Genomic DNA, 121,896 nt, shown 5'->3' with positions numbered 1-121,896 from the left:
ACATATCCAGGTGTTAGAATGGCCAAGTCAAAGTCCAGACCTGAATCCAATCGAGAATCTGTGGAAAGAACTGAAAACTGCTGTTCACAAATGCTCTCCATCCAACCTCACTGAGCTCGAGCTGTTTTGCAAGGAGGAATGGGAAAAAATTTCAGTCTCTCGATTTGCAAAACTGATAGCGACAAACCCCAAGCGACTTACAGCTGTAATCACAGCAAAAGGTGGCGCTACAAAGTATTAACTTAAGGGGGCTGAATAATTTTGCACGCCCAATTTTTCAGTTTTTGATTTGTTAAAAAAGTTTGAAATATCCAATAAATGTCGTTCCACTTCATGATTGTGTCCCACTTGTTGTTGATTCTTCACAAAAAAATACAGTTTTATATATTTATGTTTGAAGCCTGAAATGTGGCAAAAGGTTGCAAAGTTCAAGGGGGCCGAATACTTTCGCAAGGCACTGTACATGTTTGCTAAAATAATAATTATATTATTGATCGATTGATTATGACTTCAAATCATCCAGTATTGCTAGGTAAATGTTGCAATTCTTCAGCCATTCCTGGACCTGTAACCAAAAACGAGCTATATATGGGCAGTACCAAAATAAATGATCTAATGACTGCATCCTCGCAGCAAAATCTGCATAGCTGGGAAGATTGTATCCCCCATAAATATAACATTATATTGGTTGCAAGAATTTTGTATATTTTAAATTGAACATTTTAAAGTTTTGAATCCAGAGTCGTTTTGCGTGTCTAATTCATAAACCATGTGCCATGGAATTGGTACATCGAAAATCTCTTCACGACTATTTTGCAATTTATATGGCACAGCTATTAATTTTTTGGTCCTTAAATGAAACTGGTATATATTTTTATTTATCACAATTTCTTTAATCAATCTTGGTCTTTAATGCAGGGCCGACAGACACGTTCTTTACTTTTCCCCCTTCCACTTGTCTATTCCATTTTTTGTCGTAATGCTGCAGTTAGTTGGTAGCAGTTTTGGGTAGAGCATACATTTCCATATGTCTGTGTTAGATGCAAGTGTGACATAACTTCACCAGTCCTATTTATGATATCATTTCCAAAGATGATATTTTCTTTTAAAATGTTATCGAAAAATATATATTTTTTAAAATCGATTAGTATATGTGAGTTTAACCACAATATTTGTTGCATCACTTGTTCTGTCTTTTCAGGTGGATTAAACTGAAATAGAAAACAACTTTCTATGGCTTGTTTAAAAAATAACAATATTTTGGAGATTATTTCATTTTCAAATAACCAAAAGTGTACAGTTGTAATATGAATAAAGGGAAAAAGGACATTCTTGAACATGGGGTGAGACATACTTACTAATTTACTAGAGAACCATTTCGGATTTAAGTATAACTTCTGTATGACTGATGCCTTTAGTGAGAGGTCTAATGCTTTAATATTTAATCATTTCTGCCCTCCGATATTCATATTCATTATATAAATAGGCCCTTTTTGTTAGGCCGGAGCGGAACGGGTGAACCCAAGAGCAGACTCAGACACTGAGACCCGGCATGAAGTAATCAAGGTATTTATTGGAACACAGGCGGAAGATTGAGTGCAGGTCAGGGGAAGCTCGGGCGGGATGTTGGAGACCAGGTTAAGAGGCTGAGGCTGGAACGAGAGGGGTTGAGATAGGGTAAGCAGGTCCGAGGAGGAATCCAAGGGAGTAGTGGAGTGGGGAATCCAGAACAGAGCAGCAGGATGATGAGACGTGGAACAGGAGACAGGGACCGGAGTCAGAGCGGGCAAAACTGCAGCAGAGAGGAAAACAGCGTCAGGCATAGAAACAGGCAGAGCAGGGTAACAGGATACTAGTAGTAACAAATAGCTAGAAGCGTAGACTGACTGAGCAGAGATTACGATCTGGCAGTTTGGAAGTGGCAGGACTGAGTATTTGTAGAGGTCATGATTATGGAACAGGTTGCAGCTGGTGGGGATCTGCTCTGACTGCAGCACACCTGTCTCTGCCCACACAATCACACACACATAAACACAGAGAGAAGGAAAGAGCACTGGCGGAGGCGGCAGGTCAAAGAGACACAAGATGCAGGAGCCAATGTGACATTTAATTTTGTCTGGCTTGCCATTCCAAATAAAATTAATGTTTTGCTCATTTAATTTAAAAAGCAGCTCTCTACGTGTAAGCAAATAGGTAAACTGTGATATGACTAAAGAGTTAACCAGTGTGGTTTTTCCACAAATAGACAGACAGGTATTTTCCTTCCCATGGTAGCAAGATCGTATCTATTTTTGTTAACTTTCTATTGAAATGTATTGGAGTGAGATCATTTATTTATTTTGGGATATGTATACCGAGTATATCCACATCCCTGTCAGACCATTTTATTGGTAAACTACACGGTAATGTAAAAGTAGCATTTTTTTGTGATCCAATACGTAATATCACTTATCATAATTTGGTTTTAATCCAGAGATGTTAGAAAAAGTATCTAGATCCTCTATAAGGCTGTGTAGGGATTATAATTGTGGATTTAAAAGAAAACATGAATCATCAGCGTAAAATGACATTTGTTTTTAAGCCATGGATTTCTAATCCCTTAATGTTATTGTTGTATCTAATTATAACAGCTAACTTTTCGATGGCAATAATAAATAGATATGCTGATAGTGGACTACCTTGTTTTACTCCGACAGTTTAAAACTTTCTTAGATGTAGCCATTATTTACGATTTTACACCTAGGATTACTATACATAACTTTATAAGAGATTTATAAGAGATTCTCCAAAAGTGAAATATTCCAGGCATTTATATATAAACTCCAGCCGTACTTTAGCAAAAAGTTCTGGGGGGGGACCCCTGACCCCCCACCAGGTTATGTCCCCCCCACTTCTAAAACGAAAAGTGGCATCCCTGGTTCTCTACTACATAATTTAAAGTAAATATTTTACGGTTGAAAATCCCAAATTATATCCCTATTCAGTTCTCTACTACTTTTAGGTAGAAATTACCTCAAATGTTATTTTGTAACATGATAATGACAAAATTATTGAGAACTGTGTTTAAAATGTTTAACTTTAAAACACAAAACATTGTCTCCAGTCATTTAGAAATATATTTTAAAAGGTTGAAATTCTCGTATTCAGCCTGCTATGGCCGTAAGGTATGGAATGAGAGTTGGATAGACTATTTAACACTATTTATTAACCACAGGATGGTTGTGCTAACGCAGGCTAAATCACCAATCAGGATATTAACTTTATTAAAAACGTATCGATAAGGGGGCTGGTCACAATATACACACAAAAGTTAATAGAATGAGAGTCCACTGAGTGGAGTGATTATATAACCCAGAGGCTCACTCAGGATAGGTGCAACCTAAGAGATGACGTACAATGGTTCCAAACACTAACCCCACAAATCCTGTGCCAGCACTTGGCCTCCAGTACAAATAACTTGTTGTTTTGTTCAGCACTAAGAACATAAAATGACATCTTTCGTTACTTAGTCTTTTGGGGATGTTAGTAATTAAATGTGTAGATGGGTGAGCCGGTCAAGGATCGATTCAGACTAAGTGGTACATTTTATGACAAGTAACAGTTTATTCAGAGTGAAAATATGTAGTACAGCGTAATTACGGCTCTCCCGTTAGTTCGTGTTGGAACAGCAGGCAGAGAGCGTAAACAGTCAGCACAGCCCTTATATACGTCACAGAAAGTAGGTTGACTCTAGGAAGATCGGATCTCCGGATTGGTTCAGCTGGTTGTAGTCTGTAGTCTTCCGCCATTGGCTCAGTTGTCCGTCCGTCATCGTATAATCTTCTTCGGGCACACAGTGTTCGGTTAAAAGGGAGATTATGTGTGTAATGTGGGAACTATCCTGTAGGGGACCCCACAGGCTTTACTGTGAAAATACGTTGCTATGTGTTGTCTCAGTTATAACAATGCAATAGCCATGTATTTAGCAGTAGGTTGGTCTCCTGCATAATAGCAATTCTTTACAAAACCCTCTCTTCACGTCTCACCAGAGACATGACACAACCTAACTAGGTCCAGACACAAAGAGAAACTTCTCCCAAAAGGACTATGAAATAAGGCACGGTATTAAACAGAAATAGATATTTATGTATTACCATCATGTTCTCCATTCAATCCCACTATGTACTAAGTTGGCTACCAGCCACCTAGGAACTTACAACCCTCATTTAACAGAGCGGAGAACAGCTCAAAATAAAAGTAAAAATTATTGTCCACATTAGCCAACTTTTTCCAGCAGGAAAAAGTTGTGATACCCTCTCTTCACATCTCCTAAGAGATGTGATATAGTCCAGATACATTACTCCAAGCAAAAACGAAAACATAATCCAAAAAGGAAAAATATCCTAAACTAGGTATGTCTATCCGGAAATGGCCCACAAAGAAAAATAATTTCCCCCTCTTCCCATCCCAGATGGGACACGACATACAATGGAGAAGCTTAATCAATAAAAGCAACTGGATCCCCCTCCTAAAATTGCTGCAAAAACTGAAAGATGGGTCTCATGCTCCATACCGTTATCTCGCACCTGGCTCCTGTTATCTAACCAAAAAGACCGCTTGTTCTCGCAACCCCACGCTCTGAATGTGCCCTTCCTTCTGTATTTTTCCAGCATGAGAAAGTTCCATGGCCCTGATACTTTTAACAATGTTTCAAATCAGCTAGGTAGCATAACACATACATACATCCACACAAGGCAACAGCAGATAATATTCAATCATATATATGGTAATGGCTATAATGTAAAATAACCCCAAGGGTGTGAACAAAAACTCAGCAATGAATCATATAACAGTTACAAAGTTTAAACTACCTTCATGTCAAAAGAGAACAGCTCATTCAAAAACAGAACAAAAGAAAATAGTGTGAAATTTAGGTCCCCCTTTTGACTCCTGCTAGGGTGTCACTCAATTATCCTTTATTTCAGCAGTCATAGCATTTCATGAAAATAATAAAAAGTTTATTACTAATAACAAGTTATATATGCCTTTGTTGTATGCTTTTGTTCCCCCCAAGGGTGTCACTTATCAAAAACAGGATAAAACTTTATTGTTATTGACATGTAAGATGTAGGATAAAACTTTGGTCATGGAAAACAGAGTAAAGAATTATTAGAAACCATCTGGTCCTCTCAGCTACTCCTATCCTGTACCAGGTGGGCTCCTTGCCACCCAGGGACTCAAAACCATGTGTCATCCTCAGTCAGTCCCATCCTCCCCTGAAAGCATGCTTCCGTATCGGCATCGCCAACTGGAGCATCAAGCAAAGGCATATGCCTGAAGCCCTCACCACATCTGTAACAGACTTCTCAAAACACGGTATGATGCAAGCAGCACATCACATCAATAACAAATAATACAAGAATTAGGGTCAGAAATCCAGTAACCATCATACCAGTGTACTTACCAAACCAGGCCAAGAGAACAGACTCCTCCTGTTAATTCTGTTAATTCCAGTTCTTCTCCCGAACTCTGTTTATTGTCCGACAGTGAAAAAATGTCTTACCCTTCCGCCGTGCGATATGAATCTGGGTAGCTCTTTCAGCTAGCTGTCACCAGGGGTCTTCTATGGTCCCCAAGCCTCTGGGACTGGATTGAGTGACTTCACCTGTAGTTCACCTGTAATGCATAAAATCCTGGACATACAGGCTTGGTTAACAAACAATTTCTCATATGTTTTATCTGATTATATCTTTAACTTCTATTCCCAATTGTTAGCTTACATTTTTATTTTTTTTTATTAGTTTCTTATCCAATAAGCCCCATCCTATCCTAGACCACAATTTACCCATCCCCCTTTTGATACCTGACTCTGCCCAGGTATCAACCTTACCTACTCTAAATAATGACTTAGGTAAGATTAGTATATTATCTTTATGTCTGACATCATCATGAAGGAGCCCCTTTTAGTTTTCCACATGTCCAATTCTCCCTTGGGCATCAATCCAGTACCAATTCCCTGTCAAGTTTCTTATCGACTTAAGAACTATCTGCGCTACTTATATTTTCTTAAATATATATTTACCAATTTAAACCTTTTCTCTCATATTTCTCAAATACCACTAAGCTTCTAACTGTTTGACTTTATCTAAAATCATGTCTATGAGTGTCAATCTCTAAAGTCCTTACATTTCCTTAATCAACCTAACAATAATCCTAAATCATCACAGATGTCCTATATACCTGTTACATTTAATACTATTTTTTTTTTTAACCCCTAATGGTCAAAAAAAAAAATCAAAACAAATGCTTATCATATCAAAATCCTTCCTTCAAGGACCCTCAGTATTCTATCTGACAATAACATGAATTTAATATATGTTGCAGAGTGCAGAATTCCTTATCTACAGTAATTTATCACCCCTAAGAACTGAAACTTATTTTTCTATGTAATTCCCTGCCCTATTGGCTTAATATATCTCCTATCCTAACCTCCTAACCTAAACTCCTTTATAATGAATTTACCTTAAAACTAGTAACTCAATATGACCACATTCATTATACCAATGACTCTCCCCTAAGGCTGATCAGACCCTAGAAGACAGTCATGATAAGGTCCATGAGTCAACCCACCCTTTTATAGTCAAGTTCTATACTACACTAGACACATATTAAAGAACCCTTTATCCTTAAAATCCAAATTCACTTGTGTAATTTAAAACTCATAAAATAAAAACTCATAAAGTTCCATATTTGAGCGTGTCTCTTTAAAATACCTTTGCACCAAAACAAATAGTCCTAACAAATGTTTTATGTGTATATATTTGCAAACCTTAATGATTAATCAAAACTTCCAGGCCTTTCCAATTTGGTCGTTTATGGCCTCATTCTCCCCAAGATTATAATCCCTGATATTTAATAAAAATAACGTATTTTCCCTTGGCTTCTTCAACTCACATTTACATCTCAATAAAACAAAACACCATCTGCGTGTTCCTCAAGGAAAAACAACTTGCCCCTGTTACGTATGTCTACGTATCAAGGGAAATGTTCAAATAACCAAATTCAACCTCGCTAGTTTACCGAAACATGTACAATTATGTTTTACCATAGAGGTTGCTTTTCACCATTAATACCCTGACACCGTTCCACATAATGGAAACAGTGCTCAAATTCACTGGTGCTATTCAAACGATCAAACCAAGAATCAACAACCATCAGAATCCACCATCACGATGTTTTATGACTCAGACATCCAATCCCCTCTCTCACCGCCCAATTACAGTCCAAATAAACGCCACAAATCAATGATACCCACCCAGCGAATCAGCTGCTAGTTTTTAGCATCTTTCCTGACGATTTACATACTCCTTTTTAAAAATGTATTTGAAATGTTTATCAACTTCTGAAAAGTGACTCAACATTAATGCCCGCACCTCCTTCTAAAGGACACTAACCATTTTCTCTGTCACCCCCAGTCAAGACATCATTTCCGTGGCGACGGAAACCTCATAAAGCATATTTGAGTGATGTCATCAACAAGCGCTCAATCTTGACTCATTTCGATATTTAATAAAAATAACGATTTTCAACTCATTGTAAATAATGGTTGGCTGTCTGCAACAACAGTATTTCGGGTTCGATAAACCAAACCTAATTTATCACATCTGTTGAATCCTGAATTAGAGTTTACAACATCAATCAACATCTCTCAATTCGCTAATCTTATAAAAACATTTCGATGGACACAAATCTATCGTAATTGTTCCCTCGTTATTATTCAGAATTAATTTGATTCAAGTCACTGTCTTCTCTATTGATACAGTAATTTAAATACGACCCAATTCTCAATACATTATTCCAGCAGATCATCTAGTGAACAGACATCGTCTTGCATCGGAATTCGCTTCGTTATTATTTTAAATCGAAATAGTCTATCAATTTAACCTAAACAATCTATTGAAAACGTTCAATTTATCTCTTATACAAACACTAGCGACCATAACTTTCCAGGCAAACATTCAAATAGATTATTTACAATCAAAAACTCTGAATTCAGCCAGCGCCATGACTGGGAATGGAACTCGGGCCTCCCGCGTGGCAGGCGAGAATTCTACCACTGAACCACTAATGCTATTGTGAATAACTAAAATTACTCCGGATATAAACCCCATTTACAAAGTAAAATCAAAACACGTCACTATCGGTAATTCCCAGAAGAATAATAGCCCAATTTTAATAGTACGAACGTTCCAAATTACACATATTAGCAATCAAAGAATAAAATCGACACTAATGACTAGGAAACAGATATTGCGCCTTTTAATTGAAAGTAGATTGTTTACTTATGCAACGTATTTCAGTTACTTTACTACATCACATTAATCACGCAATGATAATTAGTTTGATGGAAAACCTTAGGCTTTGTACAACATTATAAATTACATCGAGCATCCCTCGAATTCTCTAACTTTATGGAAAACAGTTTATTCAATAAATCCCGCAACTTCTCTCATACTGGGAAGAAAAATTATAACATGTTCAGACCTTAAGGGCAGTTTAATTTAACATGTTTCACCCAGACGGAGATAATCCAATATGCGTTCTATAGTTACATCGTTAGGGTAAGATAACCAGAAGTGGACACACTCTAATCAGTTTCTAGAGCTCAATTTCCCAGATTTTGTAGATTATTTTAATAGTGCTTAAAAACGTCATCTTTACTATAACTTTCTCTGCAAAACAACCAGTTCAATTACAACCAAAAACTCAGACATATATAACTATTCTTTACACCTCAGCTGGGAACCGAACCCCGGCCTCCCACGTGGCAGGCGAGAACTCTACCACTGAACCACCAATGCTTATGGAACTGAGATTCTCCGCAAATAGACCCAATTTTCAGTTATCTGCATTTGTTACTCCGGCATCTGAACAACAGAAAACAGCACCAATCTAAACGCCCAAAGTTCTCCCTCAATCAGGATTCTCATCAATCTCGCTCCCTTCGTATCTGACCCTTCTTTCTTAAATACGTGATTTTTTGTTCTTTTCTGCCTCTTTCTATCTATGTAACCACCAACAATCTTAATGGAAACAATTACAACCACCTTGCATTTTAATATAAACAGTTACAAATAGACAAAACAAGACAAAACATACAATTACAGGTTATATCTCTGACCTCTATTAATCGACCCCTATCAGACCGAACTAAGCGGATTTACTGGATAGAATTCAACTCTAGAATTCAATTATATCCCCTACTGACCCCTATCGAATTAATCCTATCAGAATTAATACACGTTATCTCTCTGACCTCTGAAAGCCGATCCTTATCAGTGAATTTTTATCGGACTGAGCCGTGCCGGGTCGCGGGAGAAAATGACCATTTCCCCCCTCGGTGCCAGATTTAATGAATAGTAATTAACTATCCCCTTACCGATCTCTATTCCTGATTTATATCACACTAACCCCTATCAGAATTAATACACATGTCCAACCCCTATCGGAACTGAATTTATATATGTCCGACCCCTATTGGAACTTTCTAGGCCTTTAAGTGATCTCTCATCAATTGAAAGCTATCAGACTGTGCTGACCGGGTCACGGGACAAAATTACAATTTCTCCCCTCGGTTCCAGGTTTAATGAATAGTAATTAACTATCCCCTACTGATATCTCATCAATGATTTATATCACACCAGCCGTCGCTGGCTTGTTTCTACATATCTTCACTACACTGTTCTTTTCGACTCGTCAGCAAATTTATAAATTTACACAAGAATTCATACTTACTCGGAAATACTGATCAAAATTTAGGCAGACTATACGACAATATGCAAAGTTTGATTTAACAGGTTTTGCTTACCTTATTTATGGTGCACCTTTAGATCAGTTTCCCGAGTTGAGCAGAATTGTTGTCCACCCCCCGAAAATCAAATCATCACCGTCCTCCTTGAATCGTCCTTTCCACGCGCTCACCCGCTCTCTCACACCCAATCTGCTCGCTTCGACTGGACCGTTAGTTAACAATCCTCTGCGTACCAAGTTCTGTTAGTAATTAAATGTGTAGATGGTTGAGCCGGTCAAGGATCGATTCAGACTAAGTGGTACATTTTATGACAAGTAACAGTTTATTCAGAGTGAAAATATGTAGTACAGCGTAATTACGGCTCTCCCGTTAGTTTGTGTTGGAACAGCAGGCAGAGAGCGTAAACAGTCAGCACAGCCCTTATATACGTCACAGAAAGTAGGTTGACTCTAGGAAGATCGGATCTCTGGATTGGTTCAGCTGGTTGTAGTCTGTAGTCTTCCGCCATTGGCTCAGTTGTCTGTCCGTCATCGTATAATCTTCTTCGGGCACACAGTGTTCGGTTAAAAGGGAGATTATGTGTGTAATGTGGGAACTATCCTGTAGGGGACCCCACAGGCTTTACTGTGAAAATACGTTGCTATGTGTTGTCTCAGTTATAACAATGCAATAGCCATGTATTTAGCAGTAGGTTGGTCTCCTGCATAATAGCAATTCTTTACAGGGACTGTAATGACTCTCATGTTCAGATCTGATGGATAAGGTTACAGTGGGTTCGCTCTACAGCACCCTCTCTCTCCCGTAGAGAGTTGGCCATTTTGACGGTCATAAATTCCTTGCAGAAACTCTTCACTGCCATGGAGAATTGAGGGGAAAGAGAACCTATTGAGAACAAACACATTCTTTCCGCCAAAACTCCATCATCCAAAAGTGAGAAATGAAACAATGTTTATTTAAATCCAAGCGGTTGGAGTGGTGTGTGGGTACTCGAAGAACAATTATGTCAGATCAGTTGTGTTTTGGGATCTCTTGAAGGACAGTAGAACAACATAACTGTATCTCTGAATGTGTATAATTCTCAGTGATCAGATTCACATCCAAATGTTGGAGAACTGATATGATTAAATATTAAACTATTTGTGAGAAGATAAAATGTAATGTTAGCCTTCTACATGAGATAATTATTTTTCATATGATGTCCTAATCATGTTAGTGACCACGCCCACGTGAGCACAGACATTACGGCAAAAGGAGGGAATGCCCCTTTTTCCCTGAGTGCTTAAATAGCACTCATGACAAAATTGTCATTTTGTCAAGAAAATGCAGAAACGGTAGTCCCCACGTTGAAATGGCTACTACTCTATAGAACAGAGAACATGGAGCTGTAGCTACATGTTGAAATGGTTGGCAATTTAAATACAGACCAGAGGACGCAGTCCATACTCATGAAATGGTTAAGAAAACTACAAGACTATACATTCACAGTCTTCAGCTGTATATGTAAAATAGTCTAGTAAACTCGACCGAAGACAAGAGGAGAACACTTCCCTATTGTTATGAGAATTTTGTTATTAATGTTCATAAACTTCAATTCATTTACTCAGTCTGCAACCCAGAGTTTGTAAGATTCTGGTTGAATGAAACAGACAAGAGCCCAGCTTACAAAAATCAGAGTGTTTATTCACGAGAACGTTCTAACATCAAAAATGCAAACCCAGTCTTAACACACACAAACAAGTTCAAATCTTAAACTATGCCTTGCTTAGACAGTCTGTGTTTTTCCACTACACAGATACATTGTTTAATCTGCAACATGTTTCATAATTTTCTGCAAACCTAACAGTTTCTCCCCTCCACGGGTGGAGACAGAATGTCCTGTAAGGAACACAGTAGTCCAGCTCGTCTATAGATAGCTCCTCTTATCATTTGTTTCACACTTGCACCCTGCTTACATACTAAAAAGGAACAAAAGATTCTTGTTATAATTCTGACTAAAACTACACATATCATCAGATTATGGTTTTATGATTCCAATAGATTTCATACAATTATATGGTTTCAGAGTGGAATTATTTAATCATTATCTTTAGACATATAAATTATTTTATCAATCCACCCTTAATAACTAAATAATACACACTGATATATCAAACACTATATGGAAACATAAATGTTATACAAGAATAAACCAAACCAATACCTGTATTTACATTCGATACTCATCAATGACTGTCCTAGGCCTATATCCAATTATGACACTTCTTATCAGGATTTTCATCATAATTTTCATGAACGGAACAGTCTGTCTAAACATTAAAGATAGTCTCATCTAACATTGGCTCCTCGTGGTTAAAAGAAACGGAGCCATCTCCTAGGCCTGGAGGCCTGTATTCGTCATCCCACTGGTCGGAGCTCGGAATCGGTCCGTATCTCACCATTTGTTGCGTCATCGATCTCTCTAGAGTTCTGGTGATCAAACCTCTCACACATGGGACCAAACAGCATCCACACAAAAACCAAAACACACTCATGCAGGTGAAAGTTGCCCACAACACAGTGATTATGACATTTTTACATTTCCCAAACATACTGTCAAACTAAATTGTTAGAGAATTATCCACCACAGAGTTGTCTGCTAATTCGTGAGCTAAAGTGGTTAAACCAGCCAGGGCCTTGGCCACTGATCCGTCTGGAGATGTGATATTAAAAAAATAAACGTACAGCAATGAATCCCACTCATTCTACATATCCCGCCCTTTTCTGCCAATAACATAACGAGAGTCAGTCTATTTTACCAGGTCATGAGGGAGGTGGCAGATAATTGGTCAGAGAACCCCTTTACTGCATCCCCGGTTTCATTCATGGATCTTTGTTAATTATAACAGATGTAATTAATCTAATCCCCATTTTTATGTATTGTCAACCACCAAAATAAGGTAGTGGTAAAGCCTTCACCTATTTGATTCTTCTGGAACTTCCCTGAGGATTCCAATAGCATCCATCTAGACTCCCATCCTGGTCAAAACTTCTCCTGTGCCTATTTTAGCCTCCTATAACTGGCCTCTGATGACTAACTCGAACTGGTTGGACCAATAACCTCGGGGCGCAAGTTCCTAACCACCCTTTTTGGTAGTTTCTGTCGTATGCGTCCTTTGCTGGTACAAGCCCACCCTACATCAGTTATAGGTGCTGTGAGGTTAAGAATTGTCTCCTGTACTTCCAAACCTAAGTCAGTCCCATTACCGATTACCTTTCAGCCATTAAAATCATCTAAGTTCTCGGTGCCATTCTTGTATCTATAACACGGGTACTCATCAGGAGTTAAAGTGAACCGAGGTGGGTTGGCCGAGTACTTCAATCTGGCCAACCCAATCCCTGTAAAGTTATTTGCCTTCCTAGGGAATTGTTTAATGTTTACCTTAAATCCTACGTCTTGATCTTCTTTGACTCCTTATTCTGTAAGACACTCATCAGTGTATTATGTAGTTTATCTATTACTTCTTAACAATGACAACGGCGTCATATAATTAGTACCGGAAGGTGGTGGATCTGGATGTATCAGAAAGGTTACCACGACTATGATGCAGCTCAGAGCCCCTACTCTTCCCAAAGACCGCCAACCCTCTCCTGCCCTTAGTCGGTCTGCTAGGTACCACCCCATACTCACACTTCTAAGATCACCCACAGTGATGAACGGTCGGGATAGGAAATCTTTGTTAATTAAGGAGGTAACCCCCGAACCCTGTTGGTACTCGGTTCTTCTCCTAACTCTGTGTGTGATCAGCCGTGCTCATATGTGCCCTATAGACTTCTATCATGCCTGGTTATTTTCTGTCCCCAGCTCTGGGGTTGGGTAAGGTTATGAGTGGGAATTGGGGTATCTTCTCATTGTCATCTAACTATTCTGTGTCACTTCTATCTTAAAATATGCTTTACAGCGAAAGCAATCCAAGCGTTTGTGTAAGTTTATCGATCACTAGACAAAACATTATGAACACCTAGCATCAAAGTAGCTTGGTCACGAAAATCTGAAAAGCAATCAAATTAATCGCTTACCTTTGACGATCTTCAGTATGTTTTCACTCACGAGACTCCCAGTTACACAATAAATGTTCCTTTTGTTCTATAAAGATTTTTATATCCAAATCCGTTTGTTTGGCGCGTTATGTTCAGAAATCCACAGGCTCGAGCGGTCACGACAACGCAGACGAAAATTCCAAATAGTATCCGAAATGTCCACAGAAACATGTAAAACGTTTTTTATAATCAAGCCTCAGGTTGTTTTTAAAATATATAATCGATAATATATCAACTGGCACTGTATTTTTCAGTAGGAGAGGGAGAGACGATGGCTGCCCAAGACTCATGCAAGACTCAAGACTGTTGACACCTTGAGGAAGCGATAGGAAAAGGAATCTGGTTGATATCCCTTTAAATGGAGCGAAGGCAGGCTATGGAACATGGAGCTTTCAAAATGGAAGCCACTTCCTGGTTTGATTTTCCTCAGGTTTCGGCTGCAATATCAGTTCTGTTATACTCACAGACAATATTTTGACAGTTTTGGAAACTTTAGTGTTTTCTATCCTAATATGTCAATTATATGCATATTCTAGCATATAGGCCGTTTACATTGGGAACGTTATTTTTCCAAACATAAAAATAGTGCCCCCTAGCTGAAAGAGGTTAAACTTATTCTTGCTAACTTTATAACCTTGTTCAACAACAACATATAATAATACTATTATATCAATTTCACAGCCTTGTTGTGTTAAATGTCTTACACTGCATACAACAACAGCTGATTACCTAAGGGAAAATAAAACTTTGCTAGATTACTAACCATTACTTAAGCCAAAATAGTGGGGGTTTCAAAATAACCTTTTGACAGTTTTTTATAAACCCACCTTCGCCCCATTTTTATCCCATAATTCTCCATGAGAGTATTGTAAAAAAGAATACTACTACTGGTCAAAAGATAAAACAAAGTTTCAAATAACATAATCAGATCAAAATCACTACTCTGAAACCCTCCACAAAGAAATATTATTGTACCCTTATGGCCATAGGAAGAGAGACTTAAGGAAGTCTACCCTTAGTCAAAGGTTATGCTCTTTCTTTGTTCGTAATGGTTCAAATTACAAATATATCAAAGAACTATAAACTCCATCATATTTATCAATTACACAAATGACCTTAAAATCAGTATCACAAATGACCTCAAATTCATTATCCAAATGGCTCTCCCATGAGGCTGATCAGACCACAAAGGAAAGCCATGATAGAGGTCAAAAGTCATACCACCCCTTCAAAGAAGTGTTTCTTACTCGGACCTCTGTCTGTGGTCTTCCCAGTTTCTCCTCTGGCCCCTCCTCATCGGTGGATCTCAGCCTCTTTTGTTGCCATGGTCACCTGGAAGGGTCCCATCCATCTTGGCTGGTTCCTTTTTCTTTTATGGACTCGTAGTTTCATCCAGTCTCCAATGTTTATGGGAAGCTCGTCAGGGTCTTCACCTGGGGGAACCTCGTTTGCTTTCCTAGTGTGAGAGTGGAGAAAACTTAAAACAGAGGTTAGCTCTATCATGTACTCAAGATGGTCACACTGTGTCTCAGTTAGTTCTATCTGTCGATCAGTAATAGGTCTCCCCCCTGTGGTGTTCATTGGTTGTCTTGTTACCATCTCATAAGATGTACACCCAATATCTTTGTTGAGGCTGCTGTGCATTTTCATGAGGACACGGGGCAAGCATTCCACCCAGCTAATTTTTGTGGAATGGCAGGCTTTGGCAAGCCTCCCTTTGATAATTTAATTAGCCCTCTCTGTAATCCCGTTACTCCACGGGTGATAGATGACAACAAACTTCTGGTCAACACCCATCATTTTGGCCACTTGGGCAATCACATCCCTTGTGAGATGGGTCCCATTGTCTGCAGACAAAACCTCAGGCACTCCAAACCTGGGTATAATTTCCCTGACTAGCAATTTTGCAACTGTTTGCGCATCAGTTGGTGGTGGGAAATGCTTCCACCCACCTGGTGAACCTGTCAATTATCACCAGGCAGTATCTCTTTCTTTCTTTTCGCTCTACCATGTCTATGAAATCCATAGCAAGGTGGACAAAAGGTCCTTTTGGAGTGGGGAACTTCCCTGGTTGCAGTGGAGTGGGGACCTTCCTTGATTACAGTGGAGTGGGAAACTTCCCTGGTTGCAGTGGAGTTCACTTGTCTATGTTATATTATAAACATGTTGCGCAATGATATATGAACTGTTTCACGTGCTGATTCAAATTTGGGCAAAACCATTGGGCTGAAATCTTCTCCACCATATCCCCCTTTGACGAATGGCTCACCCCATGAGCCAATCGGCAAATAGTAGAGATCATGGTTGATGCTAAACAGGGCATGCCAGACAAAAGATGTAGCCATAAGCCAGACCTATTAGTAAACGCTCTTGCTCTCCAAACCCCACTAGCATATGCTGAGTCTGAGTAGACAGTAAGGGCCTTCCATTACTTAATGTCCACAATCTGTTTTCTTTCTAGATGATACTGAAAACAAAATGCACGGTGAACCGGGAGCTGTGAACTGGGTATGTAGTCTACTATGTAATGCTGAAGGCTTGATGCATGGCAAGATATAATAGTTGTGATGACTTGTTGAGTAGTTATAGATATCACTGAAAACCCCCTTTAGGAATAGTGGCTTTTGTTTGCATGGTGGTATTGTGAAAGTGGGGTGTAATTTGTCTTGATCACCCAATGAGGCACTACTCTTAGTATTTATTCTTCCTTTTTCTTCAAGGAAGCAGATGTTCTTCTAAGGGACACCCTAGAGGCAGCAAGGTGGTGCGAACGTCAAACATTTAAAGGCACTGTTTCCCTCCCTAGTGTAATTGGGATGGACAGGGAAGACCGCATTACAACCCTTATTTGTAATGCGGTCTTATTTAACCAGATAGGCCAGTTGAGAACATGTTCTCATTTACAACTGCGACCTGGCCAAGATAAAGCAAAGCAGTGCGACACAAACAACACAGAGTTACACATGGGATAAACAAACGTACAGTCATAACACAATAGAGAAGTATATGTACAGTGTGTGCAAATGTAGTAAGATTAGTGAGGTAAGGCAATAAATAGGCCATAGTGGTGAAATATTTACAATTTAGCAATTCAACAAGGGACTGATAGTTGTACAGAAGATGAATGTGCAAGTAGAGTTACTGGGGTGCAAAGGAGCAAAAAGGAGGAGTTGGCTTTGGGGATGACCAGTGAAATATACCTTCTGGAGCGCGTGCTACGGGCGGGTCCTGCTAATGGTGATCAGTGATCTGAGAAAAGGCGGGGCTTTACCTAGCAAATACTTATATATGACCTGGAGCCAGTGGGTTTGGCGACGAATATGAAGCGAGGGCCAGCCAACGAGAGCATACAGGTCGCCATGGTGGATAGTATATGGGGCTTTGGTGGCAAAACGGGTGGCACTGTGATAGACTACATCCAATTTGCTGTGTAGAGTGTTGGAGGCTATTTTGTAAATGACATCGCCGAAGTCAAAGATCGGTAGGATAGTCAGTTTTACGAGGGTATGTTTGGCAGCATGAGTGAAGGATGCTTTGTTGCGAAATAGGAAGCCGATTCTAGATTTAATTTTGGATTGGTGATGCTTAAAGAACTACGGTTGTATGGTGGCCTGGATGAAGAGGAAAATATTCTCAAGGAACCCTTCATGTTCCAGCTACAGAGAGATTATGAGATGTTCTACATTGAGGCAGTTGACAACAAGAACATTACTGTCTGTCTCTTTTGAGGAGCAGGAGTGAAGCCATTTTTGAAGAGGGGTCAAACCTTGTTTTTGTCTGCTGGGTTAATTGTTTCAATTCTTTAGTAAAGATGGCATAGAAGTCACCCGAATCTCTGATCTCTGTACTGGAGCTGGTATAACTTAATGTAAAAGCACATTCAGCTTGTCACTGTGGTACACTGGGGCGGCAGCGTAGCCTAGTGGTTAGAGTGTTGGACTAGTAACTGGAAGGTTGCGAGTTCAAACCCCCGAGCTGACAAGGTACAAATCTGTCGTTCTGCCCCTGAACAGGCAGTTAACCCACTGTTCCCAGGCCGTCATTGAAAATAAGAATGTGTTCTTAACTGACTTGCCTGGTTAAATAAAGGTAAAATAAATAGTCTGTCTCCATTTTCATGAGGAAAGTAAATAGCAGTATAAATCAGGACAGGTAGCAACTGTGTGTGTGTATATATGCTCAATTAAATAATATAATTACAAAGTTATAACATTTATCAACACAATTTTAAGAGTACATGACTTACACAACAAGTATGTTCACTGCAACAATATCAGTAGCTTGTCTCAAAATATAGCATGAAGCAAAAAGTGTTACAACACATCTGCTGTGTACTCCGTGTGTGACTGTCAAACCTCAGATGGACAAAAATAAAGTGGGTGGGGTCAAACGTGGGACTCCACCCACATTGAGCCAGGCCCCGAATTGCACACTGCAGTCAGGGGTATTTTGGGTTCGGCAGCAGCTTGAAGTCCGGCAACGCCGAATGCCTGAGCTGGACAGGAGGGGGAGCCAAAGTGAATGCTGGTGTGACACTAATGATTAACTTTAGCTGTTTTTATGACCAAACTCAAGGTTGATTTGTTTTCTATCCAAACAAATTATTTTCCAAGATCAATGTCTCGATTGACATTGATTACTTTGTGTTTATGTTACATAGAGCTAATTAATGCAACAACAACAAAAACAACTTAATGGAGGAGAGAGTAAAACAATTCATAAAATAAATACTTTAATTAAGCGTTGACACTGAAAAAAAAGTACAACAATTACCCCACTTGAAAGCTACTCTATCATCTGCATATGTTTTCGTAATCTTCATGAATAGGTCTACTGTCCATCTTGACATACTGAAACTGTTCATGCATGGGAAATAGAGAGAACTCACAGAACATGAAATTATTTTATTTTATGCTAATCAAAGTCAGAAGTGGAAAGATTACTGAAATATCCTACTCAAGTAGAAGTTATGTTACTTTAATTACATTTTATTCAAGTAGAAGAAAAATGACATTTAAAAAAAACTACTCAAGTAAAAGTCAAAAGTACCTCAATTAAAAAGTACTTAGAGTAAAAGTAATTGAGTTACTTAAAAAAAAACATTGACCTTGATAATTAAGGTTACCTGAATGTTGCTACACATGATATTTTCCATGCATTAAATTAAAAAAGGAAGAGAGGAAATTGTTACGTGACATCTTAGACCTTCCATCAAAATACATGTTTCGCATTTAAAAAGCATTCTCGAAAAGCTTCACATCTATTTGGTATTTTATTAGGATCCCCATTAGCTGTTGCAAAAGCAGCAGCTGCTCTTCCTGGGGTCCACACAAGATATGAAACAATACAGAATGACATAATACAGAATATCAATAGACAGCTCAAGGACAGAACTACATACATTTTTTTTAAAGGCACAAGTAGCCTACATATCAATGCATACACACAAACTATCTAGGTCAAAATTCCAAAATTGAGATGCTGTCTCAAAAGAATGGGAATAGTTTCAGTATTTCATCCACAAGTTATAATCAACTATTGTGCTGCATCAGGATAGTGCTGCCTGTCTATAGTCAACAATTAATTGATGAATGAAATTACTAATATATTAATGAATAATTGAATGAATGAATTACTAATAAATGAATGAATTACTAATATTATTGACCGTTTTTTTAAGGGGAAGTTCGCCCATTTCACGTGGCCTTATTTTCACTGTTTCTGTGCTTGTAGTTGATCCCCCAAACTGTATTTTGTTTATTTTTTGTTTGGTCAGAGAAAATTGGTTGTCACTTTTTGAGTCATCACTTGCCATTGACTATAATGCACTATGAAAATGTGTCTAAAGCATGTTAGAAAAAGCTCCAAAATCACTCCAAAAAATCTCATATCACATTCTGAATGTCTCTGCATTCGCTAAAAAAAATTGTGCTCAAGATAAAAAATAATAAAATATATTAAAATGTTAAAACAGTTTTGGGGGATACTACAAGCATAGAAATAGTGAAATTAAGGCCACGTAAAAATGAGTGAACTTCCCCTTTAACGCTTTGGTCATGCATGAGATCTGATCAAGAGGTGTAAAACATAAACTATTGAATTGCATTATATTGTGAGTGAAAAACACACATTTGATTTTGTTTTGGTGTTGATAAATAGCAACCAGACAGTGAGGCGAAATAAACCCAGTACACGGTTCGCTGATCAGAGTGCTGTAAAATACATCATTTGGCTACTCGACCTGACAATGTAGGATAGGGCGTGATTTAAATCCATGCAACATGTTGAAATAATCCGAAATGTTAGATTTGATAGGACAACATGCGGATTCAGAATTCATGATGTTAATCTGACCCCGCCCTCTCTGTGTGCCCTCCGCCCCCTCTGCACTACCGTCTCTAGTAGCCGTTGACGGCTCTTGTAGTGACGGATTAAGCTCTCCTGCAATATTTTTATTTTTCATTGGTTTTGTGGAAAAAGAAAAAAGGAGTACAAGTAAGCCGCTTTACACACATCAATCTCCAATATCCCCTCTCTTATTTTATAACGTTAATTAATTTGTAGTTTGAGCTAGCAGAGTGGTAATTTTGCTAGCAAGCTAGGGTAAACGTTACTTGCCAGCGACAGCGTGAGCAATAAACTAGCTAACGTTAGTTAGTAGAGGGCTAACGTGATTACATTATTCTGCGATACAACTCGAGACAAGTCGGGACAAGACCAGGTTAGTACTTACATCTTGTATTTCCTGATGTAAAATATTAGCTAGCTAGCTAACTATATTATAGTTGAAATGTAACGATGGCAACCGCTAGATGTGTGCTAATGTGGTAACATTAGTTAACTAACGTTAGCATCGGCTAACAGTCACTCGCTAGCGACAATAGTGTTGGTTAGCTAGCTATTAGCTGGATGGTTTGGTTCATAGCAGGGCGAGATGTAGAGATATCTATTACAGATGGCTAGGTTACTAATTTAGATATATTGGTTCTACTGTATAGTTAAACAATCTTGTTGCACAACAACAATGCCCATGTGTATCACGGCGTGGATCATAGCTACATGCAATGTTTGCATCGTATAGTTAGCTAGCTTAATTGCTAACCGGTTTGTTATAATGCAGATGGCCTACCCGCACCGCCATTTTGTTTTGTTCTCTTCATAAAATAATTTGCCAAATCGCATAGTTCCTATAAATGGGGATTTATACAATCTATACTAAAGCATTAAAAACTGAGTTGATTGACGTATTCACTGTGATTCAACGAGGAATGTAAACTAAACTAATTTCACCACGGCAATTTATCTGGGTATGCATTTCGAAACATCGCAGCCCCCCTCCCAACGTGAATATGGAGGCCGTATTAGATTGCTGTTCAGAGTTAACTATGGCTACAGACAATGTGATGTTTATGCTAGCAACTATTTTTGGTTAAGTGGTATACTTGGACTGTGTTGTGCTGACCCTTGCCTTTGAGTGTGCTGTTATGATGGCATGCTGTGGCTGGCCCTGAACTCCTTTTTGCGTTACAAGGCCCTTTCCTGGTGTATTACATTGATGGTTTGCTTATCTGCACTCTTAATCCCTGAACAACATGTTATTTGCCGGCCATCCCACGACCTAATTTTCTAATCTCATCGGGGTATTGAGGCACACAAGGTGTGCTGCTATTTGGCAGTGTTTGGGACAATAGTATGACTAAAAGTACATTTATCCCATTAAAGCAACTCATATCTTTACGTCATACAAATGTGCATTGAACACCTTTATTTATCATGTAGTGTATTTAATGGTGGGTGCCTGCTGGTCTCTAATAATATTGTTGCAGTCTTTTAAATGGGTCAAGTTATCTTGTCAGTTGCTCTTGTGGTTTGCAGTGCACTTACAAGGGTTCTCAAACTTCTTGAGGTCGGGGGAACCCTTCTATGATGGCAAAGTAATAAGGTACCCCTCATAATTGAGTGAGATACAAATAACATACAAGCTGTTTTACCATGACTTGATGTCTCGGGCCCCGGGAAGGAACATTTTAATGGTCCACCTCTTGGCATTGGAGAGAAAATATGACAGTTTCCATGCTAATTTCTTGCAATTCTACACATTTTGTTATGGGGCAGCAAAAAATTTGTCACAGCTTTAAAGTTAATATCCTGCAGGGCGCTGAGGAGATTTTTAAACTATTTGACCAACTGCAGTAAAATTATTTAAATGAAATTTAATTTGTTTACTGTGATCTCAATACGCACCTTGCGCTGCAGTTTCTTGAGATAAATCCGATCATGGCGAACTGTGCGATGCAGTAAGGTGTTGTAGTTTCCAACAGGCCAATTTTCTACGTAGTTTAGTGCAGAAAACGTGATGATTAACTACGATGACCATATTCCATTGTGGCGGCTACTTGTCCGGTCTGTAATGTGAATAACTGATGGTTAATAAGTGATAATCTATCATGAGACTTTTGTTTTATTCTGCGCTATAGCATTCAACCAACAATGCATAGTGAATTTAATGTTTAAAAAATATTATTGAAATCGAAACTCTTTCTATTGTTAATAATCTAACTGAAACCGAACCGACCTCAAAAGGCACTAATCGCTCAGCACCAATTCTGCAATTCTACACATTTTTCCATTAGGCAGAGCGAGAACTTTGCCATATTAAAGCTTATAGTACTCTCCAGTGTAATTCTATGAAATATGACCTATAATTAATTACTATATGAGAGAGTTTTCCCACAAAAAAAATTGTGGTCATGTATGTTTAAAAGCAGCGTTTTCTGTGTTGGAATAGTGTGTGGGCGTACCCCAACAACAGAATGGTGTGGGAGTTTACCGGTCAATATGCGAGTAGACCGCTGATTGGTCAGCTCATCCTCCTCGGGAGGATGACGTAATCCTCAAGGAAACCAGCATTTTTGTAGTTTGAGTTGGGGTTTTTTAACCTCTGGGATATGTGGGATGGTAGCGTCCCACTTGGCCAAAAGCCAGAGAAAATGCACAGCTCCAAATTCAAATAAATTTCTATAAAAATAAACTTTCATGAAATCACACATGTAAGATACCAAATTAAAGCTATACGTGTTGTGGATCCAGCCAACATGTCAGATTTCAAAAAGGATTTTCGGCGAAAGCAAACGATGCTATTATCTGAGGATAGCACCTCCATAAACAAAAGAGAGAACATTTCAACCCTGCAGGCGCGACACAAAACGCAGAAATAAAAATATAAATCATGCCTTACCTTTGACGAGCTTTTTCTGTTGGCACTCCAATATGTCCCATAAACATCACAAATGTTCCTTTTTTTCTCGATTAATTCCGTCCATATATATCCAGAATGTCCATTTATTTGGCGCGTTTGATCCAGAAAAACGCCCATTCCGACTTGCACAACGTGACTTAGAAATATCTCAAAAGTTACCTGTAAACTTTGCCAAAACATTTCAAACTACTTTTGTAATACAGCTTTAGGTAAATAATCAATACAATTCAAGACGGGATGATCTGTGTTCTATACAGGAAGAAAACAAACTCAAGCATGCTTTCTGGTCATGCGCCTCTATCAAACAGTACACATGAAGTGACCCTGGGTCAAGATGGCAGTACTTCTTCATTACACAAAGGAATAACCCCAACCAATTTTAAATACTGGTGACATCCAGTGGAAGCGGTAGGAACTGCAAGCAAGTCCCTTAGAAATCTCTATTCCCAATGAAAACCCATTGAATAGAGGGTCACCTCAAAAAAAGAATCTGAATGGTTTGTCCTCTGGGTTTCGCCTGCTACATAAGTTCTATTATACTCACAGACATGATTCAAACAGTTTTAGAAACTTCAGAGTGTTTTCAATTCCAAATCTACTAATAATATGCATACCTTATCTTCTGGGGATGAGTAGCAGGCAGTTGAATTTGGGCATGCTTTTCATCCAAAATTCCAAATGCTGCCCCCTATCCTAGAGAAGTGTTTTTTAAAATCCAATTTATGCATTGGCCACAGCTACGATTATAAGATCAGTCAACAACTTTATTTGGGTATGAGCTAACAGAATATGAACATTTAAAAGTGAGATTTTCAATGGACAGTTACTTTAAATTACAGAGCATTTATGTAAATACATTTTGGGAGAATTCAAGAAATATTGAGTTGAACAATTTATAATTGGCAGAGTACTGTACATACCAATATCACTGTGAGCCCCCCAGACCCATTTTGTGCAGGGCAAAAAAATAAATACAATGTAATAGTATTCCTCTAAAATGTATTACACCCCCTAAACTTATTCCTTTGGTCAAAATGAATTGCATCTGTAAACATGCAGTAATCAAATCCAAATCAAATTTGATTTGTCACATGTGCCGAATACAACCGGTGTAGACCTTACAGTGAAATGTTTACTTATAAGCCCTTAACCAACCATGCAGTTTTTAGAAAATACCTAAGAAATCAAAATTCAGAAAAAAGTAAGAGATAAGAAAAACAAATCATTAAAGAGCAGCAGTGAATAACAAAAGCGGGGCCATATACAGGGGGTACCAGTACAGAGTCATTGTGTGGGGGCACCGGTGTCGAGGTAATTGAGATAATTGTGTACATGCAGGTAGGGGTGTTAGTGGCCATGCATAGATAATAACAGAGTTGTAGCTGGGGGAAAAATAGTCTAGGTAGCCATTTGATTAGCTGTTCAGGAGTCTCATGGCTTCGGGGTAGAAGCTATTTAAAAGCCTCTTGGACCTAGACTTGGCACTCCGGTACCGCTTGCAGTGCGGTAGCAGAGAGAACAGTTTAATGGCTAGGGTGTCTGGACCAGTCATAATTCTGGGCACCTACTCTTTCCAGGGGTTTTCTTTATTTTTACTATTTTCTACATTGTTGAATAACAGTGAAGACATTAAAACTAGGAACTATCACATGGAATCATTTAGTAACCTAAGTAGAGGTCGACCGATTATGATTTTTCACCGCTGATACCGATTATTGGAGGACCAAAAAAGCAGATACCGATTAATCGGCCTATTTATTTATTTGTAATAATGACAATTACAACAATACTGAATGAACACTTATTTTACCTTAATATAATACACTGCTCAAAAAAATAAAGGGTACACTTAAACAACACAATGTAACTCCGAGTCAATCACACTTCTGTGAAATCAAACTGTCCACTTAGGAAGCAACATTGATTGACAATAAATTTCACATGCTGTTGTGCAAATGGAATAGACAACAGGTGGAAATTATAGGCAATTAGCAAGACACCCCCAATAAAGGAGTGGTTCTGCAGGTGGTGACCACAGACCACTTCTCAGTTCCTATGCTTCCTGGCTGATGTTTTGGTCACTTTTGAATGCTGACGGTGCTTTCACTCTAGTGGTAGCATGAGACGGAGTCTACAACTCACACAAGTGGCTCAGGTAGTGCAGCTCATCCAGGATGGCACATCAATGCGAGCTGTGGCAAGAAGGTTTGCTGTGTCTGTCAGCGTAGTGTCCAGAGCATGGAGGCGCTACCAGGAGACAGGCCAGTACATCAGGAGACGTGGAGGAGGCCGTAGGAGGGCAACAACCCAGCAGCAGGACCGCTACCTCCACCTTTGTGCAACGAGGAGCAGGAGGAGCACTGCCAGAGCCCTGCAAAATGACCTCCAGCAGGCCACAAATGTGCATGTGTCTGCTCAAACGGTCAGAAACAGTCTCCATGAGGGTGGTATGAGGGCCCGACGTCCACAGGTGGGGGTTGTGCTTACAGCCCAACACCGTGCAGGACGTTTGGCATTTGCCAGAGAACACCACTGGCGCCCTGTGCTCTTCACAGATGAAAGCAGGTTCACACTGAGCATGTGACAGAGTCTGGAGACGCCGTGGAGTACGTTCTGCTGCCTGCAACATCCTCCAGCATGACCGGTTTGGCGGTGGGTCGGTCATGGTGTGGGGTGGCATTTCTTTGGGGGGCCGCACAGCCCTCCATGTGCTCGCCAGAGGTAGCCTGACTGCCATTCGGTACCGAGATGAGATCCTCAGACCCCTTGTGAGACCATATGCTGGTGCGGTTGGCCCTGGGCTCCTCCTAATGCAAGACAATGCTAGACCTCATGTGGCTGGAGTGTGTCAGCAGTTCCTGCAAGAGGAGGGCATTGATGCTATGGACTGGCCTGCCCATTTCCCAGACCTGAATCGAATTGAGCACATCTGGGACATCATGTCTTGCTCCATCCACCACAGACTGTCCAGGAGTTGGTGCATGCTTTAGTCCAGGTCTGGGAGGAGATCCCTCAGTAGACCATCCGCCACCTCATCAGGAGCATGCCCAGGCGTTGTAGGAAGGTCATACAGGCACGTGGAGGTCACACACACTACTGAGCCTCATTTTGACTTGTTTTAAGGACATCACATCACAAAGTTGGATCAGCCTGTAGTGTGGTTTTCCACTTTAATTTTGGGTGTGACTCCAAATCCAGACCCCCATGTGTTGATCAATTTGATTTCCATTGATCATTTTTGTGTGGTTTTGTTGTCAGCACATTCAACTATGTAAAGAAAAAAGTTTTTAATAAGAATATTTCATTCAAAGTAGCCACCCTTTCCATTGATGACAGCTTTGCACACTCTTGGCATTCTCTCAACCAGATTCATGCGATAGTCACCTGGAATGCATTTCAATTAACCTCTAGGATATGTGGGATGGTAGCGTCCCACCCCGCCAACAGCCAGTGAAAGTGCAGGGCGCCAAATTCAAAACAACAATCTCATAATAAAAATTCCTCAATCATACAAGTATTTTACACCATTTTAAAGATAAAATTATCGTTAATCAAGCCACAGTGTCTGATTTAAAAAATGCTTTACAGCGAAAGCACCACAAATGATTGTTAGGTCACTACAAAGGCACAGAAAAACCCTGACATTTTTCCAGCCAAAGAGAGGAGTCACAAAAAGCACAAATAGAGATAAAATTAATCACTAACCTTTGATCTTCATCAGATGACACTCATAGGACTTCATGTTACACAATACATGTATGTTTTGTTCAATAAAGTGCATATTTATCTCAAAAAATCTCATTTTACATTGGCGCGTTACGTTCAGGAGTCCTAAATATCATGCAGTGATCTTGCAGAGAGCCACATCAATTTACAGAAATACTCATCATAAATGTTGATAAATACAAGTGTTATACATGGAATTAGAGATATACTTCTCCTTAATGCAACCGCGGTGTCAGATTTTTAAAAAACTTTGCGGAAAAAGCAAACCATGCAATAATCTGAGTACAGCGTTCAGACAACAAAGCAGCCAAAAATAAATCTGACATATTGGGTAGTCAACATTAGTCAGAAAAAGTGTGATAAATATTCACTTACTTTTGATGATCTTCATCAGAAAGCACTCCCAGAAATCGCAGTTCCACAAATGTTTGTTTTGTTCGATAATGCCCATCATTTATGTCCAAATAGCTTCTTTTGTTAGGGCGTTTGGTCAACAAATCCAAAAGCGCGTTCAGGTCCAGCCGAACATCGGACAAGAAGTTCCGTTTACAGCCCTTGTCAAACGAAGTATAGAATCAATCTTTAGGATGTTTCTATCATAAATCTTCAATAATGTTCCAACCGGAGAATTCCTGTGTCTGGAGAAAAGCAATGGAATGAGAGCTAACTCTCTCGTGACTGTGCGATACGAGCCTGTGGCACTCTGCCAGACACCTGACTCATTCCTCTCTCGGTCCCACTTCACAGTAGAAGCCTTAAACAAAGTTATAAAGACTGTTGACATCTAGTGGAAGCCTTAGGAAGTGCAACAACCAATATCCCACTGTATCTACAATAGGGGCTGAGTTAAAAAACTACAAGCCTCAGATTACCCACTTCCTGGTTGGATTTTTCTCAGGTTTTCGCCTGCCATATGAGTTCTGTTATACTCACAGACCTCATTCAAACAGTTTTAGACACTTCGGAGTGTTTTCTATCAAATACTACTAATAATATGCATATATTAGCATCTGGGACAGGGTAGCAGGCAGTTTACTCTGGGCACCTTATTCATCCAAGCTACGCAATACTGCCCTCCTGTCACCAAGAAGTTAACAGGTGTACCTTTTTAATTTGTGAAAATATTTCCTTTAATGAATTTTAGCCAAGCAGCTGTGATAAGCTAGGGGTGGTATAAAGAAGATAGCCCTATTTGGTAAAATACTAAGTCCATATTATGGACAGCTCAAATTAGCAAAGAGAAACGACACTCCATCATTACTTTAAGACATGAAGGTCAGTCAATCTGGAAAATTTCAAGAACTTTGAAAGTATCTTCAAAGTGCAGTCGCAAAAACCATCAAGCGCTATGATGAAACCAGCTCTCATGAAGACCGCCACAGATAAGGAAGACCCAGAGTTACCTCTGCTGCAGAGGATAAGTTCATTAGAGTTACCAGCCTCAGAAATTGCAGCCCAAATAAATGTTTCACAGAGTTCAAGGAACAGACACATCTGTTCAGAGGAGACTGCATGAATCAGGCCTTCACATCAAATTACTGCAATGACACCACTACTAAAGGATACCAATAAGCGGAAGAAACTTGCTTGGGACAAGAAACACGAGCAATGGACACTAGACCGGTGGAAGTCTGTCCTTTTGGTCTAGAGTCCAAATTGGAGATGTTTGGTTCCAACTGATGTGTCTTTGTGAGACGCAGAGTAGGTGACCGGATGATCTCAGCATGTGTGGTTCCCACCGTGAAGCATGGAGGAGGAGGTGTGATGGTGACACTCTGATTCACTTAGAATTCAAGGCAGTCTTAGCCAGCATGGCTACCACAGCATCCTGCAGTGAAATGCAATCCCATCTCGTTTTGCGCTTAGTGGGACTATCATTTGTTTTTCAACAGGACATTGACCCAACACACCTCTAGGCTGTGTAAGGGCTATTTGACCAAGACGGTGAGTGATGGAGTGCTGCATCAGATGGCCTGGCCTCCACAATCACCCGACCTCAACCCAATTGAGATGGTTTGGGATGAGTTGAACCACAGAGTGAAGGAAATGCAGCCAAGTGCTCAGCCTGTGTTGGAACTCCTTCAAGACTGTTGGAAAAGCATTCCAGGTGAAGCTGGTTGAGAGAATGCCAATAGTGTGCAAAGCTGTCATTAAGGCAAATGGTGGCTACTTTGAAGAATCTAAAATATATTTTAATTTGTTTTACACTATTTTTGGTTACTACATGATTCCAAATGTTTAATAGTTTTGATGTCTTCACTATTATTGTAGAAAAGAGTAAAAACAAAGAAAAACCCTTGAATGAGTAGGTGTGTCCAAACGTTTGACTGGTACTGTACATTCATTCTAATCTTGACAAATCCATCCTTATTGTTCTGAAATCAAATCATATATCAAGCATACTACTTTTTGCCACAAGGACTCAAACGTACATGTGCAGTAGGGTGATGAAACCCCCACATCACAAACAAAAAACTTCTCCCCAAATAGAAGCAGATTTTCTGTCGCTATATTTTACATAAATATTTATATTATGTGTGGAGGGTCACCAGTCAAGTCAGTGCAGTTGTGGAGAGAGATGAGTCCTGTTGTAGTGAAACCAGCCCAACAACATGTGACAGAGCTGACATTCTCACCGTGCAGTACCAGCACAAACAGGACTGTTGTTTTGGGTGACACACACAGAGACAGTAGGTAGGTTGGTATGTCTTTTCTGGGTCATTCTAGATGAAAAACCCTTGGAATGACTTTTGTCTGGTACTGTATATATTTTGAGATCTGACCGCGGACCCCCTGCATTTTGTTACGAGCTCCATGCTCTACCAACTGAGCTACAGAGGGCCCCAGTTGCCCGTTAATTCATTTGATAATCATCAACTCAATGTGCAGTTTGCAATTAACCTCCATCTTTGTAACATGACAAGGGGGCAACATTTTTCCCAAACAAGATTGCGCCGCCTACAAAGACTGATATTGTTTTTGGAATATATGATCCGTTTACAGACACAGAACAACTCTCAAGCTGTAGCCAAATCTTTATGAATTGGACCGATGTCAGCCCAGTGGGTTTTATTGGTGAGCTGGAAAATGGGCTCAACCCTGGTGTTGTTGCCATGGAGGCAACCCCTCTCAAGGCAGTCCTAGAAAAAGTGAACATAATTTATAATGCATCACCATGGAAACTATGCCATGGATCGCATTATTCTCTCGGTACAGTATTTCCTGTGTTGACTTGTTCATGGCAATGCACTGTTCACGTGCTAGCTCTGCTCACACATTGGTCTCTAATGTTATTGACCTGTTCTGAGCACTGTCCCCCCCTCTGTCTGTCCTAACTACAAACTTTGTAATGCATACACTGTTAAGAAAAGACTGGATATCGGGACTAGTTTTGTTTAGAACCTGCATCAACTCAACACCACGTTTACCTTCACGTTCAGTGACGCATACATGGTGTCAAATGTCTCCATCTCTTTCTCTCTTCCAGTCTCAGGGCTCACCTTACTCAATGAGCGGACAGCGCAATGTCAGAGCGCTCTGGGCAAACTGCAAAGGGGAAGGATGGCAAATCCAAGTATGCGTCTCTCAACCTGTTTGATACCTACAAAGGAAAGAGCCTTGAAGCACAAAAGCCTGTTGGTGAGTATTCTCGTTTCCATTGTCCAGGTAGTGTGTTAGTGTGTGGAACAATTTCAGGTGTTGACGTGAGGTGTCCTTATCCGGGTCATCGGATCATTTTCTGATCCATCATAGGTGATTGGATTTGTTGATATCGATTATGATAATAAGTCATATTATGCAATCATTTTCCAACATGAGATGTATGGGCCAACTTGACTAGAAGTGCATACACAACCCACATTTTAGCGTTTAGTTTTAAGTTTTAATGTCACATGCACACGTGCAGTGAAATGCATTTCTTGCGAACTCAAAACTATGGCTGTGGCGGTCAATTTCGTCAGCCAGTGATTGTCAAGCAATTAACTGCCGGTCTCACGGTAAATGACCGTTTAACTAACACATTTAGCATCCCCTGGCTTCCTTGCATTTAAAAAAAAAACTAATTATATAACCAGGAAGGACTCATTGCGATTTGAAATGTATTTTTCAAGAGCGTCCTGGCCAAGTTTAGCAGCACCAAGTCATTACGCAATTACAGACAGACAACATGAAAACGACAAGTCATCTAGTAAGAACTGGAGGTCGACCCATTAATCGGAATGACCGATTAATTAAGGCCGATTTCAAGTTTTCATAACAATCGGAAATCGGTATTACAAATTGTATAGAGGGAAATAGTCCTATAATTCCTATAATAACTACAACCTAAAACTTCTTACCTGGGAATATTGAAGACTCATGTTAAAAGGAACCATCAGCTTTCATATGTTCTCATGTTCTGAGCAAGGAACTTAAACGTTAGCTTTCTTACATGGTACATATGGCACTTTTACTTTCTTCTCCAACACTTTGTTTTTGCATTATTTAAATCAAATTAAACATGTTTCATTATTTATTTTATTGATGTATTATATTAAGTTATAATAAGTGTTCATTCAGTATTGTTGTAATTGTCATTATTACAAATACATTTTAAAAACTCGTCCGATTAATCGGTATCGGCTTTTTTGGTCCTCCAATCGGTATCGGCGTTGAAAAATCATAATCGGTCGACCTCTAGTAAGAACCATAGAAATCAGTAACGAAATCATAAAACAGCAAATAAAAAACAATGACAGGTCAAGGAATCCGCCTCAAAATCCTTCATAAATTATTTAAAAACACCAATCGGGACAAGTTCTTCCAGTTTAAAAGTAATTTGTAAGGCGTTCCAATCCAATGGCGCAGAGTACATAAAGGCCCTTTTACCAAATTGGAACCGTTGGCAAAATAAATCCTGGGAACGAATAGAGTACCCACCACATTTCCGAAGAATTAAAATGGTAGTAAACCCACAATGGCTTTGTAATTAAAAGTATACCAGGGACAGAGATTCAAAGCAAGAAATTCCAACTGTTGTCAAATAGTTTCAGACTTTGCCACACTTACAAGGAATGTAGGCTTTTACATATATAGCCACACCCACACCTTTTTTTAAATCAATCAGTGCGATACACACTGTAACCATTTTATACAAATATCCTTATCAAGAAGAGACTTGCGGAGCCAGGTTTCAGAAAACACAACTGCATCAGTTGATAAAGCCAAAATCCTAACCCCATCAATTTTAGACAACAGGCGCCCATTGTCCGATATACTCACCCAGCGGCAATGTTTATTTTCTCCAGGGTTCGGTCATGTCAGTCCGCAAGCAATACCACTGAAATAGTCATTTTCTCTGAGAGATTTAAGAAATAAAGGCCAAGGAAAGGTACGGGGAGAGAGGGACTGTGTGTGCATGTATGAGTCTGTGTGTGAGTAGATTGGGGGTGGATTGAGAGAACGGTTTGGGGATTGTTGAGCTGCTGCTGTCAGCCAGGTGGAGAGCGAAGAGGAGCAGCTTGGACGAGACACTCAGCAGAGGGAAAGGGAGGGTTACTTAGGTAAACTTTGAGTAAAGAAGTGCAAATGCCGATTAAAAGATTATTCGAGTTGGGGGAGACCCGCTATCTTTACACCAGCAAAACTAAGTAGTTTGCACTACACAACAAGGAAAGTATAGATTTGCGCCACTATAAATTAATTGTTATTAGTAGGTTAAAAACTACTAATCACAGACAAACGACTTGACATGCTGCCATCTTGGATTGAGAGACTGCATAGCCTACAAGCCACTGATGCAGACCTTTGAAACAACTATATTTTAAAAAAGTAATATAGCCTACGTCATCACAATATATCCATTATTTATTTTAGACTGCTCTAAAGAAACATGGTATATAGTCTATTGCAGAAGAACAGAATAGCGTACTCTGAATTGTCGTTATGTTAGGCCCTGATCTGGCTGTGGGCTACACTTGTTCATTTTGCAGACAAGATTTGCTTTGAATTCCGTGGCATTATTTTATAGTACGAAGAATACAACAGGGCTCTACAGTGCTACCATTTTGGGGGCATATGCTCCTAAATATTTTTGCTGTGCCTCCTGGAATTATAATTTGGGAGCACAAGTGCCTCTAAAAAAAATGAAATAATAATCACCAAGATCAAATCTAATTTTATTTGTCACATACACATGGTTAGCAGATGTTAATGTGAGTGTAGCAAAATGCTTGTGCTTCTAGTTACGACAATGCAGTAATAACCTAACCAACGAGTAATCTAGCCTAACAATTCCAAAACTACTACCGTATACACACAAGTGTAAAGGGATAAATAATATGTACATAAAGATATATGAATGAGTGATGGTACAGAGCGGCATAGGCAAGATGCAGTAGATGGTATCGAGTACAGTATATACATATGAGATGAGTAATGTAGGGTATGTAAACATATTAAGTGGCATTGTTTAAAGTGGCTAGTGATACATGTATTACATAAAGATGCAGTAGATGATATAGCGTACAGTATATACATATGAGATGAGTAATGTAGGGTATGTAAACATTATATTAAGTGGCATTGTTTAAAGTGGCTAGTAATACATGTATTACATAAAGATGCAGTAGATGATATAGCGTACAGTATATACATATGAGATGAGTAATGTAGGGTATGTAAACATTATATTAAGTGGCATTGTTTAAAGTGGCTAGTGATACATTTTTTACATCAATTTCCATTATTAAAGTGGCTGGAGTTGAGTCAGTATCTTGGCAGCAGCCACTCTATGTTAGTGGTGGCTGTTTAACAGTCTGACGGCCTTGAGATGGAAGCTGTTTTTCAGTCTCTCAGTCCCTGCTTTGATGCACCTGTACTGACCTCGCCTTCTGGATGATAGCGGGATGAACAGGCAGTGGCTCGGTGGTTGTTGTCCTCTGATGTTTATGGCCTTCCCGTGACATCGGGTGGTGTAGGTGTCCTGGAGGGCAGGTAGTTTGCCCCCAGTGATGCGTTGGGCAGACCTCACTACCCTCTAGAGCCTTACGGTTGTGGGCGGAGCAGTTGCCGTACCAGGCGGTTATACAGCCCGACAGGATGCTCTCGATTGTGCATCTGTAGAAGTTTGTGAGTGCTTTTGGTGACAAGCCGAATTTCTTCAGCCTCCTGAGGTTGAAGAGGCTGCTGCGCCTTCTTCACAACGCTGTCTGTGTGGGTGGACTAATTCAGTCCTCCAACAATCTCTGTCTCACTTTCCCGATCAATTTCTTCTAAAATTGTGTGTACATCTGTATAGCTAGACTTAGATTTAGCTTTCCCTGACTTAGTCGCCATACTGATTGATATGTAAACAGCTGAAGATGCGCTTTACCAAAAAAGTGCTGTGCGGAACATGCGGAACATTCCAGTATGAATCTTCAATGGCGAATGACCCTCTTTACACCGGAGTTTACTACATGGGTTGGTCTTCCAACACAACCATTACGTATTGCCGTTTACCTCAGCTCATTGGCTATCTACCCAGCTAGATTTCAAGACAATCAGTGGTCATTGGGTTAAAATACAGTCAATCAACGAAACAGCGGTCATATCATTGGTGCACAATGATGTCATTACTTGTTGCCTTCAAATCGGTTTCTTTCAGCCAATACGTCCCGCGAAATGACCCATCAGGTTTGGTTGTTACAAGCAAACCAGTTGATTGCAATGAAACCAAACATGACTGGAAAAGTCACGTTTAGTGTGTGTATTTACATCGAATCTGCTGTCGAAAATTGAATGAGACGGAATTCACAGCACAAGCGGTTCACAAAATTTCGTGTTAGACTATAAAAAGGGATTTTATCAAACAAAAGACCATTCATTGTGTAACAATGAGCATTGGGATTGCAAACGGAGGAAGATCGTCGAAGGTAAACAATTAATTTTATTGCAATTTGTGATTTTGTTATGCCTTGTGCTGGTTGAAATAGTTTATTTTTATTGGGCTCTGTCAGATTAACGCATCGTATTCTTTCGCAGTAAATCCTTCTTTAAATCTGACAATGCTTGTCATCCAACGCAGTTGGATTAGCAAGATTCTAGGCTTTCGAAACATGTGAGACACTTGTATTTTCATGAATGTTTAATATGACTATTTATGTAGCGATCACTGTATGTTGTCGAATTTAATCCCGCTAACGGATTCGGTGCGCAGAGAGGTTAGTGATTCCACAGGTTGGTGGTATTTTTTTATTTAGCCGTTGCTGACCCCATGCTTACATCTTTATCACAAATAAGACCCCTTGCTTTCCCTGGTGCCAATTCCATGTAATAGTCCCACAAGGGTGCTCTGCTTTTCTCTGCCATCTGTAAAACATGCACACAGCTCTGAGGTGACAATGATAATGAAGTCTGCTTAGGAGACATACTCTCAACTGTTTGAATAAAAATAGAGTTTAAGTTACCTGTGATGAATGTTGAAAACAAAAACTGTAATTTCTATATGCAGGAAATCTTATTTTAATAATGGGCATGGTACCAAAGTGTGAGTCATAATTCCCATGACACCTTCTAGCAAAATCTGAAAAGCGGTTCCTTCATTCATTTATTCCATAGGATATTTTTTAGATTCACTTAAAATAAGGTCTGTGTTTCGTGTAGGCTAACACCACCGTGCCAATTTTATAACTGTAGATATCCATAGGACAAGGTAACTCAGATCAATATAGGCTAAATATGAGTGAAGATTTAAAAAAAATGTAGAGTGGATTTATGAAAATATGTTGACAAACGTTACATTATCCTAGTGAGATTTACACGGGTATCAAAACGCTGAGGCACGAAACACAGACCTTATTTGGGGCGGCAGTGGTTAGAGTTCGAATCCCCGAGCTGACAAGGTACAAATCGTTCTACCCCTTAAAACAGGCACTGTTCCTAGGCCGTCATTGAAAATAAGAATGTTTATTAACCTGTTGCTTCTACCCTCTACTTTTTTGAACATTCTGTTAAAAATCGCGCAACATTTCAGCGCCCTGCTACTCATGCCAGCAATATAGTATATGCATGTGCTTAGTCTGTGTGGATAGAAAACACTCAGACGTTTATAAAACTGGTTAAATCACTGCTGTGGCTTTACCAGAACGGCATTTACATCGAAAAGCACAGGAAAAACTGATCACTGAAAATGGGAAAATATATCCATGCGCTACTTGAACCCATTGATAAAGGTGAACCACAATTAATTGACTGAGGTTGCAGTACCTACAGCTTCCACACGGTGTCTAGAGTATTGTCATTTCCCTTCGAGTTTTTTCTTGGTCAAACACATGCAAGGCACCGTATCTCCTCAGGTCTAGGACCGGATATTTTCGTTGAGTTTCTAGCCGGACATTTTTCCAGACGGACAGCTAATGATCTTTACATCGCCTCCTGATGAATTTTATCGCTTATTAACGTTTACTAATACCTAAAGTTGCATTACAAACGTATTTCGAAGTGTTTTGTGAAAGTTTATCGTCGACTTTTTGAATTTTAAAAAATGACGTTACGTTTTGAAAACGCTGTTTTTTTCGTTTATCACACCGTCTACATATAACGATATCTTGGCTTTATATGGACCGATTTAATCGAAATAAAGACCCAATAGTGTTTATGGGACATCTAGGAGTGCCAACAAAGAAGATGGTGAAAGGTAATGACTGTTTTCTATTTTATGTTGCGGTTTGTGTAATGCCGAAATGCTAATTATTTTGTTTACGTTCCCTGCGTGGCTTTTGTGTTGTAGTGTATTGGTGCATGCTATCAGATAATAGCTTCTCATGCTTTCGCCGAAAAGCATTTTAAAAATCTGACTTGTTGCCTGGATTCACAACGAGTGTAGCTTTAATTCGATACCCTGCATGTGTATTTTAATGAACGTTTGAGTTTTAACTAATACTATTAGCATTTAGCGTAGCGCATTTGCATTTCCAGAGCTCTAGTTGGGACGCAAGCGTCTCAGGTAGAAGCAAGAGGTTAATTGACTTGCCTAGTTAAAGAAAGGTCAAATAAAACCTTATTTGAAGTAGATCAAGACATGACTTTCAACCTTCGTCTCTCCCTAGCCCATACGGGAGTTGTAGCGATGAGAAAAGATAGTAGCTACTAAAAACAATTGGATACCATGAAAAGGGGGTACATTTTAAAAAATTTGAAACGGGCCCTATATACTTATTTTTGTTATTTATTTCACTTTAGTTGTGATACAAATGTTGGGCTATATGTTTTGATTTTTAATACATTAAGGCTGCATGGTGCGACTGAAGATTTGAAAAAAGTTGCATGAAAGGCATGAGCGCTGCTTTGTTTTTTGTGCAGGCTGTACACACTTCATCAGTCTCTCATTCACAATTTGACAAGCACTTGATAATGCATCGAATTTCCCGCGGCATCCTCTTAGTGTGGCTGTAATGACCCCTAAAAATGTCATGCCCCTTGTGGCTGTTGTGCCCTTGGGCTGAATATAATCATTATAATTAGGGCCGATTTTCAAGTTTTCATAACAATCGGTAATCTGCATTTTGGATGCCGATTATGGCTGATTGCATTCCATGAGGAAACTGCGTGGCAGGCTTGACCACCTGTTACGCTAGTGCAGCAAGGAGCCAAGTTAAGTTTCTAGCTAGCATTAAACTTATCTTTATAAAAAACAATCAATCTAAACTTCTTGACGCTACTCATCCCGTTAGCGGGATAATTGTCATCAACAACCGCTGAATTGCAGAGTGCCACATTCAAATAATATTACTAAAAATATTTATATTCATGAAATCACAAGTGCAATATAGCAAAACACAGCTTAGCTCTTTGTTAATCCACCTGTCGTGTCAGATTTTGGAAATATGCTTTACAGCGAAAGCAATCCTAGTGTTTGTGTAAGTTTATCGATCACTAGACAAAACATTATGAACACCTAGCATCAAAGTAGCTTGGTCACGAAAATCAGAAAAGCAATCAAATTAATCGTTTACCTTTGATCTTCGGATGTTTTCACTCACGAGACTCCGTTACACAATAAATGTTCCTTTTGTTCCATAAAGATTATTTTTATATCCAAAATACCTATGTTTGTTTGGCGCGTTATGTTCAGAAATCCACAGGCTTGAGCAGTCACAACAACGCAGACGAAAATTCCAAATAGTATCCATAATGTCCATAAAAACATGTCAAAAGTTTTTTAATCAATCCTCAGGTTGTTTTTAAAATATATAATTGATAATATATCAACCGCGACTGTCTTTTTTTAGCAAGAGAGGGAGAGACGATGGCTGCCCAAGCTCTGTTGCGCAAGCAAAACTCATGCGAACACCTGATGCGATATCTTTCTCGCTCATTTTTCAAAATAAAAGCCTGAAACTATGTCTAAAGACTGACACCTTGAGGAAGTGATAAGAAAAGGAATCTGGTTGATATCCCTTTAAATGGAGCGAAGGCAGGTTATGGAACATAGCGCTTTCAAAATAGAAGCCACTTCCTGGTTTGATTTTCATCAGGTTTTCGCCTGCAATATAAGTTCTGTTATACTCACAGACAATATTTTGACAGTTTTGGAAACTTTAGTGTTTTCTATCTTAATCTGTCAATTATATGCGTTTTCTAGCATATGGGCCTGAGAAATAGGCCGTTTACTTTGGGCACGTTATTTTTCCAAACATAAAAATAGTGCCACCTAGCTGAAAGAGGTTAACATAATCAGTAGTTAACTACACATGGTTGATATTACTAGGATAACTAGCCTGTCCTGCGTTGCATATAATCAACGCGGTAAACAGGTGACGTTTTAACAAAAGCGCTTTCGTGAAAAAAGCACAATCGTTGCACGAATGTACCTAACCATAAACAACAATGCCTTTCTTAAAATCAATACACAGAAGTATATTTTTTAAACCTGCGTATTTAGTTAAAAGGAATTCATTTGAGCAGGCAATATTAACTAGGGAAATTGTCACTTCTCTTGCTTTCATTTCATGCAGAGCCAGGGTAAATGAAGGTGAAATAAATAAAATAGAAAATGCAACAGTTTGGGCCGCCTGGCTATTTGCGAACTAATCTGCCAGCATTTTACATAATTATGACATTGAAGGTTGTGCAATGTAATAGCAATATTTAGACTTAGGGTTGTCACCCTTTAGATAAAATACGGTTCCGTATTTCACTGAAAGAATAAACGTTTTGTTTTCTAAATGATAGTTTGCGGATTTGACCATATTAATGACCAAAGGCTCGTATTTCTGTTTATTATAATTAAGTCTATTATTTGATTTTTTTTATTTATTTCACCTTTATTTAACCAGGTAGGCAAGTTGAGAACAAGTTCTCATTTACAATTGCGACCTGATTGAGTGGTGGTAGGCAGCAGCAGGCTTGTAAGCATTAATTCAAACTTTACTGCGTTTGCCAGCAGCTCTTAGCAATGGTTGATTCACAGCGCTGTTTATGACTTCAAGTCTATCACATCCTGAAATTAGACTTGGCAATAATAAAGTGCCTATTAGAATATCCAATAGTCAAAAGGTATATGAAATACAAATGGTATAGAGAGAAATAGTCGACGCGTCATAATTCCTATAATAACTACAATCTAAAACTTAACTGGGAATATTGAACCACCAGCTTTCATATGATATGCTATTTTGGCCATATCGCCCAGCCCTAGAACCCCTAGGCTAATGACTTCTCCAAAAGCTAATTGGAGTCAGGAGTCAGCTATTGTGGAGTCCAATCAATGAGACAAGATTGGAGATGTTGGTTAGAGCTGCTCTGCCCTGTAAAAAATACTCACAAAATGTGAGTTTGCTATTTACAAGAAGCATTGCCTGATGTGAACCATGCCTCGAACAAAAGAGATCTCAGAAGACCTAAGATTAAGAATTGATGACTTGTATAAAGCTGGAAAGGGTTACAAATGTATCTCTAAAAGCCTTGATGTTCATCAATCCACGGTAAGACAAATTGTCTATAAATGGAGAAAGTTCAGCACTGTTGCTACTCTCCCTAGGAGTGGCCATCCTGCAAAGATGACTGCAAGAGCACAGTGCATAATGCTCAATGAGGTTAAGAAGAATCCTAGAGTGTCAGCTAAAGATTTACAGAAATCTCTGGAACGTGCAAACATCTCTGTTGACGTGTCTACGATACGTAAAATCTAAACAAGAATGGTGTTCATGGGAGTCACCACTGAAGAAGCCACTGCTGTCCAAAAAAAAACATTGCTGCATGTCTGAAGTTGGCAAAAGTGCACCTGGATGTTCCACAGCGCTACTGGCAAAATATTCTGTGGACAGATGAAACTACAGTTGAGTTGTTTGGAAGGAACACACAACACTATGTGTGGAGAAAAAAAAGCCAACATCAAAACCTCATCCCAACTATAAAGTATGGTGAAGGGAGTGTCATGGTTTGGGGCTGCCTCAGGGCCTGGACAGCTTGCTCTCATCGGTGCAAAAATGAATTCCGAAGTTCATCAAGACATTTTACAGGAGAATGTTAGACTATCTGTCCGCCAATTGAAGCTCAACAGAAGTTGGGTAATGCAACAGGACAACGACCCAAAACACAGAAGTAAATCAACAATAGAATGGCTTCATCAGAAGAAAATACACCTTCTGGAGTGGCCCAGTTAGATTCCTGACCTCAACCCGATTGAGATGCTGTGGCATGACCTCGAGAGGTTCACACCAGACATCCCAAGAATATTGCCGAACTGAGACGGTTTTGCAAAGAGGATTGGTCCAAAGTTCCTCCTGGCCATTCTGCAGGTCTGATCCGCAACTACAGAAAGTGTTTGGTTGAGGTTATTGCTGCTAAGGGTTCACATACTTTTCCCACCCTGCACTGTGAATGTTTACACCGTGTGTTCAACAAACACATGGAAACATATACTTTTGTGTGTTATTAGGTTAAGCAGACTGTCTATTGTTGTGACTTAGATGAAGATCAGGTCAAATGTTATGACCGATTCTTGCATAAATCCAGGTAATTCCAAAGGGCTCACACTACTTTCCACTATATGTACAGAGGTAAGGTGACTAGGCAACAGAAAGATTAATAGCAGCTTGTATGTGTGTAGAGTCAGTATTAATGTAGGTGCATATTATGTGTGAGTGAGCAGATGATTGAGAGTAGCTTACATCCTTCATGAGAACTGGAGTTACACATGTAAATCCTGTCTTGGATTTGGCTCCGTTTCATATAAAATGCCTATGTAGTTTGTTCCCTCCATTGATCACGTAAACTCTGTTATAGTAAATATGCTTTGCTTGGGCTTACTCCAGGGCTATTCAACTGGTGGCCCGCGGGCCAGATTCGGACAATGTATTATTTTAGACTGGCCCTTTGATAAATTTTGAACGCTACTGTCTTACTGTGTCAGTGAAAGGGAGAACTCCAATACATGATGACAAGCCATATTAGCTAGTATCTAGGCCAGTGTCTATAATAATGTTGATTGGGAGAAAGATGAAAGGAGCAAAGTACTGAGCGATCCTTGATGAAAACCTGCTCTGGACTTCAGACTGGGGCAAAGGTTCACCTTCCAGCAGTACAACGTCCCTAAGCACACAGCCAAGACAACGTAGGAGTGGCTTCTTGACAAATTCAATTATTAGTGGGTCTCATGGTTGTGGAAGGCTTATTTCTTTCTTTATTTAACCTTTACCTAACTAGACAAGTTAAAGGTTTATATTTATTTGGGTATAATTTCACAAGCCCTGCATTCATTCGATTTTCGATTACTATTCGAAATGCAGTAATAGTTGACCCTTTACATTCTACAACATAAAAAAAATCAAGATATGCTTTTTAGGCCTTCTCACCCAGCCCTAGTTGTAACTAAATTCTCTGCAGTTCTTGCGGAGTCTTTATCAAACGCCTACATCTTGTCGGCGATAACCACTGTTGTTTTCATGACCTCATCTCCCCTCCCATTTGGTTTTCAGTGGTCTCAAGTTACTGTGGTCTTTCTGCTAATGACCTCATCTCCTCTCTCTTCCTCCCCCATCAGTTCCCCCCCGCCATGGCCTGCAGTCTCTTGGTAAAGTTGCCTCCGCGCGGCGCATGCCACCCCCTGCCAGCCTGCCCAGTCTGAAGGCGGAGAACAAAGGCAACGACCCCAACGTCTCGCTAGTTCCCAAAGACGGCACAGGATGGGCAAGCAAGCTGGAACCAGCAGACCCAAAGAGGTGAGGAGGGGGGCCCCCTTGCACACTCCCCATGAGGCACTCTATCGATTTCACTATACTAAATTATTCTCAGTCAGCTTTACTATTTAACGTGGCTGGGTATTATTGCCTCTTGTTAAAAATCTACATCTGCCCAGAACTCGAATTGAATCGATTTATCATCTATACTGATGATTTATCTGAATTAGCAGGATTGTGTCCATCTTCAGAATAAATATATTCTAATGGTGATATGAATATACAGATGCTATGTTATCTCAGGAAACGCCAGCAATACCGCCGTGGAACATCGGTAATAGGCCCCTACTAACTCGGTAACTGGCACAATTGTCGGTCTGACTGACTGGCGTGTCTGACACTTACCCATCTGGCGTTTCTCTCTCTCCTTCTCTCAGTACCGATGTATTGTCAGAACCGCAGCTGGAGTTGCCGCAGCCTGTGGTTTCACAGACGCCTGTACCGACCCGCCCGAGAACCCCGCCAGCTCCAGAGGTACACACCAATTCCATATCAATATGAACTGAAACACAAAATGGTTCCATACCACCATGGTCCTTATTGTTGTGTGTGTGTGTCAGGCTCCACCTCCGGTTCCCGCCCCGGTTTCAGCCCAGGCCGCAGGGGCAAGGTCCTGGGCTCAGGCCAGTGTTACACATGGAGCACAAGGAGATGGTGAGTCATACTTTACATCTGTCACGTCTCCGCGGACTTGACTGCATCATCAATGGCTTCCTAACTAACTCGCATCTGGATATTTAACTGTGAGTAACCCCTCCTCTCTTGCACCATACAGGTGGAAAGGGATCAAACCAACCGTCGCCATTCTCTCGCGAGGAATTTCCCACCCTGCAGGCGGCTGGCGACCAGGACAAAGCTGGCAGAGAACAGGGCACTGCAGATCAGTGGTATGGGCCCGGACCAAGCCTCCGCCCTCCGAGTGAGTAACGCTCATTTCTGTATAGGTTATTATAGACCACACAGTGAAGAGGGCTACCAACAGAACAAGAAGCAGTGGTCAGAGCAAGTGCATATTTTTTCATTTAATTTCGTCCTAAAATTCCCACATTTTCCAGACATGCCAGTTGGAGAATTACCTCCTTGCTTATTCATTCAATACATTTTTGGAAACAGTTCTGTAACTAGGACATCGGTTATGGCAAGATTTCATTGCATGTCCAGTGTTTCTTCCTGAATACAAATGCTGGTATAAGTGGCTTCTATTCCCTCCTGTTTTTTTAAACCTCTTTTCCTTGTTTTTCCCCCTCTCCCCAGACATGACGAGTTGGCGGGACGGTGGGGGCCGCGCCTTGGCACCCACCGGGGAGGGGGTCGCAGAGGGTGGCCCAGGCGGGACGCTGGTCATGGAGGGGGCTGCCGTTGGTGGCCAGGCAGGCCAACCTCTCCACCAGCAGCAGAACCCACAGTCCCATGGGCCGCCTAGGAACCCCCCTGCCAGCAGCCCCGTGCTGCCCCAGACCCCCGTGGGCCCTGGCTTCCCACAGTACAGAGGGATCATGCCTCCATTCGTAAGTCTACTCCTGGTGTGATCTCTGCATGTGTGCTCACAATAGATGTCGCTTTCAGAAAGTAGTCACGCCCCTTGACTTTTTCCACATTTTGTTATTACAGCTTGAATTTAAAATGGATTACATTTAGATTTTGTGTCACTGACCTACACACAGTACCCCATAATATCAACGTGGATTTTAATATATATTTTTTTATGTTAACAAATTAATAAAAAATGAAAAGGTGAAATGTCTTGAGTCAATAAGTATTCAACCCATTTAAGGAAAACTTCTAGTTCAGGAGTAAAATGTTGCTTAATAAGTCACATAATAAGAGCGCATGGGATTCACTCTGTTTGCAATAATAGTGTTTAACATGAGTTTGTAATGACTACCTCATTTCTGTACCCTACACATACAATTATCTGAAAGGTACCTCAGTCGAGCAGTGAATTTTAAACACAGATTCAACCACAGACCAGGAGGTTTTCCAATGCCTCGCAAAGAAGGACACCTATTGGTAGATGGGCAAAAAAAATAAACAAGACATCGAATATTCCTTTGAGCATGGTGAAGTTAATAATTACACTTTAGATGGTGTATCAATACACCCAGTCACTACAAAAAAATACAGGCGTCCTGCCTAACTCAGTTGACCCAGAGGAAGGAAACCGTGAGTTTCAGCGATGAGACAAGACTGTAACTACCAATTGGATACTAGAGGTCGACCGATTATGATTTTTCAACACCAATACCGATTATTGGAGGACCCCAAAAAAGCCGGAACCGATTAATTCTGCCGATTTGTATTTATTTGTAATAATGACAATTACAACAATACCGAATGAACACTTATTTTAACTTAATATAATACATCAATAAAAATACATTTTGCCTCAAATAAATAATGATACATGTTGAATTTGGTTTAAATAATGCAAAAACAAAGTGTCGGAGAAGTAAAAGTGCATTATGTGCCATGTAAGAAAGCTAACGTTTGAGTTCCTTGCTCAGAACATGAGAACATATGAAAGCTGCTGGTTCCTTTTAACATTAGTCTTCAATATTCCAAGGTTGTAGTTAATATAGTATTTATGACTTTTTCTCTATACCATTTGTATTTCATATACCTTTGACTATTGGATGTTCTTATAGGCACTATAGTATTGCCAGTGTAACAGTATAGCTTCCGTCCCCCTCCTTGCCCCTACCTGGGCTCGAACCAGGAACACATCGACAACAGCCGACAACAGACTCGAAGCAGCGTTACCCATCGCTCCACAAAAGCCGCAGCCCTTGCAGAGCAAGGGGAATAACTTCTCCAAGTCTCAGAGCGAGTGACGTTTGAAACGCTATTAGCGCACACCCCGCTAACTAGCTAGCCATTTCACATCGGTTACACCGGCCATTAGGCTGATAGGCTTGATGTCATAAACAGCGCTCAGCTTGCGAAGAGCTGCTGGCAAAACGCATGAAAGTGCTTTTTGAATGAATGCTTACGGGCCTGCTGCTGCCTACCATCGTTCAGTCAGACTGCTCTATCAAATCATAGACTTAATTATAACATAATAACACACAGAAATACGAGCCTTTGGTCTTTAATATGGTTGAATCCGGAAACTAATTTAGAAAACAAAACGTTTATTATTTCAGTGAAATACGGAACCGTTCGGTATTTTATCTAATGGGTGGCATCCCTAAGTCTAAATATTCTTGTTACATTGCACAACCTTCAATGTTATGTCATAATTATGTAAAATTCTGGCAAATTCGTTCGGAATGAGCCAGGCTGCCCAAACTGTTGCATATACCCTGACTCTGCGTGCAATGAAAGCAAGATAAGTGACAATTTCACCTGGTTAATATTGCCCGCTAACCTGGACTTCTTTTAGCTAAATATGCAGGTTTAAAAATATACTTCTGTGTATTGATTTTAAGAAAGGCATTGGTGTTTATGGTTTAGGTACAGTCGTCCAACGATTGTGCTTTTTCCCGCAAATGCGCTTTTGTTAAATCATCCCCCAGCGTTACATAGATTATATGCAATGCAGGACACGCTAGATAAACTAGTAATATCATCAACCATGTGTAGTTAACTAGTGATTATGATTGATTGTTTTTTATAAGATAAGTTTAATGCTAGCTAGCAATTTACCTTGGCTTCTACTGCATTCACGTAACACGCAGGCTCCTCCTGGAGTGCAATGAGAGGCAGGTGGTTAGAGCGTTGTACTAGTTAACTGTAAGGTTGCAAGATTGGAACCTTACAATCCCCCGAGCTGACAAGGTGAAAGCCTGTTTGCAAAGGCACTAAAGTAAAACTGCAAAACGTGGCAAAGATATTAACTTCATGTCTTGAATACAACATCACTAAATACCACTCATCATATTTACAAGCATAGCGGTGGCTGCATCATGTTATATGTATGCTTGTCATTGGCAAGGACTAGGGATTTTTTGGGGGGATAAAAAGAAACTGAATTGAGCTAAACACAGGCAAAATCCTAAAGGAAAATCTGGTTCAGTCTGCTTTCCAGCAGACACTGGGAGACAAATTCACTTTTCATCTGGACAGTAACCTAAAGCACAAGGCCAAATATGCACCGTTTCTTACCAAGATGACAGTGAATTTTCCAGAGGGCCTAGTTACAGTTTTGACTTAAATCGACATGCAATATATTGCAAGACTTGAAAATAGGAATACTTATGTAAATTAGATAATTCTGTATTTATTTTCATTACATTTGCAAAAATTTCAATTTTTTTCCTCGCTATATAGGGTATTGTGTGTAGATGGTTGCGAGGGGGGAAAAACACATTTGATCATTTTTTAAAATTCAGGCTATAAGACCACAAAATGTGGAATAATTCAAGGGGTATGAATACTTTGAGGGCACTGTATTATCTCAATAGCTAGTTTTTCATCCATTTGTAAAAGATTTTCAAGCGGCAACGCCTGTTCTTAACCTCTCTGGGATATATTACCCAACTGGCCAACATCCAGTGAAAATGCAGAGCACCAAATTCAAATAAATTACTATAAAAATTAATCTTCCAAGAAATCACACATTCAATATACCAAATTAAAGCTACACTTGTTGTGAATCCAGCCAACGTGTCAGATTTCAAAAAATGCTTTACGGCGAAAGCAAACAATGCTATTATCTGAGGATAGCACCCAAGAAAATAAACACAGACCATCGTATTTCAACCATCCAGGCGCGACACAAAACTGCAGAAATAAAGATATAATTCATGCCTTACCTTTGACAAGCTTCTTCTGTTGGCACTCCAATATGTCCCATAAACATCACAAATGGTCCTTTTGTTCGATTAATTCCGTCGATATATATCCAAAATGTCCATTTATTTGGAGCGTTTGATCCAGAAAAACACCGGTTCCAACTCGCGCTACATGACTACAAAAGTTACCTGTAAGCTTTGTCCAACTTTAGGTATTTTTTTGCGTAAATAATCGATAAAATTGAAGACGGGATGATCTGTGTTCAATACTGGAGGAAAACAAAGTGTAGCTGGCTTTCAGGTCATGCGCCTCAAACAAAGAGTACACTTCCCTCGAGCTTCATTCTGAACATGGCTACTTCATTTCTCAAAGGAAAAACCTCAACCAATTTCTAAAGACTGTTGACATCCAGTGGAAGCGATAGGAACTGCAAGAAGGTCCCTTAGAAATCTGTATTCCCAATAAAAACCCATTGAAATGAGGGTGACCTCAAAAAAATAATCTGAATGGTTTGTCCTCAGGGTTTCGCCTGCCAAATAAGTTATGTTATAGTCACAGACATGATTCAGAGTGTTTTCTATCCAAATATACTAATAATATGCATATCTTAGCTTCTGGGCATGAGTAGCAGGCAGTTTAATTTGGCATGCTTTTCATCCAAAATTCCAAATGCTGCCCCCTATCCGAGAGAAGTTAATATTCACACAAAATATATGCACACTTTACCGGCAGCCATTTCCATCAAACTGGCTTGTTGCGAATATAAAGCGTGTGTGATTACTTTAAAAGCACTTTGTCGTATAACGTTTTATATACCAAATAAAAAACTGAACTTCAATGTGTTTCCATAATTTTTTTTGCTCTGTTTGGTTTTGTCATTTTAATTAGGTGTTTCTGTACATCAGTGGGTATCTCGTTAGCGACGTTTCCCATTGTATATTAAGGTGTTAGAACATCACACTGTTACAGGTACAACCAGATGGGCTCTCAGCCTGTTAGCCACCAGTGTAGCAGCAGTCTGTTGTCAATCTCTGCTTTTTTGCACCAATGCTTTTGTGTATCTCTCTTTCTGTCTCTCAGATGTACCTGCCCTTCCCGCCTCCGTACGGCCCCCAGGGGCCATATGGGTACCCTCCACCTGGTGAGGCACCTCCCAGGTTTCGCCAGCAGGGTCATGACGGTCGTGGGCGTCCCCAGGGCGGTCCCCGTGGTGGGGGAGGAGAGATGGTGAAGCGACCCTCCATCCTGAAGCAGGATGACCTGAAGGAGCTAGACGAACTGGACCACCAGGACGGAGACGAGGGCTGGGCAGGTGAGAGAGAGCGAGAGAGAAAGAGGGGGGAGATGTCAGGACTCATGAACACTTATATTTATTGATTATACTGCTCAGAGAGCAGTGGCAAGTTTAAAAATCATCACATGAAGAATATGGGTACACTGTTCAATTGATATGAGAACATTCCTTAAACAAGATGGGAAAATTATGACTGGATAACACTTTATGAAAGCATTATGATTTAATAATATAATGTTTGAAAATTACACATTGTGACACAGCTTTTTATTTCTCCACCATAATCGCAAAGAATACATTTTTTCTTCTGTTTGGCAAAAGAAGCCAATTGAGCATGACCCCCACCCACCACAAGGAAGCCAGCCCCAAGTGTTACTATTCTGCTTTCATTCTTTTTCAACCCGAATTTATTCTAATATAGCGGGAGTTTGCTAATACATGGAGAAACAAAGTGGGCATCACATTTGACTGCATCTCATGGATCCAGTAGTGCTGTGAGTAGGGGAGGGGAGACCTACCAGGTTTATCCAAGTGGGGATACATCAGATACCCTCTGTGGGTGTCATTGAATGCTGACGATTCATGTTTTGTTTTAAATCCGCAATCTGAATCCCTGCTCAGCCTCATAGAGAATATAGATAATTATTCTATCCTCTCTGGATTACAACAGAACTATGATAAGTACCATATTACGTATTGGATCGCGAAAAAATACAACTTTTACATTACTGTGTAGTTTACCAATAAAATGATCAGATGGTGAGGTTGACATACTCGGTATTCATATCCAGAAAGCAAGTAATGATCTCACTACAATACTTTTTTATAGAAAGTTGGCAACATGGAAAGGACAGTACCTGTCTATTTGTGGAAAAAATCACCCTGATCAACTCTTAACTGGTCATATCCCAGTTTAAATATAAACGCAACATGCAACTATTACAAAATTCATATAAGAAAATCAGTTAATTGAAATTAATTAATTAGGCCCTAATCACATGACTGGGAATACAGATACACATCTGTTGGACACCGATACCTTTAAAAAAGGTAGGGGTATGGATCAGAACCAGTCAGTATCTGGTGTGACCACCATTTGCATGATGCAATGTGACATCTAATTGTGGCCCGTGGAATGTTGTCCCACTCCTCTTCAATGACTGTGCGAAGTTGCTGGATATTGGCACGAACTGGAACACACTATTGTGCATGTCGATTAAGAGCATCCCAAACATGCTCAATGGGTGACATGTCTGGTGAGTATGCAGGTCATGGAAGAACTGGGACATTTTCAGCTTCCAGGAATTGTGTACAGATCCTTGTGACATGCATTATCTTGCTGAACCATGAGGTGATGGTGGCGAATTATTGTCACGACAATGGCTTCAGGATCTTGTCACGGTATCTCTGTACATTCAAATTGCCATTGATAAATTTAATTTCTGTTCGTTGTCAGTAGCTTATGTCTATCCATACCATAACAGCACAAGGTGCACCTGTTTTAGTGATCATGCTGTTTAATCAGTTTTTTGATATGCCACACCTGTCAGGTGGATGGATTATTTTGGCAAGGAGAAATTATCACTGACAAGGATTTTTTTTTTTTTTTTTTTTTATATAAATGTGGGCACAACATTGAGATAAGCTTTTTGTGTGTGTGGAAAATTTCTGCCATATTTTATTTCAGTAAATGTTCAGTTTATATATTTGTTCAGTGTACTTATGGCCCTGACCACACATAACAACCTGTTTTTTAAAATTATATGAGCAACAATATTCCACTCTATTTGGAATGGCAAGCCAGATAAAATTACACGTTCCTATTTATATAATGAATAAGAATTTTGAGGGCAGAAATGATTAAATGGTAAAGCATTGGTGGACCTCACTAAAGCAGGGATCATCAACTAGTTTCAGACGGGACTATTTTTTTCTTGAGAGGATGGTTGGAGGGGCCAGAACCTAATTACAAATCATTTGTAGACTGCAAGTTGACCTCAAGAATCCCAAACAGTTATGTTTGACTAAAAATAGAAATCTGGTTGCAATTTCACTTTAATCCACCAGAAAAGACTGAACAAATGTTACGGTTAAACTCAAATAAATAATACTAATTGATAAAAAAATACATTTAAGATATCTTTGTAAATTATATAACTCCACCAAGTCCTATGTCACAGATGCAGTTAACAAAAATATATGGACATGTCTGCTCTATTCAATATTACAACCAACTGATTGCAGCATTACCACAAAAATGGAGGCATGTGGAAGGGGGTGAAGGTAAGGAACCTTTCTGTCAGCCCTGCATTAATAAAATAAATTGTGATAAGGACCAACATTTTTACAGCTGTGCCATACAGGTTGCAAAGTAGTTGGGACGAGATTTTCGATGTACCGATTCCATGGCACATGATTAATGAAGTGATACATAAAACGACACTGGTTTCAAAATGTAGTTTTTCAATTTAAATTAGTAGACAACATTCTATTGGTAGAATTTCATCTATATGGGGGACAAAACCATCCCTGCTCTGGAGATTTATCTGCAAAGAGATGGAATCATTAGATCACTAGTTTTGGTACTGCCTTTATGTAGCTTGTTTTTGGTCACGGGTTCAGGAATTGCTGAAGAATTGCAACATTTACCTGGATTTAACTTTGCAAATTGCCCTGCTGTGGTATTTGAAAAGTAATAGTCAATTGATCAATAATATAATTATCTTGTAGAAGCTATGAGAATAAAGGTTCAGAACTTTTTGTGAAACAGCACAGTTTAAAAATATCTGGCAGTTAGAAATCAAAACTAGATGGTTTTCACAGATAGATGGGTGGGGTTGAGGGTAGGGTTGGGCGATATGACAAATCTCATATCCCGAAATAGGTCATTTCATATAACGATACATCACTATTTAGCACATTTTCTGTTAATTAAATTACTAAATAGTTTATATATATATATTTATATATATAATGTAAAGGCCTATTTCTTACTGTATTTTGAATTATACTCAACAAATCAAGGTACTTACTCATATTTTATTTCTCCTTTTACTGAGAACCTTTGTGCAAATGTTCAATTAAGCATGTAACAAAATATTAATGTTTTAACATCAAGGTAAATAGAAAACACTTCAACTATAGTTGCAATCAAAATAAATAGGTCTAAAATGTGAATATGGTCTAAAATATCCAAACCAAACATAATAATACTCTTTCATAGTAGAACTGTTTGCATTGTAGCGGCAAACAAATGAATACAGGCCTAACAAATATTGGTTTATAAAATAACAAATGTAAACATGAAATACTTTCCAGTTTAAACTATAGCAGCAAAATAATGCTCACAAATAAATATAAAATATAACGAGTAAACAAAACACTCCTTCAAGCTTGAATTAACGTTAGCATTACATGAAAACAACCAAAGTGCTGCAAACAAAACTTTTTTTGGTCTCATCCGTAGACTCTCTGTACTTTTTCACATGATTCTTGCGTAGTTTGTAAAAGAGGTTAGTGGTGTTTGAGCCTGTTATCGGGACCGGCCTGCTGCATATTTTGTAGAGGGTGGTTTTCTGGTCCGTGCCAGACTTCATACTCAAACTATGTCCATGCGACCGAAGTAGCCCCTCTTTTAGGTACGAGCTCTGTGTCATGTTCACTCTCCTCCATGTTTGTTTGTTTGTTGCAAATTTCCTTCCACACATGTCCAATTGCTGAAAAATATTGCCGTAAGGAGTGTGATTTGCGACACAAAGAAATAAACTTTAGAGCATAATATGAAACAATAGAAAAATGTCTATCGTCACATGATATATATCGTCGTTGGAACAATTATTTTTTAAATTTTTTAAAATAATATCTTGTGTAAAATATACTGTGTACGTAAAATGTATATAGTATGTATAAGCAGGAAGTAAAAGCCTAAGTATTGTTGTCCGTTAGTTTACTCCAATTAGGGGAGGGGTGGTCGTATTAGGGGAAATTAATAAATATATATGGGGGATTGGAAATTATGCAGAAAATGACATTGATAGAAGCCACAATCTATCTGCAATATTAAAGCTGATCTACCCCCTAAAAATGGTGGTGGATGCCAGCGGTACAAATGCGTTCCATTGTGCTTCTACTCTGATCCGTTTGGTCTGTCAAACAGGGGCACATGAGGAGATCGACTACTCAGCCAAGTTAAAGTTCAGCGACGATGAAGGAGAAGAAGATGAGGAGAGGAACGAGAGACCCGAGAGGAGGGAAAGAAGCGAGAGCAAGAACGGCCCACGGTATGTCCCACAGTAGCTGCCCAACATAACAGAACGACAGTGTGTGGGAAATACCATTTGACAGTTTCAAACTTTTTGTACTGTTCTCTGCTCGCAATCCTCCTTTGTGCCATCTAGACCGAGACACCCACATCAATGGTTTCTGAATTAATAAATGACGGAGACAGAAAATAACGAATTCATGAAATGAGTTGTTGCATGTGGGATTGCTATTTCCTTCCCCAGGGAGATACAGAGGTCTCAAGAAGGTCCCCTTCAGGTGGTCCAGCGCTCCCGAGCCTCTGACAGTGGAGGGGACAGGGACACCAGCTGCACCCCTCCCTCCAATGCCGACCACGACTGCTCCCTACCCCCCTCAAGCAAGCCAGGATGGGCTGAGGAGGGGTGCAACAGCGGCTGGGGGGGCCAAATTGCCCCCGCCACCTTCCAGGTACGGCTAGTCTAGTAGACGTTCAGAGGCAGCTCAGGGATAATATGCAATTGAACAGTGACTAACTATTTCATAGTAAAAAGCACAATTGCTTTGAGGACGTGGATATTAACGTAATGGTTAACTGTAACCTGTGACTGCCTGTACACTACAGGGGCGTAGGCCTGGACTGGGTGGCCCCTGGGAGCAGCCCTCCCCCCCACCTGGGCCTCTCCTCCACCAGGGACAGGGGCCTTACTCCTACTACCGACAGGTATCTGCCTACCTGGGGAGAGAGAGGGCCTCGTATATACACTGAGTATACAAAACATTAAGAACACCTGCTCTTTCCATGAGACCGACAAGTGAATCCAGGTGAAAGCTATGATCGTTTATTGATGTCTCTTGTTAAATCCACTTCAATCTGTGTAGATGAAAGGGAGGCGACGGGTTAAACATTTATTTTTAAGCCTTGAGACATGGATTGTGCATGTGTGCCATTCAGAGGGTGAATGGGAAAACATAGTAAAGTGCCTTTGAGCTGAGTATGGTAGTAGGTGCCAGGTGCACTAGTTTGAGTGTGTCAAGAATGGCAACAGTGCTGGGTTTTTCATGCTCAACAGTTTCCCATGTTTATCAAGAATGGTCCACGTCCGAAAGGACATCTGGCCAACATGACACAAGCATCGGCGTCAGCATGGGCCAGCATCCATGTGGTAGGCTTTCAATACCTTATAGAGTCCATGCACCTACGAATTCAGTGTTTTGAGGGCCAAGGGGAATGCAATTCAATATTAGGGAGGTGTTCCTAATGTTTTGTATACTCAGTATATATCCGCACAGCATTTTCACACTTTTTTGCGGTTCAGTTATTAATTTGAGTTATTCATACCATCATACCAGGGAAGTTTTATTTTCATAATGCAGCTAAGATTGTGGTCGTGTGTGTGTGACCTCATTCCATTTTCTCCTCTCCCAGGACCGCAACTCTCCTAATCAGTCCGGCCCGGTGGTAGCCCCCGGAACTGTCTCTGCCTCCCTGGCCCCCGGGAAGCCCGCCCCCTCCCCACAGCTCCAACAGCAGCAGGCTACTTCCCCCGTCCCCGGAGGACCCACTCCTCCGCCTCAGACACCTAGTCTGCTAGCTCCGCCCCCTGGTGAAGACGAGGACGAGACATGGCGCCAGCGCAGGAAGCAGTCCTCCTCGGAGATCTCAGCCGCCGTTGAACGTGCCCGCCGGCGCCGCGAGGAGGAAGAGCGAAGGATGGAGGAAGAGCGGCGCGCGGCCTGCGCTGAGAAGCTGAAGAGGCTGGATGAGAAGGCCCAGCAGCAGGGTGGTGGTGGGAGCAGCGGAGGCTCCAAGCCCCCCAGTCTGGACGGCAACTCCGCCACGGCCGGAAGCCCCAGCCCTTCCCTATCGGCCTCGGCCTCCTCCCCTAACATCAGCCAGCCCCCTTCTCCCTGCGTGGACCATGACGAGCCCCCCCTTGCTGTCCTGGCTGCCCAGGCTTTGACCAGGGACCTAGTGCCAGGGCCCAGTCCCACCGACAGACAGAGGGCCAATAGCAACAGCAGCTATGACTCCATTACTGGTGAGTTTTGACTAGGGCTGTGGCGGTCATTACATTTTGTCAGCCGGTGATTGCCATTGCAAATAACTGCCGGCCTCACGGTAATTGACCGTTGATTAACTTAAGCATGTTTAGCATCTCTTGGCTTCCATGCATAGCCTACAAGCCAATGATACGGAGCTTTTGGAACATCTACATTTTAAAGTCTAATAAATTAATTTAATGTAGCCTACACCATCACAATAAATCCATTACTAATTTTAAGCAGGTCTAAAGAAACATGAAAAGAAAAAAAATCTAGCCTCTTTCAGAAGAACATAATAGCATATTCTGAGTCGTTCTTATGTTAGGCCCTGATCTACGCTAGTTCATTTAGCGGACAAGATTTGCTTATAATTCCTGTGGCATTATTTTATAGTAAGAAAAATACAATTTGAACATAGCTGAATAAATAGAACACATATTTTCACAATGATTTCTGAAGAAGTGCGCACATGCGGTTATTCTGTGTTGAGTGGTTAACAAAGAAACAGGACCTCCTATATGCTTCATTTAGAGTTATTTATGTAACTTTAGTTGTGATTCAAACGTTACACTACATGTTTTTAGATTTGTTTATACGTACTAAGGCTACATGATGCGACTCGTGATGATTTGAAAAAAGTCTCATGAAATACATGCGCTCTGTTTCTTGCGCAGGCTACATACACTTCATCAGTCTCTCATTCACAATCTGGTCTTCACGTAGATATCTTAATTGAAAATTACTCCGGTTAAAGTGAGTCACACAGTAAAATACCATTTGAGTAAAAGTCAAAGTATTTGGTTTTAAATATTTAAATGTCGAAAGTCAATGTAATTACAAAAATCTACTTAAGTATCAAAAGTAAAAGTATGAATAATTTATCATTCCTGATATTAAGCAAACCAGACATAATTTCTTGTTTTATTTATTTACCGATAGCTAGGAGCACACTCCAGTACTCAGACATCATTACAAATTAAGCATGTGTGTTTAATGAGTCTGCCAGATCAGAGGCAGTAGGGATGACCAGGGATGTTCTCTTGATAAGTGTGTGAATTGGACCATTTTCATGTCCTGCTAAGCATTCAAAATGTAACACGCACTTTTGGGTGTCAGGGAAAATGTATGGAATAAAGTACATTTTCTTTAAGAGCATAGTGAAGTAAAAGTTGTCATAAATTATAAATGGTAAAGCATAGATACCCCAAAAAACTACTTAAGTAGTATTTATTTTTATGTTTTATTTCACCTTTATTTAACCAGGTAGGCAAGTTGAGAACAAGTTCTCATTTACAATTGTGACCTGGCCAAGATAAAGCAAAGCAGTTCGACACATACAACAACACAGAGTTACACATGGAGTAAAACAAACATACAGTCAATAATACAGTAGAAAAATAAGTCTATATACAATGTGAGCAAATGAGGTATGATAAGGGGAGGTAAAGGCAAAAATAAAGGCCATGGTGGCGAAGTAAATACAATATAGAAAGTAAAACACTGGAATGGTAGATTTGCAGTGGGAGAATGTGCAAAGTAGAAATAGAAATAATGGAGTGCAAAGGAGCAAAATAAATAAATACAGTAGGGGGGAGAGGTAGTTGTTTGGGCTAAATTATAGATGGGCTATGTACAGGTGCAGTAATCTGTGAGCTGCTCTGACAGCTGGTGCTTAAAGCTAATGAGAGAGATAAGTGTTTCCAGTTTCAGAGATTTTTGTAGTTCGTTCCAGTCATTGGCAGCAGAGAACTGTAAGGAGAGGCGGCCAAAGGAGGAATTGGTTTTTGGGGTGACCAGAGAGATATACCTGCTGGAGCGCGTGCTACAGGTGGGTGCTGCTGTGGTGACCAGCAAGCTAAGGGGGGACTTTACCAAGCAGGGTCTTGTAGATGACCTGGAGCCAGTGGGTTTGGCGACGAGTATGAAGCGAGGGCCAGCCAACGAGAGCGTACAGGTCGCAGTGGTGGGTAGTATATGGGGCTTTGGTGACAAAACGGATGGCACTGTGATAGACTGAATCCAATTTATTGAGTAGGGTATTGGAGGCTATTTTGTAAATGACATCGCCGAAGTTGAGGATCGGTAGAAGGGTCAGTTTTATGAGGGTATGTTTGGCAGCATGAGTGAAGGATGCTTTGTTGCGAAATAGGAAGCCAATTCTAGATTTAACTTTAGATTGGAGATGTTTGATGTGAGTCTGGAAGGAGAGTTTACTGTCTAACCAGACACATAGGTAGTTGTCCACATATTCTAAGTCAGAACCATCCAGAGTAGTGATACTGGACGGGTGGGCAGGTGCAGGAAGTGGTCTGTTGAAAAACATGCAATTAGTTTTACTTGTATTTAAGAGCATTTGGAGGCCACGGAAGGAGAGTTGTATGGCATTGAAGCTCGTCTGGAGGGTTGTTAACACAGTGTCCAAAGATGGGCCTGAAGTATACAGAATGGTGTCATCTGCGTAGAGGTGGATCAGAGACTCACCAGCAGCAAGAGCGACATCATTGATGAATACAGAGAAGAGAGTCGGCCCAAGAATTGAACCTTGTGGCACCCCCATAGAGACGACCAGAGGCCCGGGCAACAGGCCCTCCGATTTGACACACTGAACTCTATCAGAGAAGTAGTTGGTGAACCAGGCGAGACAATCATTTGAGTACTTCTACTTGAGCACCTTATACCACTGACAGAAATCAATCAAATCATTCAAAATTGGCTACTAATGATTTGGTCACAGAGGATCATTAGCTTCTTCCTCAAAAATAATTTGTGGATTGTTTTAAATCTCATTGCCTACAGTCAGAAGGAAAGGCAATGCGGCAAATGCCAAGTACATGATTGTTGAGTTGCGACTGCCATCGAAAGTAAAGGCCCAGCCAGTCATATCGCAATGTTTCAAAATACAATGGCGGAAAGTAAATGGTAATTGACGCAATCTGTCTTTTAGTTATCAAAATGATCAACTTCATTGAGAGAACAATACTATTGCCTGTCTTATTGGCACCAGCCTATGGACAAAGTTGTTATTGATCTGTTTGTAAGTGTCAGCAAAGTAGGCTACCTTGTAATTTGTCATGTTAAAAAATATTATGCTAATGTACCATTCATATAAAGTGTAGTAGAATAGCATCAAATGTGTTAATAGAAGGCCAACATTTTTCAGTGCAAAGAGAGAAGAAATCTGATATAGCCTATTAACTTCTTATGGTATAGGGGACGCTTTTGCGTCCCACTCTGGCAAAAGCCAGGGAAAATGCAGCGCGGAAAATTAAAATAAATTATATAAAAATCAAACTTGTAAGATACTAAATTAAAGCTACACTCGTTGAATCCAGCCAACAGGTCAGGTTTTAATAAGGCTTTTCGGCGAAAGCATAAGAAGCTATTATCTGATGATAGCACAACAGTAAACAGAGGGTAGCATATTTCAACCCTGCAGGCGCTACACAAAACAAAAAATAAATAATAATAATAATAAATAATAATAATAATAATAAAACATGCCTTACCTTTGACGAGCTTCTTTTGTTGGCACTCCAATATGTCCCATAAACATCACAATTGGTCCTTTTGTTCGATTAATTCCGTCCATATATATCCAAAATGTCAATTTATTATGCGCGTTTGATCCAGAAAAAAACAGCTTCCAAATTGCGCAACGTCACTACAAAATATTTCAAAAGTTGCCTGTAAACTTTGCCAAAACATTTCAAACTACTTTTGTAATACAACTTGAGGTATTTTTTAAACATTAATAATCGATCAAATTGAAGACTGGTCTATCTGTGTTCAATACAGGAAGACAACAAACCAAGCTACTTTTCAATTCTTGCGCAACTCTCAACAGTGTTACGGAGTTTGTAGATGGCCGTACTTCTTCATTGCACAAATGAATAACCTCAACCAAATTCCAAAGACTGGTGGCATCCAGTGGAACTGAAAACAAGTTCCTAAGAAATACCGTTTCCCAATGAGAACGCACTAAACAGACAGATCTCAAAGAGAGAAAAAAATCTGAACGGTTAGTCCTCGGGGTTTTGCCTGCTACATAAGTTCTGTCATACTCACAGACATGATTCAAACAGTTTTAGAAACTTGTGTGAGTGTTTTCTATCCAAATCTACTAATATTATGCATATCTTATATTCTTGGCATGAGTAGCAGGAAGTTGAAATTGGGCACGCTATTTATCCAAAAGTGAAAATGCTGCCCCCTATACCTTAAGAAGTTAACCTAGGCCTACTCTACGCTACACGCGCTCAGCCATGCATTGAACGTCTTTTTTTGTGAACAGTGACCACGTTTTTTTTCTTTTTTTCACCTAAATTGTGACTATCCAATCTAGTCATCACATTACGAATAGTAGGCTGTCTTCAATTAATCTACAGATGCATGGAATGCTTTATTATAAAGGTGCATTTTTATGGGGAAAATTTGCTTCCCCTTAAATCTCACGCTGCCGGCTTCACCGGTTGTAAAGCAGATTAATGTGCTTAATTTTAAGAGTTGAGCAATAAATATAGCAGCACCAGAAAGCTGGGATCTTCTTTTAAATAGTGGCCAGCCAGAACATTTGTTTTTTCCCACACGATTGTGCATTGACTGGGCCTATAAGACCACATGTTTGACTAGGCTATGTGCTCTCCAATTGTGTTTCAGGGGGCCTAGGCCTATAAACTATGTTTAGTGTTATTTGGGCGTTATTATATAGTCGTGATACAAAACGTATAGGCCTATGGTCTAGGCTACCTGATGCATGTGACTATGATATGAACAAGTCATGCGCTGTTTCTTGTCTTAGGCTGCACATGATTGGCATCATTCACGTTCAAGACGTTCAATGTTTGGGCCATAGACAAAAGGCTAATATGGATTTCACCAAACAGTTGTGCATCTTTGAAGTTGTTGATTTATCACATCTTAAATTCACAATAGTACCTTCCTTCAAATTTGATAGCATGTTACTTGTGCTCGTTCACATCTGCTTACCTCTTCCAACAACCAGTGGTATATCATTGCTGTATTCTCTCCCCTTCCTCCATCCAGACACCCAGGTGTATCCCCAGCCCCCCACTCCCCAACTGCAGCAGCCCTCTCTGGAGGTCCTGGTGCCTGGGGAAGGGAAGGAGGAGATCCTAGGTAGTGCTCAAGTCCGCAGCGGAGGAGGTGGTGGAGGAGTGGTAGACCCAATGAAGGTAGAGGGCGTGGGAGGAGGAGCAGGTCGCCAAGCCAGTGCACTCCCCGGACAGGGCTTCTCCAAGTACCAGAAGTCCCTGCCTCCCCGCTTTCAGAGGCAGCAACAGGTCAGTCTAATAACCTATTGAAGTCATTATCAAAGGTACATTTATGGGTAATGATCTTAAGGGCTACATTTGGTTTGCTATGCTGCTCGACTGAAATATTTAATTGGTCACTGGAAAAGGATCAATTTCCAAATGTATGTGTCCAATCCCGAAAGACAACGAACCCTTTACGCCTGCCACTAGTCGACCAATCAGTCTACTCCCTTCACTCAGTAAGATATTAGAGGGTATTGTGAGTAAACAAATATGGGAGTACATGGGAAATAATGATTTGATCACAGCCAATTCGCATGCTTATTGCAAAATACATTCTACTAACACTGCATTTGTTGACATGACTAATTAATGGCTCAGATGATGGCACGTTAGATTTCAGTGCAGCAAAATTACTCTTATTTACTTTTGTAAATATGCTTTTTCTTTACGTGTCAATATGTCAGTGTATTATGTCTGTTTTGTAAATTGTATTTTAAAGTTTAAGGACTCTTCGAAGATGAGTCCAAATGAGGACTATTTGGACTAAGAAATCCTAATAAAATAAAATCTAAACTTGATGTGACGTAGACAAGAGCTGAGACATACACGGGGGGATGAAGCCCAGTCAAATCGACGTATATGGGGTATATATTGTCCCTTTCACATCCCAAGTTGAAGTTCCATTCTACAAAGCAAAGCAAACCGTTCCATTCACTGTCCCAGAAAAAAACCCCGATCAATACAAACCAAATCAATGTGGGTCCAGAGTAGTTGTTCTGTCCTTGACACTGCATTTCAGATTGGCTTAACCTTCCCAAAGTGCCAGTTTGAGGAATTTACCACTACCTTTTTGTGGCTCCATTTTATGACTGCAGTTTGACAACAAACGCTATAAATAATCTGTGTTCAAATTCAGTATGAGTAGGAGTGCTGATATAACACCGTTTTTTAATTTTTTATTATAATGAATAGCAATATACAGTGCATTTGGAAAGTATTCAGACCCCTTGACTTTTTCCACATTTTGTCACGTTACAGCCTTTTTCTAAAATGATTGCAATAGTTCCCCCCCCCCCCAATCAATCTATACACACTACCCCATAATGACAAACCCCCCAAAAATGTTTGTGTGAATTTATAAAAAATATCAAACTAAAATATGACATTGACATAAGTATTCAGACTCAGTACTTTGTTGAATTACCTTTGGCAGCGATTACAGCCTCGAGTCTTCTTGGGTATGACGCTACAAGCTTGGCACACCTGCATTTGGGGAGTTTCTCCCATTCTCTGCAGATCCTCTCAAGCTCTGTCAGATTGGATGGGGAACGTCGCTGCACAGCTATTTTCACGTCTCTCCAGAGATGTTCGATAAGGTTCAATTCCGTGCCCTGGCTGGGCCACTCAAGGACATTCAGAGACATTTCCTGAAGCCACTCCTGCTTTCTCTTGGCTGAGTACTTAGGGTCGTTGTCCTGTTGGAAGGTGAACCTTCACCCCAGTCTGAAGTCCTGAGTGCTCTGGAGCAGGTTTACATCAAGGATCTCTCTCTACTTTGGTCCATTCTTCTTTGTCTCGACTGGTCTCCCAGTCCCTGCTGCAGAAAAAAATCCTCACAGCATGATGCTGCCACCACCATGCTTCACCATATGGATGGTATTGGCCAGGTGATGAGCAGTGCCTCGTTGGCATTCAGGCCAAATAGTTAAATCTTGGTTTCATCAGACCAGAGAAATCTTGTTTCTCATGGTCAGAGTCCTTTAGGTGCCTTTTGGCAAACTCCAAGCGGGCTGTCATGTTCTTCTTACTGAGGGGCTTCTGTGGCATCTCTACTGTGAATGCCTGATTGGTGGAGTGCTTCAGAGATGGTTGTTCTTCTGGAAGGTTCTCTAGTCTCCACAGAGGAACTCTAGAGCTCTGTCAGATTGACCATCGGTTTCTTGGTCTCCTCCCTGACCAAGGCCCTTCTCCCCCGATTGCTCAGTTTGGCCGGGTGGCCAAATCTAGGAAGAGTCTTGGTGGTCCCAAACTTCTTCCATTAAAGAATGATGGAGTCCACTGTGTTCTTGGGGACCTTCAATGCTGCAGACATTTTGTTCCCTTCCCCAGATCTGTGCCTTGACACAATCCTGTCTCAGAGCTCTACGGACAATTCCTTTGACCTCATGGCTTGGTTTTTGCTCTGACTTGCACTGCCAACTGTGGGACTTTATATAGACAGGTATGTGCCTTTCCAAATAATGTCCAAACAATTGAATTTACCACAGGTGGACTCCAATCAAGTTGTAGAAACATCTCAAGGATGATCAATGGAAACAGGATGCACCTGAGCTCAATTTCGAGTCTCATAGCAAGGTCTGAATACTTATGTATATGTGATATTTCAGTAATTCTTTAGTATTATTAATATTTGTATAAAAAAATGTTTTTTCTCCCCAATTTCATGATATTCAATTGGTAGTTAGTCTTGTCCTATCGCTGCAACTCCCGTACGGACTCGAAGCTTGAGAGCCATGCGTCCTCCTAAACACGACCCTGTCAAGCCGGACTACTTCTTGACACAATGCTCGCTTAACCCGGACGCCAGCCGCACCAATGTGTCAGCGGAAACATTGTACACCTGGCTACAGTGTCAATGTGCATGCTCTCGGCCCACCACAGGTGTCGCTAGAGCGTGATGGGACAAGGACATCCCGGCCAGCCAAACGCTCCCCTAATCTGGACGACGCTGGGCCAATTGTGTGCTGCTTCATGGGTCTCCTGGTCGCGGCTGGCTGCGACACAGCCCGTTATCGAACCAAGATCTGTAGTGATGCCACTAGCACTGTGATTCAGTGCCTTAGACCGCTGCGCCACTCGGGAAGTCCTGCTCTTTGTAGGGTCTGCTCTTTGTCACTTTTTGGAGTTAAGACATAAGGTTACGTTTTCCTCTATTACAGTAAAATTTCTCCATGTGTTTCAGTGTATGACCGATTCTGTTGGACCAAACCGCAAATGCAAATAGTGAGTTGAAACTGCTTGTTGTCAGAGAGGAAAAAGTGATCTTTCATCTTTGTTGTTGCGAGTGTCAGGGGAGGGGCTTGGTGTTTGAGTGGGAAAGTGCACTCAGCACAAAAGAAGCGAAGGAGACCAGACCAAAACGACGAGATAAGATGAGACCAAGCGGACATAAACGCTCATAAAATCGACAAACAAAATAATTTGATTCTCCTGATGCATGCATGTGGAATTTTTTGCGCTAAAACATACATTCTAATTGATCTAATTAACTTGATATATCTCCCAGCCCTACACGTGTGACTAAGCCTCTTTTGATAAAGGGTCTCCTAAATGGCTTATTTATTTATTATTAGTATATCTCGCCCACTTGGTGTCGTCAGGAGCAGCTGATGAAGCAGCAGCAGCAGTGGCAGCAGCAGCACAGCCAAGCAGCCCAACAGAGTCAGCAGCAGCTCCTGCCCCAGCAGCCTCAGCAGTCACCTCAGCAGCAGGGCCCAGGGGCCACCCCTCAGACCCAGGGTCCCAAGCAGCAGCAGTCTGGGCCGCTGCAGTACCCTCCGCAGGGCTCCATGGGCCGCGGCCCCCTGCCCATGAACTTTGACCCCCGCTGGATGATGATGCCCTACATGGACCCACGGATGATGCAGGGGAGCATGCAGGGTCGCCCTCCAGGGCCCATGGATTACTATCCGCCCAACATGCAACACGCAGGTGGGTACTCATGGTAGTGTGGTTAAGGAGTAGGCATATTGTCATAGAGCTGAATCTGAATTTGCATGGAACTTAGTTTCGTGAAGAAACAAAACATTGTAAATCCTCTATTGAGGTCAATGGCAGATTTGTGCAAACCAGATTTAAATGTAGGATTTAGCCCATAGAGATTATGGTAATGCAATAAAGTTAAAATGCTCTTAAGAAATAGCACCAGGTTGTCAGCCAAAATTTGAATAATTGTGTGTGACTTTTCTAACGTTACCCATCTCTGTTGCAGGGATGATGGGACGAGAGCGCTCCGATTCGGGGGGCTCTGGTTCGGATAACTTCGAAAGGCAGCAGCACCCGGGACACCCCCACCGTGGGACGCCCCCTATGGACCCCAAACTGGCCTGGGGGCCCGAGGTGTTCCCCGCGGGCAGCGAAGGCAGGGGACTGAGTTCCCCTCTGAGACAGAAGCAGGCTCTGGAAGAGGACAGTGGCAGTGGAACTAGGTAAGACGGGACGGGGGGGGTCAAATGTCAATCACAATCATTTAAAGGGATACTACTAATCTACTTCCCGAGAGTCAGATTTACGTGTGGAAACCATTTCTCTGCCTACTTTTTAAAGGAAATTGCTAGCTAGCTCTAACGCACTTGCGAACTAGAGCGTTAGACTTCCAGTCATTGTGCTTGCGAAACTACCTCTAAATTAATACTGGACACAGAGACACAAAATGGTATCCACGAGTTCATCTGACTCTAGGGAAGTAGATAAAGGTCCCCGTTGCCCAAAGCCTGAAGTACCCCTTTAATTGTCAGATCATACAATACTGATTGAATAGGAAAATATGTATGAGTTGAAATCACATTAGATTTTACATATTTGAATTGAGTCAGTGTTGTTAGTACAGGATGCAGTTTCCACAAAGTGTCTTTTATAAAATCTTTGGTCTTTATTTTAGGAGTGACACCCCTCCAGTCCGTGGTTTGCGAGAGGGGGGGCTAGGCCCCATCCAGCAGCCCAACTCTGGCTTGGGCTCCTCCAACCAGACCCCACCACCTGTGGGCACTCAGGTGGGGGGCCAGGGAGGAGGCAGTCACCACCACCCGTCCTACATGGGAGGCCGGGGCAACTACAGCAACTTCCCCGACCAGGGCTCCCGCATGGCCCACCAGCAGCAGCAACAGAGGGGGAGTGGTGGAGGCTTCAGCCACCAGGATGAGGGCCAGGGCCACAAGGGCGGCCAGCAACAGGGCCAGATCTGGGGGGCCCCCCGCCCCCACTACGACCGCAACGGGCGCACTGACCTCTCCCCCCTGGAGAATAACAACTCCCACCACCCTCAACACCATGGTAATCAACAACATCAAGCCCCCTCACACTTCCCCCTCCATCTCCACAAGTCCGAGAATGGCCGCGGCGAGAGAGGAGGCGAAGCCCTGAAGAAGGGTGACCCCTCGCCCTTGCTCCAACAGCCGTCCCTTTCCTCCTGCTCATCCTCCTCTTCCTCATCCAGGGAGGACGGCAGTGGAAAGGCGGTCCTGCATCACCTTCCACCTCAGCGTGAGGCTGACACAGGAACCGGGCAGAGACATGAAACAGGAAGCAGCAGAGAAATGAAGCAGGATAAGATGGGCCCTGGCCACAGCCACTCTCAGTCCTCTGTGACATCTCAGCAGTCCCATCCTCAGTCCCAGCAGCAGAGGCAGGGCCAGGAGCAGCACCACCACCGTGACCCCAAGCCCAACCAGAGGGAGCGAGGCGGGAGGGAACACAAGACTGAGACCCAGTGGGGGCCAAGGCCAGGCAGCAGCAACGCAGGGGGCCCCTCTTCACACAACAGGAGAGCAATGGGTGGAAATTCCCGCGGAGGGGAGGATTCTTCCAATCACCCAACAGCGTCTGACCACAACAAACCCGCCGGTGGCCAATCGGGAGGTGGAAACACCAACAAGAGGGCGGGGCCTATCAAGAGGCCTGTGCTGAAGAGAGAGGGAGGAGGGGAGGGCGAGGGAGGAGAAAAGACCAGCGGAGGTTTCGGAAAAGACAAAGATGAAAGACAAGATGGAGGCCATTCATCAGTCAAGCAGGAAGGATCCTCCGGCCCACAGAGCTTTGCTGCAGTGTCTGGTAAAGAAGTGCCGGTTCAGACAGGTCCTAAACCCAGAAACGGAGGGAAGGATCGAACAGCAAACGAACGAGGAGGAGTGGGTAAGGGGCCCAAAAATGGGGTCAATCCCACCCCCTCATCAGGGTACTCTGGCCACTCCTCTAACAGGCGGGACAGAGAGCGTTCCTTTGAGAGGGGCGGTGGTGCGTCCTACCACGGCGTCTCGGCCCGTGGCAGCAGAGTTGGGCGAGGTGGCGAGTTCTACGGGCGCGGCCGGGGTTACAGAGGCACCTACACGGGCATGGCCGGGGGTGGCAGCGTTAGCCGTGGCAGGGCAGTGGGCAGCAGGAGTAGCCGAGACTACCGATCTGGCGGAGGCTACGACGAGGCATCGGGGGGAAGGCGAGGCCGAGGGGGGTCGCAGGCCAACCCGGGGCGCGCCCGTAATCAGAGCGAGACCCGCAGCGAGGGTTCTGAATATGAGGAGGTCCCAAAGAGGAGGAGGCAGAGGGGGTCTGAGACGGGCAGCGAGAGTGCCGCCAGTGACATAGCCCAGTCGGACAAAGAAGATCGCAAGTCCAGCACCAAGAACGGCAGCGGCACAGATAACGTTACCGGTAGCGGCTTCGCCCCACCCAGAGGCTCCCATACCCGGGTGTTCACCCCCAGGGGTGTGCCCTCCAGGAGGGGCAGGGGGGGGGAGGTGGCGGGGGAGGTGGCGGCGGGGGAGGAGGTTCTATCTATAAAAGTGGTGGTGGGGGAGGAGGAGGAATGGCTGGAGGTCACAGGTCAGGATCTAGGGCCGACCCTCACGGCTGGGCCTCCAAGTCTTCAACCTCGGTCCGCAAGCATCAGGCCCCAATGCAGTCGGCCGCACCCAAAGACACGGGTCGTGGAACCAGTGGGGAGAAGAAGGAGAAGGCAACGGACGGAAGCCAAGCTCAGAATCAGGGAGGAGCAACCCCTCCACAGTCTATCCCCGCTACACCTACTCCAGCCCCACAGAGCTCCACAGAGAACGGAGGAGTTGGGATCCAGCAATCCATGGCTAACCCCGCTACCAACTCCAGCGGGCCCCTTCCACTCCCTCTCTCTGGGCCGGATGGGCGTGGCTTCCCTCGTGTCCCGCGTGATGGCTTTGAGCGCCCCCCGAGACGCCGTCGCCACGGGCGCTCCCAGCATCAACAGGATAAGCCACCGCGCTTCCGGCGGCTGAAGGAGCGAGAGAACGCCGCTCGCATCAACGGAGGAGTCGGGGTCATCGGAGGAGGACGACCCTCCTCGCCCGGACAGAGTTATGTTCAGGATGTCACTGACGGCACTCCCAACGTGGCTCCCACAACATGCGATGCCCCCAATGCTAACCCCAATGCTACTACGGCTAGCAACAACAGTACCGGTGGCCATCTTGGAAGTGCAAACAGTCACCACCACCACCACTACAACCAGGGAATCTCCGGCCAGGCCCACTCTCAGCATCACCACAACCCAGCAGGGGGTGCCAAATCCCCTGACTTCTCCAACCAGAACTCCGATCAGGCCAATGAGGAGTGGGAGACCGCCTCCGAGAGCAGTGACTTCACCGAGTTCCGGGAGAGGGAGGGAGGCGGAGGGAAGTCCTATTCCTCCCATCACCATCATCACCCACCTGGAAGAGGTGGTGGTGGAGGCGGGGGAGGAGGAGTGGTCGGAGAGCGAGAGATGACTGCGAAAGAGCAGGCGGCAAACAAGAGAAGCTTCTCTAGCCAGCGTCCCGGGATGGAGCGACAAAACAGGAGGGTCAACGCTGGAGGAAGAGAAGGAAGAGGCCCACGGGGCCCGCCCAGTGGTGGTGGAGCCGGAAATGGAGGGGGCCAACGCGGCGAGCGCCGTGGAAACTGGCCCTCCCCCAAAAACAGGAAGTGAAGTGGAAGATCTGGAAACATTTCAAATGCATCCACCCCGCCCCACTGTTATTTATCCCTTTGTCTGTCGTTCCTTCAGCCTCTCTGTTCTCGTCCCTTAACATATTCGCACATTATTGTTCAATACATAGTTATGGAGACAGTGTACACACACGTTAGGCTTCTTTCGCTCTTCATCCATCTTCTATCTCCCGTCCGTTATTGTAAAGTGTCACTCTGCTCCCCCCTTTTCAGTTGTACCCCCCACCACCCTTCAGAATTCTACCCCGATTTAGGATCAGCAGACACGCTTGTTCGTTTTGAACACACACCTTTTGACGGAAAACATAAAAAAACAACACGTGTTTGCATTTACAAGCACAATATGACATATAACAGACATACACAATCACGCGTAGTAGTTTGTGTGTATGCAGTATGATATGTTAAACATGTCATGATAAACATGTTGGATAAATTGGCTAACCAGGAGAAGGCAGATTTTTATATTTATGTACCTGTGTATATTTCTACCACGCTTTGGAATGGGGTGGTATTCTGTAGGGCAGTTATCTACATTATATGTTCCCACGTGGGGTGGGGGGGGTGCAGGTTCTTATTTTAACGAGAACAATTGTACCATAGATTTATACAAAATAATTATCTTTGTTTTGTTTCCCCTCTTTGCCTCGTGTCAGTTTTGTTTCAGCCCCCCCTTCAAAAGTTAGGGGTGTGTATTTTTCTTCTGCAAAGCAGGTCTTTAAAATAACTTTTTATACAATTCCCCCCACCTCCCTCTGAGTTTTTGATCTCCCGACGAACAAGTACATCTCTTTAATTACTGTGACAGCCACAACAGGCCAGCTGAAGTACTACTGCTCACCCATCCACACTCTCCTCATATTGATTTTTGTCTCTAATATCAATGTCTTTGCTGCTTGTTCAGAACTAGACGGTGTGATTTTGTTATTGTTGACCTGCTCTTATTACTTTCTGTTGCTCTTTTGTTCCTGTTAGATAAAAGGTTCTCTCAACGTAGCATTCTCTTTTCACAAGCTGCAGACGTTCTATACCAGGGGTCTCAACCTTATTCCTGGAGAGCTACCCTCCTGTAGTTTTTCGCTCCAAGCCCAGTTGTAACTAACCTGGGTCAGTTTATCAACTAGCTAATTCTGAGAAATGTGTGTGCTAGATTAGGGTTGGTGTGAAATTCTAGTAGTGCTCAAGGAACAGGGTTGGAGAGCCCTCTTATATACACTGCAAAAAAGGACGTTTTGCTGAAGTAAGATTCTCTCCTGTTCATCAAGTTTGTTTACCCTAAGAACACTGAATTAATAGCTTGAATGCTTTATATAAAAAAATAAAACAAATACATTTTCTGTGGAGGCAATTTTTTTTCTCAAGATACTTTCACATGAAACTTTTGGTCAGGGAAACATTTGTTCACTGAAAATGCAAGTCATGTTGCGAGAAAGAAATATAAAATGATATGCTCTTATTTTATTTTACCGTTTGACTTTTTTTTTTTTTTTCAATTGATAAATGAATCCACTCCTATAGTATAAAGAACTGGTTGGTGTATTTTTATTGAACAAGTTTGTTACATGATGCAGCAGGTGTCGTACTCTGGTTCCAGAGTGCTAAGTTTGGCCATCAGAGTATTGTACTACTATATTCATGCTGTCCTACTCAATGTAGGAAGGCGCTCTACTCAAATACAACTGCACTGTGCTGTAGATGAGACCCCTGTAACAAAAGTCGGGCTGGCAAGAGCTCCATATTGAGGAAGTATTTTCAAAGTGTACATTATTTCAAGACAACATTTCCAAAACCTCGGTGGCAACTATATGGCTCAATTGAACTGAATCTTGGACTATGGTGGAAAAGGGCCAGGGTGACGTGTTGTCACACCACTGATTTCCCAAATGTCCAAATACATTTGCAAGGTATAATACTATTCTCCAAGAGTGTTACAGGGAATACATGGGTTTAGAACTTTTGATGTAGACTGACTGATTCACAAAATGGCTTACAGCTGTTTTTGAAAATTTGATGGGGGCAGGGGGGCAGCATCCAAGTTGAAATGGATAAAATTATAACTTTTTATTTTATTTATCTGCATACATTTTTCACTGCTTGTAAGTTGGGGTTTGTTTGTTTACTGACAGCCACCATTTTAAGATTAGTTTTGGGATGTTTTGAGTAGGGCATTTGAGTGTGCGCATGCTTTTTCTGGTGTCTATATAATAACTTGTTTTTTGGGGGGGGGGGGGGGTCATGTGGATGGCAAATGCTTTTGCCTTGTTTGCCCACACTTAGTTTTAAGAACTATATTAAGACAATTCTACAGTTCTTTCTTATACATTTATGTATATACATTCAAGTATATGTTTATCCAAATTAAGTACATAATCAGTTACTTGGGTATAATGCCATTTTTGCCATACACCAAGGCAGGCAAAAATGAAGTGGGTACATTTTATTTTCCACTGACTTCTACTAAGCATTACCACATCCATGGGTGCAGCTTGCCTTGCCTGTGGAAGAAAAAAAACATTGGTAGCCAAACACTTAACACAGGCTTATGAGCCCTGCATCCTTCCTTAACTCTTACTATTGATGTGCTCATATTGTATGTATCCATGTTTAAAGAAAACGATAGTGTATTCTTGAAAACCTCAAAGATTGTACTATATTTACAGCATTACCAAGGTACCTGGAGTGGTTAAAGCTGTTCTATAATTTATGGTTTATTAATGGAACCGTAACATACCAATATATACATGTGTATATATCAACGTTTTTGTCTACCCCAACTTACATTCCCACAAACAAATGTTGCCATTTTTTAAGTTCAAGGGAGCAATGTACAAGCAGAGAAGTGTCTTATTATAATAAAATTACAGAGAATAAACTTTTGTTTTAATGGAAAATCTCTTTTTGTCTGAGTTTATTATGAATTGCCCCCATGTGAAGTTAAATCTATATTAATTTCAGTGCCTGGGCAATGGTAGGTGGTTCTCTGCACTGATATGCATGTACAGTACCTGTCAAAAGTTTGGACACACCTACTCATTCAAGGGTTTTTATTTTTACTATTTTCAACATTGAAATTGAGATGGTTTGGGATTAGTTGGACCACAGAGTGAAGAAAAAGCAGCCAACAAGTGCTCCGCACATGTGGGAACTCCTTTTAAGATGGTTGGAAAAGCATTCCAGGTGAAGCTGGTTGAGAGAATTCCAAGCGTGTGCAAAGCTGTCATCAAGGCAAAGGGTGGTTGCTTTGAAGACATGATTCCATATGTGTTATTTCATAGTTTTGATGTCTTCACTATTATTCTACAATATAGAAAGTAGTTTTAAATAAAGAAAAACCCTTGAATGAGTAGGTGTGGCCAAACTTGACTGGTACTGTACATCATGGTCTTGCAGATTGATGATCAGTGTATGGAGGATAGGACATTCCAATTTATTTGATTGGGAAATACTGCTCAGTTATGGATGGGTGTTTGCTGGATAGAGTGCTTAGCTGTTAACTAAGAGTTTGTAGGATCGAGGCCCCACCTAGAAAGTCTTTAGCCTAATTAAAGTGCCTGGGTTGCATTGAGATGATGTGGGATAGAAGTCTTAACAAGGGCTGGGAGATTTTCACTCCCGTTTAGAGCTTTGAAGGTTATTGGTCTTAGTGCTATCCTAAGCCCTTGACTGGGTACTGAAAGCCAAATAAAACCAAAGCCTCCCCTACAGAACTTGGCCACCTTTGTTACAGCATGATTCACGAAGGACCCAAAAATATGAGGACCGGCATTCTTCCCAGTGTCCGTAGAAGTCTGTAAAAAATGATTACAAGCAGATGAGGAATTTGTTTTTCCTATCTCTTAATTTTCTGCAGGTATTTTCTTAAAACTACATTGTTGGTTAGGGGCTTGTAAGTAAGCATTTCACTAAGGTCTACCTACACCTGTTGTATTCGGCGCATGTGACAAATTTGATATTCAAATAAAATCGTATCTATCCACTCTGGAGTGCCCTCACTGATGGTTACCAGCGAAGATTGAGAGTTTCTGGTCTATATAAGAAGCAATTATAACTTCTGTTCCTATCCTACATTTTATACTGGACAATATATTAAAAGCATAACGCAATAAAACCTCTGTTTTTCTGCCTTTCTCGTAATAGTGTTTTTGGAGGACTTCAAAACTACAGTACCCATAGTCTCTGAATTTGTACGTCATCAATTTGCCTACAACGAAAACGCCTACTGCAGCGGTTTACTGGGAGGTGGTGTCCATTTTATTTACAACACTAAATATTACGTTTCTTATATTTTATTGGCGTTAAACCCTTTAAAGAGGGGGTAAGTTACCAGAATTACTACATATATTAATGTGAGATATGATATAGCTAAGAGGACTTGCGACTGAAAACTGATCAAATTTAATGCGGCCTAGTTTGGACGATGCGCCATATTGAATTTCCACCTGGCTTTAAACGTTAGCTACTAGCTAAGGATGTAACTTAGCTATAATTTTCTGCTGGTCATTTAGCAAACTATTGGGTACGCTACTAATTATGATTGTTGATATAACATAGGTATTTTCATGGGTAATATCCTTATTTCGTACACTTCCAATGTCAACTAACGTTACCAATGATTTAGCTAGTTAACGTTAACTACACATTGGCGCGGTAACAGTAACTAACTAGGGAAACCTCCTACAGTTAACGTTTTCTAGTTACCTAGCTAATTGCTCTTATGGTTTTGATATAATTATGTTCGTCTTTTTTATTGTAGCTAGCTACCTATGATATTTTTGTGTTGCTGAACTATCAACCTTCCGTTTTCACATTCACACACTACATGGCTCTGTTGTTGAATGTCTTTGCCCTTTAGTCTCCCGAGATGAGCAGTTCAGAGGAAGTGTCATGGATCTCCTGGTTCTGTGGACTGAGGGGAAACGAGTTTTTCTGTGAGGTCAGTATCTAACAGCACCCAGGGCAATATAGCCAAACTCATTGACCAAAAAGTGAATGTAAGCTAAGACAGGGGTGGCCAATCCTTTACCCTGGATGTGCAGGTTTTTGCTTCAGCCCTACACACCTGATTCAGCTAACCAATGTACTGATAGGCAGGTGGTGAGTTGAGTAGTGCTCGAGTAAAATCCTGTCATTCATAGACACCCCTCACTACACAAACTTACTTTCAAGCATGAATAGGTCTGGCATTTGTCGCTAACTTCTGTCTTCTCCTCCATTGGCAGGTGGATGAGGACTACATCCAGGACAAGTTCAACCTGACTGGGCTCAATGAGCAGGTTCCCCACTACCGCCAGGCCCTGGACATGATCCTGGACCTAGAACCAGGTCAGCCCAACTCCAGAACCATCTCTACTGCACTCGGAAGTACAGAACATCCCACACAATTTAGATCAGAATACAAATATTATGGTTGCATCCCCTCAGTGTTAAAGTTGTGTACGCACACTAAATTGCCTCAGTGGTCACTAACCCTGATCCTGAGTTATAGTGTGTGGCAGGCGTTTGTTCTAGCCCAGCACTAAAACACCCAATTCAATATTTTTGTCTTGCTGTATTAGATGCTGATATCTTTAGCATGTGTAAAGACGTTACAGTTATGTACACAACTATGCTTTTGTGAGTAATCTTTAAATCAGAACATATGAGTGGCCTCTTCCCCTTTCATATAAGCTCTTCTCTCCTCTCTATGTTCCACAGATGAGGAGCTGGAGGACAACCCCAACCAGAGTGACCTCATAGAGCAGGCAGCGGAGATGCTTTACGGGCTGATCCACGCACGATACATCCTCACCAACAGGGGCATTGCTCAGATGGTACAGCAACGACCCTTCTCTGTCTCCAAAGTTTGTTGAAAGGCTGCATATCACATGTATGCAGCATTTCTCCTGAAATGTTTTTCACATTCTCCATTGATCTCTCTCTTTTTCTCAGTTGGAGAAGTATCAACAGGGGGACTTTGGCTACTGCCCCCGCGTCTATTGTGAGAACCAGCCCATGCTGCCCATTGGTGAGTGTATGTCTGTCTTGTTTCAACCATTACCACCCACGCCTAGTGTGGGGACAAGTAATTGACTATAAGACTTAAGGGGCATTTTGATTAACCTCAAAGAGCAACATTTGTATCTTGGCTTTGAATGTTCATGTGCCAAAGACAAAAACAATTCTGTGTATCCAGCCACATTGCTTTCCTAACCCAAACTATGCTACGCAGATCCTCTGTGTACTTTATCGTTGAATCCTCTGTAAGATTTGAATGTATTACGATCCATTTCAAATCTAATCTGGTTCCAAGAGACACCTGGATGAATACAGTAGTGTGTCCTCGAGCATTTCATAATTATTTCAGACCAGTAACGTCTCTAAACTCTCCCCCTATCCCTCCCTAGGTCTGTCAGATATCCCAGGCGAGGCTATGGTGAAGCTTTATTGCCCTAAGTGTATGGACGTGTACACGCCCAAGTCCTCCCGGCACCACCACACAGACGGGGCCTACTTTGGCACTGGATTCCCCCACATGCTCTTCATGGTGCATCCAGAGTACAGGCCCAAGAGGCCCGCCAACCAGTTTGTGCCTAGGTCAGTACAACTGTGTCACCCTAAAATAGTCCTGTTCCTTTTCATGTCATTCCCACATAACTCACTGAAAGCAGGTCCTAGATCAATTTCTACTCATAGCAGATAATTTCCTAATACATTTCAGCTACATACCATAGGAAACGGTCATGTAAAATAAGTGATACCATAATAGAATCTCTTCATAGACTCCTGTCACACGTTCATCAAGATCTAATGAATTCTCATGTCCTCACAACAGGCTTTATGGATTCAAGATTCACCCCATGGCCTACCAGCTCCAGCTGCAAGCAGCCTCCAGCTTCAAGAGCCCTGTCAAAGCCATCCGCTAATGCCCAGAGAGAAAGAGAAGGGAGAGAAGATGATGATTGAGGGGACGGGTCAGCTGCACCAAGCTCCATACAGATTCCTCCTCCCCGTACTGCAGATTTTATTATTTTGTTTAGGTTAGGACGTTTAAATGTGAGCGAGACAAACGCACAGGTTCTATCCCAAACCCTCACACACACACACACACCCTCTCACACACACACACACACACACACACACACACTTAGAATTACATGCATCTGTTACCAAACTCACCAGTGCCAAAACAGAAAAGGTGGAGGGAAAGAAAGTCCATGAATGTTATTGGATTTGACGCTACCGTTTCCTTTTGTGATATTACCCCATTTTGCTCCGATGATGAACTCTCGCCATGTTCTGTTTGTTTTCTGTTCTGTCTTTGGCACGGTTTGGTAAAGGGTCGTGGTAGACCGTCACCACTGGTTGAATAGCAATCCCTGCTCTACCCCCATACGCATGTACACTGGCTGGCTCTCACAGAGACTGTTTGGTCGATGATAAGGACAAAATCTGTCACTAAGGGTGTTGCCGTTTCACCTGCTCCTGTAAACAATTGTTTTACCAAGTCACACACTCAGGCTTGTATCACTCTTTTATTGTGTGACACTCATTGAGGCCAGTGTGTCAAGGTGGTCATTCACAATAGTGTTCTGTCAAATTTGCCTTAAACAGACGCACGGGCGCTGTGATTTGTGGTTTACAGGAAGTGCGAGTCTAGGACACATTATAGCTTTGAATTTGTATATGTGCGACGTAGGATAGACACAAATAAACCTGAAATGAATTAAATGTTCTAGAATGACCCAGAAAAGACATACCAACCTACCTACTGTCTCTGTGTGCGTCACCCAAAACAACAGTCCTGTTTGTGCTGGTACTGCACGGTGAGAATGTCAGCTCTGTCACATGTTGCTGGCCTGGTTTCACTACAACAGGACTCATCTCTCTCCACAACGGGCACTGACTTGACTGGTGACCCTCCACACATAATAATAATAAATATTTATGTAAAATATAGCGACAGAAAATCTGCTTCTATTTGGGGAGAAGTTTTTTGTTTGTGATGTGGGGGTTTCATCACCCTACTGCACATGTACGTTTGAGTCCTTGTGGCAAAAAGTAGAATGCTTGATATATGATTTGATTTCAGAACAATAAGGATGGATTTGTCAAGATTAGAATGAATGTACAGTACCTGTCACATGTTTGTACACACCTACTCATTCAAGGGTTGTGTTTATTTTTACTATTTTCTACATTGTACAATAATAGTAAAGATATCAAAACTATGAAATAACACATGGAATCATGTAGTAACCAAGAAAGGGAAACCAATTCAAATAGATTTTTAGATTCTTCTAAGTAGCTGCCCTTTACCTCGACAGCTTTGCACATGGCATTCTCTAAACCAGCTTCATGAGGTAGTCACCTGGAATGCTTTTCCAACTGTCTTGAAGGACTCCCGAGCGGCGCAGCGGTCTAAGGCACTGCATCTCCATGCTAGAGGCGTCACTACAGACCCTGGTTTGATTCCAGGCTATAGGGCAGCGCACAATTGGTCCAGTGTCGTCCGTCTTAGGGTTTGGCCGGGGTAGGCTGTTATTGTAAATAAGAATTTGTTCGTAACTAAATTGCCTTGTTAAATAAAGGTTAAATAAATAAAAAAGGACTTCCCGCATATGCTGAGCACTTGTTGGCTGCTCTTTCTTCACTCTGCAGTCCAATTTTTCCCAAACCATTTCAATTGGGTTGGGGTTGGGTGATTGTGGAGGCCAGGTCATCTGATGCAGCACTCCATCACTCTCCTCCTTGGTCAAATAGCCCTTACACAGCCTGGGGGTCTGTTTGGGTCATTGTCCTGTTGAAAAACAAATGATAATCCCACTAAGCGCAAACCAGATGGGATGGCGTATCGCTGCAGAATGCTGTGGTAGCCATGCTGGTTAAATGTGCCTTGAATTCTTTAAAAAAAATCACAAACAGTGTCACGAGCAAAACACCATCACACCTCCTTCATGCTTTACCTTGGGAAGCACACATGTGGAGATTACCCGTTCACTTGGCATTCTCTCACAAAGACATGGTGGTTGGAACCATTAATCTTAAATTTGGACTCCTCAGATCAAGGGACAGATTTCCACCAGTCTAATGTCCATTGCTTGTGTTTCTTGGCCCAAGGAAGTCTATTCTTATTATTGGTGTCCTTTAATAGTGGTTTCTTTGCAGCAATTCGACCATGGCCTGATTCACGCAGTCTCTGTTTCTGTGAAGCATTTATTTGGGCTGCAAACTGATGTGCAGTTAATTGCCGATTTCTGAGACTGGTAACTAATGAATTTATCCTCTGCAGGAGAGGTAACTGGGTCTTCCTTTCCTGTGGTCCTCATGAGAGTCAGTTTCATCATTAGCGCTCATGGTTTTTGCAACTGCACTTGGAGAAACTTTCAAACTTCTTGAAATGTATATATTGACTGACCTTCATGTCTTAAAGTAATGGACTGTTGTTTCTCTTTGCTTATTTGAGCTGTTCTTGCCATAATATGGACTTGGTCTTTTACCAAATAGAGCTATCTTCTCTATACCACCCCTACCTTGTCACAACACAACTGATTGGCTCAAACGCTTTAAGAAAGAAAGAAATTCCACAAATTAACTATTAACAAGGCACACCTGTTAATTGAAATGCATTCCAGGTGACTACTTCATGATGCTGGTTGAAAGAATGCCAAGAGTGTGCAACGTTGTCATCAAGGCAAAGGGTGAATACTTAGAAGAATCACAAATATATTTTCATTTGTTTAACACTTCTTTTTTTAATGTCTTCACTATTATTGTACAATGTAGAAAATAGTAAAAATAAAGAAAACCCTTGAATGAGTAGGTGTGTCCAAACTTTTGACTGGTACTGTATGTCTGGTTTTTTGCAACCTTGGAAGAGTGACAAGGATTCAGAATTCTCAATAAACATTTTCTTTTTTCTTACAATTGTGTTTGGTTTATGTATAAATTAGGTAATTATTTCTCCATAGTCACCATGAAATCGTTGTAAAAAAAATCCCTCATAAGTATGGAACTATCTCCCTCTGAATCTTTTACAGTTGCCCTTCAACAGCAGTTCTCTGAGCATCTTGGGAATTGAAAAAATTACCTTTTCTAATCTTCTCATTGATGTTGTGTCTGATACTGGAAAAATCGTACCAAACCACTGAGATACAGCTGTTATTTTGCCTCCTGGCCAGATGGTGTCAATGATTTGCTGGATAATATGTGTAGACCATTGTGGTATGTCTAGTTGTCTGATCTGTGATTGGATACTATACATTGTGAAGGCAGTAGTCACAAAGGGCTTATAGCTGATGCCCAAGACTGTTTATTTGTGTGTGTGTGTATGTGAGAGAGAGCATGCATGTGCATACCGGTGAGCAAGCACATGCTCTGAGGTGTGAATATATGACTAACAGCTATACGTCCAACTTCAATTCTATTCTAAGAGCTTACTTTGTGTGTGTCTTAATTCCTGGCAACGATGTGCGTCACGTCAAATGTTTGAGACATTTCATACAGGGCTTATACATTTACGGGAAGTTATACAATTTCCTTCGAGACAGATTGAACACTCATCTTTGTATCTGTACCATTAGAGCGTCTGTGACAGCATGGGCAGCGCCATTGAGGCAATCTCCATGTTGAAGTAGTACATTTTCCTCTTCACGATTGGCTGATTCCTCCTGATGACCCAGTTGGACAGGACCCCAAAAGGGTCATCAGGAGAGATCAGCCAATGAAGTTGGAATTCCCAACCAGTTGACTACATTAAAATGGTGGATGCCCTGGAAAACTAAAGGCATAGAAACTTTAAGTGACTTGGTAACCGGAAATACATTTATTTCCATGACAGATTTAAAAAGCAATTTTGGACTAATAACCATTTTAGATATTTTCAAATACATGCAATTTAAGAGACAAAATTCATAAATTATACAGCACAACGGCAGAGTCATGTCTTAAGTGTAAAACTAATAATGACTCAATCATCGATGCTTGCTGGGAATGTTTGAATTCCAAAAGTTATGGGCGGGGCTATAAAGTTGGCTGTCAGAAGTATTACAATGTAAACGTAGATTTAATCCGTCTGCATATTTCAAGACATGGCATATGGTGATGTAGTGAGATACCCAAAAGCCTGGACTTTTTATTCTCTTCTCATCACTCATCTTGGAAAAATGTCTACTAAAAACGTGGAAATCAATCAATCCCACAGTTAACACAATATAAAAATCGAATGATTTATTATTGAAATACACAGGCGACAGAGAAAAACAAATTGGTAGGTGAGTGCGAGGTAAGTTTTCACACGGGTAAGTTGTCAAAGTGTTCATACCTCCAACACTAGAGGGTCTATCTCAAAAATCAAATAGCTACTTTGTGTGACTACATGTTCTATGGTCAACTTCCTGTTCACATGTGGTCAAGGTCACTCTAATCTGAGGTGAGCACAAGTTTCTTATTTTTCCCCTTCAAAAGTAAAAAATTGGCACTTTACATTTTATTCAATAAAACTTTGTTAGGTATGAACATTCAAAATGATAATTTTGCACTGAGTAGAGGAGACAATAACGTGTCTTTTGATACTTTAGCTGCAGTCCTATGTTGAGCTAACCTTGCGATTTAGCCAACATTAGCAGAAATGTCAGTTTGGGGCAAGTTGTCTCAATGACCTTGGGGCAAGTCTTCACATGTGACAAATTGCCCCAGTATACATAAACACATAGAACATGCTTAACAAACATTGAGATATTGTGTAATCAGCTCTGATAATAGAATGAAATGTTACTGTAAACGTACTTATAAACTCAGCAAAAAGAGAAATGTCACCTTTTCAGGACCCTGTCTTTCAAAGATAATTTATAAAAATCCAAATAACAGATCTTCATTGTAAAGGGTTTAAATACTGTTTTCCATTATTGTTCAATGAACCATAAACAAATAATGAACATGCACCTGTGGAACGGTCGTTAAGACACTAACAGCTTACAGACGTTAGGCAATTAAGGTCACAGTTATGAACACTTAGGACACTAAAGAGGCCTTTCTACTGACTCTGAAAAAGACCAAAAGAAAGATGCCCAGGGTCCCTGCTCATCTGTGTGAACATTCTTTAGGCATGCTGAAAGGAGGCATGAGGACAGCAGATGTGGCCAGGGCAAAAAATTGCAATGTCCGTACTGTGAGACGCCTAAGACAGCGCTACAGGGAGACAGGACGAACAGCTGATCATCCTTGTAGTGGCAGACCACGTGTAACAACACCTGCACAGGATCGGTACATTCGAACATCACACCTGCGGGACAGGTACAGGATGGCAGCAACAACTGCCCGAGTTACACCAGGAGCGCACAATCCCTCCATCAGTGCTCAGACTGTCCGCAATAGGCTGAGAGAGGCTGGACTGAGGGCTTGTAGGCCTGTTGTAAGGCAGGTCCTCACCGGACATCACCGGCAACAACGTCACCTATGGGGACAAACCCACCGTCACTGGACCAGACAGGACTAGCAAAAAGTGATCTTTACGAGTCGCGGTTTTATCTCACCAGGGATGATGGTCGGATTCGCGTTTATCGTCGAAGGAATGAGCGTTACACCGAGACCTGTACTCTGGAGCGGGATTGATTTGGAGGTGGAGGGTCCGTCATGGTCTGGGGCTGTGTGTCACAGCATCATAGGGCTGAGCTTGTTGTCATTGCAGGCAATCTCAACACTGTGCGTTGCAGGGAAGACATCCCCCTCCCTCTTGGATCAGAGGGTGAGGGCTAAGGACGTTCCCCCCAGAAATGTCCAGGAACTTGCTGCTTTGGTGGAAGAGTGGGGTAACATCTCACAGCAAGAACTGGCAAATCTGGTGCAGTCCATGAGGAGGCGATGCACTGCAGTACTTAATGCAGCTGGTGACCACACCAGATACTGACTGTTACTTTTGATTTTGACCCATTCTTTAATACAGGTAACAAGTGGAGGACAGAGGAGCCTCTTAAATAATAAGTTACAGGTCTGTGAGAGCCAGAAATCTTGCTTGTTTGTAGGTGACCAAATACTTATTTTCCACCATAATTTGCAAATAAATTCATAAAAAATCCTGCAAATCCTGCAAAATCCTGATTTTTTTCTCTAATTTTGTCTGTCATGGTTGAAGTGTACCTATGATGAAAATTACAGGCCTCTCTCATCTTTTTAAGTGGGAGAACTTGCACAATTGGTGGCTGACTAAATACCCTTTTGCCCCACTGTATCTATTCCTAGTTCTACATTTTTTGAGAGGGGCATGCTTATTTAAGATCGTGAGGAAGGCACTTTTAAAGAATAGCCAGGCATCATCTACTGACGGGATGAGGTCGATGTCATTCCAGGATACCCCGGCCAGGTCGATTAGAAAGGCCTGCTCGCAGAAGTGTTTCAGGGAGCGTTTGACAGTGATGAGTGGTGGTCGGATGCAGGCAATGAGGCAGTGATCGCTGAGATCTTGATTGAAAACAGCAGAGGTGTATTTGGAGGGTGAATTAGCTAGCAGGCCGATATTGTAGCCCTGGAGTATGCTTCGGTGGTAGCACAGGAGCCCTGGCCGGGCTAGCTTCAAGCTAAATTGGTGCTTGCTCTGGGATGGAAATGCTAGCCAGGAGTAGTCATCCGGGATTGCGGTTAGCTTGTTGTGAAGATCCAGATGAAAATGTTCAGTTTGAGGTAGGAATCCGGGGATAAAAATAACAGGTCCGTTATGCTCTGGTTAGAGTCACGTTGTTCAAACTGGCGAGAGCTTTCCGAGCTGAAGGTTAGCTGATGACCGCTGGCAATGGTTTGCTGACTGATATCTGGTAGTTAGCTGGCTAGCTTCAGTTGAGGGATTCCAGATCCAAAGTAAATATAAATACATTAGGGGAAAAAAGCAGATCCACGCCACATTGGGCGAGGCGGGTTGCAGGAGAGTAGTTAGATGATGAGGTTTAGCAAAATATTTTAAAGGATATGCGACGAAAAATATGTAAAACAATATATACAAGGGACACGACAGGACAAAGACGTCTGACTGCTACGCCATCTTGGATTACAAGAATTACACGCACCAGCTCACCCATGTCCAGCTATGCCATTGCTGACAGCAGACTACCATCTCCAGAGGACATCCGGCCATATCCAAAAGCTGGCCCCCGAAAACCAGCTTGCAAAGGAAGAAAACGGTACAAAACCGCAATTCTAACTGACACACCAGTGAAGCAGGCACTAGAAATGGAAAAGAATAAGGCACAATCTAGCAAAAGACTGTTTCCGAAGAAAGGGAAGCAAAATATGGATCTGCAAAGAACAAGAAAGCAGCAAAAAAAAAAAAAGATTGTTGAATAGTCATCAGATGAAGAGGACTGCTTCTACCTCATCTGTGTGGAGTCATTTTCAGCCTTCCAAAGGAGACTTGGGTGAAGTGTGAGAGATGCAACAAATGGGCCCGTGATACTTGCACCTCAGGCCAAGCAATGTATGTGTGCCAGAACTGTGACTCTGAAGATGAGTCTGATTAGTCAGATAGGGATGTTCGTCCTATAGGCTGTGCATTTGTGCATAAGTGTGTTTAAACACCATGCCTGTTTTGTTAAGACTTTAAACATTTAAGCTAGTTATCTGCAGCATTTACATTCCGATTCCAACAATTACCGTGGGTCTATGTGCACGCCAGAGAATGTTCGATTTCAAAATTCAGTAAAGTGGTCATGCCACTTAATGAATGTGCGCTCTGCCAGCATTATTGTTTTGATTGAAAGGCATGATTGTTTTTATTTTGAGTTATTTTGTAATGCGATGCTACTGGCGGCAGAGAAGTCAGACGCAGGAGAGCGGAAACTGATTTACAATGGTTGTGTTTAATAACCATAAACCACTGTCAACAGAATAATGCAATAAATGGGTCAAACAAAACCCGGTGCATACCGTGCATAAGCACTACAACAAACAATTACGGACAATGACTTGGGGGAAACAGAGGGTTAAATACACAACATGTAATTGATGGAATTGGAACCAGGTGTGATGAAAGACAAGACAAAACCAATGAAAAGTGGATCGGCGATGGCTAGAAGGTCGGTGACGTCGACCGCCGTCTGCCGCCCGAACAAGGAGAGGGACCAACTTCGGCGGAAGTCGTGACATCTTTAATGAAGTTGAATTTGGTTTTGAAATTAAAATCAATATTCACAATTCATTTGTTGATAATCCAATGTGACAATTTACCAGACGTAGTGTGTCAATGTACCCGCCGATGGGGCAAATTGTCACAAATGCACACTCTCTATTTAACGGTCTACAACTCAATACTGAAATAGATATGAAGATGTAATGAATACAGAATATGTGCCCAAGACTTCCGTCTTTCATTTGGTATGACATTTATACCATTGTGATATATTGTGCCCAGTAAATGTTAGACAGCGTCAAAAATGCGACAACATACCTCTCTCTCCCCTACAATTTAATGTGGCAAACAATAATGCAGGCACTAAGGATGGGGGTGTGAGCATGCGGGTCTGGGCAGAGGAGATTTAGTGTTGTTTGTGTGTGTCTGTAAGTCGTTGTTCTTATGTGTATGTTGGTATTTGTTGTGATTTTTTAAAATATAAAATAAAATGGGCAGCCCTGAATGGCGCTGCCCATGTTAACACTGCCTTTTGACCACTAGAGGCCCCTATCATTCTCTATTGATATTTCCAAACTTGTTTTTTCCATTTCATTTATTTGCATTTCCTATTTTTCTCTCCTCCTAAGGTTTACGCTCATACCTTCCTTTGTTTCTTGCTGATATCCAACACTCCAAACTCACACCAACCCACATCTCTCCCTGTTTTTGAGTTATCAGCTTATTTGTCTCCACAAAGACAAGGAGATAAATAGTGCAGTCCAAACTATACCTCTCCTCTTCTCTTAATGCTACCCTCGTGACAGTGTTGAAATGGTGAATAATAGGCCTAACTAAAACATGACATTGAATCAGTCATAGTATGTGAGCAGAGCTGGTGCGGAACATGTCCAATTTGACTGGAGCCTGAGCAAGATTCCCAAATGCTGGAGCTCAGCCTTCTCACAACTGAATTCCTTCATGATGGTGAACAATAATTGCTCCTTGTCTTCCTCCTTTCTCAAATGGATTGGACAATGTCACATGTGAGCACAGTTGAATCCCGGCTCATGGAGTGGTTCTTGCGCACTGTGCTCACCATGTCCTTTCCAACCACTCTGCTAAAAACTGCTCTGTGCTCATCACTGGGGAAAAAACTCCTGCTCCGAATTCGCTCCATTCATTAAAATCTCAATTGAATCAACATCCATCTATTTTTGTGACTACCTGGACCTACCAATTGGTTTTAAAGTATTGAAACCAAACCATATGGATTTGAATGAAAAGTATTTGAATATACATGAAAAGGTTCATGTAAGAAGCTAACATAATTTCAGACTACATGTCATATTAAACAGCATATAAACACTCTAAATAGGTCAGGAGCCAGACAGGGAGCCTAACAAAGAACGAAAATGAATTATTTAGGCTATATTATTTCAATTATTTCAAGGCTAGAGCCTACAAAGAAATACATTGAGAAGCATTTGCGAGCCAATGGGGATGCTAAACACCATTTTTGCCACTCTTGCAGGGTGTTTTTTTCTTCTATGGGTAGGCCTAAAGGTTTTTAGGCAAAATAACCCAATCAAAATGAATTGGGTTGCCTGCCACTCCTGGGAACACTGTACATATGTGAGGGCAGACTGGGACATGTTCTGGGTAGCCTCAGAGAATAATATTGACATATACGCTGATTCGGTGAGTGAGTTTATAAGGAAGTGCATTGTAGATGTTGTACCCACTGTGACTATTAAAACCTACCCTAACCAGCCACCGTGGATAGATGGCAGCATTCGCGCATAACTGAAAGTGCGAACCACCGCATTTAACCATGGAAAGGTGACTGGGATTATGGCCGAATACAAACAGTGTAGTCCCTCCGCAAGGCAATCAAACAAGCGAAATGTCAGTATAGAGACAAAGTGGAGTCGCAATTCAACGGCTCAGACACAAGACGTATGTGGCAGGGTCTACAGTCAATCACGGATTATAAAAGGAAAACCAGCCATGTCACGGACACCGACGTCTTGCTTCCAGACAAACTAAACACCTTCTTGGACCGCTTTGGGGATAATGCAGTGCCACCGACACAGATGCTACCAAGGACTGTGGGCTCTCCTTCTCCGTGGCCGACGTGAGCAAGACATTTAAACGTGTTAACACTCGCAGGCTGCCGGCCAGGACGGCATCCCTAGCCGCGTCCTCAGAGCATGAGCAGACCGGCTGGCTGGTGTGTTTGCGGACATATTCAATCTCTCCCTATCTCAGTCTGCTGTCCCCACATGCTTCAAGATGGCCACCATTGTTCCTGTACCCAAGAAGTCAAAGGTAGCACTCACCTATGTCATCATGAAGTGCTTTGAGAGGCTAGTCAAGGACCTCCACCTTACCTGTCACCTTAGACCCACTTTAATTTGCTTACCGCCCCAATAGGTCCACAGAAGATGCAATAGCCATAACACTGCACACTGCCCTATCCCATCTGGTCAAGAGGAATATCTATGTAAGAATGCTGTTCATTGACTATAGCTCAGCATTCAACACCATAGTACCCTCCAAGCTCAACATTAAGCTACAGGCCCTGGGTCTCAACCCCGCCCTGTACAATTGGGTTCTGGACTTCCTGATGGGCCGGCCCCAGGTGTTGAAGGTAGGAAAAAACATCTCCACTTCGCTGATCCTCAACACTGGGGCCCCACAAGGGTGCGTTCTCAGCCCCCTCCTGTACTCCCTGTTCACCCATGACTGCGTGGCCATGCACGCCTCCAACACAATCATCAAGTTTACAGACGACACAACTGTAGTAGGCTTGTTTACTAACAATGACAAAACAGTCTACAGGGAGGAGGTGAGGGCACTCGGAGTGTGGTGTCAACAAAACAAAGGAGATGATTGTGGACTTCAGGAAACAGCAGATGGAGCTCCCCACTCTCCACATCAACGGGACATCGGTGGAGAAGGTGGAAAGTTTTAAGTTCCTCAGCGTACACATCATAGACAAACTGAAATGGTCCACCCACACAGACAGTGTGGTGAAGAAGGCGCAATAGCGCCTCTTCAAACTCAGGAGGCTGAAGAAATGTGGCTTGTCACCTAAAACCCTCACAAACTTTTACAGATGCACAATTGAGAGCATCCTGTCAGGCTGCATCACCCCCTGGTACAGCAACTACACTGCCCACAACCGCAAGGCTCTCCAGAGGGTGGTGAGGTCTGCACAACGCATCACCGGGGGCAAACTACATGCCCTCCAGGACACTTACAGCACCCGATGTCACAGGCCAACAAGATCATCAAGAACAACAACCACCCGAGCCACTGCCTGTTCACCCCACTACCATCTAGAAGGCGAGGTCAGTACAGGTGCATCAAAGCTGGGACGGGGAGACTGAAAAACAGCTTCTAGCTGAAGGCCATCAGATTGTTAAACAGCCATCACTAACATAGTGGCTGCTGCCAACATAGACTCAAATCTCTTGCCACTTTAATACATTTAATAAACGTCTGTGTGGATCTGTGTGTGTGGGCCATTTCAGTTTGTTCGTAATGTGAACGCAGAGGAACTTAAATCTTTCCACCTTCTGCACTACTCTCCCGTCGATGTGGATGGGGGGGATGCTTCCTCATCTGTTTCCTGAAGTCCACGATCATCTCCTTTGTTTTATTGACGTTGAGTGAGAGGTTATTTTCCTGACACCACACTCCGAATGCCATCACCGCCTCCCTGTAGGCCGTCTTGTCGTTGTTGGTAATCAAGCCTACCACTGTAGTGTTGTCTGCAAACTTGATGATTGAGTTGGAGGCGTGCATGGCCACGCAGTCATGGGTGAACAGGGAGTACAGGAGGGGGCTGAGAATGCACCCTTGTGGGGCCCCAGTGTTGAGGATCAGCAGGGTGGAGATGTTTCCTACCCTCACCACCTGGGGCGGCCCATCAGAAAGTCCAGGACCCAGTTGCATAGGGTGGGGTTTCAGACCCAGGGTCTCGAGCTTAATGACGAGTTTGGATGGTACTATGGTGTTAAATGTTGAGCTGTAGTCAATGAAAAGCATTCTTACATAGGTATTCCTCTTGTCCAGGTGGGATAGGGCAGTGTGCAGTGATGGCAATTAAATCGTCTGTGGACCTATTGGGGCGGTAAGCAAATTGGAGTGGGTCTAGGGTATCAGGTAAGGTGGAGGTGATATGATCCTTAACTAACCTCTCTAAGCACTTCATGATGACAGAAGTGAGGGTTACGGGGCAACAGTCATTTAGTTCAGATACCTTAGCCTTCTTTGGAACAGGAACAACGGTGGCCATCTTGAAACATGTGGGCACAGCAGACTGGGATAGGGATTGATTGAATATGTCCGTAAACACACCAGCCAGCTGGTCTGCGCATGCTCTGAGGACGCGGCTAGGGATGCCGTCCTGGCCGGCAGCCTTGCGAGGGTTAACACGTTTAAATGTTTTACTCAAGTCGGCCACGGTGAAGGAGAGCCCACAGGCTTTGGTTGCAGGCCATGTCAGTGTCACTGTATTGTCCTCAAAGCGGGCAAAGAAGGTGTTTAGTTTGTCTGGGAGCAAGACGTCGGTGTCCGTGACATGGCTGGTTTTCTTTTTATAATCCGTGATTGTCTGTAGACCCTGCCACATACGTCTCGTGTTTGAGCCGTTGAATTGCGACTCCACTTTGTCTCTATACTGACTCTTTACTTGTTTTATTGCCTTGCGGAGGGAATAGCTACACTGTTTTGTATTTGGTCATGTTTCCAATCGCCTTGCCGTGATTCGGTTTTAATAGTCACAGTGGGTACAATATCACTGATGCACTGCTAATAACCTCGCTCACCGAGTCAGTACATACATTGTGTATACATTGGAGATAATGTGTGTGAGTGTGTTTGACAGAGAGAGAGAGTATGTGTGTGTATGTTGCGTTTATTTTTCCTTGTCAGCCACCCATCTCTGCTTTGTCAGTCTTGATAGACCCAGTGTATGCACTTCTGGGTGAGGCTGTCGGGCAGTGGTGGAGTGCATGGCAGATCTGAAAGAGAGATGCACAAAGTGACAGTAAGGATACAGTTCAACAACATGTTTGTTGGTGTGAGTGAGGATATGTAATATAATTCTGAATGACCTGTATCCATCTGGGAATCCTCAAAAGTTTCTCCCTTCACGGCCAGTGTAGTAGGATCTGGTGCAGCTGGTAAATTAAATACCACAGCAGAGGACTACTGTGACTGCAGCTGAACTGCTCGGGGTGGCAGATCTAAAAGAGAGAGACTATTTTCTTAACTGACAATAATCATACAACTAAACAGACTGAATGAGTGTAAGGCCTAGATTCCATCAGATCAAGCATTATCCGGCGACCTGTCAAATCGGTAAGCAGCTGCTCTTGATCATTGTCACGAAACTACAACCGTCTTACTTGAGTTACATGTTCGAGAAAGTGTAGGCTATATAGAAATAATGATGGTCAAATTCAAAATCATGAAACTAAATAATGAGGATTTCTATCAGCCTAATCGAGGTGTAGATTACATCTCACATTCCAGTGTTCAAACTTCTAAACAGGACTGCATGAGATTTCTGTTAATGCAACTCCGTGGAGCCAATGGCAAAGTCTGCTTTAGGTATAACGCCAAGAGCCGCTTGTGGATTTGACAGCTCTAACACAGTTCCACATCTCACACCGCCAAAACAACCGCTATGCAGATGTCGGCTAAAGCGGATGTGATTGAATAGAGCACCAAGTGAGGGCGAGTATGCATGTATGTGATAATTACCTGTATCACCTGTCGTGACCAGTATCATGACGTTGGCCTTGGGGTATGTTTATGACAGTCATAAATACCTCTTCCCCCCTTTTTCCTCTCTCTACCCTATTGATGTTACATTTGCAAAACCCTTGGTTAACATAGAGATTCTGGGAACATCAGAAGGTGGGGGGAAATTAACTATATTCTGGTAATGCGACCAATTGAACATACACGGTGGTACTTAATGAATATGATGTCAGTTCGGTTGTCATCTGAGACATTCTCATCAATGATAAGATGACAAACTCTACAGTGGAAAGTCTATCCACCAGAGTTATCGGATTCACATGGAATTGTTGTTCAATTTAAATGTTTGAATATGAAATTATTCGTGATGGGATGAAATGTGATTTTAGCTTCTAAAATGTGAGATTTGGGTTTTCATAAGATAGGGCTCTGCTCAATCAGTGGCCCGCCCCTGTGAAGGGACATGGGCTATAAAACTTTTCAAACACGCCCTCCTCTCCCTTCCTATATAAGCCCTTGACGACAATATAACCTCCTGTTCCGAGGACGTGAGGACAACGGTCTGATGTCAGAATGGTTCAGATAATAACTACAGAACGAAGCCAACATCAGCGTGAGCTTTGGTTGCGAATGGTATGAACTTTGAACTCTTATTCACTACAGAAGTGATACCTCCTAGCCGTTGAGTTAGCAACAGCCGCTGCAAACGAGGTTTAGGAAGGAACAGACAGAGTATCCCATCTACCACACAACGACGTTTCTACAACGTATTCAATTTACCAGCAGAGACAGTCTTCAAATGACGAAGGACTTGGTTGGGCAACACGGCCTTCCATCTACCACCAACCTATCGTAGCTCAGAGTAAATATTTACTGCATTTTCCTTTTCCAAATGGGCGGTAATTTAGAATGCATAAGATACTGTATTTACAATAGCACAGCTTCGCCCTTTGTTCCTCAGTCTTCCCGCTCTTTCACTCAAACCCAGCCCCTTTTCTTTTGTGTAACAAGCTGTCATATATGTTCCGCCCGCTAGGGACGTTTTCCTTTATGACGTATTTTGTAATCAAGTTATGATTTAATTATGTGTATGTGTAATTCTGTGTGATTTGTTAGGTAGTAAATAAATAATTAAACCATATTTTGTATTGCTGGTTCAACTTGTCAGCCAGGGTTCGTGCAGATAACCAAGAATTTACAACTTTCAGATGAGACTGAATTAAGATGACGATTAATATTGACTGCTATTGATGTAAAACATTACTAGGTCTTTAAGAGTTTATTCGGAAGATAACAGCTCTATAAATATTATTTTGTGGTGCCCGACTCTCGAGTTAATTACATTTACATGATTAGCTCAATCAGGTAATATTAATTACGGAGAAATTATTTTATAGAATAGCATGTCATATCACTTAATCCGGCATAGCCAAAGACACGACATCAGTATAGCAGGTGCAGACGACTGCAGCTGTGAGGGCTGTGGTTGAGATAATAGGGATGTCAGATCTAAAAGAAAGAGGAACAATTTTCTTAAGTGGAAATAATTATACAACAAAACAGATACGTGTGATAATTACCTGGACCACATTACACTGTTCAGGTCTACAAGCCTCTGGAAGTTCCAGCGGGCCACTCCAGGACTGGAACAGCTTGGTGGAAAGACTCACCTGTCACCCAGCGAGCTTGGTGGACAGATAAGCACAATATTATTTCAGTGACTTAACCTTGACTACACTAACCTAAATGAAGTGTGTGTTTCTGGGCTTTAGTCGACACAAATTAAAACACAAATTAAATAAAGGATGCAGGAACTGAGCCCTAGGACGATGCCACAGGACTACCTGGCCTTGTGACTCCAGGCTAGCCCTGTCCCCAGTCCACCTGGTCGTACTGCTGATCCAGTCTCTGCTGTTTCTGTCTGCGGCTATGGAAACCTCGACCTGCTCAGGACTCACTAAAAGTGCTACCTGGTCCCAGACTTGCTGTTTGATCCTGTCTCTCTCTACCGGACCTGCTGTCTCAACCTCTAATTACTCAGCTATGAAGAGCCAACTGGCATTTACTCCTGAGGTGCTGAACTATTTCACCCTGTATAACCACTGTGATTATTATTTGACCCTGCTGGTCATCTATGAACGTTTAAATGTCTTGAAGAACGATCTGGCCTAGATGTCTGCACTCCTTTATAATCTCCACCAGGACAGCCAGAAGAGGACTGGCCACCCCTTAGAGCCTGGTTCCTCTCTAGGTTTCTTCCTAGGTTCCTGCCTCTCTATAGGTAGTTTTTCCGAGCCACTGTGCTTCTACGTCTGCATTGCTCACTCTTTGGGGTTTTAGGCTGGGTATCTGTATAATCACTTTCTGACAACTGCTGATGTAAAAGGGGCTTTATAAAATACATTTGATAGATTGCTTGTATATGCTTCTATTCACGTATATGCTTCTATTCACATTTCCTCAATAGGAAGTTGTACCTTAAGCCAAATCTTCTTCCTGGTCTTTTCCGCTGGGGACGGGGCTTCAGGTTTGGGAAGGGAGTGCCTAGAGAAGATTTAAGAAATTAATGAAATTCAATTTGGGTTAGCTTGATTTGATTTGTTATGAAAAAGAATGCTATTAAACATTTAAAGTATAACTTTTTAATGTATATTAACAAAGTGCATATAAATCTAACCATTCAAAACAAATCTGAACAGCATAATAGAATATTGCACCATATCAAAGAAAAATAAATAACAATGTGCAAAACTGCAGCATCCCACTTAAAACATTAAACTGGTCCCTCTTTTCTCTCTCTTCTTTATTGCCATGTAATAACCAGCAGCACACAGCAATGCTGACCATACTTTGCTTTTATGAGAGATTTGCATTCAGAAATGCAAGCTGCCTCACTTTCGAGGGGCTGATGCGGTTTCTTCTCTCAGTAATTATTTTTCCCATTTTTGAGAAGACCCTTTCAGAGGGAACGGATGTGGCCATTATGCAGAGTCTCCATGTCATGACTTTAGTAAACTGTGGGTAGACAGAGGCCTTGTTCTTCCACCAGCTCAGAGGAGGAGGGGCTCCTCCAAATAGGACCGGACCTCCATTATGGCATCTGCTGAGGAATTCCTTCGTGCTGCATCCCCAGTTGCTCTCTCATCAGACGTTTGTGGCACTACTGCTCGTGCTTCTGCTCAATCTGCTCCCTCTTCTTCCTGTTGCCCTGGTGCCTGAGACAGCTGACTGCTGGGGCTGTCCCTCCCTGCTGCTGAGGTTATTCTTTGAAGAGCCTCATCACTCACTCTGGCATCACTGAAGGCTAACTTCTTAAACCTGTGGTGAAGTGCAGCGGTTTCTGATAGCACGTGATTATAATCCATTCTGTCCATTGATGAACACAGGATGTCCATCAAGTCTGTCACATGTCCTGTGGTTACATTTGCTTCTCTCTGGCGGCTGGCTGTGATTCGCTGCAGACCCTTACACAGGAGCATAATTTCTGAGGCTGTCACATAGCTGAAAGGAGAGAACAGTAACTTATTAGTTCAGGTTCATGTTTTGTCTACTGACACTACATTCTCATCTACTGCTCATATAAATATATAATGATGTAGTAATAGCTGCTTACTGTACCTCTCTCCACTGATCTCCACAGTGACCTGCTCAAAGGGTTCCAGGACTCTGCACACCTCCTCCACCACCTCCCATTCCTCTTGGGTCAGAGCATCAACAGGTGCATTGACAATGACCAGGCTAGAGATGATCTACGTCTGGTGTTCAACCTTCCCAAGTTCTCTCACGTCACTCCGCTCCTCCGCTCTCTCCACTGGCTTCCAGTTGAAGCTCGCATCCGCTACAAGACCATGGTGCTTGCCTACGGAGCTGTGAGGGGAACGGCACCTCAGTACCTCCAGGCTCTGATCAGGCCCTACACCCAAACAAGGGCACTGCGTTCATCCACCTCTGGCCTGCTCGCCTCCCTACCACTGAGGAAGTACAGTTCCTGCGCAGCCCAGTCAAAACTGTTCGCTGCTCTGGCCCCCCAATGGTGGAACAAACTCCCTCACGACGCCAGGACAGCGGAGTCAATCACCACCTTCCGGAGACACCTGAAACCCCACCTCTTTCAGGAATACCTAGGATAGGATAAAGTAATCCTTCTCACCCCCCCCTTAAAAGATTTAGATGCACTATTGTAAAGTGGCTGTTCCACTGGATGTCTTAAGGTGAACGCACCAATTTGTAAGTCGCTCTGGATAAGAGCGTCTGCTAAATGACTTAAATGTAAATGTAAATGTAGATGATGGCATCAGGCATCCCCATCTGGTGTTGTGTAGACTTTAGTTTTCAGCACCTAATGTGCTCCTGTGGAAGTATTCCACAGCTGCTTTCACTTTGTCCACAGTGGGCTTCATCAGCTTCAGAACATCTCTTACAATCAGGTTGATTGTGGGCAAGACCTGGATGATGGGTCCATTTAAAAATGTTCATGGCTTTGGTTATGTTAGATGCATTGTCGCTAACACAACAGACGACTTTTCCATCTACTTACCATTCTCTGGCCACTCTCAACAGTTCCTCTGCCAAGTTCTGTGAGGTGTGTCTGTCGCTGAACTCAAAGCAGTCCGTCCAGAAGACCGCTAGACATCGAAAAAAAAGAAGTGGTTACCCTTGATGTCCAGCAGTGAGTGGTAAGGCAAACTGCAGTAGCTTTTTGGACTCTTTCCCGTACTGAAGCCTGTGTGCTCTCATACAGTTGTAGAATAAGTGATTTTGAAAGGGGTTTCCTGCTTGGAATTGTGTACATTGGATTTAGACTATTGCCATAATTTCTAAAACCTCTGTCCTCCATGATCAAAAATGGCTGGAAATCGGTGGCAATCATTTTAGCCAATGCAATATCAATTTGGCCTTGTTTTGCTACAGACATAGACTTTGGCATAAACTGGTCCATAGAAGACTGCGCTGCTGTTGGAAGCAGAGTATGCCTACTTGACTGGGTGGATACATCTCCACGTGTGAAGGTGCTGGCTCCACCACTATCACTAGCAGGCCCGCTAGTTTCTCGAAACTCCGCTACAGCTAGCTTCACAGTTGGGTGCACAGTTCGCATATGCCGGTGTAGGTTGTGCGTAGAGCCGGCTTTATATGAGATTTTGTTTTGGCAAATTCTACACTATGCTCTAACACTGTCAACATTATTAAAATGCATCCAAATGCTACTGTGCTTCCTACTCATTTTCCAGCTGTTGTCTTCACAGCTGTCCTTCCTCTCTCTCCTCGGCTGCTAAGTGTGTGACTGTGAGTGAATTGGCCCAGCCCTCCCTCGCGCATCTTTGGTTCAGTGGTTGACACTGCGTGTCTGATTGACAGGAACGACAGGTGAGGCTGTTAGTCTGATCAGACAGTCAGAAAGAATGTGTGCTTGAGCATTTGGGCCTATATTATTTGATGTATTTTTCCGTTCTTTGAATTAGTTCATTCTATTCATTTAAATATTTTGATTATTCATACGTATTTTTTAAAATTTATTTTATAAATAGATTTGGCTCTTCTGATATGCGAGCCGGCTCCCAACGTTCACCTACAAGAGCCGAGTCTTAGAGACGACTCGTTCGCGAACGACCCATCACTAGTGGGTAGCTACAAATAGACTACAAATGCATGCTGGACCGGGCATGCCCTGAGCTAATTAAGTGAGCACTACTGGAGCGAAATTGGAGGAGATTAAAAGGCCGATGCTCCAGCCTTTGGGAATCTCGCTCAGCGCTCCAGTCAAATTGGGAACGCTCTTCTCCTGACTCCGCTCAACTCACATACTCTGCACAGCTGTGAACTGAAGCATGATAGGTTATTTATTAAGCTGACAGTCCCCAAAATCGGGCACTAGAATTACTTTTAAAAAATATGTACGTTTGCATAACTTATTTTATTGATTTTCCACAGTTTTATAAGTCAGAAGACAGCCATCCAGACCTTCCTACAACCATGTACACATCCTCTGTCGAATAAACGTATATTTGCCTTCCTGTGGTGGTCGGCTGCATCATTACATCCATTTAAGGGGCGGCCCTTAGAAAAACATGTATCCAGCTCTACTGCTTCACTGCACAGACAACGCAAAGTAATGGCTGAATGTGTCTCGAGCAGGCAGGTTTAAATACATAACTTTCATAGCTGTACGATTAAGAATGCAACCTACACACTTCATGAAACCTAAAATAAGTAAAGAAGTACATTTGTGTGGAAGTAAAACATTTGTTATACGTCGGAGGCAGACGCATTGCAAATGCCCAGAACGACAAAATCTAGCCCTTCTCCCCTGGTCTATAGGAGGGACGCACCCTGTTTAAATGGCCCGAATATTGATTTAGACGTTCACAAATTTGACAGATTTTGACTTTCACCAATGCCATGATATGTTTGGTAAAGTAATAAGAAAATTGAAATATTTTGGGTAGATGTTCCTAAAACAGAGTATAATCATAACCATATAACCATAATATAACAAAGGGATACATTGCAAAAAGTGAAGCAAGACTAAATATCTTATATTAGTGTTTTAGTTTTTTGTATCAAGCTAAATTATCTAAATGTCATTGGCAAATATTTAGCTTATTTTAACAGAAAAAAGGCTTAATACAAGTAATTTTTTTCACAATATATATATATTATTATATATATATATATATTTTACCCCTTTTTTCTCCCCAATTGGTAGTAGTTACAGTCTTGTCTCATCGCTGCAACTCCCGTACTCGGGAGAGTTTCAGGGTGTGGCTTCAGATACATTTCACACACTGTAACATTTGCCATTTATTATTTTCAAAATTCTTCAAGATCTGTCAAATTGGTTGTTGATCATTGCTAGACAACCATTTTCAGGTTTTGTCATAGATTTTCAAGCAGATTTAAGTCAAAACTGTAACTCGGCCACTCAGGAATATTCACTGTCTTTCTTGGTAAGCAACTCCAGTGTAGATTTGGCCTTGTGTTTTTCGGTTATTGTCATGCTGAAATATGAATTAATCTCCCAGAGTCTGGTGGAAAGCAGACTGAACCAGATTTTCCTCTAGGATTTTGCCTGTTCTTAGCTCCATTATTTTTTATCCTGAAAAACTCAACAAATCCTTAACGATTACAAGCATACCAATAACATGATGCAGCCACCACTATGCTTGAAAATATTTAGAGTGGTACTCAGTGATGTGTTGTATTGGATTTGCCCCAAACATAACACTTTGTATTCAGGACAAAAAGTGAATTGCTTTGCCACATGTTTTGCAGTATTACTTTAGTGCCTCGTTACAAACAGGATACATGTTTTGGAATATTTTTATTCTGTACAAGCGTCCTTATTTTCAGTCTGTCAATTAGGTTAGTATTGTTGAGTAACTACAATGTTGTTGATCTATCCTCAGTTTTCTCCTATCACAGTCATCAAACTTTGTAATGATTTTAAAGTCACCATTGGCCTAAGCAGCAGGTAGCCTAGTGGTTAGAGTGTTGAGACAGTAACCGAAAGGTTGTTTGTTTGAATCCCCAAGGTGGGAAAATCTGCTGTTCTGCTCTTTAGCAAGGCAGATAACTCCCACAACAAGTGCTTCCCGGGCACCGATGATGGGATGTCGATTAAGGCAGCCACCGAACCTCTCGGATTGAGGAGTTGGGTTACAATGCGGATTTCGGTTGAATGCATTCAGTTGTGTATCTGACTAGGTAACGCCCTTCCCTCATGGTGAAATCCCTGAGTCATTTCCTTCCTCTCCCGCAACTGAGTTAGGAACGATGCCTGTATCTTTGTAGTGACTGGTTGTATTGATACATCCAAAGTGTAAATAATAACTTCACCATGCTCAAAGGAATATTCAATGTATGCTTTTTTTTTTTTTTGTACCAATCGACCAATAGGTGCCCTTCTTTGCGAGGAATTAGAAAAACTCCCTGGTCTTGAATCAATGTTTGAAATGCACTGCTTGACCGAGGGACCTAACAGATAATTGTATGTGTGGGGTACAGAGATAATGTAGTAATTAAAACATCATGTTATTAAACACTTATTTCACTATTAGTCCATTCAACTTATTATGTGACCTTTTTAAGCACAGTTTTACTCCTGAACTTATTATGTGACTTGTTAAGCACAGTTTTACACCTGCACTTTATAGGTGACCTGTTAAGCACATTTTTACTCCTGAACTTTACTATGTGACCTGTTAAGCACAGTTTTACTCCTGAACTTATTATGTGACTTGTTAAGCACAGTTTGACTCCTGAATTTATTTAGGCTTGCCCTAACAAAGGAGTTGAACACTTATTGACTCAAGACATTTCAAGCTTTTCATTTTTAATTAATTAAACATTTCTAAAAACATAATTCCACTTTGGAATTATGGGGTATTGTGTGTTGTAATAAAATAAATAAATCACAATTTGTATACATTTTTAACTCGGGCTGTAACGCAACAAAAGTCAAAGGGTGTGAATACTTTCTGAAAGTATATATTATTCTACTTTTTACCCAAGACAGTGCTGCTCCTCTTTAGTAAAATGAGCCGTACCAACCATGTGACTGCCCTGACTCTGTCACATTTTCCAAGGGAGAGGAGAGTGGGAGAGGTCACCACATGGTTCAGGAGTTTTGACCACAGCATCAGAAGTAAGGACCTGTCCCTCTTTTGGTCTCTCCTCACACACCTTGGGCACACTGGGCCTTTCCTACTGATATTACCATTATTTTTCTATTGTCATTTTGTTGTTAAGTGTATGCTTTCTGGGCAGTGCACTCAAGAGATTGCATTGGGCAACATACGGTAACTTCCAAAATATAACAGTGATTCGATTTGTATGAATGGTGCCAAAATGATCCTCAAAAGATTGTTTAGTCTGTGTGTTTGTATGTGTGCTTGCATATGTTGTATTGTATGGAAATGCGTGTATAGTCTGATGTTGGAACATTGATCATAGAAAAGATTAGTGTAACAGCACGGCAGACTGTGATTGCAACATCTCCACTACAGTATGCCTGTTTCTCACAGAGATATGTGAAATGTTCCGTCAACCACGCCTGCTGGCTTCACCACACCCTTTCACCCTCTATTTATTTGAAATATATATCTAGTCCTAACATATACAGTATGCTTTTTCTTACAATTGTTAATTTTTACATTTTCAGCCAGCTGCAGTTTCTGGAAAATCATGTCCACAATTACATTACAATCAATAGCTCTAACTCTCCAATATTTTCCATACTCCTATTTCTCTTTCTCTCTTGTGTTATATAACTCCTGGGTTTTCTCCTGCTGCAGTGACTGATTAGCATTGCTGTTTATTAATCCCAAACGCCCTTTGCATCAATGACAACAGTTGAGAAACATGTCGGAGACTCTGGGATATGTGAGTAAAACAAAGACTACATTCTCCCGGGCCAAAACAAACTCCTTATTTTAGGATTTGAAGTAATGACTTTGAGGAAGGCATTTCATAACTGTTTTGCCTCTGAAGAGGAGACACAGAAACGCCCCTTAAAGCCACACAGTCATTCCTGCTCAAAGTCACCTACCACACAAATGCCCATAGTAAAATGGGAATACAATGTCAGATATTTTCTTAATGTGATGTTGTTAATGTTTTGTTAATGTGATATCACTGTGCTTCATCTAATAGCAAAACAAATGACCTGGATTGCAGTTGAAATTACATTAAAAGTACAAGGTGCAAATGATCAATGCTGTTTCAGATTCTGCGCAGATTATTAGGCAACAGCATTTGTGAAGATCTCCACAGACCTGTGATGACCTATGCATGCTATTTTGAGTACATAATACTAAATGTATAGCTACAGTAACCTCAACATGTGGCCATGGATGTGTTACTCATTTTAAGATTGAATGTGACATTCGTTTGTAAGATAACTTCAGGCTATTTACTGTATTACAAAAGTATTATTGAATTGTGTTTGGTTGACAACGCAACCAAATGTCAACATTTAAAGGAGATCTACCTACTGCTTGGAAAGTTCTATCTGAGCCACTTTCATCCCATTTTTGTACTTTTTGGATGAGTTGGAGACATAATTTTTTATTTATTTTACCTTTATTTAATTAGGCAAGTCAGTTAAGAACAAATTCTTATTTTCAATGATGGTCTATGAACAATGATGGTCTATCCAAGCAGAAGATACAACTACTTCAAATGTTGATATTTGGCTAATATTTGGTTGCATTGACCAAACACAATTGAATATCACTAAATATCATTACATTTGAAATCAACCAGAGCTTGAAACCCTAGGCCTATTTATTGTCTATTTTTAGTTAAATTATGGGTTGAATTGAAACAATAGCAAATTATATGTAGGCCTAATTAGCATCATTGATAAAGTATGGTCACATTTAATTTGCTCTGTTAAACCTACCCTTTGGAATGTCTTCCATAGCAACAGTGAATAATATCATAGCTAAGCAGGGCTTGGGAGATCAGAGGGTAGCTGTAGATAGATCAATTCTCCAGTAGGAGGTGCTGCCCAGCCTATTGGTTTTTTTCTGATACTGGATATAATGTTGAAATTCTGACATTGTTTTAAATGTACAAATTCAACGTATTTTATACAAGGTTGGTCTGTTGAAATTTGGTTACCATAATGACATAATCCTGTGGTTGAAATTTCACCCTCAAAACAGTTGATTACTTTTTTCAAATCCAATGTATTTTCCACATAGATTCCACATCACAATACGTTGACAAATTACGTTGAAACAACATTGATTGAACCAGTTTGTGCCTAATGGGTTGCCCGAATAACAAGCAAAAAATACATTGCGGAATGCTCTCATTTGGTGCATGATGGCCAAGCCAATGACTGAAAGAATTGTGTTTCTCTGATCACTCCAACATTCAGTGCTGGAGGACGATGGTCTCTTACCAGACTCCTTCAGACAGTGATCTGTCTAACGTGTTGGCACAGGTTGAATTGGCATGCACATAGCTTATTATATTGTGTTGTGTGTGTGTGTGTGTGTGTGTGTGTGTGTGTGTGTGTGTGTGTGCGTGTGTGCGTGTGTGTGTGTGTGTGTACGCAAGCATATTTGAGACTTACTACTGCTGATGGAAAATTCCACACATTGACATTGGAGGTAGGTAAAGCCCCTGATCGTATGGCAGGCCTATGATGTACATACGGGGAGGGGACTAGATGTACTTGCCATTATTAGCTGTATTTACCATAGACACCGTGGTTTAAAGAACAAACTGCCACACCTCCAAAGGATATAGACGTACGGGGAGGGAACTAGATGTACTTCGTATTAGCTGTATTTACCATAGACACCGTGGTTTAAAGAACAAACTGCCACACCTCTAATATTAATACTCCAATAGAGCTAACCTTCAAATGTAATCCGTTTAAGAATGTCAAAAATATACAAACGGTCAATGGTCACATGCACAGTAAGAAACTCAGGCCCTGCTCTTTCACAGAACATAGACACATTTCAGACAGGATAGGCAGCCTGAGATATCGGGAAAGATACTGGGGAGAAAACACTATGACACAGAAAATAACACAACCAATGTTTTCAGTTGCAAAATATTCAATTTTTACACAACCAATGTCTTTCAATTGAAATATATTAATTTTTGTGTATTTGAAACGGTCTATTTGGGCCTGTTTGCTCACTTGTGTTGTTTTCCATAGGTTATTCACTTCCCCAACATTTAGATTACCTCTCCTTTCAGCAGATTAATTGGAACCAAAAATAGAAATACTGTTAACATGACGTAGGCCTATTTTGTCTGATTCCTCATGCCTATATAATGACCTGTCGCCTACTAGGTCAAACTCATTCCACTGTGGGCCGAGTGTCTGCAGGTTTTAATTCCTCCCCTGATCAATTAAAGTAACTAATTAGTTAGGAACTCCCTTCACCTGGTTGTTTGTCTTAATTGGACACGAATTGAAAGGAAATAACGAAAAGTATCGTGGACCCTCCATGGAATGAGTTTGACACCCCTAACTAAAGAACATTGCTTATTGTCTCTTGAACACCACCATCACCTGTGCACAGGTGGGAGGGCAAATTAGGGTGTGGTGAGAGCTGGGGCTTGTTCAGCAGGAAGCAACGTGTTGGAACATTCAGAAAGAAATATGCTATGTAGAACAAACATGCCTCTCCAACACAGCCCTTCCTATCTCCAAAGTGCCCGCAAGTCGTCATCAAGGATCAGCTATTTTCCCAATGTCAATCATGTGTTTAGGAGGCACTGAAAATAGCTTACTTACAATTTGTGATGATAAGTGTTGTTGCAGAAATAAATATGCCTATAAAATGTAACATTTTTAATAATTGCCTATGGTGGCATTTGGTATGCTGTGAATTTCTGTGATGCTGTGAATTATAAACTTTTTTTAAGGGGGATGGGAGGGGGTTCATTTTGAGCACATGCTTCCCTTAAAGGTATGTCCAACGCCCTGCTCCGACATATAGAATAAGGAATCACGTCGGCTCTATTCGTGGAATTTCTATCTGCAACGTTCAGGACGTTTTGCAACTGAACGTGGCCAAGATACCTTTACCTTGTATAACGGCGACGCGTCTGTGGTGATGGGAGGGAGGTTATAAATAGCGAGTTGGTGAAAAGCTTTGTTGTTTGAGCACATAGCTAACGGTCCATAGAGGCAAGGATAGAAACACCTGCGAAACTTCTTTTTTTTTCAACGATGAACAGAATTATTCTCAGCATTTTCGCAGTTGGCCTGTGTTTTTCAGTTGGTAAGAAACAATTGCTTGTCTCATTTAGGTATCAATTTGATACCTAAAATAATCTTCGATATGTGTGTACTGAATTATTTAGACTAAACGATATTCGACAATCCTCTTCATCCGAAGCTAAACTGTATTTTCTTGTAATAAGATACACGATACTTTATCATATCAATAGGTTAACTTTACAGCCAATTAGAAAACGTGGATGTCGTAAGAAGCTACATTTTGATCTTTTGCCCAATTATTGGCAAAATAACTGGTCTGATTGGTCAAACGACCAATTACTAGTGAAAAAGATCTGAAAATCAGCTTAATTGTTTGCATTTGAAAGTTCGGATCCTCGTATCATAGAGCGGGAAAGGGGCAAATAAATAATTGTTTATCTGAAAAGTTCAATACATTAGTATTATGAAATGATCTGCTGCTATTTGTCCATGTTACAATGTTAACTGAATATGCTGATGTGTTTTTTTTAGTCTTTGTATTGAAAAAATAATGTATAATAAGAGCTCGGATTCTTCCATAAACTGGTTACAATAAAATAATCAACAGCTTTTTGAACAGTTTTACTCATCCTACTTCATTGACGTGATGGTAATGAAGTGGCCATTATTTGAGTCTTCAATTGCCACCAATGAAACGTTTGAGATTAATATCTGAAACTGATTTAATCAATCATATTTGTCTTAGTTAAGTAGTGATTGTTGGCACGATGCGCTTCTAGAAATGGTAACATTGTAGCTACCGTAGCCCAAGCTCTTGTTCATTACTCAGTTCCATTACACGTAAGTCATTGGAGTAAGGAGTCTAATGTGCCAGTCAGTGCCGTTTATGATGGCGGACGATTTATTTTTCATGAGCATGACCTTATTTCTATTACAGCATGTTGGATGCCTGTCATTCATATTCCTTTCACCCAGTTGTATTTAACATCGATAGGTCTACGCTACTACATTTTCCCTAAACCTATCATGAGGTTGCTACAACCTAGCCTATGAAAAGTTTACGAAGTAGGAGCACACAGGTGAGAGAAATTCTTGGACAGTGACTCATGCCTGTAATCCTTAGTCCAACAGTTGGAAACGAGTATCGATTGGACAAATTCCGTTTTTTAACCCCGCTTCGTTTGTTTCCGTTGAAGAAACATGAACAGAATCGGCCAAATTAATACACCCCTAATCACGCATAAACACAGTTCACTTTAATTGTAGCCACGTATCCATTTTAGTCTGTACTCACCTTTCCCCTTCGTTTGTGGACTTCAATGAACACATCAGCTACATGTGACCTAGCAAAACTTATCCAAGCCAAACCATGTCATAACTGCTACACACAGCCTACATCGTTGTCCCCTTATTAGCTAAAGTAATGTCCTAGTTAACATAGCTAATATAACTTATACATTAGTAAACCCATTACAATCATGCAGTAATGTTGCTTTGTAGTCAGTCAGCAGTTAGCAAATGACATACCCAAATCTAACTGCCTGTAGCTCAGGACCTGAAGCAAGAATATGCACATTCTTGATACCATTTGAAAGGAAACACTTTGAAGTTAGTGTAAATGTGAAATTAATGTCAGAGAATGTAACACATTAGGATCTGGTAAAAGACAATAAAAAGGAAAAAAATGTAGTGTTTTAACTTTGAAATGCAAGCGAAAGGTCAATGTATTATTCCAGGTTAGGTGCCATTTTAATATTTGCCACTAGATGGCAGCAGTGTATGTGCAAAGTTTTAGACTGAACCATTGCACTTCTGTTCAATGTTGTATAAAGTCTTCTCAAACGTGCCTAATTGATACATTTTCAATTTCATAACTGTGCGCACTCCTCAAACAATAGCATGGTATTCTTTCACTGTATTAGCTACTGTAAATTGGACAGTGCAGTTATTTTAAGATTTTAAGCTTTCTGCCCATATCAGATATGTCTGGAAATGTTCTTGTTACTTACAACCTAGAAGAAAAAAAACGCACACCTATTTAGGCGAGGTGCTGGCTAGCGGAGTAAACTTCAAAATAAAAGAGCCGCACACTCTAGGAGCTCAGATGCAAAAATGTCATTACCAACGTTTCGACAGCCAAGCTGTCTTCATCAGGGTCTAATCGCAAACCCTGCGGAATGACTCGTATATAGTGTCAGAAGACACAGGTGTCTGTAATCATGGCCATGAGTGGCCTAATATCATTGTTTTATTCTCAGATATTAAAATGGCTTACAAAGAACAGCAAACAAACAACAAATGGATAGCATACGATCATAGATTCATTTTAGACTACACAAGCTTACAAACGACTACAATGGCAAAGTAACAATAATCACAAGAATGGCTTCAGATCAGTCTACATTGAGACTGAAGGGAGCAAGGGTCTTTAAGTTAAAGATCCAGGCAGTCTCTTGTTTTAACAATAAATTATCAAGGTCACCCCCTCTCCTAGGGAGGGTGACATGTTCGATGCCAATATAACGCAGAAACGAAATCGAGTGGCCTGCCTCCAAAAAGTGGGCCGCACAGTTGCGGTAAAGTAAAGTTTTTGCACCTAATGGTGCTACGATGCTCTGAGATGCGTACTTTTAATTTGCGCTTTGTTTTACCCACATCATTTTTACCACAAGTTACAAGATAAAATAACTGCCTTAGTGGAGCACGTAATAACACCTTTTGATTGGGATCGATTTCCCTGTTTGTGGGTGCTTTAAGTATCGACATTCATGTGCCATTGCATTGAGCACAGCCATTACACTTGTAATTTCCATCCAGTAGGGGCGCAAAGACGTTGTTCAGGAATATCTTGGTGGTAAATCAGTTTACCAATTGGTCTCTGAGATTTCTGCCCCTTGAGAATATGACCAAGGGAATGTCCAAAAACACATTACCAAGACATCGGATTTTAGAATGTGCCAATGGTTGTGAACGATTCCCTTAATTTGTTCAGAACGCTTTGAAGAGCGGGTAGTTAGAACACAAGAATGAATCTTTTTGCAAGACTGACCTTGAAAAAGGTCACGTTTTGTTTTGAATTTTCTCAATGGCAATATTAATCTGATCATTTTTGTAGCCCCTCTCCTTGAACTTTCTGTTTTTTTTGCAAATGTAGGGCAAACTATTTTTCAAGGGAAGTGGGTGACAACTATCAGCCCTCAACAAACGGTTACGATCAGTGTATAGAACATTATCTTCCCACAACTGATTTGACGCGTATCAGATTGCATAGTAAATCTCAAATGATCAGAACAGGAGTTAAGAAAAGCATGGAACGCCTGAAGCTGTTTTGCATCACCCCTCCATAGAACAAAAATATCATCAATCTACCGTTTCCAAATAATCATGTTAAGCAAGAAAACATTTTTGTTACTTACAACCTCATGCTAATCACATTAGACTACGTTAGCTCAACTGTCCCGTGGGGGGACAACTAGCTAGCTGCATTTGCTAGCTAAGTGGAACTTTATTTTCATTTTTGAAGAAATTAATTTGTTGAAACTTGTCTTTGAGTCAACTACTCAACACATTTTATGCACTGCAGTGATAGCTAGCTATCTGTAGTTTATGCTTTCAGTACTAGATTAATTATCTGATCCTTTGATTGGGTGGACATGTCAGTTCATGCTGCAAAAGCTCTGATAAATTGGGGTACGTCCCCGGAAGTTGTCATAATTGCTGTGTAAGTCTATGGAAGAGGGTGAGAACCAAGAGCTTCCTAGGTTTTGTATTGAAGTCAATGTAACAAGAGGAGGACAGAAGCTAGCTGTCCTCTGGCAACACCATTGTGTTACCCTACAGCATGCTGTTGAGGCTACTGTAGACCATTGCAAAAATGTTTTAATTATTTGGTGACGTGAATATATTGTATAGTTTTGAGTTATCCTTTTTAGATACGTTTTACAATTATGAAATTCGATGAGGATGGTCCTCCCCTTCCTCCACTGTTCTCTACAGAATAACTTTGTTAAGAAGGGATTGCCTTTAATAAACAATGAATCCCTTTGAAAACAGCCTGTGGCATCTGAGTCAATTATGTTAGTGTCAAAATTGACTTAGTGTAAATGTAATAACTTTGGTCATAGTCAATCTAGTCTCAAACAGTTTGTAACATCACACTGGGTAAATTAAGGTTTGGTTTGGATTTATGTCCATTTGCCCACTAACGTGGGTGCGGCGATTTGCACTTCATCCAATAACATAGTGTGACAGACTTGCCTAGCAGCTCTGTTTACATAAGACCACACTTCACACATTTCTTTTAACTTGAGAAATACTGCACCGAACACCTTAGTTAGATGTGGAATTGCGCCACTAAACATCCTCGGTCAAAACTACAATTAGATTGATCTTAAATTAATTATTGGGATTTTGAGGATATTAAATAGCTATCCTACAGTGCCTACAGGGGGGCAAACATCAATAACCAAACAAGATATTGTTCAGGAAGGCTGAAATCAATTTTTGTCTTTTTCTAATGAGCAACAGAACCCATGTGCCAATCAGCCTGTTCAGTGGCTCTTAAGAGCCCCAAAGCTTGGTCTGAACATTAATACGCATCACTTGTGATTTGCATAAGGACCATTTGAATTCGCAATCATTTTCAAAAACAAAAAGTTAAATTGATTCGCACCGTTTTATAGGGTTAGTGTTCCTACACTGCCATAGCTCCATGTTAGTGTGTGTGTTTACAGAAGACTGAGGGACCACCTGTACTAATGAGCTATCTAGCATGTTCCTGAACACCTGTGTGTAAAGGATGAAGGCTGCCAGAAAAATTTAACTGAAAAATACTGTTGGCTGCTACTGTTAGAACCAGTTAAAATTGTGTACAGTAAGTGTATTCTGCATTTGTGAAATTATTTGGAGGTGATGTGAAACTAAAGGGCTTTGTTTCTCAAACCTTATTACAATTGAGAATGGATTCGGTTTAAATTGAGTTTTTGGCTGCCAGAGCCAGTCTACCTCTGAAAATAACATGAGGTCCTTGGATCTTAAGGAGTTACAGGACCTTCAGGAGTAACGGTACCATCAGGCTCCTTAAGAGTACATCTTGGGCTAATGTAGCCCATTTTGTAAACCTGGGATGACTTGACCCTTATTGACTATATAGGACCATATGGTCAGCAGATAACAATGCTTTATAAAGGAATGTCATCAATTATTTATTTATGGTTAAATGGATAGTTAACCCAAATTACAGAATAAAATTGGTTTCCTTACCCTGTAAGCAGTCTATGGACAAGGTATGACAGCGATCCAGGCTTTAGTTTTCTTCACCTGGCCAATTTCAAATGCTTACTTTTTCCCTTTTTTTATTTTTTATTTACATTTCCTAAACACCCTAAAGTATCTGTTCACCTCAATGAAGCTAGGCTACTTATAGATTTGGATATGAAGTGGAAACGCTAATAGCGGTACCACTGACTTGCATTGGATTTGTGCTAAAAAGTTTGAGACCGTGGCCAGATCGGTAGGCCTATACTACAAAGCAGGATCGATGAGTGAGTTAGTCAGCTAAACTTGATAAACAACTCTTATTTTCTGATTAATGAAGAAAGCTGAGATGTTTAAAGTCAATTAGACCATTCCAATTTCAAGCCGGTCTTGAAAAAAAGTTAGCTGGTTTACTCATTGATCCTGCTATGTAGTAATTGGTATTTTATTAGGGATCCCGATTAGCTGCTCCCAAGGCAGCTACTCTACTCTTCCTGGGATCCAAACACATTAAGACACTTATTACACACAACAAAGGATAAAACATTACATAAACTGTCACACCACCACATCCACAACACAATGTATGATCCCACTACACAACAATATTAGTGAACGTGTGCCATTGCCAGTATGTGTGTGTCTCTTCAGTCCCCACTGTTTCAAAGTGTGGAGAAAAAATATATAATAATCTGCTTCTACTGTTTGAATCAGTTACCTGATGTGGAATAGAGTTCCATGTAGTGATGGCTCTATGTAGTACTGTGCGCCTCCCATAGTCTGTTCTGGACTTGTGGATTGTGAAGAGACCTCTGGCATGTCTTGTGAGGTATGCATGTGTGTCCGAGCTGTGTGCTTGTAGTTTAAACAGACAGCTCGGTACATTCAGCTTGTCAACACCTCGAACAAAAACAAGCTGTGATGAAGTCAATCTCTCCTCCACTTTGAGCCATGAACTTGACATGCGTGTCATTAATGCTAGTTCTCCATGTACATTTAAGGGCCAGCCGCACTACCCTGTTCTGAACCAGTCCCTCTTTGTGGCACCTGACCACACGACAGTAGTCCAGATGTGACCAAACTAGGGCTTGTAGGTCCTGCCTTGTTGACTGTGTTAAGGCAGAGCAGCGCTTTATGGACAGCCTCCTCCCCATCTTAGGGTAACCAATGCGTAATGGCTAGCTAGTTAGCGGTGGAGTGCGCTAATAGCGTTTCAGTCGGTGACATCACTCGCTCTGAGACCTTGAAGTAGTTGTTCCCCTTGCTCTGCAAGGGCTGCAGCTTGTGTGGAGCGATGGGTAACGATGCTTCGTGGGTGTCAGTTGTTGTGTGCAGAGGGTCCCTGGTTTGAGCCCAGGTAGGGGTGAGGAGAGGGACTGAAGCTATACATTTAGATTAGCTACTGTTGTATCATGTTTTGACCATGATAGTTTACAATCCAGGATTACTCCAAGCAGTTTAATCTCAATTTGCTCAATTGCCACATTATGAATTACAATATTTAGTTGAGTTTTAGTTCATGTCCCAAATACAATGCTGTAAGTTTATTCATATTTAGGACTAATATATTCCTTGCCACCCACTCTAAATGTTGTAGTAGCTGACATATACAGTGTTTATTTTTATTGAACCTGGTTTATATTAGTTGAGTATCTGGAACATCAGCATTTGTGGATTTGATTACAGGCTCAATGTCCAGAAACAAAACTTTCTTCTGAAACTCCAGCTACAACAGTCATTTACAACATTAACAATGTCTACACTGTATTTCTGATCAAGAGATGTTATTTAAATGGACAAAAAAAAAGCTATTTTTTTCTTTCAAACAAGAACATTTCTAAGTGACCCCAAACTTTTGTGTATAGGACAAAACACACCACAAGGCACAACACTACATAAAGAGACCTAAGACAACATAGCAAGGCAGCAACATATGGTAGCAGCACAAAACATGGTACAAACATTGGGCACAGACAGCACAAAGGGCAAGAAGGTTGAGTCATCTGAAAAGTAAGGGGCCTAAACAGCTGCCCCGGGGAATTTCTGATTCTACCTGGAGTATGTTGGAGTGGGTTCCATTAAAGAACACCAGCTGTGTTCTGTTAGACAGGTAAATCTATCCACAATATAGCAGGGGGTGTAACGCTATAACAGGATTTTCAGGCAGCAGTCATTTGTGTAAGTTCTATGCTTGTTGAATGACCTTCCCTATAAGTGGAAGTTTTCTAAGGGTTGATAACGGGCTGATTGGTCGGATATTTGAGCCAGTTAAGGGGCTTTACTATTCTTGGGTAGCGGAAATTCTTTAACTACTCTCCAGGCCTGAAGGCGCACACTTTCTAGTAGGCTTAGATTGAAGATATGGCAACTAGGAGTGGCAATATCGTCCGCTATTATCCTCAGTAATTTTCCATTCAAGTTCAGACCCTGGTGGCTTGTAGTATATCCTAATCTTACTAGATTTGCGCACACTGTACATAGATTTTCTATTGTGTTATTGACTACGTTTGTTTACCCCATGTGGAACTGTTTTTGTCGCTTTGCTTTATCTTGGCCAGGTCAGTTGTAAATGAGAACTTGTTTTCAACTGGCCTACCTGGTTAAATAAAGGTGAAATAAAATTAATTGTAAAAATCCCTCCGGTAAAGAATAACATGTATTGCTAACAGGCTAAGGAAACTTCATAATTTGGGTGAACTATACCTTTAATTTGCCATGTGACTCTTATTCCTAACTTTGTGGCTCTTGTACTATTTTATTTTCGGTGAATTCATTCCACCCTATTTGATGTTTAGGGTTGGTATGTGTGGTTTGTCAAACCCTTAGGCACAGATCCAGGCATACTAGACTCGCCTAGATTGCGTGTCAGAACCTGTCCACATTATGCATCTGATTTGCCGTTTTTGTGTGACCCATAGTTTTAAATACCTTAGTTCCACGAAGCATGCCTTTGTCCCAGCTCGGGTTTCAAACCACACCCTTACTATAGGATTTTCTGCAATCATCTACCTTGACTGAGTTCTTCCTGAATTGTGACTATGTACGAATCAAAATGACACAATTTCTGGCCTCATTCCTCATGATTTTTACCAAATATTTTCAGAACATGATTTCATACATTTGCATAGGTTCCCCTGAAGTTTTTGTCGGTGAAACTAAGACCGTATGAGAATGTAATGTTGCTCGCTTACTCTTTTGGCTCAGTGTTTTTCAGTGTAATACTCTGGGGTGTATTCACTAGAAAACAAATGGGAGGGGCCTACCTGAATTTGTGCAATAGAAACTAGTTTTGCAAATGTTGATACCTTTATCTGAATCCCACAGTTCTTACCTTTCTAACAGTACTAAGGATGTGTTTGTAGGACTTTTGTAAAAACTTAAATGTACTTTGAGGGCAGTATACAATATGTATAGTTTAGAAAATGCCACCAGATGGTGTCAGAGTAAAAGGTTTAACCTTTCAGGGACATGGTGTAGAACTAGTGTGCATTGCTGACACCCTCAAGGTAAAACATTTTACTTGACTACGGGAATTATGGTACACTATGAACACAACAGTATGTGGATACCCTTTGAAATTAGTGGACTTGGCTATTTTAGCCACACCATTGCAGACGGGTGTATAAATCAATCACACAGCCACACAATCTCCATAGACAAACATTGGCAGTTGAATGGCCTTACTGAAGAGCTCAGTGACTTTCAACGTGGCACCGTCGTAGGATGCCATCTTAAACTGTAAAGTTTGGTGGCGGAGGAATAATGGTCTGGGGCTGTTTTTCATGGTTCGGACCCCTTAGTTTCAGTGAAGGAAAATCTAATGCTACAGCATACAATGCCATTCTTGACGATTCTGTGCTACCAACTTTAGCAACAGTTCGGGGAAGGCCCTTTCCTGTTTCAGCATGACAATTCCCCCGTGCACAAAGCGAGGGCCATACAGAACTGTCGATCGGTGTGGAAGAACTTGACTGGCCTGCAGAGCCCTGACCCCAACCCCATCGAACACCTTTGGGATGAATTTGAACGCCAACTGTAAGCAGGCCTAATCACCCAACATCCGTACTCGACTTCACTAATACTCTTGTGGCTGAATGGAAGCAAGTCCCCGCAGCAATGTTCCAACATCTAGTGGAAACCCTTTCCAGAAGATTAGAGGCTGTTGTAGCAGCAACGGTTGACCAACTCCATATTAATGCCCCTTATTTTGGAAGTATGTGTTTGAGCAGGTGTCAACTATGAAAATAGTCGCACACTCCATATATAAACTCCCAGTAATTTATTGGGTATTTAAATACTTTTGCTAATGTAGTGTAACCTTTTTTTTTTTAGAGAACATTTAGGGGGAAACAGAAATTGGGAAAGGCAAACAATACTAAATACTTTGGCTTTTGCTCGGCTTTACTGAACACAGGTTGGAATGAACATTGGAATAGTTCCAGACTTTATTTGTAAAGGATTTTAGGCTTAAGCAAATGTTTTGTGTACTATATGTCCAGATTATTTAAATAAGATGAGACTTGCTCAGTTGAGACACCATTAGACCACTTAAAATGAATAGAATCCTCACATCCATAAAGCCACTGTCCTCCCCTTCTCAATTGTTTTGTTGCACCGTACATCATGGTGGGCCTTAGAACTGGGAGATGCGTAACCAATTGTCCTGAATAACCTGATCGGTTATTTTACGGAATCCTGATCTACCTTTTCGTTCACTATAATTCAATGCACAATGTTTGTTGAAAGCCTTGATCTGCCTGGTCAAGGCTCTAGATTACGACACACCATGGGAGTCTCATCAGGCAACATTGTCATCAGGTGGACAACTTTGGTACTCATGTTAGAAATCTATCAAGTCTGTTTTGCTAATTTATAAGCCTGATGAGATGAGGATCTGCAAATGTAGTGTTTTTGTACAATGACGTGAGAAGCGCATGTCCAACAGTAACACAGGGAGAATGTTTCCTTATGCTACCAGTTTACTTTAGGCAACTTTGTCAAGATGGAATTTTGTCTGTTTTCACAGAATGTTGCCTTGCATCCAGTGGTGGAAAAAGTACCCAGTTGTCATACTGTAATTTTACTCAAGTAATAGAAAATGACTCGCGTGACACACCCAGTAAAATACTACTTGAGTAAAAGTATTTGATTGTAAATCTACGTAAGTATCAAAAGTAAATGTTTTTGTTAAAGTATAAATCATTTCAAGTTCCTTTTTTATATTAAGAAAACAAGACAGTAAGGGGCACACCAACACAGATGTAATTTACAAATTAAGAATGTGTCTTTAGTGAGTCCGCCAGATCAGAGGCAGTAAGGGATGACCAGGAATGTTCCCTTTTTAAGTGCGTGAATGGACCATTTCTGTCCTGCTAAGCATTCAATATGTAACATACTTTTGGCTGTCAGGGATCATGTATGGAATAAAAAGTACATTTTCTTTAGGATTGTAGTAAAGTAAGTTTTCAAATATAAATGAAGTACAGATACCCCAAAAATACAACTTAGTACTTTACACCGCTGCTTACGTAAAACTCCTTACAGAACATAAACACCCGACAATATACAAAAACATAAATAGGGCTGAGGACTGTACAGGGCACTATACAACTGATTATCAGGTCTGTTTTTGTTGGCTTGGTAGTTCGAATGGAATCCATGCAATACTGCATAGGCCCACAAGGAGTTTTCTTTCGGATTGGGGAATTTAAGATGCTTGAATGTTGCTACAGGCCAATAAAATTCCCCATGACTATTTTGTGACATGGTAGTCTTGTGTATTTATCAGTCTGCCTTACACTTTGTCCATGTAATAATAATTTGCCTTATATGGTATAACACAAACCATATTGTTTCTAATAATGTACGTCCTAAACATATAGTATGTCCAGTCTGCCTTAAAGTATAACCTTTTGACAGTCATAGGCCACTTTTTTTTTTGTGCATTTTTTAGGGTGAGTTGTATGAGCAACTGTTTATTCATACTCAATGTTCACTGTCCTCTTAAAAGGCAACAATGGTGGAGACAATTATTAAGATGTTGCCTGTGTGGTGAACATTCCCCATGATGACGAATATAGAATCAGACGACCATTATGGTGACGTGAGTCATATGGGAACTGACGGAGTCTCCCATGCTCTTGCGTGTCCGAACAAGGCTTGTGTGCTCATCCTTAACCCCCTCATTGCTTCGGTAAATGACCTGTTGTGGCAGGAATGCAACCAACTGTAAGCCTAGGGGTAGTTGTGTTTGCGCAACCTGACTGTCTCCTGTTCTTGTGAGGTGGTGACCGATTGGTGGGGCGATGGGAGAGACTGGGTAACTGGTTTGACTGGATTTGTGAAGGGTAATGTAAAGGTGCGGCCCCAAGACTAACAGAAACATTCATGTAGGCCCGTACGTTACTATGCACAGTATGGCAACCTTGTTTGGTGTGCTTCCAGGAGCTGAGCCTGTAGGTTGTTGTACATACTGTAGTGGTAGGGGAATTAGCATTCTCATTGAGGACAATTTATTGTGTTTGTGTTTCCCAGACACATTTAAGTCTAGTCTTGAACTAAAAGCATGGTCAAAATAGCTTTGTAGTCCAGGACTAAGCTTGATTTGTGTCTGGGAAACCAAATCACTTAGTCTGAGTTTACACAGGCAGTCCAACTCTGCTCTTTAGAACAATTATTGTCAAAAGAGCTGCTCTGATTGGTCAGAAGACCAATAAGTGGGAAAAAAAAATCAGCATTTGGCTGCTTTTAGGTCAAAGCATTAAGTGGGAAGGTTGACAAGTGGAAGTTTACTTGTGCGCTTACATCTGTCCCGTCTGCCTTCTCTGGGTATTCCCTCAAGGATGTCTTTTCGGAACGACACCTTATTTCATATTTGAACCTAAAGAATGGAATTCAAACAATGATTGAATGATCAGCTCAAATGGCAATAAGATGTTTTGATACAGTGAGTGGCTTTAAAGTTGGATAAAAGCTGAATCAATGTCTGCAAGGTCACAATGATACTTTGTCATGTAGTGCATCAAAGACCGTGGACACCTGCTTGTCGAACATGTCATTCCAAAACCATGGGCATAAATATAGAGTTGGTCCCCCCCCCCCTCCTTGCTGCTATAATTTGAGAAGGCTTTCCACTAGATGTTGGAACATTGCTGTGGGAACTTGCTTCCATTCAGCCAGGAGCATTACTGAGGTCAGGCACTGATGTTGGGCGACTAGGCCTGGCTCGCAGTCGGCGTTCCAATTCATCCCAAAGGTGATCAATGGGGTTGAGGGCAGGTCTCTGTGCAGACCAGAAGTTCTTTCACACCGATCTCGACAAACCATTTGTGTATGGACCTCAATTTATGCACAGGGGCATTGTCATGCTGAAAAAGGAAAGGGGCTTCCCCGAACTGTTGCCACAAAGTTGGAAGCACACTCATCTAGAATGTCATTGTACACTGTAGCGTTAAGATTTCCTTTCATTGGAACTAAGGGGCCAAGCTCAAACAATAAAGCATCCCCAGATCATTATTCCTCCTTCCACCAAACTTTACAGTTTGCACTATGCATTGGGGCAGATGGTTCTCCTGGCAGCCACCAAACCCAGATTTGTCAATCGGCCTGCCAGATGGTGAAGAGCATTCTCTGGAGTGATGAATCACGTTTCCACTCGAGTCCAATGGTGCTGAGCTTTACACCACACCAACTAACGCTTGGCGTTGCATGGTGATCTTCAGGTGTGTGCGGCTGCTAGACCTTGCAAACCAATTTCTTGAAGCTCCCGACGAACGTTTATTGTGCTGACGTTGCTTCGAGGCAATTTGGAACTTGGTAGTGAGCATTGCAACAGACAGACTATTTTACGTGCTTCAGCACTTGGGGTTCCCATTCTGTGAGCTTATGTGGCCTACCACTTCACGGCTGAGAAGTTATTGCCCCTAGACGTTTCAACTTCACAACAACCGCACTTGCAGCTCTAACAGGGCAGAAATGACAAACTGACTTGTTAAGGTGGCATCCTATGACAGTGCTACTTTTTTTTTTTTTACACCTTTATTTTACTAGGCAAGTCAGTTAAGAACAAATTCTTATTTTCAATGACGGCCTAGGAACAGTGGGTTAACTGCCTGTTCAGGGGCAGAACGACAGATTTGTACCTTGTCAGCTCGGGGATTCGAACTTGCAACCTTTCGGTTACTAGTCCAACGCTCTAACCACTAGGCTACCCTGCCGCCCCATTAAGTCACTGAGCTCTTCAGTAAGGCCATTCTACTGCCAATGTTTGTCTATGGAGATTGCATGGCGGCAGTGCTCGCTTTTATACACCTGTCAGCAATGGGTGTGGCTGAAATGACCGATTCCACTAATTGGGTGTACACATACTTTTGTGTGTGTATATATTGTGTGGAACATGACACCCAAGCAGTTGAGTCATCTGGTTGGATTGTGGAGATCCACTCACATTCAATGGAAGTTTGGTGGGGGTTTTTTATGATCAGGAGTGGCACTTTGTAACCAGAGTCTGAACTCATCTGCGATGGGGTGTAACCGAAACCAGTGTTTGGGCGGGGGGGGGGAGCAGGCTTCTGAATAGTGCTTTTACAACTTTTCTAAGCAACCCAACGTTCCTTGGTTCAATCAAATTGCTTAAATTATTTTTGTCCACTAGACATTGATAATTGAAGGTCATACCATGTTTTCCTGCTTTCATGGAAAGGCATACATTTTTTTGGTTGACGTGCACACACTGGTATATACGTACACTGTTTTGTTTACTTTGTCACATGACTTGATGGCCAGGTTTTGAACTCCTAAGGTACTGCGTGTTTCTGGGAGGGTTATTTGAATAAGTCAACTTGCTCAGGGACTTGCAACTAATTGGTTGAATTCATGGTTGTTGCGGTCATTCAGTTAACTCTGTAGTTTCCGGCAGACCATTCCTCTGCCCCCTAAAACAACTAAACTACTTGTTTATAAAAGTAGGGTAGTTCCCTGACCCGATTTTGCTCTGTTTTGGAGTGGCGCTTACTGGGAAGCAGCCATTTTGTCTGTCCCCATCAAAAGCTACAGAACTTTGTTTTGAGTAGTGAACAAATATTCAAACAACCATGCCCTTCTATGATTAACCATAATGGTACCTACGCAGGTTGGGCCCTTCATCCACTGAAGTGAACAAAACCGGGAGAGAGTTGACGACTAAACCGCTGTTTGGCCCATGTTAAGACTGTCTCAATGATGTAGGATTGCATCAACACGCGTTAGGTCATCTACAAGAATGTTTCCTTGAACATGATGATTTTTAGAATGGCATGGCAATGTATTGCTTGGTTTTTATTTCTCCTGCTTTCTCATCCCAGGCCAGGCTCTGCAGTGCTTCAACTGTGAGCTCTGCATCTTCAACTTGTTCCAGACCAAAGTCACCTGCGGCGCTGACGAGCAATGTTTCACCGGTGTCGGAAAAGCAGGTAAGGACCAAAGGACTGGCTGACACAGATCATTGGTGTCTTACATTGTAATCATTTAGCAGATGCTCTTATCCAGCGCGACTTAGTGCGTTCAACATCCATATAGCAGTCATTGCAAGTAAGGGCTTTCCTCAATAAGTAGCTTACAGTATCAGCGAAATTGGTAAAAGACAAGTGCAAGTTTGCTACAAAGACCAGTACAACAGTACATTTTATTGTCTGTTTTTGCACCTTTAAGAGCCTCTGTCCTCTTCAGAAGCCAACAAGGAAGGAAGACAACCTGCAACCATCCCTTTGCAGATGCTAAAATTTCACTTGTCAGCTTTCTGCCTTGGGGCAAAAAGCTTATGGAAAACCTCTTACGATTCCTAGTTTGTTGGTTTATGCGCCGCTTGGCACGACGATGCCCAAGTAATTAAGTCAAGAGGCACCACATTATTTATGTCTTTTCATCTACAGCTCAGGTTTTGGACATCAAGACAAAAGGCTGCCTGAAAATGAACGACTGCAACAAGGTGTCTACAACCAAGTTCCCTTCCATTTCCAACGTCACAGTCTACAGCGTAAACAAGACCTGCTGTAGCTCGGACCTGTGTAACGCTGCCCCGGGCCAGCCCCGAATGAGAATCCTGCACCTGGCCCTCGCCACCACCTTCATGACCAAAGTCCTAGTGTAAGGGGGGGGCCCTCTGGCCTATACATGTACAGAGGTTGATACGCATGTAGGTTGATGGTTCACACATGCCAACATTAGCAGCAATCTGTCCATGTATAGAAGTCCTGCATTATCTTATATAATTTAGGCCAAGGAGGAAACATTTAGTGTATCATACCATCTAAACTTCAATTATTTCCACTAAAAAATTAGATTTGTCCTTGATGCCTCTGGAAATCTCTAAATTAGGTTTATTGCTCACTTGGAAATGCAGTCAGATTAGCTTTTCCCTGACCCTCATTCCGTTGCACTTACACACCACGAAAAACACTCAATTAAATGGAATGCTCACATACAATAGGCAACTTTTCATCAACTTAATTGAGCAGATGTCTTCTGGCACTTTATTAGGATGAAGCGCTTCAGTCATTATACTGTATAACCAATGAATGTGTATACTGACTGATTCATTCATCTTCAATAGGGAGCTCCGCTAACAAAGACAATATTTACCAACTTTGGTGTTGGTTATACCTGCTTGTACAGTAGGTGTCATGGGTGATGGACTGCATTCAGTGTTGTCCCAATTGCCATGCTCTATTATACAGTATCCCTGAGGCCAATGTATACATTAAAGGTTAAGTACATGCCATTTCAGTCCATGTTAATTTCAGATGAATGCTAATTTCAAACCACTATTTCAATTTGATATTCAATGTTAATGAGCCGATTATTCAGCCACTTGGTGTTGGGGAGCTCCACTGATCACCCAAATTACAATTAATAATGCAATTGCTCTATGACCATGTTTCCCCCATTGATGACCTAGACCAAAGGAGGGCCAGTTGCTAAACTAGTCTCTGTCCCTAGAGAGGGCAAACAATGTGGTTAATCTGATCGGGAATTGTATCTTTGTCCACCCTGCATATTCCTTTTTGCCTAAAGTAATACTTGTATTTGTATGGCAATATTAGAATGTAGGTGTAGATAATTAAATCAAGCTTTTATAAATGCTATTTTTATTAATAGGATTTTCTAGGTTAATTAGAAATGTTAAACTTACTTGTTTAGGAAGAACTGTGTACTAACTGTAAATGGCTTGACTGGTTAGCTAAATATGAAACATTTTATTTTGAAAACCTATTTTTAAACTGTAAATGTGTATACTGTACGTGATTGCTGGGTGACTGCAAAAATAAATGATTAAAGCTTTTACAAAATCCCTCACCACCTTAGTTCTTTGCTTTTGTCTATCGGCATCATGACTTTTATCCACGCCCAAACAAACCCTTCACGCCAGTTCTGTGTAACAGCTGGCGGGAAGTGCACTAAACCTTTCATATTTCTATTTTAACACTCGTTACATTTGAAAGTATGAAAACTAATTCCACTAATTCCACTATTTTGATCCTACACCAGGTTGACGCCCTAGGATGGGACACTACCATTTAACACACCCTGTAACTCTTCTGCAGTAAAATCTCATAAACCCAAGTACTTCTCTGCAGCTGCCACAACTTTTCTCTGATTTACATTCCATTTCTGCAGTACAGTTAACCATGCCAATGGACGCTAAAAAGCCAACCTTCCTGAAGCATATTTCATTTTGGCAAAAGTTTACTAGCCTCTTAGGAACCCTCACCCTTGACCCATCTTCCTGTACTTCACTGTCTCAGCAAACACCTTCTGTACAAATCTGACCCTGGCAACCTCCACCTGCTTCTCTTGCACTTCTGATCCCCAGCATGGGCACCCATACAGTTAACACACACGGCTTCTTTCACCAATACTTCATAATACCTTGTCCCATACCCTCCTGCACACTTCTCACATCTAGGAATCTCCCTCCTACACACTCCTGAAACAACCATACGCTTGGCACCTGAAACACTCACTGGCAGGTGTCAAACACTGGGAACCTTCAATATTAGTTGATCCAGCTTCACCCTCACAGCTACCACAGTAATCATTCACTCCTTTCAATGGCACCCTGTTCATGAGAGCAAAGCGAGAACAGGTCTCATTTGCGTGGCGCCTGCTCCCTCTGGAAGGAAGAAAAAATCCACTTCAGGTTACCTTCACCAATTCATCCGCACCCAACCTGAAACCACATATAGTCCAGCCAAAAGTGGTGCACCTTCTCCAAAAATCACTCCTACTGTACCAGATTCATCTTTACCATGACCATCGGTGCAAGGCTCGCTCCGAGATCTTCACCACACCTGCCCAACACAGGTAATTCATCTTCACTCTTGAAAGTGTATTTTAATGCAAAGGGTCTATCCTATCAGAAGGGGATAGAGTCCTTTACTCAGGACTAACATTTGGGCATCAGTGAGAGACCCTGGTGATATGTTGATCACTGAATATTATTGTTGCGGTTCTGACTGAACTTCCTCAGGTGGCCTGGAGGTGGATTGATGAGCCTGCTATTCGAAATAAAAACAGAGATGCTATTGCGTGCCACTGCATTGAAGCCAACCATGGCTCACCTTCCTCCCCTCCTTCGCTTTGTAGCCATAGAACACAGCCAAATTACACCAAGAGGTGGTGACATGGTACGTTAACTAAAACAGAGACATTCTGGCAGTACTGCTTAGACACTGGATTCAAAAGGGGCTAAACAATTATTTTCACTGTCCTCGTTTCTATAATGTTACGTTGATTTTTAGGGTCTGTATCTCCGGATTCACTGGCAAATATAATCTATGTATTGTAATGACCTGACTAGATCATAAATGAACAATTGTCCAGACAGAGGCTTGAGTTTTCGAATTGACATGTCGGACCCCGCGAACACCGGGTACTGGTCAGTACAACACAACCACCTCCTAGCCTAGCACATAACAGCGGGTCGCTACAGTATATTTTGACATGTTTTATTGATTAACGAGATGCAGCTTATTGTTTTACCATAATTTGCCATTTACTTTGAAACACTATCATTATACTTTATATTTTACATTGTTGTGTCTCAATGGGCTATAAATAAGAGTTAAGCGCAATGGTCAGGTCACTGAGGAAGACCTCAGTTTGACGTCGAAACGTTAGTCACCTGTTCGCGTCCTGTACGATGGATGAAAGTGACCATAAAGAAATCAATATCTGCCTTTGCCAGGTACGCTGCTACTTAATATTTGAATTGAGTTGTTTTTTGTAACTGTTGGATGAGAAAGTGCATGCACTGCAGCCTCAATTAGCCTAGCTAGCTAACGTTAGCTAGCTTAACTAGCTTCTCCCGGTTTGATGCAGTCAAGACAGGTTCTTCGTAATCATATTTGCTGATAAATAACATATGACAGCTATTAGTCTACTATAGCGCGAATCGGCTTGGTTGGTTGCTGTCTCTCCCTCCCTCCTCCTCTCCATGTCACTTGCTCAGAGTACAGACCCTCCCCGCCTGCTTAGAGCGCCGCCTCTCCCTCGTGATTTATCAGCTCCGGTTAATAAAGTAGCTTTAAAAAATAAAAATAAACTTTTCTGCTGCTTTCTACACTTGGATCGGATCTGGATCCGACCAAGTCTCTACGAAATGGGTCTAGTTGTCCTCAATTCCATTTGGAACTGGTCTCTATATTTAAAATAATAATAATTTATGCGCATCGGGTCCGGGTGGGAAATCCCCAGGTACATGTCGGAACAGGTCCAACTTTTTGGAACCGTAAGTACCTCTAGTTAAAATACAATCAGCTTTTATGACGTTGATAATGATACCACCTATCCGTGCATTAATTCTCTGAAGTTGCTGAAATAAATACATTACATTTCTCCACTCCTGTTCCGGAGTACACATTTACATGGTGTATTATTTTACTGTAAGAAATGCTTAATTCATATTAGACTATGTAGGAGGTTGTAGACCTACAGTAATTTCAGTGAGGCTACTATTCCATTTAACCCATCTGAACAGTAGGCTACAGTTCCCTCGTTTGACGTGCCATATTTGATGCCCCAGTGTTTGAGTAGAGGGTTGGCTGTTTAGCAACAAATCGATGCCTTCGCAACTATGGGGTTGCAAAACAGACGGGGTTGGCTTAGATTGTTGACAACATGTAAACTATATTTCGTCTCCTATGTTTTCTCTCAATGAGCTCTTGTTTTCTCTCAAGTACACTGTTATGGTTGTTGGTCAGCTAGCTAGGGTATTTTTTTTGCCATATTAGCATAGACATGACATCATCCTAACTGACCTAAAACAGGGAATTTTTACTAGGTTTAAATGTCAGGAATTGTGAAAAACAGAGTTTAAATGTATTTAGCTAAGGTGTATGTAAACTTCAGACTAACTGTATATCCACAGTAAAATTAATCCTATATCGACATAACCTGAAAAGGCTGCTCAACAAGGAAGAAGCCACTGCTCCAAAACAGCCATAAAAAAGCCAGTCTACGGTTTGCAAACTGCACATGGGGACAAAGATCATACTTTTGGAGAAATGTCCTCTGGTCTGATGAAACAAAAATAGAACTGTTTGGCTATAATGACCATCGTTATGTTTGGAGGAAAAAGGGGGATGCTTGCAAGCTGAAGAACACCATCCCAACCGTGAAGCACGGCCGTGGCAGCATCATGTTGTGGGGGTGCATTGCTGCAGGAGGGACTGGTGCACTTCACAAAATAGATGGCAACATGAGGATAGAAAATGATGTGGATATATTGAAGCAACATCTCAAGACATCAGTCAGGAAGTTAAAGCTTGGTCACAAATGGGTCTTCCAAATGGACAATGACCTCAAGCATACTTCCAAAGTTGTGGCAAAATGGCTTAAGGACAACAAAGTCATGGTATTGGATTGACCATCACAAAGCCAATGACCTCAATCCCATAGAAAATCTGTGGGCAGAGCTGAAAATGAGTGTGTGAGCAAGGAGGCCTACAAACCTGACTCAGTTACACCAGCTCTGTCAGGAGGAAAGGACCAAAATTCACCCAACTTAATGTGGGAAGCTTGTGGAAGGCTAAGTTAACCAAGTTAACCAATTTAAAGGCAATGCTACCAAATACTAATTGAGTGTATGTAAACTTCTGACCCACTGGGAATGTGATTATCATGTAAGGCTATCAGTGACATACCATTAAAAAAATGAGAAAATGCAACATAACTTAGCATGGAAATAGCTGTTTTATCATTCAGCCTACAATAGCAGCCAATGAGTGAGTGGTGTTCAATGTAGGCCTACATTCCATGAGACTTACAGGGCTTGACGTTAACCCGTTTCTCCACTTGTCATTCAAACAAGGAGGTGGCTGAAAATGTGTTTGATGCAAGAAAACACTTTACAAAATAAAATTCATCATTATTCCCATACCGTTATTACTGAGAAGACAAAATTATGCTACCCTCTGCCTATTGGCTACTTAGCTTATTCAAGCCTGTCTCAAAATACAACACTGCCCCTTTAAGACAAAAATAAATATATTTTCAAAGATGACTAGAAATGCACGTTTTGTGCTCTTGTATGAAGCAATCACTCCCCCATTTCTGACTACAGATGATCTAACACTGGGCTAATAACTCCCTAACTAGCAAAGGATATGAACAAAATGACAAATGTGCACACATTGCCTGGGAGGGCATAGGCCCAGCCACTCAGAATGAGTTTTTCCCACAAAA

At 41.4% G+C, this 121,896-nt stretch overlaps 3 protein-coding genes and 2 long non-coding RNA genes across 6 annotated transcripts; 3 read left to right on the top strand and 2 right to left on the bottom strand.

The window, feature by feature from the left end:
* Positions 1-4,898: 4,898 nt before the first annotated feature.
* LOC115115650 (uncharacterized) lies at positions 4,899-7,487 on the bottom strand. Its single transcript, XR_003861417.2, has 2 exons — positions 7,413-7,487; positions 4,899-7,343 (listed from the first exon to the last, which is right to left on the bottom strand). It is a non-coding gene; the product is annotated as an uncharacterized LOC115115650 (long non-coding RNA).
* A 12,767-nt stretch (positions 7,488-20,254) lies between these two features.
* On the top strand, positions 20,255-70,269 carry LOC115128247 (protein PRRC2A-like). The gene is given in 17 exon segments (XM_029657931.2): positions 20,255-20,588; positions 30,340-30,491; positions 41,860-42,037; positions 42,433-42,529; positions 42,616-42,709; positions 42,831-42,974; positions 43,310-43,563; positions 47,870-48,101; positions 52,240-52,363; positions 52,589-52,793; positions 52,948-53,046; positions 53,752-54,364; positions 59,412-59,668; positions 63,025-63,355; positions 63,636-63,852; positions 64,305-66,165; positions 66,168-70,269. Coding segments are annotated over 16 exon segments (6,012 nt in total). The 5' UTR covers positions 20,255-20,588; positions 30,340-30,376; the 3' UTR covers positions 67,359-70,269.
* A 1,298-nt stretch (positions 70,270-71,567) lies between these two features.
* LOC115128246 (casein kinase II subunit beta) lies at positions 71,568-77,281 on the top strand. Of its 2 annotated transcripts, none has more exons than XM_029657928.2 (7): positions 71,568-71,693; positions 72,231-72,311; positions 72,598-72,739; positions 73,073-73,188; positions 73,307-73,382; positions 73,762-73,951; positions 74,190-77,281. In XM_029657928.2, exons 2-7 carry the CDS (start codon positions 72,240-72,242, stop codon positions 74,278-74,280), a joined length of 687 nt encoding a protein of 228 aa, XP_029513788.1. In that variant the 5' UTR covers positions 71,568-71,693; positions 72,231-72,239; the 3' UTR covers positions 74,281-77,281. The 2 variants fall into 2 exon arrangements, with proteins under 2 accessions (XP_029513788.1, XP_029513789.1); XM_029657929.2 differs by having other exon boundaries at positions 71,569-71,693; positions 72,598-72,700.
* A 9,889-nt stretch (positions 77,282-87,170) lies between these two features.
* LOC115128981 (uncharacterized) lies at positions 87,171-92,110 on the bottom strand. Its single transcript, XR_003863581.2, has 5 exons — positions 91,845-92,110; positions 90,704-91,727; positions 89,807-89,911; positions 87,575-87,706; positions 87,171-87,481 (listed from the first exon to the last, which is right to left on the bottom strand). It is a non-coding gene; the product is annotated as an uncharacterized LOC115128981 (long non-coding RNA).
* An 8,695-nt stretch (positions 92,111-100,805) lies between these two features.
* LOC115128245 (sperm acrosome membrane-associated protein 4-like) lies at positions 100,806-117,507 on the top strand. Its single transcript, XM_029657926.2, has 3 exons — positions 100,806-100,981; positions 115,518-115,625; positions 116,085-117,507. Exons 1-3 carry the CDS (start codon positions 100,930-100,932, stop codon positions 116,300-116,302), a joined length of 378 nt encoding a protein of 125 aa, XP_029513786.1. The 5' UTR covers positions 100,806-100,929; the 3' UTR covers positions 116,303-117,507.
* The last annotated feature ends 4,389 nt before the right edge of the window (positions 117,508-121,896 follow it).

The sequence above is a fragment of the Oncorhynchus nerka genome, linkage group LG4 (assembly GCF_034236695.1).
Source record: "Oncorhynchus nerka isolate Pitt River linkage group LG4, Oner_Uvic_2.0, whole genome shotgun sequence".
Lineage (NCBI taxonomy): Eukaryota > Metazoa > Chordata > Actinopteri > Salmoniformes > Salmonidae > Oncorhynchus > Oncorhynchus nerka.
This window is presented reverse-complemented; position numbering and strand designations above follow the sequence as displayed.

Bases quoted from the DNA above. Each gene is read 5' to 3' on its own strand.
- LOC115128246 (XM_029657928.2), top strand. From the start codon at position 72,240: ATGAGCAGTTCAGAGGAAGTGTCATGGATCTCCTGGTTCTGTGGACTG. The intron at 72,312-72,597 runs GTCAGTATCTAA...CTCCATTGGCAG, and splicing joins GAAACGAGTTTTTCTGTGAG to GTGGATGAGGACTACATCCA. The intron at 73,952-74,189 runs GTCAGTACAACT...TCCTCACAACAG, and splicing joins GCCAACCAGTTTGTGCCTAG to GCTTTATGGATTCAAGATTC.
- LOC115128245 (XM_029657926.2), top strand. From the start codon at position 100,930: ATGAACAGAATTATTCTCAGCATTTTCGCAGTTGGCCTGTGTTTTTCA. The intron at 100,982-115,517 runs GTAAGAAACAAT...TTCTCATCCCAG, and splicing joins TGGCCTGTGTTTTTCAGTTG to GCCAGGCTCTGCAGTGCTTC. The intron at 115,626-116,084 runs GTAAGGACCAAA...TTTCATCTACAG, and splicing joins CACCGGTGTCGGAAAAGCAG to CTCAGGTTTTGGACATCAAG.